A 144,179-nucleotide genomic window follows, 5' to 3' on the forward strand; every position below is an offset into this window, starting at 1 on the left:
ACCTCCACCTTCCTACATGTCGATCTTCAGTCATGTCGACCTAGTGGTGTCTATCCAGTGATCCATACCTGCCTTCGAGGCAGGAAATCTCATATGTGGGTCGCCGACCATTTTTCCTGGCTCAGTGAGTACTGACTTTTATTTGCAGGTGTTTGGATGAAGAGGGGGCTTGTGGTCGACATCCTGTGTCGTCAGCCATCTGCCCCCAGCAGTCATCACGTAACCATGGGAATGGCCAGCGTTTTCATGGGGACACCCATAGATGCTGGGCGTTGCCATGGACGATTCCCGTCCCCACCTGTCCTGCCCTGGCCCTCCCCGATGATTGCGAATGAAAAAAGTCGCCAAAGCCATTCGCCAAGGGGAGCTGCAGAGGCGCACAATAGACTGTGCGCAGGTATTAGTTCTGTCAGAGGCTTTATACTGTAATTTGCTGAGTAAATAACACCTCGTGGGGGGGGGGGGGTACCAAGCTTCGGAGAGAAAACGTGGGGACAGATAACCAGCTTTTATCACTATACAGTCTGTGAGGTCTATTTACTAAACCTTGGCGAGAGATACCGTGAAGAGAGATAAAGTACCATCCAATCAGCTGTCATGTTACAGGCTGTGTTTGAACAAAATGACAGTTAGGAGCCGGACAGTTGGTACTTCTCTCTGAGTATTAGTACACCTCCCCCCCTGTATCTTTAGACACAAAATACAGCCATGAGGTCAACAGCGATATTTACATCGATAAAGTCCCATCGGATAAGCGGCAGAGATTAACAATCACATTCACCAAAATTCTAAGATTCATTATTGTTCCATCTTAACAATGATCCCACATATATTATTGTTCCCTGTATTTCCCACACTGAAGAGCTCGTAGTCTCTGGTGTCTGTGGGTGTGGGGAAGGCAGGATTGTCAGCATGAAGAGAACACAGAACTTACTGCACACAAAATCCTTTTATATAATAAATGAGGGTCCCCCTAAGCAGAGTTCTAGGACAATCAGACGTACTCACCAGGTGCCGCCGTGCTGTGACAAGTGACATCCCCGGAGCACAGTCCCTGGCTGTGTACACTGTGCAGTGTGTGACACAATCACTATGAGGAACAACTGGCAAGGTCGCCTTAGGTATAAATCTGTCACTTATTCTACCTGTCTCCTATGGGACCTGTGACTCATTCAGGGGAGGACTGATTGGCTCGCAGGAGGAATGACTTCTCTGCCCGGCCTTTTAATGGTATTCCAGACATTGTGTAGGTTGACACTAAAAAGGTAGACACCATATGGTCGACATTGACCAGATTGATATAGAAAATGTCAACCCAAGCAAAAGTGCAGCGGTAGCGGAGCGAGGGGACGCGGTAGACTAATTTGGGGTCCACGTGATTAATATATAAATTGACAGGAAATAAAGGGCAAAACTCATGGTGGCCATTTAATGTGTCGATCATTCCTGTGTCAACCTTTTGCATGCGTTGAACTTTTGTCTGTGTTGACCATTTGGCGTCAACCTTTTGGCTGTCAACCTAGATGCTGTCGGCCCTTTTTATCATAACCCCTATTAACCCCTTCAGTGGTATTTTTTTTTAGGGAGCGCTCCCCACTGGGCGATTTTTTTTTCCTGGGGGAGCGCTCCCTAAAAAAAAACCCACCACTGTAACCCCCGGGTCCGGGCAGCACCGCTGAACAGTCCATCAGCCGCTGCCCGGCCCTGCCCACAGCAACCCGACTGTGTGCGGCGTGACATCACATGGTCACGCCACACACAGCGGGGGAGAAGGAGACAGAGCCGGGCAGACGCTGAAGCTGAGCTCGGCGCTGATCTCAGCGCTTAGCTTGGCGGCACTGGCCGGCGGGAGGGACCGCAGGCAGTGGCACTCCTGAGACGTTTCCGGGTTTACCAGTCTGCGCACTGGAGCAAAACCAGGAAAATTCTCGGGAGTGCCACTGAAGGGGTTAATACATTCGGAAGATTCTGTGTTATGTTACGCGTCCTTCCGGATTCTTTTCTCATTAGTTAATCTAAGCACCACTATTCTATACTATGTTATGGTAGACATTCAAAATTCAAATAGGGAAGCCACACCCACTGCCACCAACTGCCATTCTAAACTGACTCACTGGCAGTGGGTGTGGCTCCTCTATTTGAATTTTGAACTGTGCTTCAGCTCCGCCTCTGGAGCCAGCACTTTTGGTAGCATAGATTTAGGTTTATATAGGTGTTTACCAAAGTAATAACTAAGGGTGTGCAAGTACTGACACCATTATGACATCACATGTACAGGGAGGGGTTGTAGGACCCGGACCCAAGCCTTAACTTTCATGCTATATCACTAGTGTTTTCTGTTATTTAGGACCATCCCAGCATTGATATGGTGTCAAATACACCTGGTACAATCCCAATGTAGGTAGATGATAACACTGCTGCACCGTACAGTAGGAACCGTAGAACACAAAAATTCAGAATCATAATATTGGGCAGGTATACTTGCGTAGCCGTATACTAGGAATTTGTTTTTTGTTTGCTGTGTAGCAGCCGGGTGGGTAACAAGTAAACAGCATACATTATAAATAATATAAACAGGTGGGGGAACATGTACAGTCACACAGAAAGTTATTCCGAGGTGACACCGTGTTAGATTATGTGCAGAGGGTTACGGCGCGACTAGGATGTGAGGTGTTCTTGAGATCACGTGTCAGCAGGTGACCACGTGAGGGAAGAAACTTTTTAGGCTTCTGGTGGGAATAGCCCTGTAGCGTCTGCCTGATGGCAGCAGGTTAAACAAGCCATGGCCAGGGTGTATGAAAGAAGGTAATTGATAACTCCTACACTGGCGCCAATTAATACGTTCCTATATTTGTAGGAACGGTCCTCTTCTCCAAAAGTGGGGAAAGCTTGGGTATAAATACCGTACGCCCCTTAAAGTATAAGAGGGCTCCTCTTCTCCGAATAGCTGAACTCAATAGGATCACACGAGTGGATCCTATTGAGTTCAGCTATTCGGAGAAGAGGAGCCCTCTTATACTTTAAGGGGCGTACGGTATTTATACCCAAGCTTTCCCCACTTTTGGAGAAGAGGACCGTTCCTACATATATAGGAACGTATTAATTGGCGCCAGTGGAGGAGTTATCAATTACCTTCTTTCATGCATTATATGTTTTTGTGGTTTTAGGGTTACCACATTATTGATACCACCCCTACAAGGCAGCCTATTTAGCGCACATCCACCATCAAATCTCCTTTTTGCATGGCCAGGATGTAGTTGGTCCTTGACTATCTTCACTGCCCGCTTTTTTGCTCTGGACAGGTACAGGTCCTGGACAGAGGGAAGGTCCGTCCCGATTATTTTCCCCACAGTTCTGACTACCTTTTGGAGTCTGCCAGGGCCGGCGCAACCCACTCAGCAGCTCCTGCAAAGCAGGGAGGCGCCATGCTGAAAAGGCGCTGTCTCCCTCCCTGCTCTGCTAAAGCTGCCTCAGCCCTCACTGTCACTGCCTCCTGCACGCCACCCCCAGCGCCTGTCTGACAGCGGGCGGGCGGCAGTATAAAGAGCTGCTCCCTGCACCGCGAGTGCACACAGCCTGCATGTCGCCCGCAGGGCCTGTCTGACAGCGGGGGTGGCAGTATGGAGAGACTGAGAAGCTCCCTGCACTGCGCACACACACTCCTCCTCCTGTGACCTGCCCCCTCTTCCTCACGGACACTTGCGCTGAGGCATGTAGCGCTGTCTGTGAATGCCTGGATGACATGTCCCCTACCCATTACTCCCTGCGCCTGTCAGCTGTCAATCAAATGACGAACAGGCAGCAGCGCCGCATCCCCTTCCTTCCCTCTTCTCAGTGTGCTGTGCCAGTGCCACTGCCAGTCCTCAACACTCCGCCCCCTCTATCTCCTCCTAGAGGGGTGTAATGGCGTCCTCAGCGTCCTGCCTACGCAGATAGAAGAGGAGGGACTGCACAAGAGTTAACCAGCAAAAGAACAGTGAGTCTTTTATTATACATGTTTATAACAATTTTTTTAATAATTGTAGATTTTTTTTATATTAATTTAGACACTTTTTAAATAATGGCCTGGGATATGTGCCTAAAGATGGCCATACACGCTGCAATAGCAGCGTGCGATGCGATGTGTGCTCCTGCGGACTTTTAGTGCCTGCGACATTTTGTGGACACAGCACTGAGATGGTGTATGCATACATGTACGTGCACCCGAGATCCTCCATAGGATTGCATGTTGCATACGCTCCCACAATCAGCTTGTTGCAATGTGAAAGGGCGCAAAAATTATGGTTTGCAGGAGGGCGCCGAACACCCTAGCACCGGCCCTGGAGTCTGCATTTGTCACTCTCGCTGGCGGAGCCGCACCAGACCAGTATTGAGGAGCACAGTACAGACTCCACAATTGCAGAGTAGAAAAGGAGCAGAAGCTTCTGTGGGATGTTGAACTTCCTCAGTTGCCTAAGGAAGAATTGCCGCTGCTGCGCTTTTCCAACAATAGTATCAGTGTTAGGCCCCCATTTAAGGTCCTGGGAGATTGTGGTTCCTAGGAACTTGAAGGAGTCCACATTCGACACCACACTGTCAGCGAATGTTAGCGGAGGAACACCAACAGCCGTCTTCCTAAAGTCCACTACCATCTCAACGGTTTTGAGTGGGTTGAGCTCTAGATGGTTGCTGCTGCACCACCGGGTCAATTACCAATCATAGAACTATAACCAGTATATACTGTATAAGAAGTTGAAAAAGGATGTTCAGACATTACACAGAGGAGGTTCTTCAGAGCCTGTGTATTATAGGCAGCAGGTAGATCTTAGTCGCGAGGCGCTTGCAGGAGGTGCACTAGACATGGGGTTGCGATATGGGATTGGAGCTAGGAGAACAGCCATGAGGATTAGCATCAGGTGGGGGAAGAATAGGCTACACTGCGGAAGTGATTTTGGGGATAATTTGAGGAAAGATACTGTAGATATTAGAGGCCGGTTGGAAGACTGTGAATAGCTGAGATTATCTACAAGCCCCAAACTACAATATGTTGGAGCTGGTGCTCCCGGTGCTGGAATGAGGGAACTATTGTACGGTCTCATCTCATTGACTGAAGAACCTGGTACAAAACATAGAAAATAGATAGAAGTTCTCAAAATCAATGGAAATTGATGATTTCAAATGCTATGCGGTATCTAATCAATAACTCCATCACACCCCATTGGCCTCATGTGATAGGTGGTTATTACACAAGTTATCTGTACAATGATGTGACCGGTCCCGGGATGGACCCTGATTCATTTAAGCAAGAGCTGATAAAGTATGTACAGTACTTGGTTGAACCTGGTACCTGCGTTCCCTGCCGTTCCTCCCAGCCAGAATAAGCTTTGTTATATTATGTCGGGGCAGAGACGGCGGTGTGCCATGGGAACACCCAGTGGTTTATGGGCATCCCCAAGAAAACGATGGGCGTTCCCATGTGTATGCAGGTGGGGCGATGCCTGCCGGCAGGGCTACCGATGGGAAATTTGGGGCCCGGGACTGATTTCCAATCCGGGCCCCTCCAGGGCCCCCCATCTCCCCCTCCCTTCACTTACCGCCCTACTCCTGCTGAAGGTCCCAAAGCACAGACTTCTTCAATGCAGTACACCGGCGGCCAATTAAAATGCAGCACCGGCTTTTGAGCCAATCAGAGCTCATGTACCGGCAGCCGCTCTGATTGGCTAACGGTACACAAGCTCTGATTGGCTCAAAAGCCGGTGCAACATTTTAATTGGCCGTCGGCGTCTTGCATTGAAGAAGCAGGCAGCACAGTGGAGGCAGTCGGGGGAGGGGTGCGGTGGGCAAAATGAGCTTCCAGAGTACCCACAGCACCCACCTGTTTGCGGCCCTGCCTGCTGGGGGGTGGGCACCTGACGTAACAGGATGTCAGTCGCCTGACCGGTCTTCGTCAAAGCGCTCACAAATAAAAGTCCATTTTCTCTGACTGCTATTTGCGGAGATAGGAGAAATCAGTCGGCGACCATCGAATGTTTGCTCCTGCTAGTGGAGGCATGCAAGGGGATGTGTTCTCATTTAAACCTCGCATGGTGTCGAGGGAAATCGGCGGTGCCGGGGGGCGGGGGGCTTTCGTACAGACAGCATCTCATGCGCTCGGTCAGCTGTGATGTTCATATCTTACCGAGGTCTTTCCATCTGATCCATCTGATCTTCCCAATGTAACACTGCGGTGTAAATGCTGATTTATTTCTATGTGGCAGGGGCACATTCCCAGCCCGTACTCCTATAATAGACCCGTCACCATCTGTCCGGACACGTGATTGTGTAATGGCCAATTTCCTCTCTCTCCTCATGTTCCCAATAATAATGACAATAATCGTACTGAGTCACAATCCGGTATTTGCAGGTGACAAACAACAAATGTGTGCACAGTAACTATACTCAATTATAATAATGATGTGTTTATAACCATCTATTTATATAGCTCGAGCGTATTCTACTGTACAACTGGCAACAATACAGGCAGGCAGAGAGGTAGGAGGACCCTGCTCGGCAGCTTATGATCAACCACATTTTGGACTGATAGGTCACACTTGGTGAACTCTACACTGGGCTGGGAATTTACCACAAGGTGGTCCAGACGTATTCTGAAGGGCCCAAGTATTGTAGCTGCTCCCCAGTCCACCCACCCATCTGCTGCGTTTGAGGCTTGCTACTGTATGCCCACTACAGCCAGGTGCCCCATGGCCTGGTCTCCTCTGCCACTGGGCATCCACCACCCTTGAAATCAGACACCTGATTCTGACACGATCAACCGTAGAAATTAAGGCCGAGTCTCGCCTCCATGCTGGGCGTTTAATGACTGCCCCTGCCTCACTCATGTCCCATGGCCGGCTTCTCCACTGTACTCCAGTCCCAATGTTCCAAAGCCATCTCCTTTGATCCTTCAGATTACAACAAGACATTTATAGATTCCCCTGCTAACAGTAACTTCATTATGGCCCAAAAAGTTCCAGAGCTTGGAATTTGTTCTGTGCCTGCAGTTACCCAAACCCTAGAGTCTGTCCTGAGGAACCGAATGCTATCAGAGATGCTCCAAGTCGTTCAGGGAGACATTGTTATTCCAGGTGACCTCCTATCGGTTCCATATCAGTCATTTTGAGATGTGCTCAGTAATATACAAGCTGCTGGTACACTTCAGTACCTGTCCATGAAGAATGGGACTGTCCCTCTGACCTGATAACTGGGAGACCTCCACCTTGTACTATTATATAACTAAGGAGACACTGGGTGTACAGTGTATACATGGCATTGGCCTCACCTCCAGGCCCATGATGGCCCTTAATCCGGCCTTGATCTACGCCCCGTTAGCTTCCTGTATAAAGCCCCCAATCCTGAAGCAGCGCCAGTATCCAACCCCAATCCACAGGTAAGCACACACCTGACAGTACAGGGATACGGTCCAATTGTCGACCCCAACTAGGTCGACAGTCATTATGTCGACACCGTTGGGTCAACATACCGCTAGGTCGACAGGGGACTAGGTCGACGTGGGTGAAGGTCAACAGGGGTCTGGTCGACAATAGACTAGGTCGACAGTGGTCAAGGTCGACACATGCGTTAGGTCAACATGGGTTAGGTTGACAGTCAATAGGTCAACATGGGTTTTTTCACTGTTTTTTGAGCCGACATGTGCCGACAGTCGGTATTTAATGCCCTACCATCCACTAGGGCATGGTGGGAGAATAAAATAGTGTGCCGAGCACAGCGAGGCACCGCGCCCAAAGCATATAGTCGACATGTGTCCATGTGGGGGACTCATGTCGGCATTTTGACTGTGTTGACCTTGACCCCTGACGTCCTAGTCCATTGTCGACCTAGACCCCTGTTGACCTAGCTGTATGTCGACCCAATGGTGTCGACCTAATGACTGTCAACCTAGTTATGGTCGACCAAACAGTACAACAGTAGCGACTTATTCGGGGACTGGTACAGTGCATCTCATTGTGTTAGAGCCTCTTTATCGCCATCTTGTGGTTCAAGTAAAACTAGGCCTATACAGCAGCAGTACTGACAAAGAAATCCAAGCGTTCTCATAGGCCCACATGTATTAAGATGGGAGTTCTATTAAAGATAGGATGTTGCCCATAGCAACCAATCAGACTCTTCTTATTTATTTAGCACTTTCTAGAGCAGGGGTGGCCAACCAGTCAGAGACAAAGAGCCAACAAATATGTTTAGGGACGCCCAGGAGCCAACATCATGCACATATTAATGAATGGGGTATGGCCTAAAGTCCTCTAGGCATAAAATACATGATAAAAGCCAGATTCACATAATAAAGCGTCTGCTTGCTGTACAGGCCAACCTCATACAGTGGTCGAAATGGGAAATGTGCAGTGGGGGTGTGGCTTTATAGGAAATACGCAGCAGAGTGGGGAGGGGCATGCCGCGGTACATCCAGCAATTGGGGGAGGGCTCCACGGCATGCCCATTATATATAGCCGCTCGCTGTGTGTATGGAGGTGGGGTGAGGGAGGGGGAGGACCAGCACACTTACAGCACTGCGACAGGGGGTGATCGCCCTAATCACAAGAGCCCCAGTGTCATTATCCACATGCTGCTTGAGAGCCACGGGTTGGCCACCCCTGTTCTAGAAGATAATAGATAGAATCTGCATGGTTGCTACTGGCAACATCAGATCTTCAATAGAACTCCCATCTTAGTGAATTTACCCCATGAGTAGTCATTAATAAATGATGTAACCTAATTATTAATATACTATTTCTTTAAAATGTATTGAATTTTATTGAAACGTCAAGCGCAAACCAGGTGAAATATAGACACAAAGCTACATTTATATGGTGGGAAAATACATGATGCAAAAGTAAAAAAATAGATTAAACAAAGGCAGTAAAACATTTCCTACTGGACCTATATGTCCCTTAAACTGCTAAGAAATGTTCTATTCTGTTCTAGGCCTTTTATGGACTCTGAAAGTACCGGTATCCAGGCTGGATCCTACTGTACATATCTAAATTTAGGTGCCAATTCAGGATTGCTGGTTACACCCTCGCCGGGCCATTGGCTGTGTGGATGGAGGGCCGAGGGTGTGGCAGCAGGGAACAGCCAGCGTTTTATTGGCGTCACTATAAAACCGCTGGGCTTCCCTTGGGAATACAGGCGGGTTGATGCCTGCCGGGGGGGGTGGGTGTCTGATGTCACATGATGTTAGCGCCGCCCCCTCTTCTCTGTACACCGAAGAGCGGGAAATAAAAGTATGGCTGATCTGTACCATAAGAATACATACAGATCACCAGCAGTTGGATATCGGTGGTCAAAATACCGATGCCAGCATCACTGGTGTAACCAGTATTTTTGCGTCCCTTACCAAAAAGGTTTCTGGCACCCCCATCTATTAATTATCATTTTTTAACCTACATGCTCATTGCCTGGGGTTGCATGTTCATTGCCAGTGGTTTAATGCTCATTTCCAGGGATTACATGCTCATTGCCAGGGGTTACATGCTGGTTGTCAGTCGTTTCATGCTCACTGAGAGTGGTTACATGCTTATTGCCAGGGATTGCATGCTGGTTGCCAGTAGTTTTATGCTCGTTGCCAGTGGTTTCATGCTTATTGACAGGGGTTACATGCTCATAGCCAGTGGTTTCAAGCTCGTTGTCAGGGTTAACATGCTCATTACTAGTGGTTACATCAGGAGGGCCACCTAATTTTCGGGGACCTCCCGGCCGTGGCAAGTACTAATTAATTCCGGCGAACACGCACCTGGTGAATGCACATGCACAGAAATGACCCTGAGCATGCACATACGCCCACCATCGGTCCCTGTGCGTATTTTCTGGTCCATGCGAATGAACCAGAATAATCCCCCCATGAGAGATATTTCCCTTGACAGCTGCTCACGTACTGTGATACTGTCTATGTAGGCGAGAAATGTTATTCCATACTGTAAGTGAATACATAAAACACCACAAAGCACAACTAGAAACTTAAAAAAAGAGACACAATACACAATTCTTTGACTCTGAGTTTAATAAACTTATAATCATTTGAATTACCTGACATATTGAAACAACATAGTTACAACATAGAGAATTGAGAAGCTGTATTAATTAACCGTACAAAGTACTTTACAAAGAGTATTGCACAGAAATAATACTGAGATCTAAACATGTCTTGCTGTTCATTTCTTTATATGTTGGTGAATGTCAGACATCATAGTACATACTACAAGGTATAAATGACGGCGTATTAAAGGCCACCAGTTAAAGCCCATCACTAGGATAAGGTAGGTTATCTCAGTTACCCTAAATTATCGTTCAAACACTTTTCTAAGTTGCAAATGGCGACTAAAACAATCTGCTTTTAGCCTGCGGTGGCGGATGGCGCACCACAGATATGAAACCACTCTCTGGGAAATGTTTTACCAATTATAAACATTGGTATTAAAATGTACTAAAGTATAGACCTACTCCCAATGCTGGCTAAAGGACGGATAATAAAAGTCTGATTAACCAATGAATTAACGGAGATGCTTTTTATTTTCAGTTTAAATTGAAATGTATTATTTTCCTGTAAAACAGGGACGTACATCAAGTCAAACATTTCCACCAACAAATCCATATACTTTCCCTGGACAACCATGACGAAAAATGTGATAAAGTCAACACTACAACATGTGCGTTGCAGATATGTCCTCAATATCCTCATAAGCTCCATCTTAATGTACGAAACAAAATAATTCTAAAATGTATCTATAGTTTATGTTTCACAAAAAAAAAAATATATTAATTGTCATAGAATGCAGCATTTTCATATTCACAGTGGGAATCCGGAGAGAATGCCGTCATCCTTAAGATGCTTAAAGGGACACTCCAACCATGACACGTTCACATTTAAAATAATAACGTTTAATATATAATACACTCTACTCAGGAGAAGGAGTCCTGTTAGGAATGTTCCGATGTCACCCAGACGCCACAATTAATGCGTTATACAGAATTTTCCCTTTGGCTTTCCCGTTGTGCTGTTAAATACGTGCCAAGGATTATACACTGAGGCTCAAACCGCATATATTGTATATAATGATTCTTCCCGAATTTATATCAATGACAATGGAAAATGTTTTTATTTTGCCTATTAAATCTTGCCTGTTATATGATGGAAATACTTTACATACTTAATAGGGTTAGAATTTGCAGGATTCCAGCCCTTTATTTTATTTTTTATTTTTTTAAGGGCAATAATTTACAAGGCAAAACCGTGCCTCGTATAAGATTTGCACTTTAAAAAAAAAATGTACATGTACTTAATATGCCAGATGATATTCTCAAAAATGTATATTTATTGTGAATTACTTTAACAGGAAAAAAATTTGTAGACATTTAAAAATTTCCAACAATATGTGTGTATGTAAGTAAAAAAAAAAAATCAAAAACTTTTTAAAAAAGTTCTCTCTCCAAAATGTTAATTTTTTTTTTGGTTTAATTTCAGATATAGTTGTGCTCAGTAACCAGGGCAGTCCAGGGATCAAAGATTCTAGGGCCTTCGAGCAAAGGAGGGCTGGCCCAATCAGAGTGCAGCCTTTCTCTACCCGTCTCCCAGCCAGACAGTGAATGGCTGTCAGCATTCTTATAGGTGTATAGCTCCAGCTATTCACCAATCAGAGTGCTGAAAGCAAATCAATGTAAGGACGCACAGGAAGGGTTAATTAAGTTTTAATATTTTTCATTCTCATGAATGTTGTGCCCATGGCCTATAATACTATTAAAATTGCCCTGTCAGTAACATGACAAGAATGTGCTGTATCCAATGAGATAATTACTTAAACTAGTATTGTTTAAACTTCCCAGATTAAAGTGGATATCTGATATTCCGGTCACGGTACATTTGCATAATCTGGACATTGTTATTAAATATTTGTTAAGGAACCATTACAGAAATTAATCCAAAAGATTGAATTCACCTTTATACTACTAATATCATATCAGTGTTACCATTTAAATAAAAACAGGTATTACATATTTCTATAATTTTATGAAATGAAATGTATAAAGTGTAGATAATTGTCATTGTGGTTATTTAAAAATGTTAAAACCTCTAGCTTATTTATACTAAGGTTCCTATGCATTACATCGTTGCTCTCCTGTAAATGTCGTTTCAACTGAAAAAATAATACGCAATTAATAAATTAATTTTCAAATTACAAATGTAAAAAAAAAAAAATTTAAGGGATCAGTTAGGTGCTTGCGTAAATATAACTTTTTTCTTTTTAAAACCACTTTATACAGGAGTAAGGGTACAGTAGTATCATAAAACACACGTGTAAATAAAACAATGAACAAAATAAAACAGGGATGGAACTAAAATGAAACGTATGCACATGTTATGATCACTTTTACTAAATATACATCTTATCCATCTCATGAAAAATGTAATTGAATACTCATTATACAAAGATAAATATTTACATAGGATTATTATATTAAAATTACTAAGCAGTCAATAAGTACTGTGTGTCAAGCAAAAAGGCGGTGACAGCAAAAGACAGTGGAGGCGGTCAGCGGTGATAATATTAAATCAAGGCAGCTTCTACTGTATGTAAATAAATTTGAGAACTGGGAGAACTGCACTTATGCAAAATAAAATATCTCTGCTAAAAAAAAAAATTTGCTTATTCCGAAAAACAAACAGATAATTCCTAAAAAAAAGAATTAGCTAATTCAGCCCAAAAATATATATACTGTAGCTAATTCCGCAAAAAACACTGATAATTGCTAAAAAAAAAAGAATTTGGTAATTCCATAAAAAACTAAAAAAACAACAACTAATTCCTAAATTCCCAAAAAAAAAAGCTAATTCTAAAAAAAAAAAAAAAAAAACACACTTAAAATAGTGATTACATTTTGGCTTTTGGCATTTAAATGTTATACTATAACACAAGCCCCACCGTGAACATTAGGAGCAGCACTGAGACAACTACAGCATGGATCAGCCGCATGTATATTAATACAAATTAACTTTTTTCTATACACGTTGAATAAAAATTGTGACCCTGAATTTCCTATTTCTATATTCACATACACAATAGTAATAATAAAAATATAATAAAATAAATAAGCCTTGCACTTCACTACTAAACTCTCCATTTGGAAAGGCTGCTGTGTGTTTAGTGGTCTTTCAATTACTTTATAAATCTTGCCTTAAATCACATTATGCTCTACTTCAAAAACAGAAAAAAATTAAATGCCATTCAAGCACGTTATCGTAGCCATAATTTTTGGGTGCACCAAAAATGTAAAATTCTAAAAATAGTTTATTAGTTGGCCCGGAGAAGGAAAAATAAATGTTTTAAAATGTATTGTACACATAGTAAAGTGAAAAAAATATTTATTGTTTGTGCAAGTTAAAAAAAAAAAGCACTTTTATTCACCCGGGGAAATTAGAATTTTAGTGGTATATCTATGATTACAGTTCAATATATTTTGGCGTGGGAAAAATATTTTTTGAGTTATTACTACAGTAGACAGAGGGGGTGCCGCTCACTAATAGATCGGGATCCCGCTTCTTATTTTCACGTTTCCACATAAGAAACACAGGAACATTATAAAGTGCCATTGGGTCTCGCCAGTTTTACCCACATATTGCGATACAGTAGCAGCGAAGATTGCTTTTCCTTGTACAAAATACATTGGATTTTGATCTCAGATACCACCAAAGCTACGTAGTTTAGCGGTGTACTCTTTTTTGGGTAACAGATACTTGTATGATACTACTGTAATTATACAAAATGCATAAAATATTTGATTAATACAAAAGTGCTACAAGTACTCCTTACGTACGTAATTAGGTATACGGATCATGATTGTACGCTTTAATTCTCAGATTTTGTGTCGGATTAGTTAGCTGGAACAGAAGGAAGGTAGCGAGATGCAGAGTGACAAGTATGGCACAGCAGTAAGATTATAAGGGCTGCCAGAATCGGTCTTCTTTTTAGGCTCTGTTGAGTAGAAATGAGGACGCCCCATCCAGGAGGGTCAGACGGTGATATGGTAAGGCCAACCCCAGCTTATCTGTCGTTCGCGGGAGGTGAGTTTGTTCCGTCCTCTTCCTCCTCTTTGTCGTCTTTCATCCCTTTCAGTCTCTGACGAGCAAAATCTTCAAAAACAATATCGTCGTCGCTGGGCGGGAGGGAAACAAAAAGTTGAACATTCAAATAATGGGATAATGAAATCAGCATAAAAAAACATTTGATCGTGATGATGAAATCAGCAACTTTTTTTTTACATTTCCGACCTATCTGCAGGGAAAGTGGATGATGGGTGAGATTCACAATTCCCTGAGGACTTTTTTAATATCTAAAGTATACTTTTTTGTCTCAATTATCATGTCAAAGTGAATTTTAAGGAGCAGAGTTTGGGCAAACATTTATTGGCCTGAACCAATACTCCTGGGAGTGCCAGGGCCATTGTAACCCTTGACCTGGTGACAATTTGAAAATAATTTTTTTTTTCAAATGTATTGCTTAAACTGTATTTGGGGGGGGGGGGGGGGGGCAGATTACTTAGGGCCTCATGCACCAACGTTATCAGAGTCACCACTGGGATACACCAGAATGATACAATGGGTCATAAAGGGTTAATGTAGGGGCTCACTGTGTGGCTGTTCAAGGCCACACAATCCTAGGGGCATTTGAGAAGGGGCAAACAGGGACAATTCTTTTTAGAATGTAAGGTAAACTGTGCTACATGAATATAATTATAAATAATTATCTGAAAATCACATTAAAACATCAACTACAGCATAGCGAAGAAAGCATACAGATGTGTCCTCGTAACATTAGCGCCTATACGCTATACAGCACCAGATGCCTGGTGCATCAGTGCCGCTCTGAAAGGTGGCTCTTTCTTTAATTTTTTGCCTTATTCATGGCTGAGACGCAATATCGCACCAATCACAGTGTATAGAGACGCTGGGCTGCAGCTTTAACCGCACAAGTTTAGTTTCACTCATGCAAAATGTCACAGGCCGGGGACAATGGAACGGAACTCGATGCGAGAAAAAGCACTTCCTATACAGATTCAGACTCAGTCGCACACAGACTCAGTCATCCATAGAGGCGATGCCTTGTGCTGCTGAAGTCACAGTGTATGAGGAGACATCTACAAGCTTTAGTGATAAGTCCATTCATCTGAAAAATCACCAAATAATGTCCCACAGTCAATTATGTTGACAGTCACTATGTCTGTGCTACTACTGTACACCGAATTCTGGTGCCAGTATCTTAACAAGCTTTAAATGCTGTTAAAAGCATAACTGTGTACAGAAGAATTGTGTATATAGTTATAATACCTGCACAGTTAAAATGCTTTAAGTGGCATTAGGGTCAAGACACCGCCGCTACCACTGTAGGCGAAAATGCCCATGATTAAATTCACGAAAGACAATTTTTTTGTTGTTTTTTTTCACCTGGAGAAAAACTTGGCCAAGATTAAATACATCCCTCAGTATTGAATCACGGGCATTCTTGGATGTTTTTGAGTACATTTTGACTCATGCCATTTCATTTCTTTGGGGGGGGGGGGGGGGGTGAATCGGCGTGGATGAAAATGGCCACATAAAAAGAGCGTTAAACGGCCGCAAATTCGCCAAAACAATGTGAATTTGTGGCAATTTCAGCACTGGAATTGAATAGGGGTGAATTGAATTTGCCCAAAAAAACAGGTGAAAACTGACGATTTTTTTGCCTGGCGAAAATATTTCATCCGGGATTGAATACAGGCCGACACATATCTCAGATACACAGATAGATAAATGATCTGCAGCTGTGATATAAGTTCTGCATTGATGCCCTCCTATACACATTCATTATAAATTCATGATTATCTGGTTACGAGGTTATAGAAGATAACTCATTGCATGAAGCTTTGACGACAGAGCACAAATGATAAGAGACGGAGAGGTACAAGTCTTACTTGGTTCTTCCTTTCTCTATGCGCATGCAAAGCCGTGCAGAGAAGAGAATGGTTAGCCGACACATGCGTTAGTACCAGACATGCAGGCGCAGCACATATTATATAACACACTATATACAGTATATATACATACAGCTTACTTTGTATCAAACTCTATGAGATTTGTATCTATAGGTGCTTCCTTCTCTGGAACTACAAGAAAGAGTCGCAAACAACATTATGATATGATGATTCATTAACCGTGAAACATCCTGACATATCACACGTAACACAGCGATCGCCCGCAACGGAAATCCAGGGTTGTCTTCTGAACCCACATTCTGTATAAGGGGTACGGCGTAGCTGCAAAAGACTGTCACCCCGGCCATCTCTCTCATTGTTAAGGGGTTTATTTACTAAGTCTTGGACAGAGATAAAGTACCAGCCAATCAGCTCCTAACTGTAAATTTTCAGACATGTCAGTTAGGAGCTGATTGGCTGGGACTTTATCCTTTACCTTAAGCACTGTCTACCTCTTACCTTTTGGAGTCGACCTATTGACTATATTTTTACATTGAATCTACTGTATCAACCAGATACTACAGCAAAATCCCCAGGAGCCATTTAGACGGCTTTAGTAAATCCAGCATTAATAGCAAAAACAACTGGAACGTTTGATAAACTTTCCCCCTTGCATCACAACAGGAAAGACCTTGCTGATACTGGAGATTACAGTGTTAGGGGGAGTCCAGTTTATGGGGGGATTATGGGTAACCCTCTCTAAGCTCCATCTCCCGTTCCTAACTCTCTACCTCTACCTCTTCCTCTTCTTGCTACTGTCTTTTCTATTGACTTCCTTCACGGTTATACCTACTGTACAGCTGGGGTTCCTTAAACGTGGTCCTCAAGCCACCCCATCTGTCCAAGTTTTAGGAATATCCAAACTTAAGCACAAGTGACTTAATTAGTACCTCTGTCTTTTTTAATGTCTGTACACAAGCAGTACAACCCAAAAATAGTTTTTTGGTTGATATCTTGCAAATAATGAGTCAAAATACCAGCAGATCCGAGACCAACAGCGAGATCCCAATGTCAGAATCCAACGGACCACTAAGGTAAGTACTGAGGTTGGGATTAGGGTTAGGCAGTAGGAGGGGAGGTTAGGCTGTGGGAGTGGTGGAGGTTATGGGTTAGGCTGCAGGAGTGGGGAAGGGTAGGTTTTAGCTGAAGGAGGGGGAGGTTAGAGTTAGGCTGCAGGGTGGAGGAGGTTAGGGTTGGAGATTGGGGGGATTAGGTTGTGCGGGTGGGTAAGGGTAAGGTTAAACTGTGGGGATGGGGGAGGTCAGGGTTAGGATGTGGAAGTGGTTAAGGTTAGGGTTAAGGTTACGCTATGGGATGAGGGTTAGGCTGTGGGTATGGGTGGGTTCCACGTAGGGTAAAAATACTTACCGCAATATTTCAGGATTTTGGCATCGGGATCTCTACTTCCAGTATTTTTTATCCATTTAGGAATAGTAATTGATTAATGTTGTTATGATATTTCAATAACAGGGTTTGTATCTTTATGAGATCACAGGACGGCCCTTTATGGATGCTAGAAGCTTGAACCGCCAACGGGCAGCAACTCTGTGCAAGTGTGGACTGTACAAACCATGAATACCTGAGCAGCACCTCATAGAGGGGCGATGTATCGAACTTTGGAGAGAGATAAAGTGGAGAGATAAAGGGTTCTATCTAAATATTTTACAGTGCGTATTTCCAAACTATCTAAGACAAAGTTCATGTCGGGACAAACCTTACAATAAAAGTATGTCTTGGCATAGTTCCCGGAGATCCCAGAGAAAAGCTGCTATCTCTGTTTCTCTGGCTCTTCTCCATCTGTCAGCGGCACCAACCTCCCTCCCTAGCCCAATACGCACAGATATCCTACAGCGTCCATCTGCTTTGTGCTGTAGAGGATCTGGTCTGCTAAGTAGCATAATGAATAAGCCCCTGGAGGTGAATGTCTACTTATTACCAGTTGCAGATGGTGAAATGTGTAAAACAAAAAAAGCTTAAAATCAGTACAGGTTGAGTATCCCGTATCCGAATATCCGTTATCCGAATTATTCCGAAAACCATACTTTCCAGAAAGTGGAAAAAAAAATTTGTTTAGCTAAAAACTCACTGGGGACATTTGTAACAGCACTACTGAGGACATGATATGTAACTGGCACTATATATTTACAAGAAAATGATTGCTTGGCATTCAAATTCAATATCTGAGATAGTACACAAATTTTGTTTCATGTTTTGAAACCTTGTTTTTTGAACAAATAAAATATATTTATGTGTATTTTATGTGGTAATAAAATATATTTGTGTTTATTTTATTTGTTTATACAGCATAAATGCAAGATACTTCAAAATACATCATTGAAATATTAAAATATTCCAAAATACGGAATAATCCGTTATCCAAAATTCTCCTGGTCCCGAGCATTTTGGATACGGGATACTCAACCTGTATAAATATAAATATGCTCAAGAGAAAATACCCATCAGATTCTAATAGGATTCTAATAGGAACGCAGTGTGTTCAGAAAACGGTGGTAAGCCTATTACATCAGTGACGTCTCCAAACCTACACTGCATTTATATATGGAGAAAACATAAATATCCCATTTTCTGCTATTATGGTGGAAAAAATGACATAAGCTGATTGGTTGGTAGTGTACTTTATCTCTCCTCAAGGTTTGATATATCTCTCCTATAAACAGTTTGCTTTCCTATGTGAAATAATAGGCAGTAGGGTGTTCAAAATATTGATAATAGTAATAATAATAATAATAGTAATCATAATAAATAATATTAAAATTATATTGATAATAATCATTTTTATTATAGTAATAATAATAACAAATAATAATAATAGTTATAATAAAAATAACAATAATTATAAATTCTGAATAATAGTAGTAATAATAATAATAATAATGATAATAATAGTAAAAATAATAATAGTTATAATAATAAAACGTATTAATATCTATTATAATAATAATTATTATAATAGGAATAATAAATAATAATAATAGTTATAATAAAAATAGTAATACTAATACAAATAATAATACTAATAATAAATATTAATAATATTATTATTATTATTATTAATATTTATTATAAGTATTATTATTTGTGTATTATTATAACTACAATTTTATATCAATTTTCTTGCTACTATTATTATTATTATTAATAATAATAATAATAATAATAATAATAATAGCAAGAAAATTGATTTAAAAAAATTGTAGTTATAATAATAATAACAATAATAATAATAATACAGAACTTGGAAGCCACTTCCAGATGAATGAAGCTACGTTTCACCAGTATTTTACCCCAGACAGCCCTTCTCACCTTCTCTGTGTAGCAGCTCCTCCTTGGGCTTCGGATGCATAAGAGTAAAAGGCAATTCTACAGCAACATCACTAGATAACAAAGACACAGGATAACAGTAAATTAGATCAATATCTCAGACTGAGAAAACTTGTGTTGAGAGATTGCGGGCATGTGATGCACAAAGGCTGTAAATCTCGTCAAATAATTATAGCAAAGGTGAAAATAAAATCAGATCAGGAAACGCAGGAAGCATCTCAGCACCTACTGTATGTGTAGCAATAAATTATTTTTTGCTGTGACTTTAAAAAAAATAACTCACAGGCCTATTGACACTTGCACTGTACCCGGCTGTATTAAATGTCTGCAGACATCAAGTATAACTTTTGCTGTTATATTTTCATTATTTCAACTACTTGAAGTCACTCAAACAAAGTTAATTGGAATAAAGGTAAAATTGTAAGAAAACCCCCAGTTTTTGAAATTTTCAATAGGGACTGTAGTCTGATCCCTATTAAGCACAAAATTTTTCAGAGCTTAGCCCCGGAGGGTGACAATATACTGCCTCTTTATGCCTATTGAGACTTGATATCCCTCCTCTACAACCTTGTGTCCATTGCAAAAATGTTTCAAGAACTGATACTACTGCACATGGTGAGTGACTGTGGGGGAGTCTTCCAAAATGTAGAACACTCTTCATTTTGCGCTGGGACATATTGCTCAGAGAGCTTGTATATGCTTTCCCTAGCTACATTTTTGCCTTAGGAATACCTTTATTAAAAACCCTCATGCAGTATACACCACAATAGACTGTTAATAATTGGTGGCACTGCTGAGATTATTACTTTATAGGCCTGTGGGAGAGGGTTATAAATAATAAGAGTTAGAAAGCTATGACAAAAAAAGAAAGGAGTAAGACTAAGGGCCTTATTTTGGTTCACTCTTTCTGACAAAATCCTTCTTAGATGGACAAAACCATGTGCACTGCAGGGGGGGCAGATGTAACATGTGCAGAGAGAATTAGATTTGGGTGAGTAATTTTGTTTCTGTGCAGGGAAAATACTGACTGCTTTATTTTTACACTGCAATATAGATCTCACTTTGAAGTAAAACCCCACCCAAATCTAATTCTCTCTGCACATGTTACATCTGCCCCACCTGCAGTGCACATGGTTTTGCCCATCTAAGAAGGATTTTGTCAGAAAGAATGAACCAAAATAAGGCCCTAACAACTCTATTGATTAAGTAGGTTTATTTTACTATCAGATATTTTGGACCTACTGGACAACTTCTTCAAGTCAGACAGACTGATAATAAGATTAAAAGCTACTTCCAGTGGGCTGACAATAGTTATTAGCAGTACGTAAATTGGACAAGCACAGCAGTATAAGGGTAGAAATAAGGGACTTCACCATTTTAATATCTTTTATTTAATATCTGATAATCAGGTACATGCACAGCTGCCCCCTTACTGCACATTGGGGCTCTGCAGATTGTTGTGTTACAATTACAGGGCATTATCATCTGTTATGCTGAAACTAAGTGACACAATTACCAATGTGATTAAACAGTGATGTCCAGAAAATATGGCCTCCATATATCCTGCCCTACTCTCTAATTTGGAGCCAGCCTGAACTCACATTTCCTTTTTGATAAATGAATATCTGAGACTTATGAATACATAAGTGTAGTCAGTACTGTAGACCAGATATTGCACTCTGGCGTCAGAATCACAGGACAATATAACAGTGCGCTATAATTGAACAGATTATATGAAGATGCATGAATGTCATACAGTTATTATAACAAGGTGTGATGCAGCGGTGGATGCAAGTGACAGAGATTACGTGCGTGCAAGGGGGGCAGCTCTGTCTCAGCTACATGTGTATCCATGAATTCGTCCTCGCACTCTGTCACATGGTAAGGGAAGCATGCAATGCAAACATTACATCACCATGCAAGGAAATGGGAAGGCAAAATACAACTGTTGCCCGCCTATCCAAGATTAGATTGATAGCTCACAGGGCTACTCACATCTATTTTGTATGGCTGCCTATGCGCTAATCATTGTGGACTGCAGTGGTCATATTAGTATTGTCGATTACTTATGAAGAATAAATGCTTTCACTGACAAACTATAGACTCCCTAAACCGCAAGGCAGACAGTGTTCCTATGTAAGTCCAAATAGTAAGATGTCACTCAGAGTATGAAACACAATAATACAGAGACTGTTTCAAGCAGTCAACGTTTCAGGGAGTTACCCCTTTTATCAAGACCTGAAACGTTGGCTGCTCGAAACAGTCTCTGTATTATTGTGTTTCATACTCTGAGTGACATCTTACTATTTGGACTTACATATCATTATTTGGATGGGCACCAGAGGCAGCTGTATTACTAAAGTGGAAAAGCAGGGGTTAAAGTGGGCCAGAATGGGGCAGGGCTGTGTTCCATCATATGTAATTGCAGGCAGAACCAGTACCGCCTCCGCTCGCCCACAGGCCGTGTGGGCTGCAGGGGGAGGAGTAGGGTGTGTGTGTGGTTGGGGAATAGGGATATAGCGTGCATATGTTGGACTAGGGTATGTGGGGGTGGGGTATGTGGCATGAGGACATTATGTTTATATGACACTACTGAGGGCATTATCATGTGTATAAGTGGCACTACTGTGGGCATTATCATGTGTATAAGTGGCACTACTGTGGGCATTATCATGTGTATAAGTGGCACTACTGTGGGCATTATCATGTGTATAAGTGGCACTAATGTGGGAATTATCATGTGTATAAGTGGCACTACTGTGGGCATTATGTATGAGGGGCACTAATGTGCTAATGTGGGCATTGTGTAATAGGGGCATTACCATGTTTTGTAAAGTGAATAAGGGCCACTACATGTGGTTGCTGGACTGGTTGCATTCAAAGACGCCTACAGAAATTGCGCGCACTGGAAGCCATATCTACATCAGCCATAGGACAGGTGGAAATATTGATGGTGTGACCGATGTTTGTGTATAAGGATGCACCAATCACGTATATAAACGCATAAAGTGGGCATCTCAGTCCTGGCAAAGTCAGGTATAGGAGGGGAGGGATGATACTGGCATCAGCATATAGCCGCAGTTGCGAATACAGCAAAAATTGCTAAGCAGGCGCAACAACGCAAGACTCCTACTAAGGCCCAATATATTATTTTCTGCTGACTAGCTGAGAATAACAATGATATATATACTGTATGGATGGTAATATCACTACACAACAGTCACACACTACAGAACAGTTATTATTTACTAGTTACCAGTGGCGGATCCTGAGGGGGGCTGCAGCACAGTACAAAATTCAAATAGGGGGGAAACACGGTACTTGTGGAGTATCACGGCTCCCACGACCTGCATCGTATGCAGATCGTATGCTAAAAATCGCATCGCATCGCATGTGGCATACGATGGCATACGATGCGATGCTTTACCGATTTTTGACTATTTTTGCTCAAAAATCGTATGCCATCGCATAACATCGTATGCCATATGTAGTGGCATACGATGTCATACGATGCGATACAATGTTTTACCGATTTTTGAGCAAAAATGGTCAAAAATCGGTAAAACATCGAATGGCATCGTATGCCATATGTAGTGGCATACGATGTCATACGATGCGATACGATGTTTTACCGATTTTTGAGCATTTTAGCTCAAAAATCGTATGCGATCGCATCGGATGCCATACGATGGCATGCGATGCGATGGCACCCGATTTTGGACTGAAATGCATCAGAATGCATTGAAATGTGTATTAAAGTAGTGAAATGCCCCCAAATGCCATTTTTCATAGTGCACCACCCCCACTATCAACGTCAACCCGAAGCGTGGCGAGCGCAGCGAGCCCGCGAGGGGCGGCGGTACGCGTCCTACGACCTTTTCATACCCCCACTATCCACGTCGGCGTGGAGTTGAGAATAGAATAGTGTGGCGAGTGCAGCGAGCCCCGCGAGGGGACGCGGATACCTTCACAGCTATACGCGTCTCCTCGCTCGCCATGCTTCGGGTTGACGTTGATAGTGGGGGTGGTGCACTATGAAAAATGGCATTTGGGGGCATTTCACTACTTTAATACACATTTCAATGCATTCTGATGCATTTCAGTGCAAAATCGGGTGCCATCGCATCGCATCGGATGCCATCGTATGGCATCTGATGCGATCGCATACGATTTTTGAGCTAAAATGCTCAAAAATCGGTAAAACATCGTATCGCATCGATGGCATACGATGCCATGCGATGTTTTACCGATTTTTCACCATTTTTGCTAACAAATCGGTAAAACATCGTATCGCATCGTATGACATCGTATGCCACTACATATGGCATACGATGTTATGCAATGTTTTACCGATTTTTGACCATTTTTGCTCAAAAATCGGTAAAACATCGTATCACATCGTATGACATCGTATGCCACTACATATGGCATACGATGCCATGCGATGGCATACGATTTTTGAGCAAAAATGCTCAAAAATCGGTAAAACATCGTATCGCATCGTATGACATCGTATGCCACTACATATGGCATACGATGCCATACGATGGGAGCCGTGATACTCCACAAGTACCGGAAACACCAACTGTCAGTGAGTCAGTTTGGAATGGCAGTGGTTGACAGTTGGTGTGGCTCCCCTATTTGAATTTTGAACTGTGTCATAGCGCCACCGCCGGAGCCTCCCCTATTAGTTACGGTAAATCAACCCAGACCAATCGGTGACACAATGCAGCCGCTGTCCCTGACTGATGGGAGCAGGGATCTGTGACATGAGGTAATGGGTGCAATAGACATGATGCATGCACATAGCCCCTGGCAATGAGCCCCCTGCACAGGACACTAGCCCGAGCACTGAATGGACACTGAACGGTGATACATTTCCACTGAGGACAGACTGGAGTGGGACGAGACAGATGCAAATGGATGCGGCTTGCAATGGCTTTGTTATTACCTGGACGCAAGGTCTCCCAGTAGGCTGGCATTGTTCAAAGCAGATTACATAATTAGTCAGGAGGAAAGTGCATGCATGCAGTACATTGCCCATTCCAGGGTCTCGCCACGATGGCATGACATAGGAGCCGGGCACTTTAGTCCCTATACAGTCTGTGTCGGATCATAAGAGACAGAATTCTACAGGAATGGCCTGATTCTAGTCGCACACAGAACCCGTGCAGCAATGAGATTTATTGGAGGTCGCCCGCCTGCGACTTTACGCCAATGTCGCCAATGACGTGTGCCCAGCCGAATGTGCAAAGGCTGAGATGCCCACTAAAAGCACTGTGCGTGCTGTAATACCCATGGGCAAGTCCTTATACCATCAGTCACACCAACAAAACGTGGCCCGGCACTATGAGCATGGCCGCCTATGCCTGCAGCTGCGCAACTGCTTCCGCTGACACGCCCACTACGCTTTAATTCAACGCCCAGGAGCTGCCGCCACTTTCCCGACACATTTCTGATACCGTCTGGCCAATTACACAAAACACCTCAGGGTGACGCATTCGCCGCAGGGTCGTCGCTGACCAAGGCGGACATCGGTGCTGCATGTCAATCGCGTTGGACACAGAATCAGGCCCTAAATGTTTATACAACTTTATTAAACACATTTATACGGCAGAAATATTCCAACATTTTACCGGAATAGAAATCTCTACGTCTGAAATTTGCGCTTAAATACATTTTCAAAGTTGCAACCTGGGGGTCTAATGTGGGCGAGTAGGCTGAGGTGTGAGGCAGGCCCGCATGGATATGTACACGCTAGAATGCAGGGTCTCACAGGCAGGACCCTCCCTCCTTTGGGTTTCTGTACAGAATTCTAGAGTTTGGGGTGTGTCATTACAGGTATGTATACCTGTCTGTCACAGTTTGCAGGTAAGTAATGTTACATGTATGTTATATCCCCTGGGTATGACGTTACAGACCATTATGACTCTATTATGTGTTCCAATCAGTCACTAGCCAGGGGAGCAATTACCTGGGGAACACAATGTCACACAATGTACCGGAGCAGGGGAAGGCAGCATGTAACTGTACAATGGCTATGGGACTACAAGCCCCAGCATGCCCTGACCTGCTGCTGGCAGCTACCGGCTTTGGTCCTCTCACAGCATTAGCAACACAGACAAGTACAAGAGAGGACTTACCCGCCCCGTGACACCACCAGCTTCACCTTCACTTTGTAGGAGACGATGATTCCTAGGATCTCCTTGTTGGCGCCGTCTCTCAGCCTACGGAGGAATAGTACAGTGATGTACATGTAGGGGATGGACGGACGGACAGAGGAACAGTACAGTGATGTATATGTAGGGGATGGACAGACAGACAGAGGAACAGTATAGTGATGTACATGTAGGGGATGGACGGACGGACAGAGGAACAGTACAGTGATGTATATGTAGGGGATGGACGGACAGACAGAGGAACAGTATAGTGATGTACATGTAGGGGATGGACGGACAGACAGAGGGAGAGACAGAGGAACAATACAGTGATATACATGTAGGGGATGGACGGACAGAGGAACAGTACAGTGATGTACATGTAGGGGATGGACGGACAGAGGAACAGTATAGTGATGTACATGAAGGGGATGGACGGACAGACAGAGGAACAATACAGTGATGTACATGTAGGGGATGGACGGACGGACAGAGGAACAATACAGTGATGTACATGTAGGGGATGAACGGACAGACAGACAGAGGGACAATGCTGTGATAAACATATAGGGGATGGACAGACAGACAGAGGGACAATGCTGTGATAAACATATAGGGGATGGACAGACAGACAGAGGAAGAATACAGTGATATACATGTAGGGGATGGACGGACGGACAGAGGAACAGTACAGTGATATACATGTAGGGGATGGACGGACGGACAGAGGAACAGTACAGTGATGTACATGTAGGGGATGGACGGACTGACAGAGGAACAGTACAGTGATGTACATGTAGGGGATGGACGGACGGACAGAGGAACAGTATAGTGATGTACATGTAGGGGATGGACGGACAGACAGAGGGAGAGACAGAGGAACAATACAGTGATATACATGTAGGGGATGGACGGACGGACAGATGGACGGACAGACAGAGGAACAATATAGTGATATACATGTAGGGGATGGACGGACAGACAGAGGAAAAATACAATGATATACATGTAGGGGATGGACGGACAGACAGACAGAGGAACAATACAGTGATATACATGTAGAGGATGGACAGAAAGACAGACAGACAGAGGAACAATACAGTGATATATAGAGACAGGATTATATGCATTTGCATATTTGCATATGCATTTGCATATTTTTCCCATTCTCACTGGTTATTGCATATTTTACCTAAAATCTAGTGATGGTGCATATTTTAGGCCCAGCCCTCTTCCCACCCGTGAGTCACAGCACTGCTTTGCACTGCTGCTGCTGGCCAGGTAGTGGTAGAGTGTGCAGGCCGGGGCAATATGTGCGCAGTGTGGGGAACCTTGGATGTACGCTATGTCTGACACTGCTCTAGGCTGCCAATCCATGTTGATAAAAGTCAGTCAGGGCAGATGCCATTACGAAGCTCCTGAACCTTTGCCTGCCCTGGCCTGGGACCTTATAACAAGAGACAGACTTCTGCAGCAGAGAAGGCGGGCAGAAGGGTTATGACATCACGCGGCACGGAGAAAATGCTGTGTCACAGTGAGTGAGCGGCACAGGGAGGAAGCCTTCCACTGCGCCGCCCTCACACGCTATGCTGACATTTGATCCATCGGTGCTGGAGATGAGGGTCCGTGTAGTTGGTGCAAGAAGAGATTTGGATGCTGCAGTAGCCAGCATACTGACATCTGCAGATGCTGTGGGCCTATTTTTGAGGTTTATTTGCAACTAATTGTATGCTGATTTTTAAATAAATAAGTTAAAAATTACTTTTTTTATTATTTAATGTAGCATATTTTAACACTTTTCATGCATATTTTAAGTATTTTTCATGCATATTTGCATGCATATTTCAAGCTTTTTTTGTTGCATATAATCCTGTCTCTAGTGATATACATGTATGGGATAGACGGATGGATGGACAGAGGGACAGACAGACAGAGGAACAATACAGTGAAACACATGTAGGGGATGGATGGACAGACGGACAGAGGTACAATGCAGTTATACACATGTAGGGGATGGACGGACGGACAGAGGAACAGTACAGTGATGTATATGTAGGGGATGGACGGACAGACAGAGGAACAGTATAGTGATGTACATGTAGGGGATGGACGGACAGACAGAGGGAGAGACAGAGGAACAATACAGTGATATACATGTAGGGGATGGACGGACAGAGGAACAGTACAGTGATGTACATGTAGGGGATGGACGGACAGAGGAACAGTATAGTGATGTACATGAAGGGGATGGACGGACAGACAGAGGAACAATACAGTGATGTACATGTAGGGGATGGACGGACGGACAGAGGAACAATACAGTGATGTACATGTAGGGGATGAACGGACAGACAGACAGAGGGACAATGCTGTGATAAACATATAGGGGATGGACAGACAGACAGAGGGACAATGCTGTGATAAACATATAGGGGATGGACAGACAGACAGAGGAAGAATACAGTGATATACATGTAGGGGATGGACGGACGGACAGAGGAACAGTACAGTGATATACATGTAGGGGATGGACGGACGGACAGAGGAACAGTACAGTGATGTACATGTAGGGGATGGACGGACTGACAGAGGAACAGTACAGTGATGTACATGTAGGGGATGGACGGACGGACAGAGGAACAGTATAGTGATGTACATGTAGGGGATGGACGGACAGACAGAGGGAGAGACAGAGGAACAATACAGTGATATACATGTAGGGGATGGACGGACGGACAGATGGACGGACAGACAGAGGAACAATATAGTGATATACATGTAGGGGATGGACGGACAGACAGAGGAAAAATACAATGATATACATGTAGGGGATGGACGGACAGACAGACAGAGGAACAATACAGTGATATACATGTAGAGGATGGACAGAAAGACAGACAGACAGAGGAACAATACAGTGATATATAGAGACAGGATTATATGCATTTGCATATTTGCATATGCATTTGCATATTTTTCCCATTCTCACTGGTTATTGCATATTTTACCTAAAATCTAGTGATGGTGCATATTTTAGGCCCAGCCCTCTTCCCACCCGTGAGTCACAGCACTGCTTTGCACTGCTGCTGCTGGCCAGGTAGTGGTAGAGTGTGCAGGCCGGGGCAATATGTGCGCAGTGTGGGGAACCTTGGATGTACGCTATGTCTGACACTGCTCTAGGCTGCCAATCCATGTTGATAAAAGTCAGTCAGGGCAGATGCCATTACGAAGCTCCTGAACCTTTGCCTGCCCTGGCCTGGGACCTTATAACAAGAGACAGACTTCTGCAGCAGAGAAGGCGGGCAGAAGGGTTATGACATCACGCGGCACGGAGAAAATGCTGTGTCACAGTGAGTGAGCGGCACAGGGAGGAAGCCTTCCACTGCGCCGCCCTCACACGCTATGCTGACATTTGATCCATCGGTGCTGGAGATGAGGGTCCGTGTAGTTGGTGCAAGAAGAGATTTGGATGCTGCAGTAGCCAGCATACTGACATCTGCAGATGCTGTGGGCCTATTTTTGAGGTTTATTTGCAACTAATTGTATGCTGATTTTTAAATAAATAAGTTAAAAATTACTTTTTTTATTATTTAATGTAGCATATTTTAACACTTTTCATGCATATTTTAAGTATTTTTCATGCATATTTGCATGCATATTTCAAGCTTTTTTTGTTGCATATAATCCTGTCTCTAGTGATATACATGTATGGGATAGACGGATGGATGGACAGAGGGACAGACAGACAGAGGAACAATACAGTGAAACACATGTAGGGGATGGATGGACAGACGGACAGAGGTACAATGCAGTTATACACATGTAGGGGATGGACGGACGGATGGACAGAGGGACAGACAGACAGAGGAACAATACAGTAATATACATGTAGGGGATGGACGGACAGACAGGCAGAGGAACAATGCAGTGATATATATGTCGGGGATGGACGGAAGGAGAGACAGACAGAGGAACAATACAGTGATGTACATGTAGGGGATGGACGGACGGACAAACAGACAGAGGAACAATACAGTGATATACATGTAGGGGATGGACGGACAGACAGACAGAGGAAGAATACAGTGATATACATGTAGGGGATGGATGGACAGACAGACAGAGGGACAATGCAGTTATACTCATGTAGGGGATGGACGGGCGGATGGACAAAGGGACAGACAGAGGAACAATATAGTGATATACATGTAGGGGATGGACAGACGGACAGACAGACGGAGGAACAATACAGTGATATACATGTAGGGGATGGACGGACGGACAGACAGAGGAACAATACAGTGATATACATGTAGGGGATGGACGGACGGACAGACAGAGGAACAATACAGTGATATACATGTAGGGGATGAACGGACGGACAGAGGAACAATGCAGTTATACACATGTAGGGGATGGACAGACGGACGGATGGACAGACAGACAGAGGAACAATATAGTGATATACATGTAGGGGATGGACGGACAGACAGAGGGAGAGACAGAGGAACAATACAGTGATATACATGTAGGGGATGGACAGACGGACGGATGGACGGACGGACAGACAGAGGAACAATATAGTGATATACATGTAGGGGATGGACGGACAGACAGAGGGACAGACAGAGGAACAAAACAGTGATATACATGTAGGGGATGGACGGACAGACAGAGGAAAAATACAATGATATACATGTAGGGGATGGACGGACAGACAGACAGAGGAACAATACAGTGATATACATGTAGAGGATGGACAGAAAGACAGACAGACAGACAGAGGAACAATACAGTGATATACATGTATGGGATAGACGGATGGATGGACAGAGGGACAGACAGACAGAGGAACAATACAGTGAAACACATGTAGGGGATGGATGGACAGACGGACAGAGGTACAATGCAGTTATACACATATAGGGGATGGACGGACGGATGGACAGAGGGACAGACAGACAGAGGAACAATACAGTAATATACATGTAGGGGATGGACGGACAGACAGGCAGAGGAACAATGCAGTGATATATATGTCGGGGATGGACGGAAGGAGAGACAGACAGAGGAACAATACAGTGATGTACATGTAGGGGATGGACGGACGGACAAACAGACAGAGGAACAATACAGTGATATACATGTAGGGGATGGACGGACAGACAGACAGAGGAACAATACAGTGATATACATGTAGGGGATGGACGGACGGACAGACAGACAGAGGGACAATGCAGTTATACTCATGTAGGGGATGGACGGGCGGATGGACAAAGGGACAGACAGAGGAACAAAACAGTGATATACATGTAGGGGATGGACAGATGGACAGACAGACAGAGGAACAATACAGTGATATACATGTAGGGGATGGACGGACAGACAGACAGAGGAACAATACAGTGATATACATGTAGGGCAGGGGTCTTCAACCTTTAAGACAGTGTGGGCCACATTAAAAAATTCAACGAAGCCCGAGGGCCACTAAGCTCTACTGTGGTATTTAGCACAGCTCTTAATAGATAGACAGCACAGCCCCCGCATAGATAGTTGGCACAGCTGCCCATACACATAAACCCTGCCCCCAATATATAGTCTGCACCAGGGCTATTTCTAAACAATTAGGGTCCCAGTACGAACAGAAAAATGCAGCCCCCCCTTACATAATTTGGTATTTAAGAAATTGCGTGCGCCTATGGCGCGCACTCCCAAAATGGGGTGTGGTCTAATTATAAGAGTGTGAACTAGCAGGAAAAAAAAATTACCTGACATCTCACTTTTGCAACCTGCATGACCAGACATTGGTTACCGCAGGAATGGTTGTTGTCCTTCCACGCTTAAGTTGGCTGTCCAAAGGCCGCACAGTGACATATAAACATGAAGGCCCATTACACCATGATGCCCATTACACATTATGCCACTCACCATGATGCCCATTACACAATATGCCACACACTGTGATGCCCATTGCACATTATGCCACACACCGGGATGCCCATTGCACATTATGCCACACACCGTGACACCCATTGCACATTATGCCTCATATCATGATGCCCATTGCACTGTGCACTATAAGGCCCCCAATACTCCTGCTTATGCATATGATGCCCCCAGCAGTGCCTCTCACAAAATGCCACCAGTAGTGTCCCTCATAAAATGCCACCAGTAGTGTCCCTCACAAAATGCCCTAGTATTGCCCTCCATAGTCAGCACTGCATTGCGCAGCATGCCAGCCCTCCCTTAGTCAGCACCACATTGCACTGCCAGCCCCCCTCCCCCCTAGTCAGCACCGCAGTAGCTAGCCAGCATCACCCTCTCATGAGACACTTGCCTTAGTGTCCCTTGCAGAGGTCTCCTTTAGAGGGCTGCTGCTGGCGGCGTCGGCTGTCTTAACAGCCAAGGAGCAGGCAGGGACAGGTGCGCGGCTGCCGGCGGTTGTCACACTCACTCAGTCTCCCAGCTGTCTGAAAGGGCACGGGCGGGACGGGTGCGTGGCGTCAGGAAGTACACAATGCGCATGTTCGCGCACAGTCCCGCCCGCCCGCACATCCACCTCCGCTGCATCCCACTGCTAAGGGGACAGCTCGCGGAAGGATTTTAAGGGGACAGCGCGTGGAAGGATTTTTTTTTTTAATCAGCACGGCATTTAATAAAAAAAACGCAATTCACTGGCGGGCCACCTAAAATAACTCGGCGGGCCACTCGTGGCCCGCGGGCCATGGGTTGAAGACCCCTGATGTAGGGGATGGACGGACGGACAGACAGAGGAACAATACAGTGATATACATGTAGGGGATGGACGGACGGACAGATGGACAGACAGACAGAGGAACAATACAGTGATATACATGTAGGGGATGGACGGACAGACAGACAGAGGGACAATGCAGTTATACACATGTAGGGGATGGACGGGCGGATGGACAGAGGGACAGACAGACAGAGGAACAATACAGTGATATACATGTAGGGGATGGATGGACGACGGACAGAGGAACAATGCAGTTATACACATGTAGGGGATGGATGGACGGACGGATGGACAGAGGGACAGACAGACTGAGGAACAATACAGTGATATACATGTAGGAGATGGACGGACAGACAGAGGAACAATACAGTGATATACATGTAGGGGATGGACGGACAGACAGACAGACAGAGGAACAATACAGTGATATACATGTAGGGGATGGACGGACAGACAGAGGAACAATACAGTGATATACATGTAGGGGATGGACGGACAGACAGACAGAGGGACAATGCAGTTATACACATGTAGGGGATGGACAGAGGGACAGACAGAGGAACAATACAGTGATATACATGTAGGGGATGGATGGACGACGGACAGAGGAACAATGCAGTTATACACATGTAGGGGATGGATGGACGGACGGATGGACAGACAGATTGAGGAACAATACAGTGATATACATGTAGGAGATGGACGGACAGACAGAGGAACAATACAGTGATATACATGTAGGAGATGGACGGACAGACAGAGGAACAATACAGTGATATACATGTAGGGGATGGACGGACAGACAGAGGAACAATACAGTGATATACACACTTGCTCCTGAGGAAGCCGGCCACTGATACAGCCGGGGAAACGCGTTGAGCGTGTTTAATCCCTACTTTTGGACCCTCCATCCACTCTACAAGTGACCAGTCCTACTCCCGACGACGTCAAAGAGCCTCATTCTTAACTGGACTCGCATCTGGGATAGACGCCAAATCCCTAATTCCAGCATAAATAAGAGGACATCGCCTTTTCTATCAAGGCAAGGACATTCTGGAGTCACCCCTCCTGGATCTTTCCTATATCCAGACAAACACCAACAAGGATGGTAACAATATTTCTTATTATGGAGTCCTAGACTTTTCATTGTGTATTTTTGCTATACACCCAAAAATCTACAGCATTGCTAATCCACAGCTCCAAGTGAATCTCTTGTTTTATCATTCCCTTTTTAATATTGATGTATGCATACATAGTTGTGTTTTATATATAATATGTTTAGATTAATATGGTAAAATAAAAATGTATACCTTTCAAAACCGTTGAGTATACTTTATTGAAGCAGACAGCGCCGGCACATTTCCCTTTTTTCCCCTACGACTTTTTGGGCTTGACAACCCAGTGCCGGCTGCTTAGTGATAGCGCACCACTCAAAACCCTCTTTTTCCTCACAGTGATATACATGTAGGGGATGGACGGACGGACAGATGGACAGACAGACAGAGGAACAATACAGTGATATACATGTAGGGGATGGACGGACAGACAGACAGAGGGACAATGCAGTTATACACATGTAGGGGATGGACAGGCGGATGGACAGAGGGACAGACAGACAGAGGAACAATACAGTGATATACATGTAGGGGATGGATGGACGGCCGGACAGAGGAACAATGCAGTTATACACATGTAGGGGATGGATGGACGGACTGATGGACAGAGGGACAGACAGACAGAGGAACAATACAGTGATATACATGTAGGGGATGGACAGATGGACAGACAGAGGAACAATACAGTGATAAACATGTAGGGGATGGACGGACGGACAGACAGACAGACAGAGGAACAATACAGTGATATACATGTAGGGGATGGACGGACGGACAGAGGAACAATGCAGTTATACACATGTAGGGGATGGACAGACGGACGGATGGACAGACAGACAGAGGAACAATACAGTGATATACATGTAGGAGATGGACGGACAGACAGACAGAGGGACAGAGGAACAATACAGTGATATACATGTAGGAGATGGACGGACAGACAGAGAGGAACAATACAGTGATATACACTTACGGGATGGATGGACAGACAGAGAGGAACAATACAGTGATATACACGTAGGGGATGGACTGGCAGACAGACAGTGATGTGGCACGCTAGTAGAGATGTCTTACAGTGTACTGGATGCCAGGTTGGTGTCCTCGTGCTTCAGTTTCCCGTCTAGCGCCAGGCCGCGCTTCTCCCGGTTGTTGGCCAGGAAAGGGGTCAGAGTGTAGACTTTACAGAATGTGGAGCTGGGAGCTACAACATCATTGCTGAAATAACAGAAAAGGAACATGAGATGTATGGTGTGCACTACATGTGGTTATATATGTGATACTGACCGCCGCTGTACAGACCTGATACACAAACCATACAGCATGTACAGCTGGGGTAATCCCGGGGTTCCATCACACTATACAGCATGTACAGCTGGGGTAATCCCGGGATCACATCACTCCATACAGCATGTACATCTGGGGTAATCCCAGGGTCCTATCACACCATACAGCATGTACAGCTGGGGTAATCCCAGGGTCCCATCACACCATACAGCATGTACAGCTGGGGTAATCCCAGGGTCCAATCACATCATACAGCATGTACATCTGGGGTAATCCCAGGGTCCCATCACACCATACAGCAGGCACAGCTGGGGTAATCCCGGGGTCCCATCACACCATACAGCATGTACAGCTGGGGTAATCCCAGGGTCCTATCACACCATACAGCATGTACAGCTGGGGTAATCCCAGGGTCCCATCACATCATACAGCATGTACAGCTGGGGTAATCCCAGGGTCCCATCACACCATACAGCAGGCACAGCTGGGGTAATCCCAGGGTCCCATCACACCATACAGCATGTACAGCTGGGGTAATCCCAGGGTCCCATCACACCATACAGCATGTACAGCTGGCTGGGGTAATCCCGGGGTCCCATCACACCATACAGCATGTACAGCTGGGGTAATCCCGGGGTCCCATCACACCATACAGCATGTACAGCTGGGGTAATCCCGGGGTCCCATCACACCATACAGCATGTACAGCTGGGGTAATCCCAGGGTCCCATCACACCATACAGCAGGCACAGCTGGGGTAATCCCAGGGTCCTATCACACCATACAGCATGTACAGTTGGGGTAATCCCAGGGTCCCATCACACCATACAGCAGGCACAGCTGGGGTAATTCCAGGGTCCCATCACACCATACAGCATGTACAGCTGGGGTAATCCCAGGGTCCCATTACATCATACAGCATGTACAGCTGGGGTAATCCCAGGGTCTCATCACACCATATAACATGTAAAGCTGGGGTAATCCCGGGGTCCCATCCCACCATACCGCATGTACGGCTGGGGTAATCCCGGGGTCCTATCACACCATACAGCATGTACAGATGGGGTAATCCCAGGGTCCCATCACACCATACAGCATGTACAGCTGGGGTAATCCCAGGGTCCCATCACACCATACAGCATATACAGCTGGGGTAATCCCAGGGTCCCATCACACCATACAGCATGTACAGCTGGGGTAATCCCTGGGTCCCATCACACCATACAGCAGGCACAGCTGGGGTAATCCCAGAGTCCCATCACACCATACAGCATGTACAGCTGGGGTAATCCCTGGGTCCCATCACACCATACAGCAGGCACAGCTGGGGTAATTCCTGGGTCCCATCACACCATACAGCATGTACAGCTGGGGTAATCCCAGGGTCCCATCACACCATACAGCATCTACAGCTGGGGTATTCCCTGGGTCCCATCACACCATACAGCATGTACAGCTGGGGTAATCCCGCAGTCCTATCACATGATACAGCATGTGCAGCTGGGGTAATCCCGCAGTCCTATCACATGATACAGCATGTACAGCTGGGGTAATCCCGGTGTCCCATCCCATCATACAGCATGTACAGCTGGGGTAATCCCAGGGTCCCATCACACCATACAGCATGTACAGCTGGGGTAATCCCAGGGTCCCATCACACCATACAGCATGTACATCTGGGGTAATCCCAGGGTCTCATCACACCATACAGCATGTACATCTAGGGTAATCCCAGGGTCCCATCACACCATACAGCATGTACAGCTGGGGTAATCCCAGGGTCCCAGCACACCATACAGCATGTACAGATGGGGTAATCCCGCAGTCCTATCACATCATACAGCATGTACAGCTGGGGTAATCCCAGGGTCCCATCACACCATACAGCATGTACAGCTGGGGTAATCCCAGGATTCCATCACCTCATACAGCATGTGCAGCTGGGGTAATCCCAGGGTGCCATCCCATCATACAGCATGTACAGCTGGGGTAATCCCAGGGTCCCATCACACCATACAGCATGTACAGCTGGGGTAATCCCAGGGTCCCATCACACCATACAGCATGTACAGCTGGGGTAATCCCAGGGTCCCATCACACCATACAGCATGTACAGCTGGGGTAATCCCAGGGTCCCATCACACCATACAGCATGTACAGCTGGGATAATCCCAGGGTCCCATCACATCATACAGCATGTACAGCTGGGGTAATCCTAGGGTCCCATCACACCATACAGCATGTACAGCTGGGGTAATCCCATGGTCCCATCACACCATACAGCATGTACAGCTGGGGTAATCCCAGGGTCCCATCACACCATACAGCATATACAGCTGGGGTAATCCCAGGGTCCCATCACACCATACAGCATGTACAGCTGGGGTAATCCCAGGGTCCCATTACATCATACAGCATGTACAGCTGGGGTAATCCCAGGGTCTCATCACACCATATAGCATGTAAAACTGGGGTAATCCCGGGGTCCCATCCCACCATACCGCATGTACAGCTGGGGTAATCCCGGGGTCCTATCACACCATATAGCATGTAAAACTGGGGTAATCCCGGGGTCCCATCACACCATACAGCATATACAGCTGGGGTAATCCCGGGGTCCCATCCCACCATACCGCATGTACAGCTGGGGTAATCCCAGGGTCCCATCACACCATACAGCATGTACAGCTGGGGTAATCCCTGGGTCCCATCACACCATACAGCAGGCACAGCTGGGGTAATTCCTGGGTCCCATCACACCATACAGCATGTACAGCTGGGGTAATCCCAGGGTCCCATCACACCATACAGCATCTACAGCTGGGGTATTCCCTGGGTCCCATCACACCATACAGCAGGCACAGCTGGGGTAATCCCAGGGTCCCATCACACCATACAGCAGGCACAGCTGGGGTAATCCCAGGGTCCCATTACATCATACAGCATGTACAGCTGGGGTAATCCCTGGGTCCCATCACACCATACAGTATGTACAGATGGGGTAATCCCAGGATCCCATCACACCATACAGCATGTACAGATGGGGTAATCCCAGGATCCCATCACACCATACAGCATGTACAGATGGGGTAATCCCAGGATCCCATCACACCATACAGCATATACAGCTGGGGTAATCCCAGGGTCCCATCACACCATACAGCATGAACAGCTGGGGTAATCCCTGGGTCCCATCACACCATACAGCAGGCACAGCTGGGGTAATCCCAGGGTCCCATCACACCATACAGCATGTACAGCTGGGGTAATCCCAGGGTCCCATCACACCATACAGCATGTACAGCTGGGGTAATCCCTGGGTCCCATCACACCATACAGCATGTACAGCTGGGGTAATCCTAGGGTCCCATCACACCATACAGCAGGTACAGCTGGGGTAATCCCACGGTCCCATCACACCATACAGCAGGCACAGCTGGGGTAATCCCAGAGTCCCATCACACCATACAGCAGGCAAAGCTGGGGTAATCCCAGGGTCCCATCACACCATACAGCATGTACAGCTGGGGTAATCCCAGGGTCCCATCACACCATACAGCAGGCACAGCTGGGGTAATAATACATCCCAGTGGACTTACTCTGCTTCCTCCACGGCCACAGGGCACTTGTATTGGGCGGTGTTGAAGAGACAGATGTCTGCGTACTGGCGCACTGTAATGACAGCAAGCGGTTAATGGGGGAGGGGAGTGTAACAAGGTACAAGACTGTAAAAGTTATAATTCTGCAGTGATTGTGTTCCTGGATTTAAAGCGCTCCTAAAGTATGTTAAAGACAAGTCAAAGTCGATTATGACTGATTTGGTTTATGCTCATCGAATTTTGGATAAAATTGCCGATCAAAGATTTACTACTGAATAACCTGCCTCGGGCATCTCTGTTCAGGCTGCCAGGCTGTGTGGCCGCTGATCTACTGGAGCTGGAGAATATGGAAGGCTGTGCGTGCGCGCTGGAAGCGTGACGCAGCCGCTGAGCCACACAGACCCTGGCTCTGCTGGGACAAGGGCTGCTGTAGATTTACATAATTTCACAAACATGTGGAACAAGCGCAGACATCCCACCATCGGAGATGTACGCAAACCATTCCAGGCACCCCGCTATCAGAGATGTACACCAACCATTATATGTACCCCACCATCAGAGATGTATGCAAGCCATAGCAGACACCCCACCATCGAAGATGTACACAAACCATTATAAGTACCCCACCATCGGAGATCTATGAAGACTGGCCACATATTCCCCACCATTGCAGATGTATGCAAACATCGTCAGGAGATTTGCGGTGACAGTATATTCTAGGATATATACAGATGCAGCCATGTTTATCCATACCATGGATGGAGCAACTAGTGTGCCCGCACACCATTCATTCCTATGGGCGGCCGCTAGACTGTGACTAGATGTAGACTGATGAATCCTGCAGCATGCCACCATGCGTATGCCAGCGCATAAACACCATGGCAAAAATGTGCATGGCAACATCGGTAGCAGTGATTGTAGGCAGGGCACCAGGCACTAGGGTGGCATGTAACACTGGATAAATGCCATAATATCACCCAATCATTGTCATAATTACCCCGATGGTTACCCACGCCTGGATGCCAGTAAGTAAAGCTAACAGCTGGTGCCCCTTCATATCAGTAAAGGACAGGGAATGTGGCGAAATAACGGGAAAAATGACTGACCTGAGATTTTAATCTTCTTCACCGTCTTGTTTGTGTTGTTGGTGACGTGCACATTCACATTAATGGGTTCTCCGTGGTAATAAATCTGCCGAGAAACAAGATGGAAGCTTAATGTAGTCTACTCTTTGTGCTAACATTAGATATAGCCCTGATATACTGGGGGAATTTACTAAGGTAAAATTGTATAAAAAAATTCGTATTCGTACAGCAAAATATGATTTTTTTAATGCGTATTCGTTTTTTCAGGATTTACTATCCTGAAAATATGGTGATGTGTATTCATATTCATGGTGTATACATGGCGTATTCGTATTTTTGAATACGAATTAATACGACATCGATAGAATACGCCTGTTTTTAACAAGAAAACAACGTACTTTAGTTATTTACTAACAATTCGTATTTGTAATACGAATACGAATCGTAAATGCATACGAATCGTAAAAAAAGACGCCCGAAAAATACACCTTGATTTCACATCTTAGAATTTTACACATGAGGAAAAAATCAGAAAATAATCCCCAGCTGATCAAAATCACAAATGTGTGACTTATAAAAGGTCGATAAGCACAAATACACACTTCCCAGCTTCACACATCATGGACACAGTAGAAACTCCCAGAGGGTCTCACTGCAAGATGGGGTCCAGACCAGGCACTCTGTAATGGTTAGCCATACCTCTGGCCACACCCCCTGGATACTGGCCACACCCCTAAACATGGGCACCAATTCTAACACTGTATTTGGATAATACGGTATCACCTGTACATCTGTGCACACTAAGATTCTGTGGCCATACTGCGCTTGTCCAGTAGATGGAGCACTGAGCCCTTGCACTGGCCACACTACAATGTAATCCCATTACACCACTCTGTATTGTGCTCAGGGACATATTAACCCATGGCTGGGCCCCTAAGCTTTCAGGTATTTAGGGCCCCTGCCGGCACTTCCGTCTTTCACACCACTACAGCTGACGGTTGGGACGCGGAGCTTATGCCATCAGTATTCAGCCAGTTGGGATACAGTCTGCGGACGTCTTTGCTCACAGGGTAATTGCTCTTTACTTATTATATTAAAATTGCGCAGTGCGCTATTGTTCCGCTGCCCCCCCCACCTCTACACCAGTCGTATTCATTCGTATTAAGAATACGATTTATTGTATTCTTATTCTTAGTAAATTTCCCCCACTGTATTATGCCTCATCTACAGATTACACTACCATTGTAATGCATGCAATTCTCAGCATGTCCTGCAGAGGGCGCTGTGGCAGAGACAGATGAACCAGACAGTAACAGTAACAGTAAAAATGTAACACAGCGGAAGTCACTTAATATTGCACCATGACAACATAATATCGTATATGTGGTAGGCAGCATTATAAATATAAACGTTAATAAATAAAAATTATTAATGAAATCCTGCATGTTCTGCCACCTGGCCACTAGGGGGCGAGCTAGGATATACAACATTTGGGGGGAAATGTAATAGGATGAGAGATTCAGAAAGTGAGAGATTTGGTAAGAAATCTCCAGGTTTTTTAAAGCGGCAATCATTTACACGGCAAAATCACACTGGTCCTGAAGGGTAAATGATTGCCGCGTTAAAAAACCTGGAGATTTCTTACCAAATCTCTCACTTTCTGAATCTCTCATCCTATTACATTTCCCCGCACAACTCAGTGGTGACCTGTATATTTACTTATTATTTATTACCCGTTATTACACGTATTCCGCAGAGTTTAATGACAGTACCTCTTTGTCCAGAGACGCCTCCAGGTGCAGCGGCTTATCAGACATAAGGAACTGCCTGGTGGTCTCCGCCATCGGCTGCGGCCCCGGTCTCTCTGGGGCATACTGGACTTTTCTGATTACTAAACGCACTGAGTTCCTGGAGGAAACAAACAAATGTTCCAGTGTCAGAACATAGGGTGGAAGCTGCACAGCCTGGTGCAGAGCAGGGCCTGGTGCAGAGCAGGGCCTGGTGCAGAGCAGAGCCTGGTGCAGAGCAGGGCCTGGTGCAGAGCAGGGCCTGGTGCAGAGCAGAGCCTGGTGCGGAGCACAGCCTGGTGCTGAGCAGAGCCTGGTGCGGAGCAGGGCCTGGTGCGGAGCAGGGCCTGGTGCGGAGCAGAGCCTGGTGCGGAGCAGAGCCTGGTGCGGAGCAGGGCCTGGTGCGGAGCAGGGCCTGGTGCGGAGCAGAGCCTGGTGCGGAGCAGAGCCTGGTGCTGAGCAGAGCCTGGTGCTGAGCAGAGCCTGGTGCGGAGCAGAGCCTGGTGCGGAGCAGGGCCTGGTGCAGAGCAGGGCCTGGTGCAGAGCAGAGCCTGGTGCAGAGCAGGGCCTGGTGCGGAGCAGAGCCTGGTGCAGAGCAGGGCCTGGTGCGGAGCAGGGCCTGGTGCAGAGCAGAGCCTGGTGCAGAGCAGGGCCTGGTGCGGAGCAGAGCCTGGTGCAGAGCAGGGCCTGGTGCAGAGCAGAACCTAGATACAATCTCCCTGCTGATGTATACCCCCCCCCCCCCCCTTAAGCAAATGTTTCTCATGTTTCCCTCATCCACAGGGAACCCCAAAAATGAGCTCTTAGTAATCACCTTCTGCAGTCATTAAATAACTCAGTGGGGTCATTCAACTATGCAGGACTCAGTCGCAGCCATGGGTTATGTTGGCCCTATGTTGTACTCACAGTACAGGTTGAGTATCCCTTATCCAAAATGCTCGGGACCACGAGCAATCTGGATAAGGGATTTTTCCAGATTTTGGAATATTTTTATTTTTTTTGGTCCCTCGGCATCCATGGCAGGCCTTCAGCATCCTCTCCGGCGTCTCCAGCGGTCCCAGGAGTGCATTGTGCGAGTGTGACGTCACCGGGGCGCCTGGGAACTCAAAAAAATAAATAATAAAATTCTAATTATTCCCACAAAAAAAAAAGTTTTTTGGAATAATTCGGATACGGGATGCCCGGATACGGGATACTCAACCTGTACCAGACTCGCCCATTAAAGTGGAATCTTGTAGTAAACTTTTAAATGATTTTAATAAAGGGATTATTGAGGGTATATAAAAGTGTATCTGGAAACTTTGGGCCCTACTGCATGGCCATATATGTTTGGTGCGCACCCCTGCCATCTCCCTTCTATAGCGGACTCATCTCTTGGGCCAGGTAATCTTCCCATGACACACGGCGGCGCGCTGTCACCACAACATGCAGAGATATGCACAGCGCAGTGACAGTATGAGATTGTCGCCCAGCAGCTGACACTTCCCCATTGTACAGCTATATATAGACAATCACCCTCGGAGACAGTGTTTGCAGTGGGGTTATGTGTTCTCCAGCTCAGCCAATAAAAGCATCCTTCCTCTTTCCAACAGCAGAGCCAGGGCGTAATGCAACGCTGAGGGCGGTTATGTAACATACAGCGCACAGATACAATGGGACCATTCTCCCTGGTCTTACGCGGTGTCACTTTCTATTTACCGGATTACCTGCTGCCAAACAGTTTGGCCTTGGGGCCTATTTACTAAGCCTTGGAGAATAATAGAGAGGGAGAGAGAGATAAAGTAGAAGCAAATCAGCTCTTAACTGTCATGTTGCAGGTCGGATTGGGACAATGGCAGTTAGGGGCCAGTTGGCTGGTACTTTATCTCTGTCCACTTTATTTCTCTCCGAGGGTTGGACTGGCCCGCAAGGACACACTAGAAACTCCCAGTGGGTCTCACTGCAAGATGGGGTCCAGACCAGGCACTCTGTAATGGTTAGCCATACCTCTGGCCACACCCCCTGGATACTGGCCACACCCCTAAACATGGGCACCAATTCTAACACTATATTTGGATAATACAGTATCACCTGTACATCTCGCACTGTGCACACTAAGATTCTGTGGCCATACTGCGCTTGTCCACTAGATGGAGCACTGAGCCCTTGCAGGCCGCACTACAATGTAATCCCATTACACTACTCTGTATTGTGCTCAGGGACATATTAACCCATGGCTGGGCCCCTAAGCTTTCAGGTATTTAGGGCCCCTGCCGGCACTTCCATCTTTCACACCACTACAGCTGACGGTTGGGACGCGGAGCTTATGCCATCAGTATTCAGCCAGTTGGGATACAGTCTGCGGACGTCTTTGCTCACAGTGTAATTGCTCTTTACTTATTATATTAAAATAGCGCAGTGCGCTATTGTTCCGCTGCCCCCCACCTCTCAGACCTCAGCTTGCCATGGTGCAGAGTGCCTTCAGCCAACGGAACACTGGGGCACAGGTGGCAGTGATGAGCCCCTGGTCCCTGCAGGGCTACAGGCTTCCGCCTGATGTGTAATACAGACCTGGCTGTGCTACAGTGCTACAGGGTAATTACATGTAAAACGTGCAGTATATATATTTTTTTAAATAATATACTAGTCACTAGACCGTCAAAATGACTGAACAACATAACAGTATTGTCAGCGCACTTGAATTCCCCCCATAGAGAGGAGGAGCAACGTTACCCTACTATTATATAGAAAATTTAGATTTTCGTTCTATTTTTATTTTTTTTTATTCATTATTTTGTATATTTTTACTATTTCTTAAGTATTACTAAAGCCCAAATGTTGCTTACAGTCCCGAGGGCCCACTAGGTCCGGCAAGCCTGCACCCCTGACCCTGGCACCATTAAACGGGATACAGTCGTATTGTCGACTTAGGTCGACAGTTATTAAGTCGACACCGTTGGGTCGACAGGCAACAAGGTCAACAGGGTTTTAGATCGACAAATGCGTTAAGTCGACATGGGTTAGGTTGACAGGTCGCGAGGTTGACATGGGTTTTTTCACACTTTTTTGAGCCGACATGTGCCGACAGGCGGTATTTCATGTCCTACCATCCACTAGGGCGTGGTGGGAGAATAAAATAGTGTGCCGAGGGCAGCGAGGCACCGTGCCCGAAGCATCGCGAGCAATGCTAGGGGCTGAGGTTGACTTCTAACTGTGTCCATGTCGACTGTGTCGACATTCGGGTAAAAAACAGTGAAAAAACCTCGCAACCTGTCGACCTAAGCCATGTCAACCTAACACATTTGTCAACTTAAACCCATGTCGACCTTGTCCCATGTTGACATAGGCACCTGTCGACCTTCACCCATGTCGACCTAGAACCCTGTCGACCTTGCTGCCTGTTGACTCAACGGTGCCGTCCGGTCCCTCAGGGTACTGCAGAGATCTCTGTATTACAGGCTCCTCTGATGGCGTGGTCTGGAATTATGTCACATCCCCCCCAGGACACGATCCTCGCAGATGTAGCCACAGGGAGGTTTTTACCTTTTATGGGTTTTCTCTTCCAGAGTCTCCGCGCAGAAAGCCTTCACTTCGTAGTCCACACCGCAAGCCTGCGCAGGGGGAGGGACCACTCAGGATAATCGGAACACACACATGATACAGTTTCGTATTTAATGTCATTTATCTCCCGCTCGTCATTATCTGTCTGATTAGAGTAATGTCGGACAGGCTGGGTGGTCTTATTAACCCTGTGAGTGACAAGCGATTCACCATAATGACCGGTAATGTCGCCTTACAGAAGGGATGGGGAACCTCCGGCCCGCCAGCTGTTGTCGAACTACACATTCCAGCATGCCCTGCAACAGTTTTAGTAGGACCAAATAGCAAAACTGTAACAGGGCATGCTGGGATGTGCAGTTCCACAACAGCTGGAGGGCGGAAGGTTCCCCGTCTCTGCCTTATAGTATATAGGAAGTATCTGTTTTTTACACAACACTTTTTATTTGACTCTATATAATAAATGTGAGCGGCGCTGCGATTCCTGGCGGATATTTTGACCATCGCTCACAGAGATGTCGGCACTTAGAGGGTTAATGAACGTAGCGCACACTAGGAGCTGCTATACATGAGACCGGGTGGGGTCCGTTAGGTCAACACCAAAGAACCGACATGCAGAATGTCGACAGTTACAAAAAGTCAACACTAGCAAAAAATGTATGTGAAAAGTTCGACCATGAGTTCATCACATTTTAATTGGTATCAGCGTCGACACCAGTACGTGGACCCCAAATATTTAAACCCCCTCGCATCGGGCCCGGTGTCTCGCTCCGTTCTTAATCATTGACCGCGCAGATGGAAAAGATTCTGATGTCAGTACTTTCATGTGTTGATTATAGCCCGGACACCCTCTGGTTTATGCGGACAATATTCATGTCAACTATATGGTGTTGACTTATTAACTGTCACCAAAAAACGTCTGTTACGTAGAACCCAGAACCCGAATCCCCTGCACATTTGGGATACGGTCACTACATCGACCCTATGAAGGTTTATATACATTATCCGACCTTAACCATGTCGACCTAAAGGTGCGTACACACTCAGCGACTTTCTTGGGCGAGGACGGCGTTCCATAGCAGGATGTTATGGAAATGCATCCAGCAGATGAGCGGCAGGGCCAGCAGTGATGCGGGAGCGCGCATCACCGCGCATTGCTGCTCAGTACACACTGGGCGGCTTTCAGCTGAAATCAGGAAAAGACAAAACTGAGCTGCTCAAAGTTGCCCAGTGTGTATGGGCTTTAAGCCCTTTTGACCTTCATTGAGTGAACCCTATGACCCATACGCCCTACACATGTCCATTCCCAAAGCGGCTTACCTTCCCTGTGTCTTCCGGGCCGGGCTGAAGTGTGACGGAACAGGGGAGGTTTGGTGGAATCTGGGGAAGAGAAAGGAGATCTCGCTATGGACGGTACATTATAGGGTTATTACACAGGATAAAGGACATGACCCTCTACAGGTCATCATACAATACACCCCCCCCCCCCCCCCGAACCATTAGCAATGTACAGTGTACCCCGAATAATGGCGCACCCCATAAGGGAGTAAATGTATCAAGCCTTGGATAAAATACCAACCAATCAGCATCCGTCATTTTACTTGCTGTGGTTGAAGCTGAGTCGATTGTACTTTATCTCTCTCTATTTCATCCCCCCATGGTTTGATATACATCCCCCTTTGGCCTATCCCATTTATTAAGCTACACTGTATATTCTATGGCCCCCATGCTTTTAGGGGCCAGATTTACTAAGCTTCAAAAGTGATAAAATGGAGAGCGATAAACAGCCAGCCAATCAGCTCCTACCTGACATTTTTCAAACACAGTCTGTGACATGGCAGGTAGGAGCTGATTGGCTGGTGGTTTATAACTCTCCATTTTATCACTTTTGAAGCTTAGAGCATCTGGCCCTTATTCCGGAAAGGAACAAGTTCCAGCTCCAGGCCTCCCACAGAATAGGCCTGAGAGGTTCCCACGGCCAGATTACTGATTGATGTTGGGATCTGCGTTATCAGCGGAGATAAGGATAAGATCAGTAGCACGGGCTGGCTCATATCCAAGGTGGATTTATCTAATGCATGTAAACGTGTAAGATAAAGTAACTCTTATTAATACAATAAATAACATTGTAGCGGCCCGTTGCCAGAAGTAGCCCAGCGCCGGCTTATTCCCGCCCCGGTTTCCCTTACCCCAGTACTGGGTTGTGATCGATGTTCCCTTGGGATGAGATCCAAGCATGAAATTGTATAAATAGATAAAACCAAAAGAAACTGGATCCCACTCAAGTCATGATGTATTTTTAGGTTATAATTTTCCCTAATACTATAACGAAGCCGCAATATTCATGTTTAATCTAATTACACCGGTTAGAAAACAAGTAATGCTCATTTTTTAGCTTTCTAGAAGAAACTAGAACTGCGATGGTAAACACAGGGCACATGGGAACGGTGATTATATGGAAAGAACCCTGACCATGCTTTCATGTGACTCCTGTTTGCGGTTCAATGTTTAATTACACACTCTTTTCATTTCCCGAGCTGATGACAGCAATTATCTAATTTCCTGGAAGCAAAAATGTTTGACGGAAATATAGATTTTCTTTTAAAAACCTGTCAACTTTGGCGAAACGTACGTAAGAAACGTACGTAGGCAGTGTCTCCTACCTCAAAGGTGAACGGGTAAGCGTGCTCACCCAACTTCTTGATCAAACGTTCCTGAAGCCGCGTCAGAGGTTTCTTCTCTTCCGGGACGGGCGGGAAAGCCTGAATGTTGGCTACGAAGAGGTCTTTCCGGAATGTCAATCCGAGGACATCGAGGTCTTCCCGTCCGTAGCGAAACGCGCAGGTCAGCGTCACAAATACTAGAGGGATTGAACACAAAGTCTGGTTGTAATTAAATCCTGATAATATGAAGATGACACACCTGTGCCCTGGTTATTGGGAAGATGTGCGGCCTGTGAATTACCTGCTACCGATCCCATCATCGCCTAACTACATAGGTAGGTAAAACCATCAATGATCTGACCTTCAGCTCCCCCGTATACCCGTATACTATAATAGTACTTTAGATGATAAAGGAAATTACTGAGGTGACATGCGATAGGGCCTGTTTCAGCCCTAATCGGTGTGCGTCAAATCCTCAGAGCCCAGCAATCGAGTAAACGCTGCCGCCAGAGATTCTCCCCGCCACTGTGCACAGCTGTGAATACGTTCACTTACCATAGAATGGCATTCCCCTGTAATAGATAGGAATTCATATGTGAGTGTGTGTCTCTGTGGCAGTCTGTATGTGAGTGTGTGTCTCTGTGGCAGTCTGTATGTGAGTGTATGTCTCTGTGGCAGTCTGTATGTGAGTGTGTGTCTCTGTGGCAGTCTGTATGTGAGTGTATGTCTCTGTGGCAGTCTGTATGTGAGTGTTTGTCTCTGTGGCAGTCTATATGTGAGTATATGTCTCTGTGGCAGTCTGTATGTGAGTGTGTGTCTCTGTGGCAGTCTGTATGTGAGTGTGTGTCTCTGTGGCAGTCTGTATATGAGTGTGTGTCTCTGTGGCAGTCTGTATGTGAGTGTGTGTCTCTGTGGCAGTCTGTATGTGAGTGTGTGTCTCTGTGGCAGTCTGTATGTGAGTGTGTGTCCCTATGGCAGTCTGTATGTGAGTAAGTGTCTATGGCAGTCTGCATGTGAGTGTGTGTCTCTGTGGCAGTCTGCATGTGAGAATTTGTCTCTGTGGCAGTCTGTATGTGAGTGTATGTCTCTGTGGCAGTCTGTATATGTCTCTGTGGAAGTCTGCATGTGAGTGTGTGTCTCTGTGGCAGTCTGTATGTGAGTCTATGTCTCTGTGGCAGTCTGTATATGTCTCTGTGGCAGTCTGTATGTGAGTGTATGTATCCATGGCAGTCTGCATGTGAGTGTATGTCTCTGTGGCAGTCTGCATGTGAGTATATGTCTCTGGGGCAGTCTGCATGTGAGTATATGTCTCTGTGGCAGTCTGTATGTGAGTATATGTCTCTGTGGCAGTCTGTATGTGAGTGTATGTCTCTATGGCAGTCTGCATGTGAGTGTATGTCTCTGTGGCAGTCTGCATGTGAGTGTGTGTCTCTGTTGCAGTGTGTATGTGAGTATATGTCTCTGTGGCAGTCTGTATGTGAGTATATGTCTCTATGGCAGTCTGCATGTGAGTGTGTGTATCTGTGGCAGTCTGTATGTGAGTATATTTCTCTGTGGCAGTCTGTATGTGAGTATATGTCTCTGTGGCAGTCTGTATGTGAGTGTATGTCGCTGTGGCAGTCTGTATGTGAGTGTGTGTCTCTGTGGCAGTCTGTATATGAGTATATGTCTCTGTGGTAGTCTGTATGTGAGTGTGTGTCTCTGTGGCAGTCTGCATGTGAGTACTGTATATGTCTCTGTGGCAGTCTGTATGTGAGTGTATGTCTCTATGGCAGTCTGTATGTGAGTATATGTCTCTGTAGCAGTCTGTATGTGAGTATATGTCTCTGTAGCAGTCTGTATGTGAGTGTATGTCTCTGTGGCAGTCTGCATGTGAGTGTATGTCTCTATGGCAGTCTGTATGTGAGTATATGTCTCTGTGGCAGACTGTATGTGAGTATATGTCTCTGTAACAGTCTGTATGTGAGTATATGTCTCTGTGGCAGTCTGTATGTGAGTGTGTGTCTCTGTGGCAGTCTGTATGTGAGTATATGTCTCTGTGGCAGTCTGTATGTGAGTATATGTCTCAGTAGAAGTCTGTATGTGAGCATATGTCTCTGTAGCAGTCTGTATGTGAGTATATGTCTCTGTGGCAGTCTGTATGTGAGTGTGTGTCTCTGTGGCAGTCTGTATGTGAGTATATGTCTCTGTGGCAGTCTGTATGTGAGTATATGTCTCTGTGGCAGACTGTATGTGAGTATATGTCTCTGTAGCAGTCTGTATGTGAGTATATGTCTCAGTAGCAGTCTGTATGTGAGTGTGTGTCTCTGTCGCAGTCTGCATGTGAGTATTTGTCTCTGTGGCAGTCTGTATGTGAGTGTGTTTCTCTGTGACAGTGTGTATGTGAGTATGTATCTCTGTGGCATTCTGTATGTGAGTGTGTGTCTCTGTGGCAGTCTGCATGTGAGTATTTGTCTATGTGGCAGTCTGTATGTGAGTGTGTGTCTCTGTGACAGTCTGTATGTGAGTATATATCTCTGTGGCAGTCTGTATGTGAGTGTGTGTCTCTGTGACAGTCTGTATGTGAGTATATATCTCTGTGGCAATCTGTATGTGAGTGTGTGTCTCTGTGGCAGTCTGCATGCGAGTATATGTATCTGTGGCAGTCTGCATGTGAGTATATGTCTCTGTGGCAGTCTGCATGTGAGTATTTGTCTCTGTGGCAGTCTGTATGTGAGTGTGTGTCTCTGTGACAGTCTGTATGTGAGTATATATCTCTGTGGCAGTCTGTATGTGAGTGTGTGTCTCTGTGACAGTCTGTATGTGAGTATATATCTCTGTGGCAATCTGTATGTGAGTGTGTGTCTCTGTGGCAGTCTGCATGCGAGTATATGTATCTGTGGCAGTCTGCATGTGAGTATATGTCTCTGTGGCAGTCTTTATGTGAGTGTGTGTCTCTGTGGCAGTCTGCATGTGAGTATATGTCTCTGTGGCAGTCTTTATGTGAGTGTGTGTCTCTGTGGCAGTCTGCATGTGAGTATTTGTCTCTGTGGCAGTCTGTATGTGAGTGTGTGTCTCTGTGGCAGTCAGCATGTGAGTATACTGTATGTATCTGTGGCAGTCTGCATGTGAGTATATGTCTCTGTGGCAGTCTTTATGTGAGTGTGTGTCTCTGTGGCAGTCTGTATGTGAGTGTGCGTTGCACTAGAATGTGACACAAGCACCACATTAGAATACACCGTGCACTTTACCTTTCCTCTCCTTCAGGTATTCTGGGTCCACCAGCACCACTCCATCTGGAAAAGACAGCATCAGATATCAGGGTAATTATATAATAAGTGCGGAGTTATAGAAATGTGTATCTGGACAGTCCGTCATTAAGATGTGACAAATCAAATAAAGTACTTCATGCTGACAAGTTCAGAGACACACTAATTGTTACACAGACCCAAAATGTTCACACAAATTGCACTGATCGGCCAATTGGACCCACAGAAGTACACTCCCCACTCCGTGTCAATAGGATGCCCTCTGTATATCATGGGCGGAGTCACTAGGGAACTTTCTGTATGGTATAACTGTAACTGGAATATTTTCTCTATGGTATGGCAGTCACTAGGATTGTCTCTGTATTGTATGGTGGACAGTGGTATGTTCTCTGCATTGTATGATGGTCACTGAGATGTTCTCTGGGTGGAATGGCGGTCATTGGGCTGTTCTCTGGTGGCTGGGATATTCTCTGTATAGTATGGTCATCACTGGGATGTTCACTGTATTGTATGGTGGCTAATATTCTCATTTAATTGTATGGTGATTACTAGAAGGCTTTATGTATTGTATGGAGGTTACTGGGATGTTCTCTGTAGGTTACAGCTGTCAGTGGGATATTCTCTATACAGTATTGCAGTCACTGGGATACTCTCAACATTATTTGATGTCTGTCTAGAGTAGTCTCTTTTAAATAACTTGATCCGATCAGTCCCACCCATCAGTAGGACAACAATTTTACACCCACGCAGGTTCCTAAATTATCTTTATGATTCGTTCTAAATGTAAAAAACATTACCTAAGTAAGCTAACGTCTTGTCTTACCAAACACAGCGTTTACAACCAGATTTGCATTTAATAATTGATTTTTTTTTTGTTAAAGGGCACAGAAAAGACAGAGGACTCGGGGAAACAACATTCTCAGGTTGAATATTAAATTGCTCCACGATAAGACCAAATGAATTAGGGTGGATAAAGAAAGGTTTTCAACATGATTAATTAGAAGAGGATAGTGGAACACGCAGCAAACAGCACTGACCTTTCCAATCTAAAACAATTTACTTCTACTCAGAGCTCTAGGAACACAGAAATAATGCACCACTGCCAGGTTATTAAATCACCAAATTCTGCAGCCGCCGGGCACTGGAGCCATGATAATTGAATACTTTACAAAAGAATGTTTGGTCCATTGAAATGACCGGCAGTCACCGAAGCTCGACTTTGTAAGGTCAAAATATTTTGTTGAAACTATGCGAATACGTTTTACAGACAAGGGTGTAAGAGTAGGAGTAAGGGGTGTAGCTACCATAGGTGCAGGGAGTGCAGCTGCTATGGGGCCCAGAGCTGAGAGGGGCCACCTTCCCTGTCACAGTTACATGTGTTATATACAGGGGTGTAGCTACCATAGGTGCAGGGGGTGCAGCTGCTATGGGGCTTAGAGCTGAGAGGGGCCACCTTCCCTGTCACAGGTACATGTGTTATATACAGGGGTGTAGCTACCATAGGTGCAGGGGGTGCAGCTGCTATGGGGCCCAGAGCTGAGAGGGGCCACCTACCCTGTCACAGTTACATGTGTTATATACAGGATGTAGCTACCATAGGTGCAGGGAGTGCAGCTGCTATGGGGCCCAGAGCTGAGAGGGGCCACCTTCCCTGTCACAGTTACATGTGTTATATACAGGGTGCAGCTACCATAGGTGCAGGGAGTGTAGCTGCTATGGGGCCCAGAGCTGAGAGGGGCCACCTTCCCTGTCACAGTTACCTGTGTTATATACAGGGGTGTAGCTACCATAGGTGCAGGGAGTGTAGCTGCTATGGGGCCCAGAGCTGAGAGGGGCCACCTTCCCTGTCACAGTTACATGTGTTATATACAGGGGTGTAGCTACCATAGGTGCAGGGAGTGCAGCTGCTATGGGGCCCAGAGCTGAGAGGGAACACCTTCCCTGTCACAGTTACATGTGTTATATACAGGGGTGTAACTACCATAGGTGCAGGGGGTGCAGCTGCTATGGGGCCAGAACTGAGAGGAGCCACCTTCCCTGTCACAGTTACATGTGTTATATACAGGGTGTAACTACCATAGGTGCAGGGAGTGCAGCTGTTATGGGCCCAGAGCTGAGAGGGGCCACCTTCCCTGTCACAGTTACATGTGTTATATACAGGGGTGTAGTTACCATAGGTGCAGGGAGTGCAGCTGCTATGGGGCCCAGAGCTGAGAGGGGCCACCTTCCCTGTCACAGTTACATGTGTTATATACAGGGTGTAACTACCATAGGTGCAGGGAGTGCAGCTGCTATGGGGCCAGAGCTGAGAGGGGCCACCTTCCCTGTCACAGTTACATGTGTTATATACAGGGGTGTAGCTACCATAGGTGCAAGGGGTGCAGCTGCTATGGGGCCCAGAGCTGAGAGGGGCCACCTTCCCTGTCACAGTTACATGTGTTATATACAGGGTGTAGCTACCATAGGTGCAGGGAGTGCAGCTGCTATGGGGCCCAGAGCTGAGAGGGGCCACCTTCCCTGTCACAGTTACATGTGTTATATACAGGGGTGTAGCTACCATAGGTGCAGGGGGTGCAGCTGCTATAGGGGCCAGAGCTGAGAGGGGCCACCTTCCCTGTCACAGTTACATGTGTTATATACAGGGGTGTAGCTACCATAGGTGCCGGGAGTGCAGCTGCTATGGGCCCAGAGCTGAGAGGGGCCACCTTCCCTGTCACAGTTACATGTGTTATATACAGGGGTGTAGCTACCATAGGTGCAGGGGGTGCAGCTGCTTTGGGGCCCAGAGCTGAGAGGGGCCACCTTCCCTGTCACAGTTACATGTGTTATATACAGGGTGTAGCTACCATAGGTGCAGGGGGTGCAGCTGCTATGGGGCCCAGAGCTGAGAGGGGCCACCTTCCCTGTCACAGTTACACGTGTTATATACAGGGGTGTAGTTACCATAGGTGCAGGGAGCACAGCTGCTATGGGACCCAGAGCTGAGAGGGGCCACCTTCCCTGTAACAGTTACATGTGTTATATACAGGGGTGTAGCTACCATAGGTGCAGGGAGTGCAGCTGCTATGGGGCCCAGAGCTGAGAGGGGCCACCTTCCCTGTCACAGTTACATGTGTTATATACAGGGGTGTAGCTACCATAGGTGCAGGGGGTGCAGCTGCTATAGGGGCCAGAGCTGAGAGGGGCCACCTTCCCTGTCACAGTTACATGTGTTATATACAGGGGTGTAGCTACCATAGGTGCAGGGGGTACAGCTGCTATGGGGCCCAGAGCTGAGAGGGGCCTCCTTCCCTGTCACAGTTACATGTGTTATATACAGAGGTGTAGCTACCATAGGTGCAGGGAGTGTAGCTGCTATGGGGCCAGAGCTGAGAGGGGCCACCTTCCCTGTCACAGTTACATGTGTTATATACAGGGGTGTAGTTACCATAGGTGCAGGGGTACAGCTGCTATGGGCCCAGAGCTGAGAGGGGCCACCTTCCCTGTCACAGTTACATGTGTTATATACAGGGTGCAGCTACCATAGGTGCAGGGGGTGCAGATGCTATGGGGCCCAGAGCTGAGAGGGGCTACCTTCCCTGTCATAGTTACATGTGTTATATACAGGGTGTAGCTACCATAGGTGCAGGGAGCACAGCTGCTATGGGACCCAGAGCTGAGAGGGGCCACCTTCCCTGTCACAGTTACATGTGTTATATACAGGGTACAGCTACCATAGGTGCAGGGAGTGCAGCTGCTATGGGGCCCAGAGCTGAGAGGGGCCACCTTCCCTGTCAGTTACATGTGTTATATACAGGGGTGTAGCTACCATAGGTGCAGGGGGTGCAGCTGCTATGGGGTCCAGAGCTGAGAGGGGCCACCTTCACTGTCACAGTTACATGTGTTATATACAGGGGTGTAGCTACCATAGGTGCAGGGAGTGCAGCTGCTATGGGGCCCGGAGCTGAGAGGGGCCACCTTCCCTGTTGCATGTGTTATATACAGGGTGTAGCTACCATAGGTGCAGGGGGTGCAGCTGCTATGGGGCCAGAGCTGAGAGGGGCCACCTTCCCTGTCACAGTTATATGTGTTATATACAGGGGTGTAGCTACCATAGGTGTAGGGGGTGCAGCTGCTATGGGGCCCAGAGCTGGAATGGGCCACCTTCCTGTCACAGTTACATGTGTTATATACAGGGGTGTAGCTACCATAGGTGCAGGGAGTGCAGCTGCTATGGGGCCCAGAGCTGAGAGGGGCCCCCTTCCCTGTCACAGTTACATGTGTTATATACAGAGGTGTAGTTACCATAGGTGCAGGGGGTGCAGCTGCTATGGGCCCAGAGCTGAGAGGGGCCACCTTCCCTGTCACAGTTACATGTGTTATATACAGGGGTGTAGGTACCATAGGTGCAGGGGTGAAGCTGCTATTGGGCCTATGGGTGACAGGGGCTACCTTCCTTGTCAATGGAACATGCTATACACATTTCCCCATTGGCTGGTGTGTAGGGGCCCATACAAACGTTTGCTATGAGGCCTACAAATATCTAGGTTACGGATTTTGAAATGGTGGGGGGCGGGGGGGACGGTGAGGGGAACGATGCTTGAATTCCACTGGCACCAGCTCAACCTCTGTACGATAGACTTAGATATGTTGGAACTCTGTAACCACTTTAAAAAAGTGGAGAATAGTTTTTCAATTTTGGAACCAATAAGTAAAAACATTTGACAAAACCGCATTGGGAATTGGTATTATTACCAATGTGACCTGTTTCATATCAGCCATCAACGTCACCCCCCCCCCCCCCCCCAAATATCTAAACTGCAGAGATGAAGGTGGGACAATTCCAAACCACATCAAAATTCTTTTTTTTTAACGGTTTAGTGGCCACAAACATGTTCTCAGATTGGAGAAGTTCCCGGTAAGCAACCAATCAGCTTCAACCGTACCGACAGGGTCTAGGTGGACAGTCAAGTAGAATGACTCCATATGGTCGATGTAGACAAGTTCGACACAAGCAAGAGGTGGACAGGCTAATAATTGATACATGAAAAGGTTGACATGAGGTTTTTTGGTTTTTTTTCAATTTCATTTTTACTTTTTTTACCTTTTTTGAACTTTTTCATACTTTACCATCCACATGAAAACCAACTGGGAATGGTAAAGTAAGCCACGGATATCAGTAGAGGACGGAGACACCTGGTCAGAGGCACGGCGAGCAAATGTAATAAGTGAAAAGTGCTGTACTCACCAACAGGGTCCACGACATCTACATGATCAACAAAGTCTCTTTTCCCCAAATACACCGTGAGCTGTAACAAGACACAAAATACGGTTACGTAGTTCCCACCTGTTATACTTTTACAGACAATATGGCCCAAAGGTGCCACATTCAGAGTGTTGGTTCTGGACATGCTGGACTCATACGCGCCAATCTCTCTTTGTTAGGACCATTGTACATACAGTACTTGAGCTGTGAAGGTCATTTTAGGTGACAATTCTGTGCTACACATCTTGTATTTGGTAGCCGCATCCACTGGAATAAAGTGCAGTCGGCAAACTATGAAAGAGTGTAAATTGTTTTTGTTTTGAATTTAAACGTTATGAATAAAAATCTATAAAAATCTATAAAGAAGTATGATATACGGGTCCACCCAGGAGGTCCACACAGAGAGGTTTATTCAGAGGCGGGCATAGAGTCTTTTGGCAGTCGCTTATATGCAATGCCGCTACGATGCCCTTCCCTGGTGTACTGTCTTATGTTTGAGATTTGCTCTTTTTTATCATACAAAATATTCTTACTCAATTTTTTGCACATATTTTTTCCCCACATGTGAAAAATAAGTCAGAGAGGTAGGAGGACAGCCAGGAGAGGACAGTATCATGCAGACCCAGTGAGTGAAGGATTTGCAGGAGGATGGATGGTGTACATTGTAAAAAGCAGCAAAGAGGTCATTGAGAACCACCAGAAAGCTGTGACCTTTGGCTTTGGCAGTAAGAAGGTCATTGCTGAGAGGCCAAAGGTTACACTGAAACGGTTGAAGCAGGGAGTGGGAAAGAAAGGCGATAAGGGGTTGTAGACAATATGCTCAGAGAGTTTGGAGGCAACAGGAAGGAGAGAGATGGGGCAATAAGAAGAGAGTGCCAGGATCAAGGGTGGAGTTTTTAAAGAATTGGAGAGACAAAGGCATGTTTTATTTCAGAGGGGACAGTGACTAATAAGAGGAAGAGATTGAAGAGTTGGGTAAGATGGGAACAGTCAGAGGGACAGAGATACTGTAGCAGAGAAGGTAGGATGAAATAGGGTCAAGGGGGAAGGTGGAAGGGGACGATGACTGTATTAGGACCATGATACTGGAAAGAAGGAAGTCGGAAGTGGTAAAATGGAAGGATTCATAAGGGGAGAGGCAGTGTGGTAAAGAAGAGGATGAGATGACAAGGGTCTGGGGGGATTGATTAAATTTTCGATGTGAAGGCAGAGAGTGAGTTGAGGAGGAAAGGGTGAGATGGGGCAGAGGAGGTAGTTGAGGAGGAGAGGGTGAGGTGGGGCAGAGGATGGAGTTGAGAAAAGGGTGAGGTGGGGCAGAAGATGGAGTTGAGAAAAGGGTGAGGTGGGGCAGAGGAGGAAGTTGAGGAGGAAAGGGTGAGGTGGAGCAGAGGAGGTAGTTGAGGAGGAAAGGGTGAGGTGGGGCAGAGGAGGTAGTTGAGGAAGAAAGGGTGAAGTGGGGCGGAGGAGAGAGTTGAGGAGGAAAGGGTGAGGTGGGGCAGAGGAGGTAGCTGAAGAGGAAAGGGTAAGGTGGGGCAGAGAAGGTAGTTGAGGAGGAAAGGGTGAGGTGGGCAGAGGAGGTAGTTGAGGAGGAAAGGGTGAGGTAGGGCAGAGGAGGTAGTTGAGAAGGAAAGGGTGAGGTGGGGCAGAGGAGGGAGTTGAGGTTGGGCAGATGAGGGAGTTGAGGAGGAAAGGGTGAGGTGGGCAGATGAAGGAGTTGAGGAGGAAAGGGTGAGGTGGGGCAGAGGAGGGAGTTGAGTAGGAAAGGGTGAGGTGGGGCAGAGGAGGGAGTTGAGGAGGAAAAGGTGAGGTGGGGAGGGAGTTGAGAGTGGTGAAGAGATCCCAGGGGTTGGAGAATTGGGAGTAGATAAGGGAGATAAGAGTCTTGAAATAAGAGCGGGGAAGGACAACACTGTAACGCGATAGTATACACGTGTAATGGGGGAAGTTTTCTATGGAGCACTATATTTTTCACTGTCACTCTGGTACCTGGTACATTCTAAATGCCAAGGTTGATATCAGTCACACAGTGTACTCACTACTTGTACACATGTTTTTCTAGAATTACATTTTATCTGGAACAAATACATTAGGTATAATGAATTAATAACCCGACTATGACCTCTGTAATACAGTAGTAAGATCTGGACAAGAAAGTTTTGCTTAAGCCCCAACACAAAAACATCATTATAGGACCGAGCAATGGAAATACAATCATCAATCAAATACAAAACAGCCGATCAAATGATTCCAGTCTGTCTACAGACACTCATTCAAGGAGTTGGCCAGCGACCCCTTACTCGTTCAGCCACCAAACGCTGAGCACAGACCCGGGGATCATTTACATGTAATCTGGTTAATAGAGGGTCTGCCGGATGATTACATAATATATGAAAGTGGCCTGGAAATGATAAGATGCCATAAACGTGATTCTCACACTCTGTATGGTATAAGCCGCGAGTTCTGATGTCATTGCTCATAATCAACGACTGCTGATTTCATCACCTCAGAGTTCATTAGTAAAACCAGTATATTATAAGGCACACTGTTCCCCTAAAAGCAAAGGATACAGTATTTATGCAGATATTATAAGTCATCTCAGCCTGCAGCCCCACGCTGAACCCTATGGTGATTGGTTAAAGTGGGGTGGATAACGGTTGGTGAAACTAGTTTTACCCCCACCATGGCCCAAAACAGTAATTCCAACAGAATTCCAACAGGCTCCATGGTTCTCTTCCACCTGCGGCATGCACCTCTTGGTACATGAGTTCCACCACCTCTCCTGGACTACTTTAAACCCTGATGGTGACTCCTATCATCCCTTTTATGTACAGTAATGACTAAGTGGGTGGTGGATGATAGATCGACAAATAATAGGTCAACAGTCAAAGGTTGACGGGTACAAAACGTCAACAATGTCACCTGGTCGACATGGAAATGGTCAATACAAAAAAAGGTCAAGTTTTTTTTAATCTTTTGTCAACTTTTGCTTATTTCTTTTATTTATTGAACTATTCATACTATTCATAACAGGTAATGGTGTCAAGCGGAGCAGGGCAAAAAGTCCCCACTGCTGTAAAGTGAGATGCTGGCTTTGCAGCATCACTTCATGACACCGGGGGGGGTTGCAGAAGGAGCATATCGATCATTTGTCCAGCTGCCCTCACCGGTGGTCTATCTGACACAGGGCACAGGGGCCAGCTCCGAGCGCAGCCATCTCTGCCAGAAGTGCAGTAGCCATGGAACCAGTGGGAAACCTGGATAACGCTATCTCAGAACAGCGTTATTATCACTGGGCTCCCTCCTGTGTTTTTGACTTTTTTTTTATACTTTTTAAGTAAATTGTTTGCAAAATGCAATTGAGTACATTATGTACTTATGGTGATACTAATGAGAAAATAGTGTGAAAATACCGTTGTTAACATTACCTCCCGAGTGTTATTACTTTGAAAGTGAGATGATGTGCGCATGCCGCCATTTTGTGTTGGCTTACATACAAGGAGGGCGTGTGGTAACACACATCACCACAGTGCTGGGCTACTCTCAGCTCTGCAATCCCATAAATCTTATTCAGAGACATTTCTTTACATATGGCCAATGTTTCATCTACTCCACATAATTAACAGCCAGCAACATTTGGGCGGAGGTAATGGGAAGTGGCGACTAAAATCCAGGCGTGTCACGGGTGTTTGAGGGGGGCGGGTCACATCCAGCCTCCGTCCTCAGTGCTTCTGCCCCAGCTTCTCAGTTGAGATGGATATTCTTCTTATTATTATTATTATTGTTTATTTATATGGCGCCACAAGGGTTCTGCAGCGCCTGACAATACATAGATGAGCAAAAGAACAAATTCTTAGTAACCAGTTGATGGTCCTGGTGTGCGAGATCGCTGTTCTCGATGAAGCAGGCATGTCCAAACTATGGCCCTCCAGCTGTTGCAAATCTACAAGTCCCATCATGCTTTGCCACAGTTTTGCTATCAGGGAATGGTAACACTATGGCAAGGCATGCTGGGATGTGTAGTTTCAGCTGGAGAGCCGCAGTTTGGTCATGCCTGCATTAGAGGGATGTTCTGGCCCACATGACAGACCCCACACACCAGATAGTCCTGCCTGAATCGGGGCGGACTGGTGAGTGCGTGGATTCGCTGTAGCTTGTTTCCTCTCACAAGATGGCTGCTCCCGCTGTGCCCAGCTCACTTCCATCTCTGTGATCTCTTTATATATAAGCTTCGGGTTTGTTCCTGGAGCTCTGACTGACAGCACATCCTCATCTCACAGCCGGACGCCTTTATCTGGCACTTCCCTCCCTTTCAGAGACACTTTGCGGTGGTTCTCCTCCGCTATACCGCAGCGTATCTGAATGCGTTTCATCTCTCGCCACTTGGAAGATAATTACAGAACTCACTCATCAAAAGCATCTTATGAAAGCAGATGATCCAAGAGATGTTACTGTTCAGAATATGCAATAAGGCCGCAGAGGCTTTTGGGATTACAGCATCCAGGCCTCTCACTGTATTGCCCGCGTGCAGGTGGAGTGAACCTCAGTGCACTGCCTGTGATGACCCAAGGGGGATATTTAACAGCAGCGATCAGCAGCTGCTTTCATGTCTGTCTCCAATGGGTAGCTGGGCATCGCTGAAGCTGGCAATAGATGCCCTGGGTATATGCAAGCAGTGCAGTACTCAGAGGAACCCCGTTCATTACTGCAGAGGCCGCTCCGCGTTGGAATTTATTTATTATTTATTAACAGTTTCCTATATAGCGCACACATATACCTCAGCGCTGTACAGAGAATATTTGAACACTCACATCAGTCCCTGCCCCAGTGGAGCTTATATGGCAGACAAAAATGGTGGGCGTGTTCAAAGAAACGATGGGCGGGCCCGTAAAACAATGGGTGGTTCCCTTGTCCACCCCCTTCCCACGGCCTGTCCGCCCATCCTGGACTGAGCGCGAGTGTGAAATTCAACGTGCAGAGCCCCACCATCGGGACCTGGGGTAAATGGCACCCAATGTAAGTATACATTACCCACCTGCTACACGCCGTTCTCAGATACCCCCAATAAACAGTGATTGTACATATGTCAGTCACCGGTTTACGCTTCATCCTGACAAGGGATTTCCGAAGCCGGGTCCTACCAGCCGCCGCTGCGCAGGCCGAGGTCCTGTCAGGAACAGCTGATGTTTTATTCATTCGGATGTGGTCAGATAAAAAGCAATTAAAATTTGCCGTGGCTGCAGCGTTTAATTAGAGCTCTAAGGTGATCATTTGCATATTCTCTACCCACAATTCCTTGGTTACGGCTACATTTGCTGGTTTAGCGCTGGCTGGGGGCAGGAAGAAGCTTAATGGCAAAGTTCTTCAAATCTTGGAGAGAGATAAAGTGTAGAGACATAGGGCCAGATTCTCTAAACTTCAAAAGTGATAAAATGGAGAGTGATAAACAGCCAGCCAATCAGCTCCTGTCTGACATTTTTCAAACACAGTCTGTGACATGGCAGGTAGGAGCTGATTGGCTGGCTGTTTAACACTCTCCATTTTATCACTTTTGAAGCTTAGAGAATCTGGCCCATAGTGGGCCTTATTCTTGTTCACTCTTTCTGACAAATTCCTTCATGGACAAAACCATGTGCACTGCAGCTGGGGCAGATGTAACATGTGCAGAGAGATTTAGCTTTGGGTGAGTTATTTTGTTTCTGTGCAGGAAAAATACTGGCTGCTTTATTTTTACACTGCAATATAGATCTCACTTTGAAGCAACCCCACCCAAATCTAATTCTCTCTGCACATGTTACATCTGCCCCACCTGCAGTGCACATGGTTTTGTCCATCTAAGAAGGAATTTGCCTCTAAGAGTGAACTAGAATAAGGCCCAAAGTACCAACCTATCAGCTCTTAGCTGCCAGGATGGCCTTACAAATGACTTAATGGGTCAGTGGTGTGACTATATTGTAAATCCTGTGCAGGATGAGCCCATCAGTGTTTGTCAGGATGGTCAGATGGTTTAAGATGGACGACAGAAGAATCAGATCTTCCTGTATATGGGCTTTCTGGTCTCTGTAAAGAGGTGTGGGTTAAAATCCTTCCTTCCCTCAGTAACGCCTCGTTGTCAGGGTATTCCCTCCACCCGCTGAGTCCTCCCACTGATGGGTCGGTTGCTCCTGCTCCCATTAAAAATGCCCACCCAAAATGGCCGCAGCCTTCTCTAGCATCCTTAATAACTGTCTCCTGAAAGAGGGTGGCCATTTTGGGCAGGACATTATCAATGCGCCCAGGTGCGACGGGACAGCAGACAAGTAACTAAAGGTCCAGGCAGGGATTTAGCAATAGCCACGTCAGATCCCCAGCACCCACAAGCCACCCAGAGACTCCCAGCAGGCCGCGAGGCCTACACCACTGGAATGGTTGCTATGGGCAATTTCTCCACTTCTAGATTTGATAAATGACCCTCAGAGTGTCTGACCACAGTCGGTCCTGGACATAGGCAGTAGGTAGGTGCCCGGTGTGCCGCTGGGCCAGAAGAATACCCAGGAAGTCTTGTGTAACATGAAACATTCCTGACTCCGCGTTGTCACTCTGACGCTGCGGCCTCTCTGAATGCTCCTGTTCTCCCCAGCAAACACAGCGAGACGCTTACATGTGCCTTGACCCCTATGAACTCGCTATTCTTTCCTTAAAGCTTTTTAGAGCTAAATCATTTCGTCTTTAGCTAAAGTTTCCATGGAAACCACAGTCTGCGCTCGGAAAATGTCTCTGTCCCCAACCGGAGAGTCCGCAGCACTCGCATCCATGCAAAGAAGATTTGGCCTAGAAATCAGCACTTGGAAAATATAACTGAGATGTTTAAAAAATATATTTGTTATAGATGCAGAACAGGAAGCGGAATAACTTCCCAAATGTGCACATTGCTAAATATTACACAATGGTTCTTATTCTGGTTCACTCGCAAAGACAAATTCCTTCTTAAATGGACAAAACCATGTACAGGTACAGAGAGAGTTAGATTTAGGGGAGTTATGTTGTTTCTGTGCAGGGAAAATACTGACTGCTTTATTTTTACACTGCAATATGGATCTCACTTTGAGGTAAAACCCCACCCAAATCTTATTCTCTCTGCACATTACATCTGCCCCACCTGCAGTGCACATGGTTATATCCATCTGAGAAGGAATTTGGGCAAATATGATTTATACAGTATTGGTAACATGCATATCCAGCTAGACTAGCGTGCAGTAATTATATGCATCTACCTGTGGGTTGTGGTATAGGGTTCTAACAGTCATTAGCCCAACGTCGGAATTAGGGATGCCAATCCCGGGGCATTTTTTCAATCCCGGGAATCGGGATTGAAAAATGCTCAATCCCGGGATTCCTGGGATCCCAGGATTGGCATCCCGCCCCTGTCCCCCACTTACTTTAGTGCGGTGGAGCGGGGCTGACAGCGGCTGTCCCCCATGAATGGTGGAGCGGGGCTTGCGGCGGCTGTCCCCCATGAGTGGTGGAGCGGGGCAGGTGGTGACTGCGACGCCGGACGGAGAGGAATGCTGTCACTGTGTGTGGCCGTGAGCGTGTTCTGGTGCCGGAGGTGCAGCGCTGCGGCCTGCGCAGCGTGACCCATAGGTCACGCTGCACAGGCCACAGCGCTGTACCTCCGGCGCTGAAACCCGCTCACCACCCCTCCCCTCCAGTCAGTGTCACGGAACAAGTGAGTTCAGAAGTGACAGGGCAGAATGACCGGAATCCTCTCCCCCGTCTGACCTCTCTCGGCCGTATCCCGCGTCGGTAACAGCCGGGCAGCGTCTGAGCGTGTGCTCAGATGCTGCCCGGCAATAGACTGTACAATCCCGAAATCCCGGGATTGGATAGTCCAGTCCCGGGATTGAAATCCCGGACATTTTGGGGCCAAATCCCGGGATCCCGCCGATCCCGATCCCGGGATTGGCCACCCTAGTCGGAATCCCGACTGGCCAGACTAACATGGCGAGCGCAGCAAAGCCCCTTGTGGGCACGGTGGCTCACTACGCTCGCCACCTATTCTATTCTCCCTCTATGGGGGCCGTGGACCCCCACAAGTGAGAATAGCCGGTGGCCGTTGGGAACCCGTCTGACGGTGTTTTAACAGTCGGGATCCCAATGTCGGGTAAATGACTGTCGGGGGCCTGACTGTCAGGACCCCGTCTGGCACACCTATCTGTGCACAGAATACTGCTGACATGCTGGGATCATACGCATGAATTACAGTGATAATCACAACGCTATTTATGCTGTTTCTTCCAATAATATAGGATACCAAAAAAAACACAAGATACAGAATAAGTCACAGAGAAGCGTTTGGGCCGTGTATTGTAGTTCCTAATGCAGCGACGGGGAATCTTCAGCCCTCCAATCTGTTTTTGACGGAATCTAATGTTGGGGTGTCTCGCGCTTTTTGGGGAAACTATGCCCATAGAGTCCAGGGGGGGGGGGGGGGGGTGGCTAACAGCACGACCCCCAGGCGAGGTTCAGGAGATTCTAACTCCTGTCATCACATTAATTCAGTCTCACTGCAATTATTTAACAAGATCCAAAAAGCCCAAATTTTCAGATGGTGGTGGCACCATGTGCCCGATTCAGACCTGTTTGCTGGGCTGCGAGTTTTTGGAGTAAATTCCGCGCCATGCCTCAGACATATGGCTGCACAGTTTCACAACAGGGTCCGACCCCAGGGTTTAGACAATAGCAGAAGCCAACATTTTGGGTGGAATTCAATTGTTATATAGCACCCAATCTTCCATAAAGTGACGGGAGACCGTAGAGCGATATTCAATTGATCTATTTTTTTTGCACATATTGCGCTCACTATGGTCCCATTTAGCCGCACATTCCCGCATTTCAGCTCTCCATCAGGGGCACCGACAGTACGGTCAGGCCCGAAGGGGGCATGGCCATCAGTAGGGGGCATGGTTACTGGAGGTCCGTGGCCATGCCCTTGTGGGAAAAATGTATGCGGGCAGAGGGCAGTACTGGTGGGAGGGAGGTATCATTCATGCACAGAGAGAGAGAGGACAGGATGCTGCTGCAGCAGCTGCCTCTCTCCCCAGCCCAGCACATGATACTGAGCTGGGGAGAGAGGCTGTGCTGCGGGGGCAGCCTGTCCTCTGTCAATGAATGCCCAGCTCTCTGCAATGTGGGAGGGTGGAGCGGGTCCTGGGCCCCACCATCAGACCTGGACCCGGGGACAGAGCACCATCTCTCCCCCTCTCGGCACCACTGCGCACCATCCCCGGGGTAGCAAGCTATTATGCTGGGGAAAAACAATTGAATACCGCCCTTTATATGTTACTGATCACTGCGGTGGGCTCTGGTCGGCATTTATTGCAGCAATATATATAGTGATAAATAAAATGACTTTTCAGGGGTGGACATGGGATTTACAGCACAGTTACAGAATCCAGCACAGACACATGCACGTGTAATATATCACTGCTTACCTTCCCATTTGGACTTGCTTTCTTAAATACTCTGCAGACAAAGAGAGAAGAAAAAACACATTACAACTTAGCACCAGTACATATAACTCTACCCTAAACTCTCATTTGGACTTAGGGGGTTATTCTGGTTGACCCCCTCCCTGCAGCCTAACCCTCCCCACCACCTAACCCTAAACCCTCCCTCCCTGCAGCTTAACCACCCCCCACCCCTGTGAGTGCCCAAAGCTAACCTCCCAAACCTAACCACCTCCTCTGCAGCCGGGATTCCGACATCCTAACTGATGTCGGTATTCTGGTGCCAGTTTCTGGGCAGTAGTCAGGATACTGGCATCGGTATAGGGAGTGCCGGGAGGCGGAATGCATCCCACATAACTTGTGCTCTCAGCCATGAAAACATGTTGACACATAAATAGAAGAATAATGGTGACAGCGCGATATAATTCTATATTGGATATTTCATCTGTTTTCTGTATGTAATTAAACTCTTACATGGTAATTGAATTAAATCCCATTTTACCATTCATCATCAATAGAGTATACGGGAGAGGGAAATCCGCATTAATATAACGGACACTATCATGACAACCGTATTTACTTGTTGTTATATACTGTACTGTAAAATATAATTTCCCCACAAGGGGCCTAATTCAGGATGGTTGCTCGCTGCTTAGCAAGCACCTTAACGCCACTCCGCTGCACACCTGCGACATTCCCGTGATACACCCACTGGTCAGATACATTGCACGTGACAGATGTGTGAACACTGGTGTATCTTGTGCATAAGTGGCTTATTAGATACATTCTATGGGCAACTCTATAAGTACAGATTCCATCAGCTGTGGTGCTAGGTTATATTCACAGTAACGATGTGTACAAAAATCAATAACAGCTGCTCCCTGGGTAATAACTGCTGCAGAATGTGACTAGTACTTAGAGTCATCTTGACAATGTCCATTGATACTAAAAGAACTAAAAGATGTGTTGGTAGCGCCATTACCAGATTTATTCAACCAGTCACTAGATTCAGGTGCAGTTCCAGAGGACTGGAAAAGCGCAAATGTAGTTCCACTGCACAAAAGCGGAAGCAAAGAAGAAGCAAGTAACTACAGACCAGTGAGCCTTACATCAGTAGTAGGGAAATTAATGGAAACACTATTAAAAGAAAGAATAGTGGAATATCTCAAATTAAACAACTTACAGGATCCAAAACAGCATGTTTTTACTGCAGGGAGATCATGCCAAACAAATCGGTACTTGTTTCCTAGCACGGCCACAATCTTCTTGGTCGTGTGCCTTAACTTTAAGGCACACGATGCCCACGATGGACCCGATTTTCTTTCAAATCAGGTCCATTTTACCGGCAAATGGAAAATCGGGTCCATCGCGTCGGTCGTGTGCCTTTAATAAGGCACACGACGCGACCGACGCGATGGACCCGATTCTCCATAGGCTTCAATGTTAAAAATATTTTAACATTGAAGCCTATGGAGAAATCGCGTCCATCGGGTCCATCGCGTCGGTCGCGTCGTGTGCCTTAACATGGCACACGACGCGACCGACGCGATGGACCCGATTTCTCCATAGGCTTCAATGTAAAAATATTTTTAACATTGAAATCGCGTCGGTCGTGTCGGTCTTGTGCCATTATAATGGCACAAGATAAGATGGACTTGATTAAGTCCATCTTCACATAGTAATCAATGGGAAAGGGGCCAATATGATATCAGCAATGGATATCTATACCAGGTTGAACTAGATGGACGCAAGTCTTTTTTCAGCCTTACCTACTATGTAACTATGTAATATGGGCCATTTCTCATTGTATATGGCCCCGTCATGCCCCCACATTGTAAACGCCACCCCACTATTGACGCCAACCCGAAGCGTGGCGAGCGCAGCGAGCCCGCGAGGGGCGGCGGTGCGCGTCCTCCGACCTTTTCATACCCCTACTATCCACGTCGGCGTGGAGTTGAGAATAGAATAGTGTGGCGAGCGCAGCGAGCCACCGAGCCCGAAGCGTGGCGAGCGCAGCGCGCCCCGTGAGGGGACGTGGATACCTTCACAGGTATCCGCGTCCCCTCGCGGGCTTCACAGGTATCCGCGTCCCCTCGCGGGGCTCGCTGCGCTCGCCACGCTTCGGGCTCGGTGGCTCGCTGCGCTCGCCACACTATTCTATTCTCAACTCCACGCCGACGTGGATAGTAGGGGTATGAAAAGGTCGGAGGACGCGCACCGCCGCCCCTCGCGGGCTCGCTGCGCTCGCCACGCTTCGGGTTAGCGTCAATCGTGGGGTGGCGTTACCAATGAGGGGCCATTTCAACCATCAGGGGTGCTGAAATTGGGGTCTGGGGGCTATTTTACATTGAATCCTATGTAAAATCGGGTCCCAGGGACCATTTTACATTGGATCCAATGTAAAAATCGGATCGCATCGGTCGCATCGGTCGCATCGCATGCGACCAAATCGCATGCGATGCGACCGACGTGATTTTTCCGACACGACCATCCCGATGCTAATCGGTGTGGCCGTGCTAGGAAACAAGTACCAACAAATCTTATTGACTTTTTTGACTCCATGACCAAAATAATAGATGAAGAGGGCACCGTAGATGTGGCATAGCTAGACTTTAGTAAGGCATTTGACACTGTCCCACATCGCAGACTGCTAATTAAACTTGAAAGTGTGGGATTGGATTATAAAACTATTACATGGATAAGAACCTGGATGCAAAATGATACACCTGGGACTAAAAAATCCAAAGGCTCAATAGAGTATCAAGGGTACTATAATGGAAACTACTGAGGAGGAAAGTTATCTAGTCACTATTTCAAGTGACTTAAAGGCAGGAAAGCAATGTAGCAAAGCAATGAGGAAGGCTAGTCAGATGCTTGGTTGCATAGGGAGAGGAATTAGTAGCAGAAAAAAAGACGTAATAATGCCACTTTATAGGTCATTGGTACGACCTCATCTGGAATTCTGTGTCCAGTTCTGGAAACCATATCTTCAGAAGGATATAAATACATTAGAGAGTGTACAAAGAAGGGCAACTAAAATGGTGCATGGCCTACATCACAAAAAATTACATGGAAATACTAAAAGATCTTAACATGTATAGTTTGGAGCAGAGAAGGGAAAGGGGGGACATGATAGAAATCTTCAAATATAACAAGGGTTTTAACATAGTAAGGGAGGGAATTTTTTTTTAAAGGAAAAGAAGTAATAGAACACGAGGGCATGCACTGAAACTGGAGGGAGGTAGGTTCAGGGGAAATGTGAGGAAGAATTACTTCACAGAAAGGGTAGTGGATAAGTGGAATAGCCTCCCATCAGAGGTGGTAGAGGCTAAGACAGTAAAACAATTTAAACATGCTTGGGATAGGCATATGAATATTCTTACAAAGAAATAAGGATCAAAAAGGGTTGAGATTACCTGAAGGATAAAAAAGGGGCAGACTAGATGGGCCAAATGGCTCTTATCTGCCGTCAAATTCTATGTTTCTATATAATGTGAGCGGTAAATGAAAGACCCTCATTACATTCCCTTGGTCATGCCTTGTGCTAAACCGTAAAATGCTGGTTTTAGAGAAATCAATACGTTCTCCATTCTGCAGCTCTTTCCCACAAATTGTATTTGCAGTCGATACAATAATTGGCCAAACTGCATTGAAAAAGACGGGCTGAGCGGGATATTCAGTCATGTAACTTTTCTATATTTTAGTCTTTTCTTTATCTGAGATGGAAAGATCTCGGCGGCCTCGATAGATATTAAAGTTCTGCATCGAACTGGTCTTTGTGCTGCTGAAATGACAACCATCAAGAAGCTGCCTGCACAGATCACTTAGAGAGTCTGCAATTCTTATAGTGAAACGTTTCATTAATGGAGGTTATGTGGAGAAATCACCGTCACGGGGTTATGATAAATGTGATCTGCCAGAAACTGTTTCTAGACAATTTGGCGTAGCGGACAGGATGTTGGTGATTGCACTACTAATATTCCAATAAAGATGCCTGTTTTAGGGTATCATATTTATTTATTTTCTGTAGACAGGAAGAAATATAGGTGGTTGCAGTGACCAATAGGGGCGGAGGCTGAATATTAATATTGAATTGTAATTGGCTATCGCTTTGTTTGCACAATCAGATTAAGGAAGGCTGTCTCTTGGATGGCACTATGGCAGGGAACTTAATGCTGCATTTTTTTCCCTTTCTATAGTGCCACCAGCACTGGCTGGCATAAATTAGTCCTGGCAGCAGGCATGTTTTCATCCCTCTATTTTGTAGTCTAGACTGTGGGGGTGATGCAGGTTTCGTTGCTTACCAAGTGCTGAAATGATGCTCGCTGGTTGACCGAATACCCCCCCACACACATACACCATGTGAATGTCCACCCAGCATGTGTTAGCAGACACATCGATTCCCACGCAGGCATACGGGTGAAAAATGGTCGCCAACCATCAAATGCTTCATCTCACCAGCAACCATAAAATGCTGGGTGTTCCCCTGCCCCAGACAGCTCTCTGCCCCCTCCCTCCCCTGGCCGTGCGAATGGTGATTGTGTTTTGTTTCTATTAATTAACAGGCCACGCAAGATCCAATCAGTGTTATTAGCACAGATCTAGCACCTATATCAGCTCCCCCAATTCTCTACACAGGGCCATTGAGAGATCAATGCAGTGCAATTACTGGGGTACTAGGCCAAATCTGGGTTGCGTCACAGGTTACATCTGCTTTCCAAAAATGTCTGTAATGATCTTGTGCATATAGGATACGAGAAAGACTCAAATGTTTATATTCCTTTTGACTCAATGGGATGCCATGCTGATGAGTATTACCCAGAAGTCCATTCTACTTCTAGAGTATTTTATATGCCTATGAACGCCGTATTGTACCTTGGAACTCTCCCTAAATCTTCTCAATGCTTTAAGTTGACAAACGGGGACGTTTATATAAATAACAGTCAAGGAAATAGGCTATAACCCTCATTGGCCAATAAGACGCTTGCTTGCATTTCCTCAGCCCCACCTGAAGTGTGACAGGATGTGACTGATTGCATCTAGATCTGCAGATAATTAATCCTGCCAGCTTCCATCCTGTGCGCTGTATATAGAAGGTCTTTCACAGGTGGACGCAGACACATCTGGGAATGTCGAGAACCAGAAAATTAAATCATTTGAAAATAGGCAACATCCATTGTGACGCGTGAGCCGATGTCTGGGCAGGGCGCCAGGATTGCAGAACCAGAGTGTAAGCTGTGGACCTAATTAGCACCAATAACTACACATCATGTTGACTTTAATGCCTCTCGCTAGATTTAATACCCCAAAAAACGAACAGGCGGCAATCGCTGCTTAATAATATTATCAGCTAACAGAATTATTCCCGGTATAAATAGGTAACTGGTGCCGCCGCCGGTCTTTTCTGTGCCATGTTATGTGGTTCCTACCATAGTCTACATTAGAACCCATATGCGGTCCATCGGTCGACAGTAATTAGCTTGACAGTTAATAGGTCGACACATGAAAACGTTTGATATGCAATCAAGCGTTTATATAATACTCATTACAATTTCCCCACATTGACCCTTTTTTTAACTCGGAGTCTATGGAGTAAATTTACTAAAGCTTCTGAATTTTTAAATCTCCTGCTCACCATTAAAGTAGGAAGATGAATATAAAATTTAAATATTTTGTTTGTGCAATAGTTGCTTTGCTAACTGAAAAGCGCCTTGTACCGCGAGTGTGTCTCCGAAACACTGCCATCTGTTGGCAGTGAGTGAAACTACATTTCCTTCTCTCTCACACATACACAAACACAGAGGCAATCACAAGGCAGAAGACTAGTTTTCGAAGCATTTGCTTCGAGCGGGCTTACTAGTATCCCTATGAGCAAATAATTATAGGGTACAATATCTCTCTGTCCATAGTGCCTTATTTATCGCATCGCCCTATACAACAGATTCCCGCGCTGGCATTATCACTAACATTACCGGTAACCCTCCCCCGGTATCACAATTCCCTTCCCATAGTTACAGAGACTATATTGGTGGAAATGGCTATACTGGTGGAGAATTACTATATTGGTGGAGAATGACTATACTGGTGGAGAATGACTATACTGGTGGAGAAGGACTATACTGGTGGAGAATGGCTATACTGTGGAAATGTCTATACTGGTGGAGAATGACTATACTGGTGGAAATGGCTATACTGGTGGAAATGGCTATACTGGTGGAGAATTACTATATTGGTTGAGAATGACTATACTGGTGGAGAATGACTATACTGGTGGAGAATGACTATACTGGTGGAAATGGCTATACTGGTGGATAATGACTATACTGGTGGAGAATGGCTATACTGGTGGAAATGGCTATACTGGTGGAGAATTACTATATTGGTGGAGAATGACTATACTGGTGGAGAATGACTATACTGGTGGAGAATTACTATATTGGTGGAGAATGACTATACTGGTGGAGAATGACTATACTGGTGGAAATGGCTATACTGGTGGAGAATGACTATACTGGTGGAGAATGGCTATACTGTGGAAATGGCTATACTGGTGGAGAATGACTTTACTGGTGGAAATGGCTATACTGGTGGAGAATGACTATACTGGTGGAGAATGACTATACTGGTGGAGAAATAATTTATTGGTGGAGAATGACTATACTGGTGGAGAATGACTATACTGGTGGAGAATGACTATACTGGTGGAGAATGACTATACTGGTGGAGAATGGCTATACTGGTGGAGAATGACTATACTGGTGGAGAATTACTATACTGGTGGAAATGACTATACTGGTGGAGAATGGCTATACTGTGGAAATGGCTATACTGGTGGAGAATGACTATACTGGTGGAAATGGCTATACTGGTGGAGAATTACTATATTGGGGGAGAATGACTATACTGGTGGAGAATGACTATACTGGTGGAAATGGCTATACTGGTGGAGAATGACTATACTGGTGGAAATGGCTATACTGGTGGAGAATGACTATACTGGTGGAAATGGCTATACTGTGGAAATGGCTATACTGGTGGAGAATGACTATACTGGTGGAAATGGCTATACTGTTGGAGAATGACTATACTGGTGGAGAATGACTATACTGGTGGAAATGACTATACTGGTGGAGAATGACTATACTGGTGGAAATGACTATACTGGTGGAGAATGACTATACTGGTGGAGAATGACTATACTGGTGGAAATGACTATACTGGTGGAGAATGACTATACTGGCGGAGAATGACTATACTGGTGGAAATGGCTATACTGGTGGAGAATGACTATACTGGTGGAGAATGACTATACTGGTGGAAATGGCTATACTGGTGGAGAATGACTATACTGGTGGAAATGGCTATACAGTACTGTGGAAATGGCTATACTGGTGGAGAATGACTATACTGGTGGAAATGGCTATACTGGTGGAGAATGACTATACTGGTGGAGAATGACTATACTGGTGGAAATGACTATACTGGTGGAGAATGACTATACTGGTGGAAATGACTATACTGGTGGCGAATGACTATACTGGTGGAGAATGACTATACTGGTGGAAATGACTATACTGGTGGAGAATTACTATATTGGTGGAGAATGACTATACTGGTGGAAATGACTATACTGGTGGAGAATGACTATACTGGTGGAGAATGACTATACTGGTGGAAATGGCTATACTGGTGGAGAATTACTAGACAGGTGGAAAATGTGTCCACGTGCACCTATCCTCCCAAAATTCCGCCAAATAGCCCTGTTTGGCACCCATCGGACTTTGCAGACCACTGGAGACACTTTCACAAAATCTGCCTGATTCAGTCCTGACACCTGATCGCTCTGGCTATGCCGCCAAACATGTTTCACCTGTGGCCCCACCCCTTTCCTGCTCCGTCAGCACCCCCGCCCCCTGCCTTACTGAACTAGCTGCCCAACCAGATAATAGGGACTCCTGATTGCATGGCCGGTTACCACCCCCAGACGCCTACTTCCTGTCAATCAGCTTGTGAACGGTGTGCGTATCGCAGGACGGTCTCACGCATGCGCAGTAAATTGATCATCGCCTGCCGTGTGAAGAGGTCTGAATCTGCCGGTTGTTATTATTCTATGACAAACATTGTGCTGTCATCGTTACTCGTTCATATAACGAATGTGCTCAGGTGTTTGGATTCTCTTTGTGGCTGAATTATGATCTTGTTATTGCATAAATCCTCCCGTTTATGGAACACGCCGAGCCGCAGTTTTCCTCCCTTTGTTATGTTCTTTGTTATTGCCCATTAGTTTGGCAGCTTACCATTGTGCGATTGTGTTCTCTCCCTGTAATGTTCTCCGCCGCGCCGTTTCCTCTGTCTGAATCCACAACATTAATGAGAACCAGTTGCTCATACGGAAGACAAAACGATTTCACAAAGGAGCAGGACTGATAAATATTACACGCTACAATTATTATATACTTCCAACTAAATCCAGGGTATAAACTCACCCAAACGCAATGACATTAATGCTGCTTTCCCATAAAGACCCTTTCCCACTGCAGCTTTTAAACGGTAACTTACCGTTTAAAAGCCGTTTTTGGCACATTCACACTGCCGTTTAAAAACCCGTTTAACCCATAAAAAATATGAAGGGGGGGGGGATAAAAAAAAAAAAACAGCGTGGGGTCCCCCCCACAGCTGTAACCAGCACCAGGCTGAATGAGCCAGGGCCGGTAATTAAAAATCAGGGAACCCGACAAATAGGGGTTCCCCGATTTTTAACAACCAGCCCCAGGCTCCAGGTCCGGGGCTGGTTCCAAAAATATGGGGGACAAAATTAGTAGGGCTCCCCCGTATTTTAAGAACCAGCCCCAAGCACAACCAGCCAGCAGGGTAATGCCACAGCCGGGGGGAGACTTTTTATACAAGTCCCCCGGCCAAAGCAAGCCTCCCCCGCAAGCTGGGTCTTGGAGAACCACAAGCTCTGCTCCGCTGTATACTAGAGAGGCAGAGATCCTTCTTCCTCGGCATCTCTGCTCAAAATGATTTCTGGCCAATCAGGAGCCGAGAAAGTCGGCTCCTGATTGGGCAGAAATCATTTTGAGCAGAGACGCCGAGGAAGAAGGATCTCTGCGTCTCTAGTGTATAGCAGAGCAGAGCGGGTACCAGCAGCCGGGAGCAGCGCGTCTTGAAGTGAAGATGCCGGGGTGGACGCCAGAGGACAGGTGAGTAGGATTTCTTTCCCCAGGTACCCCTTTGGATTACTACGGATCCAGGACCCCGGACTCTTCAGCCCTGGAGACCCGGACCAGCCCCGGAACCAAGGCCCCGGAACCAAGCCACCGGACCGGACCCTGGGACCTACCTACGGGATAAAGATAGGTAAGTATCAGTGTGTTTGTGTAATGTATGTATTAAACTTTTAGGTACTCTTTACCTAGAAGGGCGCCCGTCGCGGGCATCGCGGGTACATTTATGTATGGCCGCGACCGACGCGATGCCCGCGATTTCCCATTGAAACCAATGTTAAACATGGAAATCGTGTCGGTCGCGTCGCGGCCGGCCATAAATGTACCCGCGATGCCCGCGACGCGATGCTCCCGATTTCCCATAGGAATCAATGTTAAAAGGCGCGATGGACCCGATTTTACTGTTAAATGGCTCAATCCTCCCGATTTGGCCATAGGAATCAATGTTAAATGGGCCACAGAGCCCATTAACCCTTAAATGTCCCCCCAAATTTTTAACGCCACCCCACGATCCACGCCAACCCGAAGCGTGGCGAGCGCAGCGAGTCCGCGAGGGGCGGCGGTACGCGTCCTCCGACCTTTTCATGCCCTACTATCCACTAGGGCGTGGTGTGAGAATATAATAGTGTGGCGAGCGCAGCGAGCCACCGAGCCCGAAGCGTGGCGAGCGCAGCGAGCCCCGCGAGGGGACGCGGATACCTTCACAGGTAGACGCGTCCCCTCGCGGGCTTCACAGGTGTCCGCCTCGCCACGGACACCTGTGAAGCCCGCGAGGGGACGCGCATAACTGTGAAGGTATCCGCGTCCCCTCGCGGGGCTCGCTGCGCTCGCCACGCTTCGGGCTCGGTGGCTCGCTGCGCTCGCCACACTATTATATTCTCACACCACGCCCTAGTGGATAGTAGGGCATGAAAAGGTCGGAGGACGCGTACCGCCGCCCCTCGCGGGCTCGCTGCGCTCGCCACGCTTCGGGTTGGCGTGGATCGTGGGGTGGCGTTAAAAATTTGGGGGGACATTTAAGGGTTAATTTGGCCTATTTGGCCCCAAATCGGGTCCATTGAGGCGTTTAACAGTAAAATCGCGGTCAATCAGCCGTTTTAACATTGTTCCCTATGGGAAAATCGCGGTGATCGCGGTCATCGCGGGCATCCCGATTTACCCGCGATGCCCGCGATGACCGCGATTTTTACCCCCGACGCCCGCGATTTCAATCGCTGGCGCCATTCTAGGTAAAGAGTACCAACTTTTATTTTTATAATGTGTCAGTGAGTATTTATTTATCTATTTTTTTTACTGTGGAACTACAAGACCCAGCGGGCCCTTTAATGCCCCGCCGGCTGGGACTTGTGGTTCTCCAAGTCCCAGCTTGCGGGGGAGGCTTGCTGGGACTCATAGTTCCACAGTTTAAAACAATAGGTTTTTCATCTATTTTTTTACACAATGATCAGCCCGGTGGCCACCGCACAGGGCCACCGGGGACAGCACCAGGCTTCAGCCTGGTCAGGTAAGTCCTGGAGGGGGGGGAACCCCTTTATTGGGGGGTCCCCACTCCCCCAGGACCCCTGGCCAGGCTGACTGGTCGGTAGGGTTAATGCTTTGGCCGCGGGACCTTATATAATAAGTGTCACCCGGCTGTGACATTACCCTGCTGGCTGGTTGTGCCTGGGGCTGGTTCTTAAAATACGGGGGACCCCTACTCGTTTTGTCCCCCATATTTTGGGAACCAGCCCCGGCCCTTGAGCCTGGGGCTGGTTTTAAAAAATCAGCGAAGCCCTATTTGTTGGGATTTCTGATTTTTTAATGCCAGCCCCGGCTCTTTCAGCCTGGTGCTGGTTACGGCAGTGGGGGGGACACCACGCCAATTTTTTTTTTTAACTAAATACCGTTTCAGAGGCATTCCCACTGCCTCAAAAATGGTATTTAACCGTGTAGGACGGGTTGAAATACCGGTTATCTTTAACCGGTATTTCAACTCTGGCACTTTCCCACTGCAGCCTTAAACGGTAAATTGCGCTGAAAAATCGTCAATTTACCGTTTTAGACCTGCAGTGGGAAAGGGGCATAACAGTGATTTATTCAGCTGGCTACGTGTTATAGATAATGATTGCCACCAAAACAACAGTATTAATGAGATACAGTATCAGCAGGAAGGAGATTCAGATGGAGCCACAATGATCTTTGCCCCAGTGCGCCGAACGGGTCCCACCTAGGGGGCGCAGTTTGGTGATTATGGGACGCGCGTGTGGGAGACGCTCGTATTAGTGAGATATCAGCGGCAAGACGGTAATAGTGAGATATCAGCGGGAAGATGGTAATAGTGAGATATCAGTGGGAAGACGGTAATAGTGAGATATCAGTGGGAAGATGGTAATATTGAGATATCAGCGGGAAGATGGTAATAGTGAGATATCAGTGGGAAGACGGTAATAGTGAGGTATCAGCGGGAAGATGGTAATATTGAGATATCAGCGGGAAGATGGTAATAGTGAGATATCAGTGGGAAGATGGTAATAGTGAGGTATCATCGGGAAGATGGTAATAGTGAGATATCATCGGGAAGGTGGTAATAATGAGATATTAGCGGGAAGACGGTAATAGTGAGGTATCAGCGGGAAGACGGTAATAGTGAGGTATCAGCGGGAAGATGGTAATAGTGAGATATCAGCAGGAAGATGGTAATAGTGAGGTATCAGCGGGAAGATGGTAATAGTGAGATATCAGCGGGAAGATGGTAATAGTGAGGTATCAGCGGGAAGATGGTAATAGTGAGATATCATCGGGAAGATGGTAATAGTGAGATATCAGCGGGAAGATGGTAATAGTGACTTATCAGCGGGAAGATGGTAATAGTGAGATATCAGCGGGAAGATGGTAATAGTGAGGTATCAGCGGGAAGATGGTAATAGTGAGATATCAGCGGGAAGATGGTAATAGTGAGGTATCAGCGGGAAGATGGTAATAGTGAGATATCATCGGGAAGATGGTAATAGTGAGATATCATCGGGAAGGTGGCAATAGTGAGATATCAGCGGGAAGATGGTAATAGTGAGGTATCAGCGCGAAGACGGTATTAGTGAGGTATCAGCGGGAAGATGGTAATAGTGAGATATCAGCAGGAAGACGATAATAGTGAGATATCAGCGGGAAGACGGTAATAGTGAGGTATCAGCGGGAAGGTGGTAATAGTGAGATATCAGCGGCAAGATGGTAATAGTGAGGTATCAGCGGGAAGATGGTAATAGTGAGATATCAGCGGGAAGGTGGTAATAGTGAGATATCAGCGGGAAGATGGTAATAGTGAGATATCAGCGGGAAGACGGTAATAGTGAGGTATCAGCGGGAAGATGGTAATAGTGAGGTATCAGCAGGAAGATGGTAATGGTGGGATATCAGCGGGAAGATGGTAATAGTGAGATATCAGCGGGAAGACAGTAATAGTGAGGTATCAGTGGGAAGACGTTAATAGTGAGATATCAGCAGGAAGATGGTAATAGTGAGGTATCAGCGGGAAGATGGTAATAGTGAGGTATCAGCGGGAAGATGGTAATAGTGAGATATCAGCGGGAAGATGGTAATAGTGAGATATCAGCAGGAAGATGGTAATAGTAAGGTATCAGCGGGAAGATGGTAATAGGGAGATATCAAGGGGAAGATGGTAATAGTGAGATATCAGCGGGAAGATGGTAATAGTGAGGTATCAGCGGGAAGATGGTAATAGTGAGGTATCAGCGGGAAGATGGTAATAGTGAGATATCAGTGGGAAGACGGTAATAGTGAGATATCAGCGGGAAGATGGTAATAGTGAGATATCAGCGGGAAGATGGTAATAGTGAGATATCAGCGGGAAGATGGTAATAGTGAGATACTGTATCAATGTGAAGATGGTATAATATAGTATAAAGGATACTAAACAAGGGACTTTGTCTAATATTTGCCATCGTACCCAGAATTATGATCACTCGGAGACCTGGGGTGAGATGCAGCAAGCGGTCAAACATCCAGTGACGCCGTTTCCTGCTGTGATGGATCCAATCGAGACGTGCGTAGATAGGACTCTAGGATAGGGATGCTGCTGAACCCTCTCCTGGGGTTCCCGGAAGCCAGGGTCATTGTATGATAAGCCTAGGTAAGTGCCATACATTCATAGCCATCCCCTTGTCACGGTGACGCAAGGAACATGATGCTAGAATTCCTATCACGCGCGGATGCAGCTCCAATCTGGGGGTTTTAAAGAGTCAATTCTCCACATAATATTATAGTCTAAATTAGTATAAGTTACCTTTGCAATTAATTAAAAATGTGCTAATATATTGATCCATTAGGTGGAGGAGAGCAGAAATGGCGGCTGTCGCGCAGTCATCCTGCCGTATCGCTTACCAGCACCGTACAGTTCTTACATGAACAATCTGCTACTAGCAGCCTGGCGTTCGGCCTGTCACCCAGAATCAGCATCAAACGTGAGAACTGCCAAGCCGCAACGCCACTAACTACTCACAGAGACGGGGGAATACGTAGCTGAACAAACACAACCTGTATATATGTCCAAGGGCAACGGGACCGTACACCAAGGGAGTTCCTCACAAGGTTCCATGAGTCTCACCAGCATCTTCTAACAATTTTTATGTAATGATACATGCAGGGCTGCCAATAGGGGGGTGCTGTGGGCAGGGCCGTTTCTAGACAATTTAGCTCCCAGGGCGAAGAAATAAAAATGCGCCCCCCCCCCCCCCCAATACATAGCATGGTATTATAGTAATTTCGCGCGCCGCAGGCGCGCGCCGAAATAGGGGGTGTGGCTTGATATTAAAAGGGGTGTGGCTTAATGTAAGGCGTGGTCTAGCAGGAAAACAATTACCTTATATCACACTTTTGCAACCTGCAAGACCAGACATTGGTTGCTGCAGGAATTGTTATTGTCCTCCCGCACTTAAGTTGGCTGGCTGAAGGCCACACAATGACCTAGTACGCCTCACAATGACAGGCTACTTAAATCATTATACACTATTTATCTGTGATGCCAATTACACATTACGCCGTACACTGTGATGACGATTACATATTACGCCGCACACCGTGATGACAATTACACATTACACCGCACACCAAGATGCCCATTAGACCACACACTGTGATGGCAATTACACAATACTCCCCACATCGTAATGCCCATTACACATTATGCCCCATGTGCCGCTGCCGCACAACCGATGCTGTTTACTAATATGCCCCCACAGTGCCAGATATGCCCCCACAGCGCCACAAATATATACCCCACAGTGCCACATATATGCCCCCACAGTGCCACACATATGCCCCCACAGTGACACAAATATATGCCCCCACAGTGACACAAATATATGCCCCCACAGTCCCACAAATATATGCCCCCACAGTGCCACACATATGCCCCCAGTGCCACAAATATATGCCCCCACAGTGCCACAATTATGCCCCACAGTGCCACACATATGCCCCACAGTGCCACAGATATATGCCCCCAGTGCCACAGATATATGCCCCCAGTGCCACAGATATATGCCCCCAGTGCCACAGATATATGCCCCCCAGTGCCACAGATATATGCCCCCCAGTGTCACAAACATATGCCCCCAGTGCCACAGATATATGCCCCCAGTGCCACAGATATATGCCCCCAGTGCCACAGATATATGCCCCCAGTGCCACAGATATATGCCCCCCAGTGCCACAGATATATGCCCCCCAGTGTCACAAACATATGCCCCCAGTGCCACAGATATATGCCCCCAGTGCCACAGATATATGCCCACAGTGCCACAGATATATGCCCCCCAGTGCCACAGATATATGCCCCCCAGTGTCACAAACATATGCCCCCAGTGCCACAGATATATGCCCCCAGTGCCACAGATATATGCCCCCAGTGCCACAGATATATGCCCCCCAGTGCCACAGATATATGCCCCCCAGTGTCACAAACATATGCCCCCAGTAACAAACTTACTTGGAGAGGGGAGGGGAGCGCATCGTGCTTCTCTCCTATCCCGCGCCCGAGCTCCTATTGGCTGACAGCGGCAGCCCAGTGACGTGGGCGAGGGGACGGAGAAACGCACGATGCGTTCCCCTCCCCTCTCCAGCGTGGAGTCGGGCGGCCGGGGAGACAGCGGCAGCGGCTGCGGCTGCGGCTGCGGCTGCGGGCGGGGGGGTTAGACTGCCGGGCGCCCTGGCTGTTTCAGAGGCGGACAAGCCGTGCGGCGCCCCGGGCTGCTGCACGGCTTGTCCGCCTCTAGAAACGGCCCTGGCTGTGGGTACAGCTGTCTCGACCCCGGCCTCTGGAAGGGCCCGGGCAGCTCATTTTGCCCACCGCAACCCCCCTGACTGCCTCTGCTGCGCTCAGTGCACTGAACAAAGCAGGTCCCCGCTTATTCAACCCATGACGCCGACGGCCAATTAAAATGCTGCACCGGCTTTTGAGCCAATCACAGCTCTCTTACTGGCAGCCAATCAAAGCGGCTGCCTGTACGGGACCTCCGGGCTGCAGCTCATACAGTAGATATGGGGCCCAGAGAGATGAGCGCGGGCCCCTAGCTGTGACACTACAAGCGGGGGGAGGCTAGACTTGTAATTGACCTGGCAGTGTAGTGCCCAACTATGGACACAGACGGTGGGAAGATGACTTGGAGACCATCTCACAATACATCTGGTTACTAGTTATCATCTGTACCGCAGAGCGACGCAGAGCAATGGCGTCCGGACCCCATTCCCAGCGTTGCGCTTGGATCAGGACAAGCACTGATGTTGTGCTTGGCTCCCAGCTGTGTTTATGGAAAAAAACATGAAATACTTTAGAGATGGGAGGCTCAGAACAAAACCACATTCTTCCATGTAGCTGGAGATCTGACATTATAAAATAATGACAGACACGACCTGCGGCATTAGTGTAACTACACAGCGACAGGCAACCCCGGATCCCAAGGACCGCAGCCCCCACAATCCCAAAGCCCCAAGTCAACAAGACATCCAAAGTGGTCATGGTCTGGGGGGGATTAAGAATTACTAAGTACTTTGCAGAAGCAGGAGTTAGGGGAAACTTGGACACTCTATCGCAGGGGTCCTCAAACTGTTTTGTTTTGGGACCTCATCAGACAATAAATAATAATTACAGGAGCCCAGCAAGTTACTGTGAGGAGTCTAAAATAACAGGCAATTCAGCAGATCTATCAGACTCCTTGAATCACTGAGTGAGATTAGAAAAGTCATCAGCCTGATGGTCAGCAACATGGAGTTGCGACCCCATGCTGAGAAGGTTGGGACCCCATGCTGAGAAGGTTGGGACCCAGTTTGGGGTCAGGACCCACAGTTTGAGAACTGTTTTTCCCCCCAAAACAGGCATTATTTAATACCCTACCATCCACTAGGGCCCGGAGGGAGAATATAATAGCGTGCCGTGCGCAGTGAGACATGCGAGGGGACGCGGGAAAATGATACGTGTCTATGACGACTTACGTCGGAATTCAGGACAAAAAAATGTGAAAAACTAATGTTGGCCTCATGTTGACCCATACCCAGGCAGAGGGCACGGAACATGTGGCCGTCAGTGTACTTGTGTACGGCATGTGGAGGCTAATGGCGGTATGTGATGGAAACACAGATGCCTATTGGTTGGAAGCTGCCAAAATTGGGAATGGACATCGATGGTCGATGTTTACTTGTGATGGTAGTGTTTTTACCAGTCGATGGCAGCATTCCAATGTTTGCTGTCATCGAATGGTAATAAACCGATGGTGTTGCGATGGTTGCCTGCTACGGCGGCAGCTCTCTGCACGCTCCGGGCCTGTCCCCAGTCCTGTGCCTTATCTGGGCCACGCCTCCAGTTCCATCCCAAATCCCACCCCTGCCATCGGCACTACATGGCTATTGGGCGTGCGCAAGTAACAGGGTTGTTTGTGCATGCGCCAATCATTTGACTATTGTTGTTTCCATTGTTGTGATGGCAATTTACCAACACATCGATAGTTTCGATGTTGATAGGAGAGCCCTCATTTGATGGTGGGATTCCGATGTCCATCCCTAGTCTGGATACACGGAGTACACAGAAGCCAAGGCTACAGTATACTTTGGGGTTTATTCTGGTTGATTCATTCGGATGTGAATTTGCATCCTTGCGAGTCAACCAGAACCCGCCCTGCGAATGGTGGTACGCCGACACACAATTCGCAAGGCGCGTACGTAGGCATAGCAAATGAATGATTTACATATACTGTACATCCATCCGCACGCCACTGGGAACTTCCCCCATCTTTCGAAGGTCGGAGGCCATCGAAAGATGTGGTGTGCACACGCATATATAATGTGACTCTCATGTCTCTTTTATATGCGTGCATGTTCTTGGTGAAATGCGCAGATGCGAAACATCGGCCTTGTGCGAACAAGGGGGCGATGCGAATGCACCAGAATAATGTCCTTGTGTAATATACTGTAGCATGACAATGAAAACAGCCTGAGAGCTATTAGTCATTCCTACATCTTCGCAGTACAATGAGGGCCATGAGGGCCTGTCACTGCCACATCGTATCGGCGGGGATAAAAGTCTGATCACTAACAGCACAGAACCCTGGTACCCAGGGTAGGAAGCACAAAGCCTCCCCAGCAGCCGCAGACACTTCATATGCACCAGAAGCCTGAAATGTTACATAGAAAGCGCTGAACAAGTCCCAGACTCTGCCTTCCCCGTCCCTACTCCGTCATCTGCACCCACACATCTGTGCCCATGTGTATAGCAAGGTCGTGGGTATCTGTGTGACTTCCAACCCCGTCTCTGCTCGCCTGTTGTACGCTGAAGAGATGGGAAAGGAATCCACTGCGACTACGTGCACAGATCCTTCAGCAGATTTTTTATGATGGCCTCTAGGGAATAGCAGCGATGTAAGACAAACAGCTGAAATGTCAAATCACAGCATGTCAGTTAATCTAATACTATGCCGTGTATCACCAGCCTCCCATTTACACATAGAATTTTGGTACCAGAAAATGGTGAAAAGGAAAAACCTTCTACGCTAGAACACTGCCGAAAATGGTTGTATATAAATGGTACAGGTCATACCTCATTTGCTTATTCAGAAGTGGCAGCAACAGCGCTAAACTGAGAACGCAGGAGGAGGAGTCAGGGAATGTGGGTTAGGCTGCGGGAGGTGCAGGATAGAACACTCTCCTGGATCTATAGGTGATCTGACCGTTGGGATTTTGGGCCTTATTCTGATTGCATCACTCCCCACTCGTTCGCATGTGGGACCGATGATTTGCTCCTGTGCATGCACATTTCTTCACATGTGCAGACGCTGGGTGCGAGCGGGCACGGCAAATTTCTAGCTCGCCGTCCCATTCGCAACAAGCAGTGCAGGCAGGGGGCGGCGGCAAGGGGCTGCGCACTTGGGAACGCCCAGCATTTCATCCATATGCAATACTGCGAATTGCGTTTGGACCAGAATAAGGTCCTTGGTCCGTCTGTATTGGTATACATTGTATTCACTATTAATAATGAATGCATATAGAATGTGCCTGGCTAGATCCTTAGGCCGCTGCCGAGGGGCACCAGAATCTGGGGGGATGCCCTGACTATCACCAAATGAAGGATGACTCTTGTCAGTGGTACAGAATCCCATCCGTCACATCTCCGCTGTTCTGTTATCCAATGACCTTTACTGAGCAGTCACTGGAGACTTGAACAGAGTTTGTTTATAAGACACGATTAAAACAATTCTTCCAGGACAGGCCAAACCCAAACAACCCATTATATACACGCTCGGGCCGTCAGTAATATGCCATCTGTTCTGTCTCAGCCTCCTGCCAAGTGACCCGCCGCACCGGGGCCCCTGCTCTACCACTAGCCAATTACTGTACAGGAGGCCCTGTAGGTCATAGACACAAATACCACCATTGCCATCTGGATTTGTGTCTTCAGGGGCAATTCCGAAATCAAGGAAGTTGTAGGAGTACATCTTTGAATGCACCAGAGGGGCAATTCGGTAGACTGTAATATTTCGCCGTAAGTATGTACAGGGCGGATCCCTCCGTAGCCACACCAGAATCTGAGGCAGCAAACCACGGAGCGGTGAAACGCGTCACGAGAGCTCTAAATTTAGAGCAATATTTTTTTTTTATCTATTTCTAATTTTTTATCATATTTTGTTAAACGCGTTTTTGTTTGTTTCAGAAACAGCTCTTATTAATACTCATGTTTTTGTATTAGATTAACGCTGTTCCATTTTTGGATTCTGTGAGCAGGAAATGTGATACCCTGGATAATATGTAACTGAATTGAGATTGTTTTGTATCTTCCTTGTTTAACTCACTCTGGGAGTGAAGAGATTATCTTCCCCGCTAATATGTAAGGCGATATACATTTTTAATTAAAGCCTATTTAACAAATATTGAATGATCTATTGTTTGTACCTACGGTTGTTACTATTGTGAATAAGGGAGAGAACCGATTGTTATATATTAGTACTGGATTAAGGCTTCGGCCTTACTAGGTAATCTCAGCATTGTATAGTGGGACATGGCTATGATAAACCGAACACACCACCGCCCCAACTCCACCACCCACACTGACTCCTATACCATGCTACACCACCAAACCGCCACCAGTGCCGCAACGCACCCACTGCTCTACCCCTGCTGTGCTGACCTACCTGTCCCCTTACGGAGAGGGACTTCTGAAAGATGATGAAGACAAAGTATGAGATAAACGCCATGCCCCACACGTACATACAGACAATATAATATTCGTACATGGAGGGTGCCCCCAACTTCCAAATGAAGGATTATCATTCTAATATTATAGCTGGTAAAGGTTCAGCTTCTATTAGAAAATGTAAACTGGTTTTGTTCATAGCAACCAACACATAGTATAGGTCTAATATCAATATTCATGACATTGCAGCCATTGAATACATCAACAATTTATGACATCACTGACAATGCAGCTTGTCCAATCACTAAGAACCAGTGACATCACGGAGATGCAGGTTATCCAGTCACTAGGAACCAGTGACATGACTGATATGTAGTCTATCCAGTCTCTAGGAACCAATGATATTACTGAAAGTGTTGTCCCAGTCACTAACAACCAGTGACATCACTGAGAGTGCAGCCTATCCATTCATTATGCACCAGTGACATCATGGAGAGTGCAGTATATCCATTCACTAGGAACCAGTGACATCACTGAGTGCAGCCTATCCATTCATTATGAACCAGTGACATCTTGGAGAGTGCAGTCTATCTAGTCGCTAGGAGCCAGTGACATCACTGAGAGTGCAGCCTATACAGTCAGCTAGGAACCAATGACATCACTAATAATGCAGTCTATCCAGTCACTAGGAGCAAGTGACATCACTGAGAGTGCAGCCTATCCAGTCACTATGAGCCGGTGACATCACTGAAAGTACAGCCTATCCACTCACTAGGAGCCAGTGACATCACTGAGATTGCAGCCTATCCAGTCAATCGGAGACAGTGACATCACTGATGCACAAAGGCAAAGTAACCTGGAACATTGCTGCCTTATTTGATCTTCCCAGCCCCAATATCTCTGTGTAGAACATACAGTAATGAATGTTATAATATGGAATGTAATATAATAGTCTGTAATGTCATTAAGCATTAATCAGCAGGAACTGAACTAACATTATTACATTATAAATAAATATATGTACTGGTTTAATATCATGATTATGCGTTAAACATTCATATTAACACAAATAAGACATCTCTGGTAATACATAATTACTGCACATTGCAGGAGTATATTAATCACTTACGATGATACTGTGCTGTAATTACTAAATAAAGGCCCTTATTCTGATCGGTGCGGCCGGAGCCGATTATGCGGCCAGGACCGTGCGTGCGAAACCCCGCCTTCCATACGGATCGCCAACTCCGTCCGTATGCGGTAAGAAGCTGGCCGAACGGACCGCACGTGTATTTTTCACGGAATACGCCTCCTCCATCTAAGGGAACCTCCCCCCCATCATTCGATGGTCGCAGACCATCGAATGCAGGACCGAGTGCTCCACCAGCTCCCGCAACCTCAGACCACACGGACATTTTTCTGTGCAAAAGCAGGGATCTGGGCGGGCAGCTGACATCCGGCGATGTCATATGTCCGCCCCCTACACGTGCGTCACGGCCGCATTACCATGCGTACGCCCAGCGTTTTCATGGGAACTCCCATGAAACGCGGGGCGTATGCATATGGTAATGAGCCCAAATAGCCCTTCACGCCCCTCTCCACCCCCTGTTCGGAGTGTTCACATATCATGCGGGATTTGGCCGTACGCCCCGCTCGCACATGCGCAGAGACGGCCTCTGCACATGCGCAGACACAAAACATCGGCGGGCCAAACGCACGCGAAAATATCCACACCAATCAGAATAAGGGCCAGAGTCTTTGTACCACTTGTGAGGAGGAAAGATAATAAAATGTCAGATTTGGGAAACTAAAAGGACGTCTTCATTCTAGACCAACAATCATCTATCTATCTATCTATCAATCTATATATATATACTAGGTGATTCATCGCGCCCTACGGGCGCTCTTCACACCGTCGTAAGGGGCTGCGCCCCCTTAATTTGTGAACATTTGTATATGAGAAATATGGTTCGAATTGTATGAAAGATGCCTGTATTGCAACTTGAGTTATAGGTGAAATGTGTTAAATAGAGAACATATGATGTGGAAGGGGGTGTGTATTGTTTTGTTTAATTAAAAAGCGGTTACAGAGTAGGATGTACATTGATAGTGTGGAGGGTACAGTGACATTTGTGGGTGTGGGGGGGGCTGTGTGTGCATGTTGTTTAGGTGTGTGTGCAATAGTATAGTAGGGTGTTTCTGAGTCAGCGGCTCCACACTGGCGGAGGTCACGACACAGGAAAACAGGAGGCTGGGTAGTGATAGGGGTGTGTGGGGGCATAAGGGGGACTAAAGAGGAGGGTGGGAGATACTGTGCAGCTTCTGCCAGTGGGTGAGGGTCCAGCGTGGCAGTACAGGAGTACAGGATGGTGGCCCTTAGTCAGTGTCTCCTCCTACTGGGTGGGAGTTCGGGTGCATGAGAGCAGGAGGCTGGGCTATGAGGCATGATAGGGGCATGTGGGCAAATCAGCGTCAGCGACTCCCCAGTGGTGGAAGTTACGGTTCAGGAGAGCAGGAAGCTGAGTAGTGATAGGGGTGTGTGAGTATACGGGGGACTAAAGAGGGGCTTAGGGGTGCCGTGAATTGCGGGAGGGGCGCGGGGGTGCCGTGAATCAAGGGAGGGAGGGGGCGCAGGTGTCGGCGAATCGCGGGAGAGGGCGGGGGTCCGCAAAGCGTGGGAGGGGGCGTGAATTGCGGGAGGGGGGGTTGCCAATCGCGGGAGGGGGGTGCGCGGGGGGTCCGTGAATTGCGGGAGGGGGGGGCACGGGGCGCGATGAATCACCTAGTTGGTTATATATTCTTGTAGAAGGATGGTAGGGTGTTGCTGTCATTCAGAATGCATTTACATAAACAGTAATAGTAGCAGTAAAAGGTCTGACTTAAAACACCTACAGTAAAACAGAACAGGTGTTATATATTATACAAAGAATTGGTTGATGATGTGTAGGTTGACGTGCACATAGTTTATAGTTGTCACTGGAAAAAAATTGCTACAAGAAAAAATCAACACAGAAAGTTCAACACATGTAAATGTTGACATAAGTGTGGCACTTCATCGGTGTCCATGTCGACACATGAGAATGAATATGAAGAAAGAAAAATAAATCTTCAAAAACTCATGTCAACCTTTTTGATTGTCGACCATAGCCGTGCCAGTGTTTTGCATGTGCCATTTAATCCTGGGGTTGCCGGGGTGGGGGAGGGAGGTGAGGGGTGTCCGCGAATCACGGGAGGAGGGGTCGTGGGTGAATGCCGTGAATTGCGGGAGGATGGGTCGCGGGGGGGGGGGTGTGGGTGCCGCGAATCGTGGGATGGGGGGGCGGGGGGTTGCAGTGAATCGCGGGAGGGTGGGTCGTGGGGGCGGGGGGTTACCGCAATGACAGGAGGAGGGTCAGGGGTGGGGAATCGCGGTAGGGGGGTCGTGGGGGGCACCGTGAACCGCGGAAGGGGGGGGTTCCTGGGGGGCACCGTGAACCGCGGGAGGGGGGGCCCGGGGGTTGGTGCGAATTGCAGGAGGGGGGGTGTCACGGGGTGGGAAAAAAAATCAACACAGAAAGGTCAACACAAGTAAATGTTGACATAAGTGTGGCACTTCATTGGTGTCCATGTCGACACATGAGAATGAATATGAAAACATTGAAAAAGTGAAAAATAAATCTTGTCAACCTTTTTCATTGTCGACCATAGCCATGTCAGTGTTTTGCATGTGCCATTTAATCGTGGGGATGCCGTGAATGGGGGGGGGGGGGAGGTGCATAAACAACATGACCCTCTCCAGGAGGGACACATTGCTCTGTTTCTGGACTTTCTTCTTAATTTATGGATTACCATCACCTGTGCTTAAACACCTTTCTTATCAATTACCCTGTTTAAAATGACAGGTGATGACAATCATAAATTAAGATGGAAGTCCACAAACAGAGCATTCTGTCCCTCCTGGAGAGGGTCATGTTGGGAGGTATGGAGGTGTGGGGCGCTCACCTGGTGTGTCTGGTGAGTAGCTGTGTCTTTGCTGTGTAACATGGAGAGGAAGAGGGTGTCTGGCACTGTCTGTGGGCTCACTGGGCTGGTTCTCTGTCATGTGAGTCAGTCATGTGAGTCAGGGGCTCCACCCAGCGTTATAGCTCCAGACACACTTTGAGTGACAGATGTAGCAAAATATATAAGATATATATATATATATATATATATATATATATAGGAGTAGGCAAAGAAGCAGACAGCGGCACTCTGAGAACTTTCAAAAAACGTATATTAGTGCAAAAATAGCATACCAACGTTTCGGGGCATAAGGTACCCCTTTGTCAAGGTGAACAGTGCAGTAATGCACACACCGTCTTTCCGCTCTGTTACACCGGGTAACCATGGAGATGGCACACAAATGATGACGCTCAAGGGGACGCCGGGCACATCTCCATGGTTACCCGGCGTAACAGAGCGGAAAGACGGTGTGGGAGGCGAAAGCGTGCTGACGCAACACCCCAGTCCCCGCCCTACCCGGAAGGCAGTCGGAGCAGCCAAGGTGGGTGGAGGGTTCTCTCTCTTCTTATATAAGGTAAGCACCATTAGGTCTTTCTCATCTCCTTCCTTGAAAACGGGGCACACGGGACCCCGAAACAGTAAATTGATTTAAACATGCCGTGTGTCAGTCTCCGTTCTGTGCCGCAGCACCACACAGACTACTATATATATATATATATATATATATATATATATATATATATATATATATATAGTAATCACAAGGTAGCTTTCGAAGCATTTGCTTTGAGCAGGCTTACTAGCACAGTATGTATATGAAAGCGTAATTCTCCTGTATAGTGTCACAAAATTCTGATGCCACCTGTGCACTTTGTGCTGTACGCACAGACCTGTGGACAATGCACATTTGTTACTATATTACACCAAGGATAACAATATATATATATGACTTTATTTTTGCATTTGTCTATGCATGAAAGGGTCACCCCGGCTAGTGGCAGCTAGTGACATAAGTAATGCGGCATCTCTCATACCCTGCTGTATTGGGCTTATGCAACTGTGCGCAGACAAAGATGGTGACCATCACATACCTCCCAACTGTCACAATTACAGCGGGACAGTCCCGATTTTCGGGTCCTGTCCCGCTGTCCCACCCGCGGCAGGCATTGTCCCGCTGCGGGGGGTGGCAGTTGGGAGACCCCCCAATCTAATAGAATAGACGCTGTGCGCATGCGCACAGCGTCTATTCTCGTATGAAAATGAGGTTGTGGCTAATTAGCATAAGCCGCGACCTCATTTGCATACGCCCCGCCCAGGTCAGAAGTTGGGAGGTATGCCATCACCTTTATTAAGGGCCTGATTCAGAGACTGCGAATGCACACGGTGGCCAATTGTGCACATGGCAGTTGTAGTACGCATGCACGAGGCCATGCTGCAATGTAATGCTGCCACTTTCTAAATGCAAGGTGGAAGTAGGCTTCTGTGGGTGGAAGTAGATTTAGTGGGAGTGCTGAGGAAATGCTGAGAGTGTCCGGAAAAATGTAGGAAGTGTCTGGGGAAACGCTGGGAGTGTCTGGGGGAAATGCTGGGAGTGTCCGGGGATATGCTGGGAGTGTCCGGTAAAACGCTGGGAGTGTCCGGTAAAACGCTGGGAGTGTTCGGGGAAACGCAGGGAGTGTCCAGGGAAACGCTGGGAGTGTCTGGGGGAAATGCTGGGAGTGTCCGGGGATATGCTGGGAGTGTCCGGTAAAACGCTGGGAGTGTCCGGTAAAACGCTGGGAGTGTTCGGGGAAACGCAGGGAGTGTCCGGGGAAACGCTGGGAGTGTCCGCGGGAAGCGCTGGGAGTGTCCGGTGGAAATGCTGGGAGTGTCCAGGGAAACGCTGGGAGTGTCCGCGGGAAGCGCTGGGAGTGTCCGGTGGAAATGGTGGGAGTGTCCAGGGAAACGCTGGGAGTGTCCGCGGGAAGCGCTGGGAGTGTCCGGTGGAAACGCTGGGAGTGTCCGGGGGAAGCGCTGGGAGTGTCCGGGGGAAACGCTGGGAGTGTCAGGTAAAACGCTAGGCGTGCCTGAGAGTGTTAGGGGAGGGAGTGTACATCAGTACCGGGCCGGATACCATCGCTGCCACCGAGTAAGACTCCGGCTTCTCTGATGCCTGGGGCCCAGTGTACCAATCATTAGATGCAGGGCCGGTGCAAGGCACCGGAGCGCCCCAGGCGAGTTGGGGTGGGGGCGCCCCGGTGCCGGAGGGAGGGGGGGGTGGTACCTGTGTAAAAAAAATTGCTGCCCCGGCGTCCCTGCAGTGCTGGGGCAGTCAGGGGTGTCCGTGCCGTAGGGGTACCTGCGGCGCCGTCATGTGTATAAAGCTGGCTGCGGCCGGCGGGCTCCCTGTTGTGAATAGCAAATAACTAGCGCTTCCCACTGCGCGCATAGCGCTAGTTATTTGCTATTCACTACAGGGACCCCGCCGGCCGCAGCCAGCTTTATACACATGACGGCGCCGCAGGTACCCCTATGGCACGGACACCCCTGACCGCCCCAGCACTGCAGGGACGCCGGGGCAGCAATTTTTTTACACAGTTCGCTGGGGGTGAGGGGCGAACTGCCGACCTCCAGGTGCCGGCGCCCTAGGCAAATGCCTAGAGCTGCCTAGTGGTGGCGCCGGCCCTGATTAGATGTGAGTCTGTTGCGATGGGTGTTGGACATATTTGCTGGGCTGTCGCCATACACATCCTTCCCACAGCCAGCACATGATATCCGGATAGGCCGGATCTCACTTTAGCGGAGCAATGGCTTAACTGAACACTGTTTGTGCAAACTCGCAATCAGGTCTGAATCAGGCCCTTAGTTTGGTGCACTTGGGGCCTAATTCAGATGGAAGTAACGAATCAGGCCCACCATGTAACTGTGATTAGGAGCAGCCATTGTGTGCGTCCTTGCCGGAACAGCGGCTGAGGCTATGAATACTGCACAGACACGTGGTCCAATCAGTGCTCTGCAGCCACGGACAAGCTGAGTACTGCAAACAGCAGGTGTCTCTGAGAGCGGGAGGAGGGGGGCACACGGCTCTACACTCTAGGGGGGGGGGTGAGAGGGGGGCACATGGCCGTACACTCTACATCTGTACCAGAGAGTGAGGGGGGGGGGGCTTATGGCTGTACACTCTGCCTCTGTACCAGAGAGCGAGGAGGGGGCACAGGGATGTACACTCTGCCTCTGTACCAGAGAGGGGGGGGGTGAGGGGGGGCTTACGGCTGTACACTCTGCCTCTGTACCAGAGAGCGAGGGGGGGGGGGGGTGAGAGGGGGCACATGGCCGTACACTCTGCCTCTGTACCAGAGAGTGAGGGGAGGGGGGGGGGGGCACACAGCTGAATACTCTGCCTCTATACCAGAGAGCGAGAAGGGGGGGCACTCAGCTGTACACTCTGCCTCTGTACCAGAGAGCGAGGGGGGGCACACGGCTGTACACTCTGCCTCTGTACCAAAGAGCGAGGGGGGGGGGGCACACAGCTGTACACTCTGCCTCTGTACCAGAGAGCGAGTGGGGGGGGGGGGGCACACAGCTGTACACTCTGCCTCTGTACCATAGAACGAGTGGGGGGGGGCACACAGCTGTACACTCTGCCTCTGTACCAGAGAGTGAGGGGGGGGGGGGGGCACACAGCTGTACACTCTGCCTCTGTACCAGAGAACGAGTGGGGGGAGCACACAGCTGTACACTCTGCCTCTGTACCAGAGAGCGAGGGGGGGGGCACACAGCTGTACACTCTGCCTCTGTACCAGAGAGCAAGTGGGGGGGGGGGCACACAGCTGTACACTCTGCCTCTGTACCAGAGAGCGAGGGGGGGGGGTCACACAGCTGTACCCTGTACCAGAGAACGAGTGGGGGGGGGGCACAAAGCTGTACACTCTGCCTCTGTACCAGAGAGCGAGGGGGGGGGGGGGCACACAGCTGTACACTCTGCCTCTGTACCAGAGAGCGAAGGGGGGGGGGCACACAGCTGTACACTCTGCCTCTGTACCAGAGAGCGAGGGGGGGGGGCACACAGCTGTACACTCTGCCTCTGTACCAGAGAACGAGTGGGGGGGCACACAGCTGTACACTCTGCCTCTGTACCAGAGAACGAGTGGGGGGGGGGCACACAGCTGTACACTCTGCCTCTGTACCAGAGAGCGAGTGGGGGGGCACACAGCTGTACACTCTGCCTCTGTACCAGAGAGCGAGTGGGGGGGGGGGGGCACACAGCTGTACACTCTGCCTCTGTACCAGAGAGCGAGTGGGGGGGGCCACACAGCTGTACACTCTGCCTCTGTACCAGAGAGCGAGTGGGGGGGGGGGGGGGGGGCACACAGCTGTACACTCTGCCTCTGTACCAGAGAGCGAGTGGGGGGGGGGGGGGGCACACAGCTGTACACTCTGCCTCTGTACCAGAGAGCGAGGGGGGGGGGGGGCACACAGCTGTACACTCTGCCTCTGTACCAGAGAGCAAGGGGGGGGCACACAGCTGTACACTCTGCCTCTGTACCAGAGAGCGAGTGGGGGGACACAGCTGTACACTCTGCCTCTGTACCAGGGAGCGAGGGGGGGGGGACACACAGCTGTACACTCTGCCTCTGTACCAGAGAGCGAGTGGGGGGGGGGGCACACAGCTGTACACTCTGCCTCTGTACCAGAGAACGAGGGGGGGGGGGGGGCACACAGCTGTACACTCTGCCTCTGTACCAGAGAACGAGGGGGGGGCACACAGCTGTACACTCTGCCTCTGTACCGGAGAGTGAGGGGGGGGGGGGGGGGCACACAGCTGTACACTCTGCCTCTGTACCAGAGAGTGAGGGGGGGGGGGCACACAGCTGTACACTCTGCCTCTGTACCAGAGAGTGAGGGGGGGGGGGGGGCACACAGCTGTACACTCTGCCTCTGTACCAGATAGCGAGGGGGGGGGGGGGGCACACAGCTGTACACTCTGCCTCTGTACCAGAGAGCGAGGGGGGGGGGGGCACACAGCTGTACACTATGCCTCTGTACCAGAGAGCGAGTGGGGGGGGGGCACACAGCTGTACACTCTGCCTCTGTACCAGAGAGCGAGTGGGGGGGGGGGGGCACACAGCTGTACACTATGCCTCTGTACCAGAGAGCGAGGGGGGGGGGGGGGCACACAGCTGTACACTATGCCTCTGTACCAGATAGCGAGGGGGGGGGCACACAGCTGTACACTCTGCCTCTGTACCAGAGAGCGAGTGGGGGGCACACAGCTGTACACTCTGCCTCTGTTGCAGGGCCAGAGATCTCGGCAGCACTTTAGATACGTCTTGTTGGCAGAAGCAGATGATGAAGGCCACAGAATAAACATTACAGCCGGCTGATGACTGCGGATGGCAGCGGGAGAGCCGTAATATTGTCTAATCCATCATTAGTACGGCACGATGAGCAATGTATGCCAGGGAGATCAGTCAGGGTGCCAGCGGCAATGATCCCAGCTAATGTGGACTACACCAAATGGCCACTTACTGCGGAAGGGAAGCGCAAAACCAGCCTGATTCAGCAAATGGCCAAAACCATGCTGCACTGCAGGGGGGGAGGGGGGGGGGGGGTAGATTTGGGTTCAAACAGAAATCTAAATTGCAGTGTAAAATGAAGGCGGTCCAACATCTGTAGGCTACATGCAGAAGCAGCCAGTATTTACCCTGCACAGAAACAATATAAATGAATGTACTTCTGTACTCCTTAGTTCCACGCTAGTGAGGAATTTGCTTGGGCGGGAGGCTTGCAGTGGCAGGCCTTCGGCATAACTGCGGGCGGCATTCACCTCCAAATATACGATCTGAATCAGCCCCATAGTTACTGCTTTGTCGCACTCCTGAATCTGGCATTTTTGTTTTCTAGATTACCCGAATACTCTGATTCTGAGAGAAGCCGGCCGCCATTTTTTTCCGCGCTGCCTGGTAGAAGCCGACTATCATGCAGCTAAATATTTAAACATCGCTAGGGAGAGGTCAGGGAGAATATGTGGGCGCGCTGCGACGCCAGGGCCCGAGGCCGCGGCACCGCTCCGCAGCGCTGTAATAACACAATCTGTAATATTACATGAACGACGGAGGGGAACGCGCCACTCGCTGCAAAAGTCGCTCCATCATCGGAGAAAGCCATTACCGTACATTAATGTAGCACTCTGGGAGAGATAACAGATGTGGCAGGGCGACGGATGCCAAGGCTGCAATACTTCCGTGTCTATATATACACACACACACACACACACAAGTGTGACGCTACACAACATAAACATAAAAATAGCCATTTATTTTCGGCTCCCCTGTCAAGGACATCGCAGGGACATCTGACGGGGACTCGTCACAATAAACCTTCCCCACCTCCAGTTCAATGCGAAGACCACCGGTAATAATGTAAGTACCAACCAATCGGCTCCCAACTGCCATGTTATAGGCTGTGTTGGGGGGAAAATGGCAGCTAGGAGCTTATTAGTTGGTAGTTTATATCTCTCTACTTTATTGCTCTCCAAGGCTTATTGAACATCCCCCATAAAGTGGAGAGGATAAAGTGCAGAACAATTAGCTCCTAACTGCCATGTTGCTGGCTGTACTTGAAAAATGACATTTAGACACTGATTGATGTGTACTTTATCTCTCTTCACACTTTCATGAAATTTTCCCAAAGTGCCACCCAATTAGCTTGTAACTGTCATTTTTCAAGTGTGGCCTGTAATGTGACAGTTAGGACCTGTATGTCAGGTACTTTAGTCCTCTCCACTTTAGCACTCTCTGGGAGCTTAGTACATCTGCCCCATGAAGTAAACGGGTCCTTTCCAATGAAATCTAGCTTTGCTACTGTAGCTTTTGTTTGTTCACATTCTGAATAAATGGTGAATGCCTTTAGATGAATTCCCCATATGTCTTTTAGTGGTGATCTTTTTGTTGGATAATGAGATAAAGTCTTAGCAGCTGTTCCACATTCTTCACTGATGAAGCTGTAGAGCCTTTTTTTTGGCAAAGCACATTGTGAACAAGGTCTGATGGACATTCCGCTTTCTCCCTATTGCCCGATACCTGGCACGGCCTCAGTTCTTTTGTATTTTCCTACCTATTGCAAGTAATTCAGATGCACATGGGGTAACGGGAGTAAGAGCACTTGGCAGTCTCTAACCGCTGATTCTATGGGGATGGAATGTACAGTAAGCTGCCATCTGTTAAGATAGGGAAGCAAAAATAAATATTACTTAACGTTTACAAAAACAAAAGCCATTTTGCAAGGATTGCGGCCTCCTGTACTGCAGGTAGACCATGAGGGTTCTGGAAAGTGGCATACATAGATTTGTGTTAGGAGATTAATAAAATGGCTGAAACCCCGACCCGCGCATATTGGATAAACACGGCACAATATAATGGTGTGGAATTACATTTTGCAATATTAATGGTAAGGCGATCGGTGGGATATAATAAAAGCAATATATATTTATTAGGCTTTGTGTTTAGTATCGGTGCCGCTTTCAGTGTTGAGGTTAACCCCTTCTCGCAGCCAGACCCGCCACGTTACGTAATAACCGCCAGTTATTACGTAATAATAATTATAACATTATTAGCAACGCCACAACCTACGTTCATTCAGAACGACGTCACAATAGAATATCACAGGAGCGTGGTGGCAGAACCGTCCGTTGCGCTGAGATTTGACGTTTCCGGTAATACAGTCTATGTGTCGCCATTCTCCAGCGCAGCATTCTGCACCATATTTTAAATACTGTATTTTGTGGAACTAGGGGCTGATTCAGCAAGCCACGCAGTAGCTAATTGGCGAGTTTGCTTATCTGGGCGATGGCGGCCTAAGGCACGTCGCGGGGTGGTACGGGGCACTGACTAGGCATTGCGGGTTTGTCAAACAGGCATTTTGAGGGGAATGATCCTGGCCTTTGGGGGGGGGTCCTGTGGCAGCTGTGCAACATCACGCACAGCCACTGACACTTAAAAGTTGGCGGCCCTGCGCCAAGGGGCTACCGTTGTTATGCGAGCGATTCCCTTCGTAGCGAAGCTCTCACATATTAGCGATGCAGTCGCTGAGTTTTGCGACTGATGTGACCTGGCATGGGGAGTGTCCTTGCCCAGTGCTGGACATCCTATCGCCCCATGCTCAATTTGTGACAAAGCTTGGAGAGAGATAGAGTACAAACAGCTCCTGTCATTTTTCAAGCACAGCCTGCAACATGACAGTTAGGGGCTGATTGGCCGGTACTCTATCTCTCTCCACGCTTTGATAAATACCCTCCTTATCAGTGTTCTTGCCTGTGCCATGCTGGCACCTTGCGTGACATGATCGCTGGCAAGATATGCGTGACATTGCTAATGACGAGAACAGCGCTGACCGCGGCGCTCATTTCTGTTAATGATAAGATATAATCGCATGATGCAGAATCTTATCAGCCAACGGACTGGGGGGAGAGATTACATTATCCGGTGTATGTTATAATGTGGGCACGGAGATAATGCCAAGCCGGGGCACTCAGCCTGTACAGTAATAATATAATGTGTGGGAGCCTTGGGACGGCCACCCCTGACTCCCCTCCATTAATCAGCCCCAAATGCCGCTACTAACTTCACCTGTTGGGCACATTTGTACTGAGACGCCCGTTTCCTTACTTTTAGGATAGCCGCCCTTGTACAAATTCGGGACGGGCACTAACGTCACCTGCCCCCCCCCCCCCCCCCCCAAACAGGCAGGGCCGCGACTGCGTTCGCAGGTGTACACCCTGCGTTTCCATGAGCACCCCCGCTGTTTGTGTGGCCACGCCCATAAAATGGACCCCAGTGGCCGCCCCCCTGCCTGTCAATCATTTAGAGAATGCGCCGGCCAGTGTAAAACTCGCTGAAGGCAATTTCTACGCGGGTCTGCACATGCGCCTGAGCGTCTATGCATATACGCAGGCCCCCACCATCGGAGACTAATTTGCTAATCACCGAGCAGGCCTGAATCGGCTCCAAAGTACTAACCAATCAGCTCCTGACTGTCATTTTTCAAACACAGCCTGTAATGAGGCAGTTGGGAGCTGATTGTACCAAGCCTTGATAAATCTCCCCCTATGGCAGAAGATGGTAACGCGGTGGCCCACAGGTAGGAGTCTGCAGCGGAGATTGTGCAGGGAATTATTATTGCTGGGTAATCTCAGCGCGATAATCAGGAATGTTCCCGGCGTTCTCCGCACTGAGCGCGAATCCTCATCTGCTATATGAATGTTCTTCCCGAGTTCTGTCCCCAGCTGCCGCTGTACATCGTTATATAGGGAAATCACCTCATAACATGCTCTCTGCCCCCATCCCTGCGCCGCGGACAACTCGTATACCGTTATTTGTCACAGTTCCAGGCGCGCTACCTCCTTGCAGGCGCGCTATCTCCTCGCAGGCGCGCGTCGTTACTATGTATGTGTCACATGGTTTATTATTTGTTTCATTACCGCAGATAATTTTCTGTTGTAAGATTTTTGTTCCCTTAAATTCTAACTGGAGGAAAAAGGAAAACGTAAAACTTAAAGGGCCTGATTCGGACCCGCACACAGCAGCACCTGCTGCGCCAGTTGGGGGATACTTGCATAAGACTAAAATGGCGCTACAAACGCCTCATCCTGCCTACATAAAACGTGCCATTGGACTCAGCCGCGGGTCACAGAAGCCGGCAGCGGGTGACTTTTACTAAAGACACCTCCTGGGGCTTTAGCTTAATAATGCGCAATGGTGTGCCTCCGAATCAGCCCCAATGTGCGGCGCTGCCATCTAACCTGTTACTTATGTTGACCCTCGTGTAGTCGCAGCCTGGGTGTCATTGATGGGTATGGGTCATTAGGTCTGCAGCAGGCATGGCAAAATTACGGCCCTCCGGCTGTTGTGAAACTACAAGTCCCATAATGCATTGCACAGTTTTGCTATTAGGGAATGCTTAAACTATGGCACGGCATGCTGGGAGGTGTAGTTTCACAATGGCTGGAGGGCCACATGAAAAAGGACGACATGAGGTTTTCATGTTTTTGTAAAATCAGGTTGCCATGGACACCGTATCAGTGCACCGCGTCGCCTCGCTGCGCTCAGCATACTATTATATTCTGACTCCGCGCCGTAGTGGATGGTATTGTCGACCTAATGCTTATGTTGAATTTAGGAACATGTGGACCTATTTTATGTGTCGAGCACTGATCCCTCTGTGTGTATAGCGCCGGGCGATGGTGATGCGCGGTTCCATGCATCGCTATCGCCCGCAGGTCATTCCTGCTAGATGGCGGGGCTTATACAGAATAGAGAAATGATACGGGAATGCTCTAATAAGTGGGGGTTAATCTTTCCTATTAATGATGTGTGGTATAAATCTTCGATCTCTGTACCCTAATACGTGGGGCGGATGTGTCCGCGGCTCCACTGAGCGCCACCACTGTATATGTCACACACACTGTGCTACAAAGGTCTCCGCTGCTTATTACCCAGCGTGTCGCACCTGCGCCCCGCTGCATTCACCGTCATCCAATCTCCTGCTATTTCCCAGACCAAAGCGCCTTACATATTTATTACACTAAGCTCTGCCAAACCTAATCCCCTTATCAGTGATAATCTAATTACGGCATCTGTGTATAACCCGAGTGATCTGATGTACGGTATTATAACAGTCATCTCCGAACCTACAGATCAGGACCATCGCCAGCTCCCTGTATATAACCCGAGTGATCTGATGTACGGTATTATAACAGTCATCTCTGTACTGACAGATCAGGACAATCGCCAGCTCCCTGTGTATAACCCGAGTGATCTGATGTACGGTATTATAACAGTCATCTCTGTACCGACAGATCAGGACAGTCGCCAGCTCCCTGTGTATAACCCGAGTGATCTGATGTACGGTATTATAACAGTCATCTCTGTACTGACAGATCAGGACAGTCGCCAGCTCCCTGTGTATAACCCGAGTGATCTGATGTACGGTATTATAACAGTCATCTCTATACCGACAGATCAGGACAGTCGCCAGCGCCCTGTATATAACCCGAGTGATCTGATGTACGGTATTATAACAGTCATCTCTGTACTGACAGATCAGGACCATCGCCAGCTCCCTGTGTATAACCCGAGTGATCTGATGTACGGTATTATAACAGTCATCTCTGTACCGACAGATCAGGACCATCGCCAGCTCCCTGTGTATAACCCGAGTGATCTGATGTACGGTATTATAACAGTCATCTCTGTACCGACAGATCAGGACCATCCCCAGCTCCCTGTGTATAACCCGAGTGATCTGATGCTTCATGTACGGTATTATAACAGTCATCTCCGAACCGACAGATCAGGACAATCGCTAGCTCCCTGTGTATAACCTGAGTGATCTGATGCTTCATGCACGGTATTATAACAGTCATCTCCGAACCTACAGATCAGGGCAATCGCCAGCTCCCTGTGTATAACCCGAGTGATCTGATGTACGGTATTATAACAGTCATCTCTGTACTGACAGATCAGGACCATCGCCAGCTCCCTGTGTATAACCTGAGTGATCTGATGCTTCATGTACGGTATTATAACAGGCATCTCTGTACCGACAGATCAGGACAATCGCCAGCTCCCTCTGTATAACCTGAGTGATCTGATGCTTCATGTACGGTATTATAACAGGCATCTCTGTACCGACAGATCAGGACCATCGCCAGCTCCCTCTGTATTACCTGAGTGATCTGATGCTTCATGTACGGTATTATAACAGGCATCTCTGTACCTACAGATCAGGACAATCGCCAGCTCCCTCTGTATAACCCGAGTGATCTGATGTACGGTATTATAACAGTCATCTCCGAACCTACAGATCAGGACAATCGCCAGCTCGCTCTGTATAACCTGAGTGATCTGATGCTTCATGTATGGTATTATAACAGGCATCTCCGAACCTACAGATCAGGACCATCGCCAGCTCCCTCTGTATAACCCGAGTGATCTGATGTACGGTATTATAACATGCATCTCCAAACCTACAGATCAGGACCATCGCCAGCTCCCTCTGTATAACCCGAGTGATCTGATGTACGGTATTATAACAGTCATCTCTGAACCTACAGATCAGGACCATCGCCAGCTTCCTGTGTATAACCCGAGTGATCTGATGCTTCATGTACGGTATTATAACAGTCATCTCCGAACCTACAGATTAGGACCATCGCCAGCTCCCTCTGTATAACCCGAGTGATCTGATGCTTCATGTACGGTATTATAACAGTCATCTCCGAACCTACAGATTAGGACCATCGCCAGCTCCCTGTGTATAACCCGAGTGATCTGATGCTTCATGTACGGTATTATAACAGTCATCTCCGAACCTACAGATCAGGACCATCGCCAGCTCCCTGTGTATAACCCGAGTGATCTGATGCTTCATGTACGGTATTATAACAGGCATCTCTGAACCTACAGACCAGGACCATCGCCAGTTCCCTGTGTATAACCCGAGTGATCTGATGCTTCATGTACGGTATTATAACAGGCATCTCTGAACCTACAGATCAGGACCATCGCCAGCTCCCTGTGTATAACCCGAGTGATCTGATGCTTCATGTACGGTATTATAACAGGCATCTCTGTACCTACAGATCAGGACCATCGCCAGCTCCCTCTGTATTACCTGAGTGATCTGATGCTTCATGTACGGTATTGTTACAGGCATCTCTGTACCTACAGATCAGGACCATCGCCAGCTCCCTCTGTATTACATGAGTGATCTGATGCTTCATGTACGGTATTATAACAGGCATCTCTGGACCTACAGATCAGGACAATCGCCAGCTCCCTGTGTATAACCCGAGTGATCTGATGCTTCATGTACGGTATTATAACAGTCATCTCTGAACCTACAGATCAGGACAATCGCCAGCTCCCTGTGTATAACCCGAGTGATCTGATGCTTCATGTACGGTATTATAACAGTCATCTCTGTACCGACAGATCAGTACAATCGCCAGCTCCCTGTGTATAACCCGAGTGATCTGATGTACGGTATTATAACAGTCATCTCTGTACCGACAGATCAGTACAATCGCCAGCTCCCTGTGTAAAACCCGAGTGATCTGATGCTTCATGTACGGTATAATAACAGGCATCTCCAAACCTACAGATCAGGACCATCGCCAGCTCCCTGTGTAAAACCCGAGTGATCTGATGCTTCATGTACGGTATAATAACAGGCATCTCCAAACCTACAGATCAGGACAATCGCCAGCTCCCTGTGTATAACCCGAGTGATCTGATGTACGGTATAATAACAGGCATCTCTGTACCGACAGATCAGGACCATCGCCAGCTCCCTGTGTATAACCCGAGTGATCTGATGCTTCATGTACGGTATTATAACAGGCATCTCTGAACCTACAGATCAGGACCATCGCCAGCTCCCTGTGTATAACCCGAGTGATCTGATGCTTCATGTACGGTATTATAACAGGCATCTCTGAACCTACAGATCAGGACCATCGCCAGCTCCCTGTGTATAACCCGAGTGATCTGATGCTTCATGTACGGTATTATAACAGTCATCTCCGAACCTACAGATCAGGACCATCGCCAGCTCCCTGTGTATAACCCGAGTGATCTGATGCTTCATGTACGGTATTATAACAGGCATCTCTGAACCTACAGATCAGGACCATTGCCAGATCACTTCCACTTCTGCTCCAAACTGTCCTTCATACGCAGCCTGTACCATGGCAGCCAGAAGCTGATTGGATGATTTATCTGTCTCTCTAAGCTTTGATAAATTACTCTTTTATTCATATATTGGTCTAATTAGCTGTTAGACATTTTTGGTCAACTGCGCCTTAATAATAAACCAAACTTGTCTTCTCTCCTGGGGACAGGGAATGATGACGCAATCCTATTGCAGTTGCGTCATATTAGTCCCAACCCTTATGCAAATTCATGTTGGCCACAAGTGGGTGGGGTCTAATGACACATCTGTCCCGATGACTGCTGGATGAGAATCGTTGGGGAGGAGATAGAGGTGTGGGGGGGGGGGGGGGGGGGATGAGAGACAGAGGGGTTGATGTCTCAAACATTAGATTTCTCCTGGGTAAATATAATTTCTTATAAATAAGTACCAGTAGTTATAGAATTATTATTATATATTATTATGGTTTATTTATATGGCGCCTCAGATTTATCGCATGTAACTCCCGGGGAGCTGCAGGTGGGGAACAGACAGATTACAAAACTCCCATTGAAATGAATGGGCAGTTGTGGATTGGCTGAGAGAGCTCAGCTCTCTCAGCCAATCAGCGGATGTACATTCATTTCAATGGGAGCTTTTAAATGTGCCCATCCACTTGGAGAGCGGAGTTTTGGGGGGTCTCCGAGGTGGATCACGTTGCGAACACTGCTACCCGCCAGACTGACATGAGAGGCAGCAGTGTCGGCAGCAGAAGACGCAGAGCGGGGAGCGTACCTCTCCTGCCTGGTGCCTATGGCCCTGATCGGATGCAATACATAACGGGGGCTAAATAAGCACCTGCGATGTACAGTACACTAATGCATCCAATAGATTGTACCTGCTGCACGTTACAAGGCTGGATTCTGTCTCATGGTAAAGATGTATCATGACATTCCCGAGCAACATTTGTATCCATGAGAACAAACCGTGGCCGGCAGTGACTGTTTCCATGGTAACACGTGTTGCTAAGGAGTGCCAGATACTCACAGCTCACCTGCCAAATGGCAGCAATAGACACGTAGGAGTATTTTTCAACTGCCAATTTCAGGCACCGGTACTACCGGACGTACATGGAGATATCCCGCTATGTGGCAGCGGTCACTTTGTGTCTATATAGGCACATTGGACAGAGAGAACTAAAGGAGAAGAGAAAATTAAGATCTAAATTCTATTTATGGTATCATACACATTGTTTAAATGGAATAACCAAGTTATAACGGCACCCACCGTTTGTTGTTGTCACGCCCATAAAACGCTGGGCAGACCCATCATCCTGCAAATGCCCCGACAGGTGTAAGACCCGCTGAGGGCCCTCTCTGCAGCGCGCGGACATGCGCACGAGCGACTCCCGGCTCCATATTATATAACAGCTCCCCGAAACGAGACAGTAATCATGTCAGAAGTTGGGAAGGATTCCTCTGGTGCTATAGCCAATTATAATCCATGCAGTTGGCTGTTACTGTGCGTTCTGCAGATCCCGGCTTGCGCACACTAGATGGTATATAAACGTTAGCGATATTTTCATGCATATCAATACAGATGTACGCTCCCGCAGGTCGCTAGTGATGGCCACTGACCACTAGAGGCCGCTAGACAGACCAAATTACTCCTTTGTGTGCTAAAAATGTCATAACAGAAAGTGAAAGCATTTTTTTCTGCAGAGACACTGATCTGTTTCAAACTTGCTGGATATGATGAGAAGGAGATGTAAAGACAGAGGGGGAAATTTACTAAAGGAAATTTGTAAAAAAATCAGGTGTATTTGTATCCAGAAATACACTTATTTTTAACATTTACTATACCGCAAATACGGCAATTCAAATTCGTATTGATAGTACATCAATACGAATAGGAATTGCCGTATTTTCGGCACAGTAAATGTCAAAAATAAGTGTATTTCTGGATACAAATACACCTATTTTTTTTACAAATTTCCTTTAGTAAATTTCCCCCATAGACTGGAGATAGGAGCAGATAGAAGCTGGGGGTGGGGTGGAGAGGTTGTGGGATAAAAACTATCACAGCTCAAAGTGAAAGTAAAAACTGTCACAGTGCAAGTTCGTTGCAGAAGCCGTCATTTCAATGCACTTAGAGAATGGGGGGTCTTGTTGAACACCCCGCCCTTCATTTCCATTTATGCGACACAGTATATAATAACTAGAAGTACACTACACCCGCCAGCGGTAGTGCGCTCTGTGCGCTAGGGATAATTTATTGCAATGATTTATAAGCCTGGAATGTTTTTGCTGCGCGTTTATGTAACAGGCTAAATAAAACAGCGGCAGCTGTAAATCTCGCAGGAGCTGGGATCGGCGCTAGTACAGCCGTGTAACTGGGGGATTTGGAAGCAGAAATCATCTGTACGCCAAGCCCATCACATTCTGTCTGTGGATCTGCGTCCCTAACAGACTTCACATACATTTATGCTGCATGTACTCAGAGCCGTGAAAGTGGGAATTAGCAGGTTTCTCCCGGAATGAATGTGCTGACGGGGAGTGTGATAAGGAGGGATGCAGTCAGCATCCCGGCGGGTAGGATGCCGACATTCAGTATAATGGCGCTGGCATCTGACTGCCTTCAGGAGACCGCTACAGGAACATCGGAAACACAAGAATGCTGAAGCAGGGGGGTTGGGATCATTTGGTCTACAGAATTATGGTCGACAGTCATTAGGTCGACACCATTAGGTCAACATGGGAAAAGGTTGACATGGGGAAATGTCGACATGGGAAAGGTCGACATGGGAAAAGGTCGAAAGGTCATTATTTCGACATTGTCTAGGTCGACAGTCAAAAGGTTGACATGTGGGTTTTCACTGTTTTTTTAGCTGAATGTCAACACAGTCGACATGGACACAGTTTAAAGTGCACCGCATCCCCTCGCATCTTTTGACTGTCAACCTAGACAATGTCGAACTAACGACCTGTCGAACTAATGACCTTTCGACCTAGAAACATGTCAACCTTTTCCCATGCTGACCTAGACCCAATGTCGACATTTTCCCATGTCGACCTAATGGAGTCGATCTAATGACTGTCGACCATAATGCTGTAGACCAAATGACCGCATCCCAAGCAGGGTACCGACATCAGACATCCCATTCAGTGAGATGTACTAAGCCTTGAAAAGTGATAAAATGGAGAGTGATAAACCAACAGCTCCTACCTGTCATTTTTCAAACACACCCTGTGACGTGACAGTTAGGTGCTGATTGGCTGGCTGTTTATCGAGCTTAGTACATCTGGTCCTCAGTGAGATGCAGGGCTGGTTAGGCTCCTGCTGTGATAGGAGGGTTAGGGTTAACCCCGGTAGGCACTAGGGAGGGGCCGATATCAGCCAGTATAGCTGAGTGACCGTACCACCCAGGTTTTTGTTGTGTACAGGACGATAAATAGCTAAGAGCGCGCTCCTGTGATTTTGACTTTTCAGTGGTCACTTGTCAGTCAAATCTGAAAAGTCGCTACGCGATAATAATCCAAAATCGCTCAGTGGCCATATTGCACCGTGTGTACGGACCTCTAGGGTTAGGCTGCGTGGAGGGAAAGTTAGGGTTGGGCTGCGGGGGTATGAGTCATTCGGTCAACCATTATTAGGTCGACCACTGAGGGTCGACTTGGCTTAGGTCAACACACTTTTTTTGGGCCAGAATGGGTTAGGCTGTGGGAGGAGGGGGTTAGGGTTAGGCACTAGAGGGTGGGTTAGGGTCAAGCTGTGGGGGGGAGGGGTGGGTTTAGGCTGTGGGAGGAGGGGGGTTAGGCTGCTAGAGGGGTGGGTTAGGGTCAGGTTGTGGGAGGAGGGGAATTAGGGTTAGGCTGTGGGAGGAGGGGGGCTAGGTACTAGAGGGGTGGGTTAGGGTCAGGCTGTGGGAGGTGGGGGGTTAGGTACTAGAAGAGTGGGTTAGGGTCAGGCTGTGGGAGGAGGGGGGTTAGGTACTAGAGGGGTGGGTTGGGGTCAGGCTGTGGGAGGAGGGGGGTTAGGTACTAGAGGGGTGGGTTGGGGTCAGGCTGTGGGAGGAGGGGGGGCTAGATACTAGAAGGGTGGGTTAGGGTTAGGCTGTGGTTGGCGGGGAATTAGGGTTAGGCTGTGGGAGGAGGGGGGGTTAAGCACTAGAGGGGTGGATTAGGGTCAGGCTGTGGGATGAGGGGGTTAGGGTTAGGTACTAGAAGGGTGGGTTAGGGTCAGGCTGTGGAAGGGGGGGTAGGGTTAGGTACTAGAGGGGTGGGTTGGGGTCAGGCTGTGGGAGGAGGGGGGGCTAGGTACTAGAAGGGTGGGTTAGGCTGTGGTAGGAGGGGAATTAGGGTTAGGCTGTGGGAGGAGGGGGGTTAGGGTTAGGCACTAGAGGGGTGGGTTGGGGTCAGGCTTTGGGAGGAGGGGAGCTAGGTACTAGAAGGGTGGATTAGGGTTAGGCTGTGGGAGGAGGGGTGGTAGGTACTAGAAGAGTGGGTTAGGCTGTGGGAGGAGGGGGCTAGGTACTAGAGGGTTGGGGTCAGGCTGTGGGAGGAGGGGGGTTGGGTACTAGACGGGTGGGTTAGGCTGTGGGAGATGGGTGTTAGGTATTAGAGGGCTGGGTTAGGGTCAGGCTGTGGGAGGAGGGGGGTTGGGTACTACAGGGGTGGGTTGGGGTCGGGCTGTGGGAGGAGGGGGGTTGGGTACTACAGGGGTGGGTCGGGGTCAGGCTGTGGGAGAAGGGGTGGGTTGGGGTCAGGCTGTGGGCGGAGGGGTGGGTTGGGGTCAGGCTGTGGGCGGAGGGGTGGGTTGGGGTCAGGCTGTGGGCGGAGGGGTGGGTTGGGGTCAGGCTGTGGGCGGAGGGGTGGGTTGGGGTCAGGCTGTGGGCGGAGGGGGGTTAGGCTGCTAGAAGGGAGGGGTACGGGGCTTACTTGTCCCCTACCGGTGTTGCGTTTCTGACTGCGTATCCCGGTACGGAGCCCTGTCAGAGCTGCTTATAGCATTGCTTCCTGTCCAGGGCCAGATAACCAATGGAGCTCCAGGACTCCACATAAAAATAGGCCCTTCATCTGGCAGCCTCACGATGACCCCGCTGCCCACACAGGCCGTCTTTTCCATTTGTAGGTATTTTGGGAGGCACTGGGGCAGATAATAAAGAGGTGTACAGATGGAGCCTCCTCTGGACAGCCACGGCTCACCAAGTCCTATTGTTCTCAGCTGCAATACAATACAGCACTGGCCACACCCACACTGGCCACAGCCCCTCCCCTTCTCAGGATAAGCCCTTGAACATTTTTCAGCCCCTGAGTCATGTGGCCCTTAACCTGGCCCTGGTCCTTGCAGCTTCAGCAGCACAAGGTAGTTACAGTAACTGGCTGCTAGCACTCTGATTGGTCGATAGCTTCAAGCATCCACCAATCAGCATGCTGACAGCCATTCACTGTCTGGATGCAGGCAGTTAGAGAATGCTGCATTCTGATTGGTGGATAGCTCCAATCATCCACCAATCAGCATGCTGTCACTGTCACTATTATTTGCAACTGTAAATGAAAAGGTGTCACAAAGTATTCACAGCGCTGCAGAACCAACTGTAATAATGATCGTTTTATTCTCTGTGCCACATATAAATGGCATACACATACAGTGGCATCTATTCGCCTCTAACCTGATTAGCAGAGCAGCAGGTGACAGAGGGGACTCCCAACTGCAAACCCCCCAAACTCAGAGACAGGACCAGCCTCGGGAGGGACACATGGGACAATTGAGAATACCACACACCTATATCGACCGTACCTGCCGCTTGCATTACGTCTCTCTAAGAGTCATCCTTCATTTGTGATAGTCAGGGGCGCCCCCCAGATTCTGCCCATAAAAAATGAATGATAGAGACTATTTGTCCACAGAAATACCACGTAGGTCCAGGTCTCACCATTATCACGCTATGGTGCTACAGTAAGAGAATCTAGTGGACAATCCAAGAGGAGGAGGAGGAGGTGCGATTGTCCTGCCGCTTGATGCAGTGATCAGACCAGGTGGATGGGTATTACCAGCTATTTATATAGCGCACACATATTCCGCAGCGCTGTACAGAAAGTATTGGCCATTCACATCAGCCCCTGCCGCGGTGGAGCTTTCACTCAGTGGGCCTCATTCAGACCCGTTTGCTAGGCTTCGTACAAGCATGGAGAGAACATACAAACTCCAATCTAGGCTGTAGCTGGAACTAAACCCACCACCAGTGCTGTGATGCTGTAATGAATAAACTAGAGGACGGCTAGTTGTGGAGAGAGATGCACAATAACTGCCTGGCCCACAGGGAAGACAGTCAGGAGGGTACGAGATACCCTGAGGCTGGGCAGGGTGATGCCACAGCTGGTGGCGGTACAGAAGTGTACATGCAGCACCTCTTCTGTCTAGTAAACCATTGCATGCCAGGCTTGCAGGATAGAACATGTGCCCTCTATAATCAGATATCAGTGCATCAAGTTCTCCGTAGCTGCATTTTGTGTCCTCTTCGGTAATAAATTAAATCTTATAAATTAAGTTTATCTGCAGCAGACGCCAAAATGGCATTACCCTGTTATGTAGCCACCTCGACAGTCCTGTATATAATGTAGTACTCAATATATCACTGCAATAAGGCTAACGTACCGGCCTATGTCACATGCACATGTACAATGAATACACCTAATGACAATTAACAAGACACTATGACAATAATAGGGTAACGCATCCCAATCACGCAGCCAGAGACGGGCATCTGCCACCAAGGTGCCCAGCGCTGAACTACCACTCCTGTTGCAAATGAATGCAGAGGTGATTGCACCCAGGCAGCAGATGCCACCGGCCCACAGTAATATAAATCTGGGCTTGTGCATGACACCATCGCACGGCCACACAGCAGCACTACAGTGTGCAGACGGAGAAACGTACGGACATAGGACTGGGGTGCTTACTGCAGCATGACGGAGAGGTCGGAGGCCAAAGGTCCCTTATTGAGAAAAGCGGCAGGGTGGTCCGCCGCGAGCAATCGCAGAGGCCGACACCGAAAATGAATGAGCGAAGCATCAATTTATTTAGATTTTTTATCCCCCCCCCCCCCCCAGTTTCATGCGGTAATCATACAGTCCTATGGTGACAAAGCAGGGGTGGCGATCGCTTATTTATTTAGCACCTTCTAGAAAATAATAGATAGAATCGAATTGGTTGCCCAGAGCAACATCCCATCTTAATAAATGTAACCCCCGGGACTGCTCCTGGCTCCTTATTATAATCATAGGGCAGCCGGAGATGGAGACTGCAACCTGTCACAATATAAACAGATTGATACCAGTGTTCCCCCGTCAGACGATGGATGGATTGGGGGGTTTAGTAAGGGGGTGAATAATGCAGGGAGGACAACACCCTCCTCCTCCTCGCAGGACAGACTCACGGCAGCGGTCCGTGGCTGACACACAGGGTGATGCAGATTTAGCAGCGATGGGGGGTGACGGTACTTACAGGAATATGTTATCCATGGAGAGGCCTGTGTTGTGCTCAGCGCTCAATAATCCCAGAGTGTCACAATTCCTCTGCACGACTGCTCCGTCCCCCTATGTCGCTGCTGTCAATCCACACATAATCCATTTAGCAACGTGCAGTGATATCTGTGAGCACCAGCTACCACAGAGGTGTGCACTGCCTCCTGTTCTCCTTTATTTCTCCCCTCTTCTCCAGACCGGCCCTCCCCGCAGCTTTTATATCCTTCCCCAGCCGCAGCGAGGCAATAGTCCCCGAGAACACCAGTGCTGCATGAGGAATCTAACAGTGTCTGCTTCGTGCCATGCCCTGCTGGAAGACAGGATTGGCTGCCTGCTCCTCGCCAGTGTTTTATGGGCACGCACGGGACCTGCATAATAAGTGCCTGCAGCTGGGATCGCATAGGGACCGATAAGGGGGGGGGGGGCTCCGCAGTCTTACCGGGAATAAAGGACGAAATCAGGATCAGGAGACGGACTGTATATGAGGACAATACAACAGAACCTTTCTTTTTCATAAAGAGGACCAACAGGCTGACACTCTATACACAAGACCCCCAGCGCCTCGTTCTCCAGATGTGTTCTGTATACAGTGGGCCTCCTATAGGGGTCTATAGACCAATTGCGGCAATCGGTCGGTGGTGACAATCATTATAGACAGTATGGGGGAAATTTACTAAAGGAAATTTGTAAAAAAATAGGTGTATTTGTATCCAGAAATACACTTATTTTTTACATTTGCTATCCCGAAAATACGGCAATTCGTAGTCGTATTGATGTGCTATCAATACGAATATGAATTGCCGTATTTTCGGGATAGTAAATGTCAAAAATAAGTGTATTTCTGGATACAAATACACTTATTTTTTACAAATTTCCTTTAGTAAATTTCCCCCATATATGTCACAATGTTGACATAAAGAATGTTGACTGCAAAACATGGACATTGTCTGAATGTCAACATTTAGAATGATGACACAGGTATAATGTTGACATGACAGATTTAGGTTTAGGGGTAGGCTGTGGCTGGGTTTAGGGCTAGGTTTTGGGTTATGCTAAACATCCATTCTCAGCCATGCGGAGGGGGGGGGGGATCGCGGCTTGTGATGGGTGGGGGGGGGGGGGCGTTCGTGCAGGCGGCATCTGGAGTACTCGTAAGGCTGTAAAATTCACAGCCAGAATAACCTCTTTCCGCTATATAAATAGACCCCTTTCATATGCGCAAAGTAAAGCCCACAAAATTTTTTTTTTATTAAAAAGTCCCCCAGCAAAACAAATCGAGTGTGTACCCTATTAAACCAAATGTGGGGGGACTGAGGTCACCCCACATAAGCTGCAACCAGCTCTAGGCTATAATTGCCCGGAATGGTTCCCCTAAAACAGGGGTATCTTCAGAACAGTCCCCCCATCACAGTGACCCCATGCCTAGCCCAATCAGCAAAGACAAGATTATCTATAGGGGAATCAAACACACCCAGCTCTTGGATCAGCCCCACCTACAGGGCCAGATTTAAGGTTCCAGGTGTCCTAGGCTAATACACATGTAGATCCCCTTGTAATGCTGCTATACACACGTGTATGGGCAATCAGGGACTCACCTGTCATACTGCCCATGTGCATGTAATGCTGCTATACACACGTGTATGGGCGCTCAGGGACCCGCCAGTCATACTGCCCATGTGCATGTAATGCTGTTATACACACGTGTGTGGGCGCTCAGGGACTCACCAGTCATACTGCCCATGTGCATGTAATGCTGTTATACACACGTGTGTGGGCGCTCAGGGACTCACCAGTCATACTGCCCATGTGCATGTAATGCTGTTATACACACGTGTGTGGGCGCTCAGGGACTCACCAGTCATACTGCCCATGTGCATGTAATGCTGTTATACACACGTGTGTGGGCGCTCGGGGACTCACCAGTCATACTGCCCATGTGCATGTAATGCTGTTATACACACGTGTGTGGGCGCTCAGGGACTCACCAGTCATACTGCCCATGTGCATGTAATGCTGTTATACACACGTGTGTGGGCGCTCAGGGACTCACCAGTCATGCTGCCTATGTGCATGTAATGCTGCTATACACATGTGTATGGGCGCTCAGGGACTCACCAGTCATACTGCCCATGTGCATGTAATGCTGTTATACACACGTGTATGGGCGCTCAGGGACTCACCAGTCATACTGCCCATGTGCATGTAATGCTGCTATACACACGTGTGTGGGCGCTCAGGGACTCACCAGTCATACTGCCCATGTGCATGTAATGCTGTTATACACACGTGTATGAGCGCTCAGGGACTCACCAGTCATACTGCCCATGTGCATGTAATGCTGCTATACACACGTGTGTGGGCGCTCAGGGACTCACCATTCATACTGCCCATGTGCATGTAATGCTGCTATACACACGTGTATGGGCGCTCAGGGACTCACCAGTCATACTGCCCATGTGCATGTAATGCTGTTATACACACGTGTGTGGGCGCTCAGGGACTCACCAGTCATACTGCCCATGTGCATGTAATGCTGTTATACACACGTGTGTGGGCGCTCAGGGACTCACCAGTCATGCTGCCTATGTGCATGTAATGCTGCTATACACATGTGTATGGGCGCTCAGGGACTCACCAGTCATACTGCCCATGTGCATGTAATGCTGTTATACACACGTGTATGGGCGCTCAGGGACTCACCAGTCATACTGCCCATGTGCATGTAATGCTGCTATACACACGTGTGTGGGCGCTCAGGGACTCACCAGTCATACTGCCCATGTGCATGTAATGCTGTTATACACACCTGTATGGGCGCTCAGGGACTCACCAGTCATACTGCCCATGTGCATGTAATGCTGTTATACACACGTGTGTGGGCGCTCAGGGACTCACCAGTCATACTGCCCATGTGCATGTAATGCTGTTATACACATGTGTATGGGCGCTCAGGGACTCACCAGTCATACTGCCCATGTGCATGTAATGCTGTTATACACACGTGTATGGGCGCTCAGGGACTCACCAGTCATACTGCCCATGTGCATGTAATGCTGCTATACACACGTGTGTGGGCGCTCAGGGACTCACCAGTCATACTGCCCATGTGCATGTAATGCTGTTATACACACGTGTATGAGCACTCAGGGACTCACCAGTCATACTGCCCATGTGCATGTAATGCTGCTATACACACGTGTGTGGGCGCTCAGGGACTCACCATTCATACTGCCCATGTGCATGTAATGCTGCTATACACACGTGTGTGGGCGCTCAGGGACTCGCCAGTCATACTGCCCATGTGCATGTAATGCTGCTATACACACGTGTATGGGCGCTCAGGGACTCGCCAGTCATACTGCCCATGTGCATGTAATGCTGCTATACACACGTGTATGGGCGCTCAGGGACTCCCCAGTCATACTGCCCATGTGCATGTAATGCTGCAGTACACACGTGTATGGGCGCTCAGGGACTCACCAGTCATACTGCCCATGTGCATGTAATGCTGCTATACACACGTGTATGGGCGCTCAGGGACTCACCAGTCATACTGCCCATGTGCATGTAATGCTGTTATACACACGTGTATGGGCGCTCAGGGACTCCCCAGTCATACTGCCCATGTGCATGTAATGCTGCTATACACACGTGTATGGGCGCTCAGGGACTCAATCAGCGCTGAGATAATGGGGGTTATTTTGGTTCACTCGTTCTGACAAGTTCCTTCTTAGATGGACAAAACCATGTGCACTGCAGGTGGGGCAGATGTTACTTGTGCAGAGAGAATTAGATTGGGGTGGGGGTATTACTTCAAAGTGAGATCTATATTGCAGTGTAAAAATAAAGCAGTCAGCATTTACCCTGCACAGAAACAAAATAACTCACCCAAATCTAATTCTCTCTGCACATGTTACATCTGCCCCCCTGCAGTCCACATGGTTTTGTCCATCTAAGAAGGAATTTGTCAGAAAGAGTGAACCAGAATAACCCCCAATGTGCGCTCGGATACATGGCTGTCCTGCTTGTGGAGAACAGAAATCAATGTGTGAGATATAGGAAATCACTTAGCGCAGTGTCAGGTCCGGGGGCTGCTGACATAACGGATTCCGTGTTACATGGAGTGATAATCAGCCTCCAGCCGCGGAGAGGCGGCCAGTTACACACACTGCAATAACTGGGAGCACATGGGAGATGATGCTTATCTGCAACTAGTATCCCACCACACAATGCAGCTCACAGGGTCAATACCATCGCCACCCCCCCCCCCCAAAACCAACCCCCCTTACCTAGGCTACCTGTGGATTTTCTATCGGAGAAGGGGACCGATCCTTCGGGTCAAGGTAGGTGAGTATATAAGTATGAATGGGCTCTGTATGTAATAAAGTTGTATTTTTCTGGTGTGTCTTTGTGTTAATTGGGTTATCGGTTTTGCTGTGGAACTAAAAGTCCCAGCGTGCCCATTAATGCCCCGCATGCTGGGACTTTTTGGTTCTCAAAGTCCCAGTATACTGGGAAGGCTTGCTGGGACTCATAGTTCCACAGCAGAACCCAATAGTTAATGATTCTATTTTTTCACAAATGGAATCAGTCCGATACCCACTGCCCTGGGGTACTTGGGACAGCCCCAGGCTTTAGGCCGGACAGGTTTAATTCTGGAGGGGGGACCCCTTTAATGGGGGTGTTCCCACTCGGGTCCCAGCCTGTCCAGCCACAGGGTGAAAGCTTTGGCCGGGGGAACTAATATAGTTTCCCCAGGCTGTGGCATTGCCCTGGTGGCTGTTTGGGCCCAGTGCTGGGTGTTAAACTATGGGGGACCCCTAGTCATTTTGTTCCCTGTATTTTGGGAACCAAGACCAGCCCTTGAGCCTGGTGCTGGTTTTAGAAATTCCGGGGAAATCCTATATCTTTTAACCCATAAATTTCTATAACCAGGACTGGCTCTTTGAGCCCGGGGCTGGTTACGGCCATGGGGGGGACCCCATGATGTTTTTAAAAATATTTTATTTTTACACTGAATCCTGCAGGGATCTGTGCGGGCTTCACCCAAATACGGCTGGAAAATAAGGAGTATTTTCCAGACGTATTTCTGGGTCAATTACTGGCCGTATATTACATCCTGAATAGGAATATGAATACGCCTGTCAAAAGAATACAAATGGCCATATATGGGCCATAGTAAATTTGGGAAATAAATGTATACAAATAGACGCATACAGGTGGGGACCCTCTCATGCTTGCGGGGTCTGGTGAAATAATCGTCAGCCCCCGCTAGCTAGAAGGGGGCGCGTGTGCACAAGGCACTTGCACGCCCTGTTCCGACACACCCCCCCCCCCTTACCCTGCCCGTCTCCCTTCAGGGAGACAGGCAGGGTCCTGCCGTCCACTGACTGGGATGCGCGTGCGTGTAAGACGATCGCCCTTCCCAGTCTAATGGAGTCCTTCTCCGCCAGAAGGGCCATTCTGGCGAGCGCTGGCAGTGAATGGGAGGGGCTACGTCTGTACGTAGCCATTTCTCCTGAGTACATGTCCCCCATAGTGCAAGCTGCCCCCCCCCCCCCCCCTGCATTTAGTATATCCAAGGTGCAGCCAGAAGTCAGAGGGGGCAGGACTATACTGTTCAGCTCCACCCCCTGCTCTGATTCTGCCCCCTCCCTCTTCTATCTGCACAGAAGAGATTTCCATCGGTGTTCTGACCAACAATGGTGAAACTATGCGTCCATCTATAGACTAACTTTTAAGATGGACGGTCTTCTGCAAATTGGGGGCGGGCACTGACATCATGTGACATCACCCCCCGACCCGAGCAGGCAGGGGTGAGTTTTTGTGGGCACACCCATTAAAACACTGGGTGCCCACCCATGAATGCCCCCTGCCCGTCAATCAGGCAGTAAGTGCCCTAGGAAATGTAAAATTTGCTGAAGGAGGTCACTGAGGGGGTTAGCACATGCGCATTATCGCCTATGCCACCATCGGGGACTAATTCGGACCTGTTTGAGACGTCTGAATCGGCCCATTCTTTGTAACTGGACGATAGAGACTCTAGTTGCTATGGTTACAGCATCATGCTGTGTGCACCCGCTTCCAGCAGGCTTCCCAATAGCTTTTGTTGTAGGTTTCTGTGAAGCCGGATCTGACTTGGAGAGGTCTCTAGCGATGGGAAGATTGCGGAGAAGATAATGCACACACGGAGCCCTGCAGCGTCAGGAATATAAGTGGCCATTTCCCCCTGTAATGAAATGATTGCCCCATACAGACACATAACAGACAAAGCAGCCAGGTCCAACAGCCGCAATCATTGCTTCTAGGAACAGACTTGCCATCCACTAGGACTTTGGCACTGATTCACAACTGTTCGCTAGGCTGAGTATAATCGCAGGCCAGCACCGCCCACTGCCTCGCCAAATGCAAGGAATAAGAAGCAGGGTGGCAGATGGTAGTAAGATGCAGGGTGGCAGATGGGAGTAAGAGGCCGGGTGGCAGATGGGAGTAAGAGGCTGGGTGGCAGATGGGAGTAAGATGCAGGTTGACAGATGGGAGTAAGATGCAGGTTGGCCAATGGGCATAAGAAGCACGTTGGCAGATGGTAGTAAGATGCAGGTTGGAGGATGGAAGTAAGATGCAGGTTAGAGGATGGGAGTAAGATGCAGGTTGGAGGATGGGAGTAAGAAGCACGTTAACAGATGGGAGTAAGAAGCACATTGATAGATGGGAGTAAGATGCAGGTTGGCAGATAGGAGAAAGATGCAGGTTGGCAGATGGGAGTAAGAAGCACATTGATAGATGGGAGTAAGATGCAGGTTGGCAGATAGGAGAAAGATGCAGGTTGGCAGATGGGAGTAAGAAGCATGTTGGCAGATGGGAGTAAGATGCAGGTTAGAGGATGGGAATAAGAAGCACGTTGGCAGATGGGAGTAAGATGCAGGATGGATGATGGGAGTAAGAAGCACATTGGAGGATGGGAGTAAGAAGCACGTTGGCAGATGGGAGTAAGATGCAGGTTAGAGGATGGGAGTAAGAGGCACATTGACAGATGGGAGTAAGATGCACATTGGAGGACGGGAGTAAGAAGCACGTTGGCAGATGGGAGTAAGATGCACATTGGGGGATGGGAGTAAGAAGCACGTTGGCAGATGGGAGTAAGATGCAGGTTAGAGGATGGGAATAAGAAGCACGTTGGCAGATGGGAGTAAGATGCAGGTTAGAGGATGGGAGTAAGATGCAGGCTGGAGGATGGGAGTAAGAAGCATGTTGGCAGATGGGAGTAAGATGCAGGCTAGAGGATGGGAGTAAGAAGCACTTTGGAAGATGGGAGTAAGATGCAGGATGGATGATGGGAATAAGAAGCACGTTGGCAGATGGGAGTAAGATGTAGGTTAGAGGATGTGAGTAAGAAGCACGTTGGCAGATGGGAGTAAGATGCAGGTTGGAGGATGGGAGTAAGATGCACATTGGAGGATGGGAGTAAGAAGCACGTTGGCAGATGGGAGTAAGATGCAGGTTGGCAGATGGGAGTAAGATGCACATTGGAGGATGGGAGTAAGAAGCACGTTGACAGATGGGAGTAAGATGCACATTGGAGGATGGGAGTAAGAAGCACGTTGACAGATGGGAGTAAGATGCACATTGGAGGATGGGAGTAAGAAGCACGTTGGCAGATGGGAGTAAGATGCAGGTTGGAGGATGGGAGTAAGAAGCACTTTGGCAGATGGGAGTAAGATGCAGGTTGGAGGATGGGAGTAAGAAGCAGGTTGGCAGATGGGAGTAAGATGCAGGATGGAGGATGGGAGTAAGAAGCACATCGGCAGATGGAGTAAGATGTAGGTTGGAGGATGGGAGTAAGATGTAGGATGCAGGTTGGCAGATGGCAGTAAGAAGCACTTTGGCAGATGGGAGTAAGATGCACATTGGAGGATGGGAGTAAGATGCAGGTTGGAGGATGGGAGTAAGATGCAGGTTGGAGGATGGGAGTAAGATGCAGGTTTGCAGCATGAAGGATGTGTTAGGGACACGGGTGACCTCGCCGACCCTAACTCCGTTGTCACCTAGTGGAGTTGGCGGATGCGTGCAGTGCTAACCTTCACCACTAATAGCCGCGTTCGTGGGAGCCCGTTAGTCAGGCTCCCACCCCGATGCCACCTGGTCTTACGAGTGACAACGCAGCCGCCAAGGCCAGAGGTGAACAAGGGGAAAACTAACTGAACAACAATCGGCGAGGACCACCCAGCCCTATGGAGGAAGGTGCAAGCGGATAACACCCTAGGCAGGAACCCCCTGGGCAAATGCTGTTACCAGCGGGTGTAACAATACACAAAAGTTGACCCAATAACAAACACTGACTGGTGTAACAATACACAATAGCTGACACAATAAACTGTACTGGCTGGTGTAACAATACACAAGGGTTGACCCAATAAACAATACTGACAGGTGTAACAATACACAAGGGTTGATCCAATAAGCAATACTGACAGGTGTAACAATACACAAGGGTTGATCCAATAAGAAATACTGACAGGTGTAACAATACACAAAAAGCTGACACAATAATCAAGATGCAAACGCAAGGGAATGAGAGTGGGGAACTCCCAACTTATCTGAACCACAAGGGCAGGCAGCCAAGAGGAGTACCGCCGGGATCTGCAACCAGGAGATGACAGTGATACTGGAGGCAGCTTGGACAGGACTACTGCAGACAGGGGAATAACAATACTGGAACCTGGAACACTCAAGACGCTGAGTCAGGAACTATAGCCGGCGTCTGAGTGAGCCGGCCAGGAAGCTTAAATAGGGCGCCAATCAGCTCACCTGCCGCTGCGTGCGGCGTCTTGTGCACCACTTCCTCCCTGCGGCCGCCTGGCGTCCCCCGTCGCCTAGGCAACCGCTGCGGCAGGGGAGGAAGGGGTTGTGTCAGAGCTGCCGGGCGCACGTCTCCGTCCGCCGAAAGTACTCGGCTGGTGACGCGACGGCGTACTGGTAGCCTGGCAACCGCCGGGACGCGGTGAGTAGAGACTGCCGGGCAAGCGCTGGCGCTGCCCGTGCAGCTCCTAACAGGATGGGAGTAAGAAGCACGTTGGCAGATGGGAGTAAGATGCAGGTTAGAGGATGGGAGTAAGAGGCACGTTGACAGATGGGAGTAACATGCACATTGGAGGATGGGAGTAAGAAGCACGTTGGCAGATGGGAGTAAGATGCACATTGGAGAATGGGAGTAAGAAGCACGTTGGCAGATGGGAGTAAGATGCAGGTTAGAGGATGGGAGTAAGAAGCACGTTGACAGATGGGAGTAAGATGCAGGTTGGAGGATGGGAGTAAGAAGCACTTTGGCAGATGGGAGTAAGATGCAGGATGGATGATGGGAGTAAGATGCAGGTTAGAGGATGGGAGTAAGAAGCACGTTGGCAGATGGGAGTAAGATGTAGGTTAGAGGATGTGAGTAAGAAGCACTTTGGCAGATGGGAGTAAGATGCAGGATGGATGATGGGAGTAAGATGCAGGATGGATGATGGGAGTAAGAAGCACGTTGGCAGATGGGAGTAAGATGTAGGTTAGAGGATGTGAGTAAGAAGCACGTTGGCAGATGGGAGTAATATGCAGTTTGGAGGATGGGAGTAAGATGCATATTGGAGGATGGGAGTAAGAAGCACGTTGGCAGATGGGAGTAAGATGCAGGTTGGAGGATGGGAGTAAGAAGCACTTTGGCAGATGGGAGTAAGATGCAGGTTGGAGGATGGGAGTAAGATGCAGGTTGGCAGATGGGAGTAAGATGCAGGATGGAGGATGGGAGTAAGAAGCACATTGGCAGATGGGAGTAAGATGCAGGTTGGATGATGGGAGTACGATGCAGGATGCAGGTTGGCAGATGGGAGTAAGATGCAGGATGGATGATGGGAGTAAGAAGCACTTTGGCAGATGGGAGTAAGATGCACATTGGAGGATGGTAGTAAGATGCAGGTTGGAGGATGGGAGTAAGATGCAGGTTTGCAGGATGAAGGATAGGAGTAAGAAGCACGTTGGCAGATGGGAGTAAGATGGAGGATGGGAGTAAGAGGCACGTTGACAGATGGGAGTAAGATGCACATTGGAGGATGGGAGTAAGAAGCACGTTGGCAGATGGGAGTAAGATGCACATTGGAGGATGGGAGTAAGAAGCATGTTGGCAGATGGGAGTAAGAAGCACGTTGGCAGATGGGAGTAAGATGCAGGTTAGAGGATGGGAGTAAGAAGCACGTTGACAGATGGGAGTAAGATGCAGGTTGGAGGATGGGAGTAAGAAGCACTTTGGCAGATGGGAGTAAGATGCAGGATGGATGATGGGAGTAAGAAGCACGTTGGCAGATGGGAGTAAGATGCAGGTTAGAGGATGGGAGTAAGAAGCACTTTGGCAGATGGGAGTAAGATGCTGGTTGGAGGATTGGAGTAAGAAGCAGGCTGGAGGATGGGAGTAAGAAGCACGTTGGCAGATGGGAGTAAGATGCAGGTTAGAGGATGGGAGTAGGAAGCACTTTGGCAGATGGGAGTAAGATGCAGGATGGAGGATGGGAGTAAGAAGCGCGTTGGCAGATGGGAGTAAGATGCACATTGGAAGATGGGAGTAAGAAGCACGTTGGCAGATGGGAGAAAGATGCACATTGGAGGATGGGAGTAAGAAGCACGAATGACAGATGGGAGTAAGATGCACATTGGAGGATGTGAGTAAGAAGCACGTTGGCAGATGGGAGTAAGATGCACATTGGAGGATGGGAGTAAGAAGCACGTTGGCAGATGGGAGTAAGATGCAGGTTAGAGGATGGGAGTAAGAGGCACGTTGACAGATGGGAGTAAGATGCACATTGGAGGATGGGAGTAAGAAGCACGTTGGCAGATGGGAGTAAGATGCAGGTTAGAGGATGGGAGTAAGAAGCATGTTGACAGATGGGAGTAAGATGCAGGTTGGAGGATGGGAGTAAGAAGCACTTTGGCAGATGGGAGTAAGATGCAGGTTGGAGGATGGGAGTAAGAAGCACGTTGGCAGATGGGAGTAAGATGCAGGTTAGAGGATTGCGAGTAAGAAGCACATTGGCAGATGGGAGTAAGATGCAGGTTGGAGGATGGGAGTAAGAAGCAGGCTGGAGGATGGGAGTAAGAAGCACGTTGGCAGATGGGAGTAAGATGCAGGTTAGAGGATGGGAGTAAGAAGCACGTTGACAGATAGGAGTAAGATGCAGGTTGGAGGATGGGAGTAAGAAGCATGTTGGCAGATGGGAGTAAGATGCAGGTTAGAGGATGGGAATAAGAAGCACGTTGGCAGATGGGAGTAAGAGGCACGTTGACAGATGGGAGTAAGATGCACATTGGAGGATGGGAGTAAGAAGCACGTTGGCAGATGGGAGTAAGATGCAGGTTAGAGGATGGGAGTAAGAAGCATGTTGACAGATGGGAGTAAGATGCAGGTTGGAGGATGGGAGTAAGAAGCACTTTGGCAGATGGGAGTAAGATGCAGGTTGGAGGATGGGAGTAAGAAGCACGTTGGCAGATGGGAGTAAGATGCAGGTTAGAGGATTGAGAGTAAGAAGCACATTTGCAGATGGGAGTAAGATGCAGGTTGGAGGATGGGAGTAAGAAGCAGGCTGGAGGATGGGAGTAAGAAGCACGTTGGCAGATGGGAGTAAGATGCAGGTTAGAGGATGGGAGTAAGAAGCACGTTGACAGATAGGAGTAAGATGCAGGTTGGAGGATGGGAGTAAGAAGCAATTTAGCTGATGGGAGTAAGATGCAGGATGGATGATGGGAGTAAGAAGCACATTGGCAGATGGGAGTAAGATGCACATTGGAAGATGGGAGTAAGAAGCACGATGGAGGATGGGAGTAAGAAGCACTTCGGCAGATGGGAGTAAGATGCAGGATGGATGATGGGAGTAAGAAGCACGTTGGCAGATGGGAGTAAGATGCAGGTTGGAGGATGGGAGTAAGAAGCAGGCTGGAGGATGGGAGTAAGAAGCACGTTGGCAGATGGGAGTAAGATGCAGGTTAGAGGATGGGAGTAAGAAGCACATTGGCAGATGGGAGTAAGATGCAGGTTGGAGGATGGGAGTAAGAAGCACTTTGGCAGATGGAAGTAAGATGCAGCATGGATGATGAGAGTAAGAAGCACATTGGCAGATGGGAGTAAGATGCAGGTTAGAGGATGGGAGTAAGAGGCACGTTGACAGATGGGAGTAAGATGCAGGTTAGAGGATGGGAGTAAGAAGCACATTGACAGATGGGAGTAAGATGCAGGTTAGAGAATGGGAGTAAGATGCACGTTGACAGATGGGAGTAAGATGCACATTGGAGGATGGGAGTAAGAAGCACGTTGGCAGATGGGAGTAAGATGCACATTGGAGGATGGGAGTAAGAAGCACGTTGGCAGATGGGAGTAAGAAGCAGGTTAGAGGTTGGGAGTAAGAAGCACATTGCCAGAGGGGAGTAAGATGCAGGTTGGAGGATGGGAGTAAGAAGCACTTTGGCAGATGGGAGTAAGATGTAGGATGGATAATGGGAGTAAGAAGCACATGGGCAGATGGGAGTAAGATGCAGGCTGGAGGATGGGAGTAAGATGCAGGCTGGAGGATGGGAGTAAGAAGCACGTTGGCAGATGGGAGTAAGATGCACATGGGAGGATGGGAGTAAGAAGCACTTTGGCAGATGGGAGTAAGATGTAGGTTGGAGGATGGGAGTAAGAAGCATGTTGGCAGAAGGGAGTAAGATGCAGGCTGGAGGATGGGAGTAAGAAGCATGTTGGCAGATCATGGGAGTAAGATGCACATTGGAGGATGGAAGTAAGAAGCACATTGGCAGATGGGAGTAAGATGCACATGGGAGGATGGGAGTAAGAAGCACGTTGGCAGATGGGAGTAAGATGCACATAGGAGGATGGGAGTAAGCACTTTGGCAGATGGCAGTAAGATGTAGGTTGGAGGATGGGAGTAAGAAGCATGTTGGCAGATGGGAGTAAGATGCACATTGGAGGATGGAAGTAAGAAGCACATTGGCAGATGGGAGTAAGATGCACATGGGAGGATGGGAGTAAGAAGCACGTTGGCAGATGGAAGTAAGATGCACATAGGAGGATGGGAGTAAGAAGCACTTTGGCAGATGGCAGTAAGATGTAGGTTGGAGGATGGGAGTAAGAAGCATGTTGGCAGATGGGAGTAAGATGCACATTGGAGGATGGAAGTAAGAAGCACATTGGCAGATGGAAGTAAGAAGCAGGTTGGAGGATGGGAGTAAGATGCAGGTTACAGGATGGGAGTAAGAAGCACGTTGGCAGATGGGAGTAAGAAGCACGTTGGAGGATGGGAGTAAGATGCAGGTTGGAGGATGGGAGTAAGATGCAGGTTGGAGGATAGGAGTAATACGCAAACTGGTGGATGATGCTGACTATAACGTGAGGGCTAATTCAAATCAGTTTAAAAGTGCATAGGTCACAGTGATAGTACAAGAGGATTAGGTGAGTCAGTTATTCACTCTGACCCCAAATGTTCCGTGTGACCTCCACGCGCCCGTATTGGTGACTCGCCGGTAATATAACCACCAATAACCGGTGCTTATTCAGCTACTGAATAATAAATCAGTGACTTCCCTGCAAAAAAGAAAAACAAGTGAGAACTTCAGATGTCCATCACCAAGCTGTGTACTAACTGGTATGGAGATGTTTTACATCAGAAGACGGAATCACAGCGGTCATAATCGAGGTTTCTGGAAGCAAAGCAGGAAGTACACATGCGTCCATATGTAACCACTGTACATGTAACTGTATACCGGGAAGGGTTCTGTTCGGACTCAACTATGCTGTGAATAAGGAATCCGTGATATCGGTGGCGAACCACAATTAATAATAAAAATACCCTTATGGTCACTGGGCCTGATTCAGAAATGGACGCCATGTCAGTTTTGTATACAGCAGATGGGTCTTTCCGCTGCGCAAGGGTCTCAGTCGCACTGCTCAGGTGATGTGGCGGTCTTGCGACGACAGGGTACCGGCGATTTAACGCAAGTGCACTGTGTTTTGCGGGCAGGTCACAGGCAGCGAATGTGATCCCGTATGCTCCGGCGTGTAACTAGCCATAGTGCTACACAGAATGTCATTGTTCCACCAATGAGAAATAAAAATCCGGGGACTAGGGGTGACATACTGTATGCATCTGATATGTGATCGCAACCGCCCTGATATTTAGACAATTTTTGCTGCAGATTTAATGCTACAAATATTTTATTTCTTTTTTTTTTTTAAAACACTGTTATATTCTGCAGCGAAATCATCATTTAGACGAAATCGGACCCTGGAACATTCCGTTCTCGCATCTTCACTCCAATATTTTGGTTATAATGAGGGACATGAGAGAGATCACCGGATAAGGAGTGCGATACGTTTTCTGAGTACAACCAACGCTGGCTCATTCCGCCTGTCTCCGGCATCCTGCACCGCAGCGCATGAATGTGTATACAGTGATAGCTGGTAACACACGTGGGACGGCGGTTCTGGCAGCGAATGAGTACATTGGCAGGTATTGTAAGACTGCGTCTAACCCGACTCATGTTCCCGTATTCTGAATAAAGGAAAATTGTGCTGAAAATGTGAGTATATATTTTTAACATTAAGATCTCAAAACACAGTATCCCCAGTGTTCCATTGTACTGGGGACCACTACTAGCCTGACGACCGCCATCTAGTTTCTGAAATCGATGTAAGACTGCTCTGCGGGATGTACAGGAAAATGCTGTAAAACTCCCATTCTCGGGGTACACTGAACGTCATCTTTATTTTAGGTTCCTTTCCTAGTATTTCTGCTTCAGAGCACATTAATCCAGGCAGAAATGACAGCATGCAATGACCGGCCAAGATGTGTTACTGGTGTGACAGTGGACAGGTGGCACGGAAGAGCGTCACCACAGGAGCCAGATGGTAGAGGGTCCCAGATCCACAGTAATATCATCACTTATATATCATCCCGGTGCGGCTATGTGCTAGAAAATATTATCCTCAAACATGTTAATAAAAAACAAATGATTATATAAGACAATGTATTCTGATTGGCCAGGACACAGATGTGACATATATAATTAGGCTTCTAATATTTCTCTCTTCCCATCGAAGGAAGGATTTGGACAGAACAAAGGGGTGATACTTGGTAACAAACCTATAATTAAATTCATTCTAGCACCCCGCACCTTTCCTTTCTTCTGCCTGGGACATCGCTGTCTGCTTTGGTGCTTTTAACACATTCTGGTCTGCATCTCAGCACTGAGAGGTCAGTGTTCTTTAAGCACCAGAGCAGAGAGCAACTCCGCAGGCAGGAAAAAGGAACTGCACAGGTTCACAGCTCTGAGGTACAGACCAGATTGTGCCAGAAGCAGCAGAGCAGTGAGTGACACCCCATACAGGAAAGAGGAACTGTATGGGATAATCACTGAGGTACAGACCAGATTGTGCTAGAAGCAGCAGAGCAGAGTGCGACACCCAGGCAGGAAAGAGGAACTGCATGGAATCTCAGGACGGAGAGACAGACCAGAGTGTGCTAGAATGACCAGAGCAGAGAGCGACACCCCAGGCAGGAAAGAGGAACTGCACTGAACCTCAGGACTGAGATACAGACCACAGTGTGCTAGAAACACCAGAGCAGAGAACAATACCCCAAGGCAGGATAGAGGAACCACACATGATCTCAGCACTCATGTACAGACCAGAGTGTGCTAGAAGCAGGAGAGCATGTCATGACACCCAGGCAGGATAGAGGAACTGCACGGGATCACAGCATGGAGATACAGACCACAGTGTGCTAGAAACTCCAGAGCAGAGAGTGATACCGCACGAGGAACTGCACTGGCTTTGAAGGTGCACAGGTGCCGTATTGGACAGCGTATTTCCAGTGCTTCCACTGCAATGCGCAGCTGACAGTGTGCTCGTGTGGCAGGGTAACATTCTCAGAGCACGTTGCTGCCCGGCGCCCAGACCAGATTGGGCTAGATGAATGATGCTCTCTGTGCAGATATTTGTAGACGGCTGAGAAGCTGTTTGCAGCTAATTACCTCTTTGCATATGGTAATGAAATCAGGAAAGGAACACAAAGTATTCAATGCCATCCAAGAGGACTCTGAAGGGGATGGAAGCGGTCTGCAATCACAAAGCCGGCCCTCGTTAGCGTGTCCCACAATCCACTTGTCTGCTGTGCTCTTAGCTCCATGGTGACAGGCCGCCCATTATACCGATTGTCAGGCCTACAACAAGCGCCACACACACGTGTCACAGATGGCAGCGGACCGGCTGTGCCGCACATTCCCCGGTTAGGATAGACCGATGTTACTGTAGGCCCAAGTCTTATTGTAGAATTTGCTCTGTGTGTCCTATCATCGCATTAAAGTAACAATTCACCCATATCATTTCAAAAATCAGTTCTACCTTTTCATGCTGATATTTTGCCCCTGTAGACCTTTTCCATGTCGAATTTTTGACCCTGACGATCTTTTGACCCTTTCAATCTATTGCATTTTGACCTTTTGGGATAAACCTACTTAAAATGTTTTTGGCTTTCCCTGAATCAACTGCCCCCCCCCCAAATACCTCATTAGAACTACAGAGCTCAGCAACTAATAAGCCAAAGTGCAAGTTGCTGCGTACATATGGTCCAATCCGGGAAAACAACCAGATTCAGGTCGTCCTCATCTCGGATTATGGGTGGGATGTATTAATGAAAGACATGGTAATCCCCCATTGTTGTGGTTTTACAGCAATATTGAAAGTACTAAAGCCACTTCGGCAGAGCTTTGACGCGGTTGGTAATGACAAAATTAAAAATGCATCACCATTGTGCTCTGGAAAATTTGACAGTTGGTGAATTCTCCCTGTGCCCCTGCTAGGTAACCTGGAACATTTGTCCTGCTGGGTGGGTCTGGGAACTGTGACAGTTATGTGCAGCCACCCACTAGGCAGGGATATCAACTCCTAAGGGGGTGAAAAGGGGTACCATGCGCACAGTGTCTATACCAGGAGACAGAAGGGCTGGGGGGATGGCCAGCAGCTCACAGAGCGCTGGACATGACCCACAGCAGAGAAAACAGGGGGTGGGGCCTCGTGGGAGTGATGAGATTTGTAACCTCCTCCTAACCTCTTTTGATCCTCCTATCCTGCCTCCGTTCCTACTTATCCTGTTGTTTTTCGTTCGTCCACCCACCTATTTTTAGTATGTTAACTCTTATGAGTAGGGTCCTCCTGCCTCACGTACTCACCCTACCTCTTTACCTCACCTGTGCTCCTGTCCTGTTCTTCCCTTCCTCTACTTCATCTTCAGTCTCCTCGACAATTTTGACACCTACTTCTGAACTGATGCTGATTTTAGTTCTACCAGCTATACCCCTATTTATACTGTATTTTATGAACACACCCTGTACGTCACCTTGTAATTTGTTTTTTTTTGTTTGCTATGTACGGCGCTGCGGACACTTTGTGGCGCCTTATAAATAAACGTACTACTACTACTAGAGATTGCCCCCTGTCCACTAGGCCATGTCCCCAAATGTCTGGGGTTACATCTGGCAAGGGTTCCGTATTTCAAAGGTAGGGAGGTATACTACATATCTACCCCACATGTGCGCTAACAGCCGCAGTGCGTAGCGGGACCTCCTGCAGCACCAGAGAATGATACCAAGATCTCTCTCGAATATACGCTGCCTGTCGGAGGTGCTGTACACAAGGGGAAAGTACCCATTTGTATTGGTGTTTGTACACACTAACCGAGATCACCTCCACCAACCAAACGCGCTGCCTCGGTGTCATCATTGACTCCTCCCTCTATTTCACCCCCCACATTCGTGCTCTCTCACAGTCTTGCCACTTTTACCTCCGCAACATCTCACGCATCAGACCATTCCTCTCCACTGACGCGACCAAAATTCTCATTCACTCTCTTGTCATCCCCCGCCGTGACTACTGCAACATCCTTCTCTCTGGGCTACCTCTCACCCGCCTCGCCCCTCTCCAATCCATTCTTAACGCTGCCGCTAGGCTCATCTTCCTCTCCCGCCGCTCTACCTCCGCCTCCCCCCTCTGTCTATCTCTTCACTCGCTCCCCATTCCTTTCCGAGTTCTCTTTAAACTTCTCACCACCACCTACAAGGCTCTCTCCTCCTCCACCGCTCCTTACCTCTCTTCACTGATCTCTATCCACACTCCCTCCCGTCCTCTTCGCTCCATCGCTGACCGCCGACTGACCTCTCACCTAATCACCTCCTCCCACTCCCGTGTACAAGACTTCTCTCGCGCTGCCCCCCTGCACTGGAACAACCTTCCGCCACCCATCAGTCTTTCTGATTCCCTTACCTCCTTCAAGCGCTCCCTCAAAACCCACTTTTTTCGACTAGCCTATCCCTCCTCCTAACCTCTTTTGATCCTCCTATCCTGCCTCCGTTCCTACTTATCCTGTTGTTTTTCGTTCGTCCACCCACCTATTTTTAGTATGTTAACTCTTATGAGTAGGGTCCTCCTGCCTCACGTACTCACCCTACCTCTTTACCTCACCTGTGCTCCTGCCCTGTTCTTCCCTTCCTCTACTTCATCTTCAGTCTCCTCGACAATTTCCACACCTACTTTAGAACTGATTCTGATTTTAGTTCTACCAGCTATACCCCTATTTATACTGTATTTTATCAACACACCCTGTACGTTACCTTGTCATTTGTTTTTTGTTTGCTATGTACGGCGCTGCGGACACTTTGTGGCGCCTTATAAATAAACGTACTACTACTACTATTGCACACTGTCAGAGGTTCTGTACACAAGTAGAAAGTCGCCATTTGTATTAGTGTGTGTACACTGTCAGAGGTTATGTACACAAGGGAAAGTCACCATTTGTATTAGTGCGTGTACACTGTCAGAGGTGCTGTACACAAGGGGAAAGTCACCATTTGTATTAGTGCACGTACACTGTCAGAGGCGCTGTACACAAGGGGAAAGTTACCATTTGTATTAGTGTGTGTACACTGTCGGAGGTTCTGTACACAAGGGAAAGTCACCATTTGTATTAGTGCCTGTACACTGTCAGAGGCGCTGTACACAAGGGGAAAGTCACCATTTGTATTAGTGCGTGTGTACTGTCAGAGGTGCTGTACACAAGGGGAAGTCACCATTTGTATTAGTTTGTGTACACTGTCAGAGGTTCTGTACACAAGGGGAAAGTCACCATTTGTATTAGTTTGTGTACACTGTCAGAGGCAGGGCTGTGGAGTCAGTAGATAAATGGTCCGACTCCGACTCCTCGTACGGCTGCCCCCGACTCCTCGACTCCGACTCCTCTGTATTAATATGCGAATGTATTTGATACATTCCTTGAAGGAAAGAAAGGCAACATACATATTATTACTACAGAAACTAGAGGCTGGGAAGCCAACAGTCTACTGTATTGAACAGTTTAAGCAAAGGACAAACACAATGTTTGTCCGCTGGTTTGCTTGCTCGTCACCGTTCAATTCACGGACACAAGGAACGATTTCTTTACCGAATCGTTACTGGCGACGAAAAATGGTGCCTGTACATCAATATGAACCAGCGTAAGGAATGGCTTAGCCAAGGTAAACAAACGACCCCGCGCATGAAACAGGATCTTCATCCGCGCAAAAAGATGTTGTGCGTATGGTGGGAGAGCTCGGTTGAATGAATTTTTCGAGGTATTGAAAACCTTATTGAACGTTTGAAATAAGTTGTAAACTACCAGGGAGAATATATTTATAAGTATTGGTGCTCCGAATTGTGCGTTGCGTGCCATATAGTGAAGCACATGAAAAGCATGCTTTTTCACGGTCACTTAACGTGTTCGTTTTGCGGTTACGTGAGGCACTGCATGCATTGGTCTTTATTCTTACAGTAGAGAAGTCATTGGAGTCGGTGCATTGTTTGCCGACTCCGACCCCAGGTACTCGAAATTTGCTCCGACTCCTCGACTCAGACTCCAACTCCGACTTCACAGCCCTGGTCATAGGTGCTGTACACAAGTGGAAAGTCACCATTTGTATAAGTGCGTGTACACTGTCAGAGGTGCTGTACACAAGGGGAAAGTCACCATTTGCATTAGTGCGTGTACACTGTCAGAGGTGCTGTACACAAGGGGAAAGTCACCATTTGTATAAGTGCGTGTACACTGTCAGAGGTGCTGTACACAAGGGGAAAGTCACCATTTGCATTAGTGCGTGTACACTGTCAGAGGTGCTGTACATAAGGGGAAAGTCACCATTTGTATAAGTGCGTGTACACTGTCAGAGGTGCTGTACACAAGGGGAAAGTCACCATTTGCATTAGTGCGTGTACACTGTCAGAGGTGCTGTACACAAGGGGAAAGTCACCATTTGCATTAGTGCGTGTACACTGTCAGAGGTGCTGTACACAAGGGGAAAGTCACCATTTGCATTAGTGCGTGTACACTGTCAGAGGTGCTGTACACAAGGGGAAAGTCACCATTTGCATTAGTGCGTGTACACTGTCAGAGGTGCTGTACACAAGGGGAAAGTCACCATTTGCATTAGTGCGTGTACACTGTCAGAGGTGCTGTACACAAGGGGAAAGTCACCATTTGCATTAGTGCGTGTACACTGTTAGAGGTGCTGTACACAAGGGGAAAGTCACCATTTGCATTAGTGCGTGTACACTGTCAGAGGTGCTGTACACAAGGGAAAAGTCACCATTTGTATTAGTTCGTGTACACTGTCAGAGGTGCTGTACACAAGGGAAAGTCACCATTTGCATTAGTGCGTGTACACTGTCAGAGGTTATGTACACAAGGGGAAAGTCACCATTTGCATTAGTGCGTGTACACTGTCAGAGGTGCTGTACACAAGGGTAAAGTCACCATTTGTATTAGTGTGTGTACACTGTCAGAGGTTATGTACACAAGGGAAAGTCACCATTTGTATTAGTGTGTGTACACTGTCAGAGGTGCTGTACACAAGGGGAAAGTCACCATTTGTATAAGTGCGTGTACACTGTCAGAGGTGCTGTACACAAGGGGAAAGTCACCATTTGCATTAGTGCGTGTACACTGTCAGAGGTGCTGTACACAAGGGAAAAGTCATACTTAGACCTGTTACTCTCTCACCGGCTGAAAGTATTATTAAACATTGCAGTGCTGATGGTGCACAATGATATCTCAGTTTATTTAGTTATTCTTACATGACAGATGGAATATTTGTATCTCGGCGCCAACGTTTAAGCCCCACAGCTGAGCCCAGTAAGGAGTATACTTCCACGTCCTGTCCCCTCTATGACCCAGACATGAATCAAAAATAAAATAAATTACAAATTCTAGATTTTCTCCATGTTACTCACAGAAATCTAAAAGCAATATACTAAGCACAGATCACTAACATCACTATATATAAAAGGCTAAATACTCCTCACCTCTGATGTGAAGTACCACCAGTCCACACTAGAGGCCACTCAGTGGACCAAATTACTCCTTAACAGAAAGTGAAACAAAATGATCTGTTTCAAACTTCCTGTATATGGACAGAGGGAGCAACAATACTGTGCTTTCTGTATTGGTACATTTAGGGACACTTCATTCTGTCCTTACACATGCAGTAACAGCCATTCCCATAGACAGAAACAGCCGTTCCCACATACAGTAACAGCCGTTCCCACATACAGAAACAGCCGTTCCCACATACAGTAACAGCCCTTCCCACATACAGAAAGAGCCTTTCCAACATACAGAAACAGCTGTTTCCACATACAGAAACAGCCGTTTCCACAGACAGTAACAGCCCTTCCCACATACAGAAACAGTCGTTCCCACATACAGAAAGAGCCGTTCCCACATACAGAAAGAGCCGTTCCCACATACAGAAAGAGCCGTTCCCACATACAGAAAGAGCCGTTCCCACATACAGTAACAGCCGTTCCCACATACAGTAACAGCCGTTCCCACATACAGAAAAAGCCGTTTCCACATACAGAAACAGCCCTTCCCACATACAGAAACAGCCCTTCCCACATACAGAAACAGCCTTTCCCACATACAGAAACAGCCATTCCCACATACAGTAACAGCCCTTCCCACATACAGAAAGAGCCGTTTCCACATACAGAAACAGCCGTTTCCACATAGAGAAACAGCCGTTCCCACATACAGAAAGAGCCGTTCCCACATACAGAAAGAGCCGTTCCCACATACAGAAAGAGCCGTTCCCACATACAGTAACAGCCGTTCACACATACAGTAACAGCCGTTCCCACATACAGAAAAAGCCGTTTCCACATACAGTAACAGCCGTTCCCACATACAGAAACAGCCTTTCCCACATACAGAAACAGCCGTTCCCACATACAGTAACAGCCGTTCCCACATACAGTAACAGCCCTTCCCACATACAGAAACAGCCGTTCCCACATACAGAAACAGCCCTTCCCACATACAGAAACAGCCTTTCCCACATACAGAAACAGCCTTTCCCACATACAGAAACAGCCGTTCCCACATACAGTAACAGCCCTTCCCACATACAGAAACAGCCGTTCCCACATAAACAGCCGTTTCCACATACAGAAACAGCCGTTTCCACAAACAAAAACAGCCGTTCCCACATACAGAAAGAGCCGTTCCCACATACAGTAACAGCCGTTCCCACATACAGTAACAGCCGTTCCCACATACAGAAACAGCCGTTCCCACATACAGTAACAGCCGTTCCCACATACAGAAAGAGCTGTTCCCACATACAGTAACAGCCGTTCCCACATACAGTAACAGCCGTTCCCACATATGGCATTCTAATATTATTAATAAATAGGCGCATAAAATCGAATTCTTCAGATCTATATATATATATAGGTACACACTGCTGCGCTCTGTCACGCTATCCCGTGTCACTACAGCCACACCTCACCTCCGGTACACACCGCTGCGCTCCGTCACACTATCCCCTGTCACTACAGTCCCACGTCACCTACGGTACACACCGCTGCGCTCTGTCACACTATCCTGTGTCACTACAGCCACACCTCACCTCCGGTACACACCGCTGCGCTCTGTCACACTATCCCTTGTCACTACAGTCGCACCTCACCTCCGGTACACACCGCTGCGCTCTGTCACACTATCCCCTGTCACTACAGCATCAGCACATCCCCGGTACACACTGCTGCACTCTGTCACGCTATCCTGTGTCACTACAGCCGCACCTCACCTCCGGCACACACCGCTGTGCTCCGTCACGTTATCCCATGTCACTACAGCCGCACCTCACCTCCGGCACACACCACTGCGCTCCATCACACTATCCCGTGTCACTACAGCCACACCTCACCTCCGGTACACACCGCTGCGCTTCGTCACGCTATCCCGTGTCACTACAGCCGCACCTCACCTCCGGTACACACCTCTGCGCTCTGTCACACTATCCCGTTACTACAGCCGCAACTCACATCCGGTACACACCGCTGCGCTCCGTCACGCTATCCCGTGTCACTACAGTCGCACCTCACCTCCGGTACACACCGCTGCGCTCCGTCACACTATCCCGTGTCACTACAGCCGCACCACACCTCCGGTACACACTGCTGCACTCCGTCATGCTATCCGCTGTCACTACAGGCGCACCTCACCTCCGGAACACACCGCTGCGCTCTGTCACACTATCCTGTGTCACTACAGTCGCACCTCACCTCCGGTACACACCACTGCACTCTGTCACACTATCCCATGTCACTACAGCAGCACCTCACCTCCGGCACACACCGCTGCGCTCCGTCACACTATCCCCTGTCACTACAGTCGCACCTCACCTCCGGTACACACCGCTGCGCTCTGTCACACTATCCTGTATCACTACAGTCGCACCTCACCTCCGGTACACACCACTGCACTCCGTCACACTATCCCATGTCACTACAGCCGCACCTCACCTCCGGTACACACCACTGCGCTCCGTCACACTATCCCGTGACACTACAGCCGCACCTCACCTCCGGTACACACCGCTGTGCTCCGTAACGCTATCCCATGTCACTACAGCCGCACCTCACCTCCGGTACACACTACTGCGCTCCGTCACACTATTCCCTGTCACTACAGCGTCAGCACATCCCCAGTACACCGCTGTGCTCCGTCACGCTATCCCGTGTCACTACAGTCGCACCTCACCTCCGGCACACACCGCTGCGCTCTGTCACACTATCCCCTGTCACTACAGCATCAGCACATCCCCGGTACACACCGCTGCGCTCACTCACACTATCCCGTGTCACTACAGCCGCACCTCACCTCTAGTACACACCGTTGTGCTCTGTCACGCTATCCCATGTCACTACAGCCGCACCTCACCTCCGGTACACACCACTGCGCTCCGTCACACTATCCCGTGTCACTACAGCCGCACCTCACCTCCGGTCACACTATACCGTGTCACTACAGCAGAACCTCACCTCCGGTACACACCGCTGCGCTCCGTCACACTATGCCATGTCACTACAGTCGCACCTCACCTCCGGTACACACCGCTGCGCTTTGTCACACTATGCCATGTCACTACAGCCGCACCTCACCTCCGGTACACACCGCTGCGCTCCGTCACACTATCCCCTGTAACTACAGTCGCACCTCACATCCGGTACACACCGCTGCGCTCTGTCACACTATCCCCTGTCACTACAGTCGCACCTCACCTCCGGTACACACCGCTGCGCTCTGTCACACTATCCCGTGTCACTACAGCCGCACCTCACCTCCGGTACACACCGCTGCGCTCCGTCACACTATCCCCTGTCACTAGTCGCACCTCACCTCCGGTACACACCGCTGCGCACTGTCACACTATCCCCTGTCACTACAGTCGCACCTCACCTCCGGTACACACCGATGCGCTTCGTCACACTATCCTGTGTCACTACAGCCGCACCTCACCTCCGGTACACACCGCTGCGCTCCGTCACACTATCCCGTTTCACTACAGCCGCACCTCACCTCCGGTACACCCTGCTGCGCTCTGTCACACTATCCCGTGTCACTACAGCTGCACCTCACCTCCGGTACACACCGCTGCGCTCCGTCACACTATCCCGTGTCACTACAGCCGCACCTCACCTCCGGCACACACACCGATGCGCTCCGTCACACTATCCCGTGTCACTACAGCCGCACCTCACCTCCGGTACACACCGCTGCGCTCTGTCACGCTATCCCCTGTCACTACAGTCGCACCTCACCTCCGGCACACACTGCTGTGCTCCGTCACACTATCCCCTGTCACTACAGCCGCACCTCACCTCCGGTACACACCGCTGCGCTCCGTCACACTATCCCGTGTCACTACAGCCGCACCTCACCTCCGGTACACACCGCTGCGCTCCGTCACACTATCCCGTGTCACTACAGCCGCACCTCACCTCCGGCACACACACCGATGCGCTCCGTCACACTATCCCGTGTCACTACAGCCGCACCTCACCTCCGGTACACACCGCTGCGCTCTGTCACGCTATCCCCTGTCACTACAGTCGCACCTCACCTCCGGCACACACTGCTGTGCTCCGTCACGCTATCCCCTGTCACTACAGCCGCACCTCACCTCCGGTACACACCGCTGCGCTCCGTCACACTATCCCGTGTCACTACAGCCGCACCTCACCTCCGGTACACACCGCTGCGCTCCGTCACACTATCCCGTGTCACTACAGCCGCACCTCACCTCCGGTACACACCGCTGTGCTCCGTCACACTATCCCGTGTCACTACAGCCGCACCTCACCTCCGGCACACACCAGGGGGACATGAGTACTAGGTAAATGAGCAGGGGGCTGGATTCAGGTTTTTTAGCAAAGCAAAAAATCACACAAATGGGCAAAACCATGTTGCATTGCAGGTGGGGCAGATGTAACAGGTGTAGAGAGTTAGATTTGGGTGGGGTGTGTTCAAATTGAAATCTAAATAGCAGTGTAAGAATAAAGTATAGTGTATGGCCCAAATTCTCCACTTGTCTTTAGAAGGTTTCATAAATCGGGATCCAGATGATACAGTAGGTCGATAGGGTCTAGGTCACAAGTCAAGAGGTTGACCTCAAAAAGGTCAACATGCACTAGGTCAACAAATGAAAAGATTGAAATGAGTTTTTTTTTTTCTTTCATTTCTTGGTCTGTTTCATATTTTGACATGGACTCCGAATGGAAACGGTAAAGTGTCGACACAAAAAACGTGAAAATCTCATACTGAAATTTTCAGATGTCGACCTTTTTGCATGTGCCGACCATTTGTCCATATCAACCTAGTGTATGTCAATGTCGACCTACTATGTGTCGATTTTTGGTTGTCGACATAGAACCTGTAGACCTTTAAATCTCCCCCCAAAGTATCATCCTCATCTGGCTCCCCCCCCCCTATTTATCCTGCTGCTCTGAGCCCGAATCTGTGCCCCTCGCTGGGCGGCTGATAGGTCTTCTTGTCGCCCCTCTCACTGACAATATACAGAAATCGGCGTGTTCCCCTCTAGATAACGATGAGCCCCCGGCAGCGGCGGCCGCCTCTCTCCCTCTCAGCATATCCCACATTCTTTTGTTAGATCTTAAATGCACTGAGGTCTAATTAAGGTCACCCCTGACGTCAGAACTCAGCTCTAATCAGGCGTCGACGTATCTCAGCGCATCCTGTGCACGTTAGAGCGACGGCCGGCGCTATAGTCACGGGGTTACAGCGAGCCCCAGCTGGGACAGTTACAGTTCTATCACCATTTCCTCCTATACGTATTACCTTGTGTGCAAGAAACAGCCTGTTGTACCAGTATTACCGCATTTCTCTTACTGTATGTACTAAGAACCTAATTCAAACCTGATCGCATGGCAGCATATCGATAATCGATGGACTGCGCAGGCATACGGTTCGTAGTTCGCATGCACGAAGCCATCCTGCGATAAAATCCTGCTACTTTATTAATCACTGGCCTTACAAAAAGTGATTGACAGGAAGCCGGCATTTGTGGGTGGTACCCGCCCATTTTCTAGGAGTGTCAGGGAAAATCCAGGCGTGACGAGGCGAATCAGGGAAGTCATGTGACATTAGCTCCGCCCCCCATCAGCCTGATTCTATCACAGCCGCTGAGTAAGTCCTGGGCTACACACAGACTGCACACACTGGGGAATCATTATATGGTGAGGGGCGTGCCCAGGTGTGTGATTGGAAGTCATGTGACATTAGCTCCACCCCTGATCAGTCTGATTCTATCACAGCCACTGAGTACGTCCTGGGCTACACACAGACTGCGCACACTGGGGAATCATTATATGGTGAGGGGCGTGCCCAGGTGTGTGAGGGGAAGTCATGTGACGTCAGCTCCGCCCCCCATCAGCCTGATTCTATCACAGCCGCTGAGTAAGTCCTGGGCTACACACAGACTGCACACACTGGGGAATCATTATATGGTGAGCGGCATGCCCAGGTGTGTGAGGGGAAGTCATGTGACATCAGCTCCACCCCCGATCAGCCTGATTCTACAGCCGCTGAGTAAGTCCTGGGCTACACACAGACTGCACACACTGGGGAATCATTATATGGTGAGGGGCGTGTCCAGGTGTGTGAGGGGAAGTCATGTGACATCAGCTTCACCCCCGATCAGCCTGATTCTATCACAGCCGCTGAGTAAGTCCTGGGCTACACACAGACTGCACACACTGGGGAATCATTATATGGTGAGGGGCGTGCCCAGGTGTGTGAGGGGAGGTCATGTGACATCAGCTCCACCCCCAATCAGCCTGATTCTATCACAGCCGCTGAGTAAGTCCTGGGCTACACACAGACTGCACACACTGAGGAATCATATGGTGAGGGGCGTGCCCAGGTGTGTGAGGGGAAGTCATGTGACGTCAGCTCTGCCCCCGATCAGCCTGATTCTATCACAGCTGCTGAGTAATTCCTGGGCTACACACAGACTGCACACACTGGGGAATCATTATATGGTGAGGGACGTGCCCAGGTGTGTGAGGGGAAGTCATGTGACATCAGCTCCACCCCTGATTCTATCACAGCCGCTGAGTAAGTCCTGGGATACACACAGACTGCACACACTGGGGGGATCATTATATGGTGAGGGGCGTGTCCAGGTGTGTGAGGGGAAGTCATGTGACATCAGCTCCACCCCCGATCAGCCTGATTCTATCACAGCTTCTGAGTAAGTCCTGGGCTACATACAGACTGCACACACTGGGGGGATCATTATATGGTGAGGGGCGTGCCCAGGTGTGTGAGGGGAAGTCATGTGACATCAGCTCCACCCCCGATCAGCCTGATTCTATCACAGCTTCTGAGTAAGTCCTGGGCTACATACAGACTGCACACACTGGGGGGATCATTATATGGTGAGGGGCGTGCCCAGGTGTGTGAGAGGAAGTCATGTGACGTCAGCTCCACCCCTGATCAGCCTGATTCTATGGCAGCCGCTGAGTAAGTCCTGGGCTACACACAGACTGCACACACTGGAGAATCATTATATAGTGAGCGGCCTACATGAGGCGCGTTTGCACTCTGACGGGGAGGCGTATACCTGATCGCAGGGTTCCTTGGCAGGACAGTTAGCAGATATGAATCAGTTTCGATGGTGAAATTTAATCAGAAAGCAAGGTATTTGGTAAGAAATCTACATTTTTTTAAAGCGGCAATCATTTACTAGTGTGATTTTGCAGTGTAAATGATTGCTGCTTTAAATCTCTCACTTTCTGATTCTCTCATCCTATTACATTTCACCCCGGGTTTCTAATGATTTACCCTGTAGAAGCCTATGGAATGTATTTGCACCTGTGGCTAAGCAGCGTGGTTTGTTCCAGACACAAAGTTATGCCCGCTGTATATGCGCGCACATGCCATCACACACCCTTTTATTGGAGCAGGTGGGTTACATACGACCCCGGGACCTGTTTTTCCTGGCCTTGGATCATTACGTGTGGCTCGTGGCCTCAGATGTGGCAAACACTTTGATTTCGCACACGTGAGTCCGGGCCGGACGCCTCTGCCAAGTATGTGCTCTGGGAACGCGGCCCGTCCCCCTAAGGTGTGTGACCTTTCTGGAGCTCCCATTAAATATGCAGGGAACAAAGTAGGATGTTATGCACAGGATTAATGGTTCTCAGTTACTACAGAGGATGGGAACGGGACCCAGCACTGCCAAGCGGGGAGGCCTCCAGCAGGGAACCTCTGCTCTGTTTACAGGCCAGATATCCAGTGCGCTGCCAATAACACTGTGACAGCTATACCAGCACAGCACTCTCAGCTATGTATACCAGCACAGCACTCTCAGCTATGTGTACCAGCACAGCACTCAGCTAAGTGTACTAGCACAGCACTCTCAGCTATGTATACCAGCGCAGCACTCTCAGCTATGTATACCAGCACAGCACTCTCAGCTATGTGTACCAGCGCAGCACTCTCAGCTATGTATACCAGCGCAGCACTCTCAGCTATGTGTACCAGCACAGCACTCTCAGCTATGTGTACTAGTGCAGCACTCTCAGCTATGTGTACCAGCGCAGCGCTCTCAGCTATGTATACCAGCGCAGCACTCTCAGCTATGTGTACCAGCGCAGCACTCTCAGCTATGTGTACCAGCGCAGCGCTCTCCGCTATGTGTACCAGCACAGCACTCTCCGCTATATGTACCAGCGCAGCACTCTCAGCTATGTGTACCAGCGCAGCACTCTCAGCTATGTGTACTAGTGCAGCACTCTCAGCTATGTGTACTAGTGCAGCACTCTCAGCTATGTGTACCAGCACAGCACTCTCAGCTATGTGTACCAGCGCAGCACTCTCAGCTATGTGTACCAGCGCAGCACTCTCAGCTATGTGTACCAGCGCAGCACTCTCAGCTATGTGTACCAGCGCAGCACTCTCAGCTATGTGTACCAGCGCAGCACTCTCAGCTATGTGTACCAGCGCCGCACTCTCAGCTATGTGTACCAGCGCCGCACTCTCAGCTATGTGTACCAGCGCAGCACTATCAGCTATGTGTACCAGCGCAGCACTCTCAGCTATGTGTACCAGCGCAGCACTCTCAGCTATGTGTACCAGCGCAGCAATCTCAGCTATGTGTACCAGCGCAGCACTCTCAGCTATGTGTACCAGCGCAGCAATCTCAGCTATGTGTAGTAGCACAGCACTCTCTCAGCTATGTGTACCAGCACAGCACTCTCAGCTATGTGTACCAGCACAGCACTCTCAGCTATGTGTACCAGCGCAGCACTCTCAGCTATGTGTACCAGCGCAGCACTCTCAGCTATGTGTACCAGCGCAGCACTCTCAGCTATGTGTACCAGCGCAGCACTCTCAGCTATGTGTACCAGCGCAGCATTCTCAGCTATGTGTACCAGCGCAGCACTCTCAGCTATGTGTACCAGCGCAGCACTCTCAGCTATGTGTACCAGCGCAGCACTCTCAGCTATGTGTACCAGCGCAGCACTCTCAGCTATGTGTACCAGCGCAGCACTCTCAGCTATGTGTACCAGCGCAGCAATCTCAGCTGTTTGTAGTAGCACAGCACTCTCTCAGCTATGTGTACCAGCACAGCACTCTCAGCTATGTGTACCAGCACAGCACTCTCAGCTATGTGTACCAGCGCAGCACTCTCAGCTATGTGTACCAGCGCAGCACTCTCAGCTATGTGTACCAGCGCAGCACTCTCAGCTATGTGTACCAGCGCAGCACTCAGCTATGTGTACTAGCGCAGCACTCAGCTATGTGTACTAGCGCAGCACTCTCAGCTATGTGCACTAGCGCAGCACTCTCAGCTGTGTGTACCAGCGCAGCACTCTCAGCTGTGTGTACCAGCGCAGCTCTCTCAGCTGTGTGTACCAGCGCAGCACTCTCAGCTGTGTGTACCAGCGCAGCACTCTCAGCTATGTGTACCAGCGCAGCACTCTCAGCTGTGTGTACCAGCGCAGCACTCTCAGCTATGTGTACCAGCGCAGCACTCTCAGCTATGTGTACCAGCGCAGCACTCTCAGCTATGTGTACCAGCGCAGCACTCTCAGCTATGTGTACCAGCGCAGCACTCTCAGCTATGTGTACTAGCACAGCACTCTCAGGGGGGGGGGTGACAGCTATGTGTACTAGCACAGCACTCTCAGCTATGTGTACTAGCACAGCACTCTTAGCTATGTGTACCAGCACAGCACTCTCAGCTATGTGTACCAGCACAGCACTCTCAGCTATGTGTACCAGCACAGCACTCTCAGCTATGTGTACCAGCACAGCACTCTCAGCTATGTGTACCAGCACAGCACTCTCAGCTATGTGTACTAGCACAGCACTCTTAGCTATGTGTACCAGCACAGTACTCTCAGCTATGTGTACCAGCACAGCACTCTCAGCTATGCGTACCAGCACAGCACTCTCAGCTATGCGTACCAGCACAGCACTCTCAGCTATGCGTACCAGCACAGCACTCTCAGCTATGTGTACCAGCACAGCACTCTCAGCTATGTGTACCAGCACAGCACTCTCAGCTATGTGTACCAGCACAGCAATCTCAGCTATGTGTAGTAGCACAGCACTCTCTCAGCTATGTGTACCAGCACAGCACTCTCAGCTATGTGTACCAGCACAGCACTCTCAGCTATGTGTACCAGCGCAGCACTCTCAGCTATGTGTACCAGCGCAGCACTCTCAGCTATGTGTACCAGCGCAGCACTCTCAGCTATGTGTACCAGCGCAGCACTCTCAGCTATGTGTACCAGCGCAGCACTCAGCTATGTGTACTAGCGCAGCACTCTCAGCTATGTGCACTAGCGCAGCACTCTCAGCTGTGTGTACCAGCGCAGCACTCTCAGCTGTGTGTACCAGCGCAGCTCTCTCAGCTGTGTGTACCAGCGCAGCACTCTCAGCTGTGTGTACCAGCGCAGCACTCTCAGCTGTGTGTACCAGCGCAGCACTCTCAGCTATGTGTACCAGCGCAGCACTCTCAGCTATGTGTACCAGCGCAGCACTCTCAGCTATGTGTACCAGGGCAGCACTCTCAGCTATGTGTACCAGCGCAGCACTCTCAGCTATGTGTACCAGCGCAGCACTCTCAGCTATGTGTACTAGCGCAGCACTCTCAGGGGGGGGGGTGACAGCTATGTGTACTAGCACAGCACTCTCAGCTATGTGTACTAGCACAGCACTCTTAGCTATGTGTACCAGCACAGCACTCTCAGCTATGTGTACCAGTACAGCACTCTCAGCTATGTGTACCAGCACAGCACTCTCAGCTATGTGTACCAGCACAGCACTCTCAGCTATGTGTACCAGCACAGCACTCTCAGCTATGTGTACTAGCACAGCACTCTTAGCTATGTGTACCAGCACAGCACTCTCAGCTATGTGTACCAGCACAGCACTCTCAGCTATGCGTACCAGCACAGCACTCTCAGCTATGTGTACCAGCACAGCACTCTCAGCTATGTGTACCAGCGCCGCACTCTCAGCTATGTGTACCAGCGCAGCACTATCAGCTATGTGTACCAGCGCAGCACTCTCAGCTATGTGTACCAGCGCAGCACTCTCAGCTATGTGTACCAGCGCAGCAATCTCAGCTATGTGTACCAGCGCAGCACTCTCAGCTATGTGTACCAGCGCAGCAATCTCAGCTATGTGTAGTAGCACAGCACTCTCTCAGCTATGTGTACCAGCACAGCACTCTCAGCTATGTGTACCAGCACAGCACTCTCAGCTATGTGTACCAGCGCAGCACTCTCAGCTATGTGTACCAGCGCAGCACTCTCAGCTATGTGTACCAGCGCAGCACTCTCAGCTATGTGTACCAGCGCAGCACTCTCAGCTATGTGTACCAGCGCAGCATTCTCAGCTATGTGTACCAGCGCAGCACTCTCAGCTATGTGTACCAGCGCAGCACTCTCAGCTATGTGTACCAGCGCAGCACTCTCAGCTATGTGTACCAGCGCAGCACTCTCAGCTATGTGTACCAGCGCAGCAATCTCAGCTATGTGTAGTAGCACAGCACTCTCTCAGCTATGTGTACCAGCACAGCACTCTCAGCTATGTGTACCAGCACAGCACTCTCAGCTATGTGTACCAGCGCAGCACTCTCAGCTATGTGTACCAGCGCAGCACTCTCAGCTATGTGTATCAGCGCAGCACTCTCAGCTATGTGTACCAGCGCAGCACTCTCAGCTATGTGTACCAGCGCAGCACTCAGCTATGTGTACTAGCGCAGCACTCTCAGCTATGTGCACTAGCGCAGCACTCTCAGCTGTGTGTACCAGCGCAGCACTCTCAGCTGTGTGTACCAGCGCAGCTCTCTCAGCTGTGTGTACCAGCACAGCACTCTCAGCTATGTCTACCAGCACAGCACTCTCAGCTATGTGTACTAGCACAGCACTCTCAGCTATGTGTACCAGCACAGCACTCTCAGCTATGCGTACCAGCACAGCACTCTCAGCTATGCGTACCAGCACAGCACTCTCAGCTATGTGTACCAGCACAGCACTCTCAGCTATGTGTACCAGCACAGCACTCTCAGCTATGTGTACCAGCACAGCACTCTCAGCTATGTGTACCAGCACAGCACTCTCAGCTATGTGTACCAGCACAGCACTCTCAGTTATGTGTAGTAGCACAGCACTCAGCTAAGTGTACTAGCACAGCACTCTCAGGGGGGGTGACAGCTATGTGTACTAGCACAGCACTCTCAGCTATGTGTACCAGCGCAGCACTCTCAGCTATGTGTACCAGCGCAGCACTCTCAGCTATGTGTAACAGAGCAGCACTCTCAGCTATGTGTACCAGCGCAGCA

The 144,179-nt window shown here is 48.2% G+C and overlaps 1 protein-coding gene across 4 annotated transcripts; it reads right to left on the reverse strand.

Moving 5' to 3' along the window:
* Positions 1-10,012: 10,012 nt before the first annotated feature.
* On the reverse strand, positions 10,013-110,759 carry LOC146058295 (beta-arrestin-1). Of its 4 annotated transcripts, XM_083170529.1 has the most exons (16): positions 110,392-110,756; positions 65,323-65,353; positions 55,835-55,895; positions 50,590-50,634; positions 47,360-47,556; positions 46,017-46,076; positions 44,682-44,749; positions 41,145-41,280; positions 39,394-39,478; positions 38,288-38,360; positions 34,479-34,619; positions 25,518-25,601; positions 24,326-24,349; positions 19,357-19,427; positions 16,113-16,164; positions 10,013-14,178 (listed from the first exon to the last, which is right to left on the reverse strand). In XM_083170529.1, the coding sequence occupies exons 1-16, from the start codon at positions 110,406-110,408 to the stop codon at positions 14,067-14,069; spliced, it is 1,257 nt and encodes a 418-aa protein (XP_083026655.1). In that variant the 5' UTR covers positions 110,409-110,756; the 3' UTR covers positions 10,013-14,066. The 4 variants fall into 4 exon arrangements, with proteins under 4 accessions (XP_083026655.1, XP_083026657.1, XP_083026656.1 ...); XM_083170531.1 differs by lacking the exon at positions 16,113-16,164 and having other exon boundaries at positions 110,392-110,758; XM_083170530.1 differs by lacking the exon at positions 24,326-24,349 and having other exon boundaries at positions 110,392-110,757.
* Positions 110,760-144,179: the final 33,420 nt, after the last annotated feature.

This window comes from Crinia signifera, chromosome 2 (assembly GCF_055691185.1).
Source record: "Crinia signifera chromosome 2, ASM5569118v1, whole genome shotgun sequence".
In the NCBI taxonomy this organism is placed as follows: Eukaryota; Metazoa; Chordata; class Amphibia; order Anura; family Myobatrachidae; genus Crinia; species Crinia signifera.

Excerpts from the sequence above, each read along its gene's own strand:
- LOC146058295 (XM_083170529.1), bottom strand. Across the intron at positions 39,479-41,144 it reads AGGCGTCTCTGGACAAAGAG|ATTTATTACCACGGAGAACC; the intron begins GTACTGTCATTA and ends GTTTCTCGGCAG. Across the intron at positions 34,620-38,287 it reads GTGGCCGTGGAGGAAGCAGA|CAATGATGTTGTAGCTCCCA; the intron begins GTAAGTCCACTG and ends CTGTTATTTCAG.